Genomic DNA, 101,795 nt, shown 5'->3' with positions numbered 1-101,795 from the left:
AAGTTTAAATATTTTCAGTGATTATCTGTCAAAATGGAAAATTAAACCAAATGCAGCAAAAACGCAATTAATTATCTTTCCTCACAAGCCAAGAGCTTCTTTTCTTAAACCAAACAATAATCACATTCTCAAATTGAATGGCTTGGAATTGACATGGTCTGATCAAGCTAAATACTTAGGTTTAACGTATGACAAAAAACTCACTTTCAAGGATCACATTGAAGGAATCCAGGCAAAGTGTAATAAATATATTAAATGTTTATATCCTCTTATAAACAGAAATTCTAAGCTCTGTCTAAAAAACAAATTGTTAATTTATAAACAAATTTTCAGACCAGCCATGCTTTATGCGGTACCAATTTGGTCAAGCTGTTGTTCCACCAGGAAGAAAACGCTTCAAAGGATTCAGAATAAAATTCTGAAAATGATTCTGAAGCGTCCTCCCTGGTTTAGTACAAATGAGTTACACAGACTCACAAATATAGAACCATTAGATGTAATGTCACATAATATTATAAGCAAATTCCGACAAAAATCGATGCAATCTTCAATTGAATCGATTCGCTCTCTGTATTAGTTAGTAAGTTAGTATATAAGTTCCTTTTCCCCATTACACAATACAAGTAGGTTTAGAATTTTCCCTACACAAAAATCTCAGAATTGCGGAAGCAAATGATGTCTTCATGGTAATAACCAAATCATATATATATATATATATATATATATATATATATATATATATATATATATATATATATATATATATATATATATATATATATATATATATATATATATATATATATATATATATATAACAGGGCTGAAAAGTCACCACTTGTGGCTGAACACCCAATTTAAATCTTAATAATTTAATTTTAACTCATATTCCAATAAATAGTTATTTAAAAAAAAAAAATAAATAAATAAAAAAAAAAAAAAAAGTAAACTAAGAGAAACTGTTACTTGCTCTTACGGTTAGTTGAAAAATCAACCAATCAAATTTAAACTTAAAATGACTCAATTAGAAGTACCACGACAAATGGGGGTTTCTTTTTGTTTATTTTTCTCGGACGATTTACCTAATTGATTTTCTGCTTGACGCCTTACTCTTAGCAAAACCTAAGTTAAAACCACAAGTTTTCTATTTATATTGGAAACATTCAAGAAACTTCAGTAATGACTCATAATAAAATAATACTCTCATTTGCAGTTAGGCCCTTTTGTCGAGGGAATATCGAATTGCTTGTACACATACACGTGGAGAAAAAAATTGTGAAAATAACTAAATTTGGGTTCACGCAAGGACTTTTTCTAATTGAAATAGGGCAAAAGAAAATCTGGTTTAATATAGGGTAACAGAGGTATTTTGGCCACTTCATAAATTTTGGCCCACCTATCAAACTTTATGGATTTAACAGATTTTAAGTAACCCATGTAGCATCAATTTGAAGCTAATCACATTAAATTACCTATTGCGGAAGGAGTTTTCAAAGATATTACAACATTTGGTACTGTAAATTCAATTCGATGAATTAGTTTAAAATGAACGAACTCTAGTTAAAGTTAATAATTCTAGCGCTTTAAATTTACAAACATTTTAGTTGAAATAAATTAACTTAAATTTGGTTAATTAACGGTTTTGTTTGTTATAACCAATTTTTTTGTTTGTTTTTAAGAACAAAATGATATCTTACAAACTAATTACTTTTATTTCGATTTATATTCGTTTTCAAATTGTTATTAACCAAGCTGTCGATTAGTATTGCAAATTTTCAAAACATTTAGCCTCTTAGTCGCGAAATGTGTACGTCCATGTGAGAGGTCGTTCATAAACCACGTAGACCGAAATGATCTCATGATCACGACAACTCAAAGTTACATAACTTTCAAACTTTGTTTTAAGAAATGTGATTTAGTATTAGTAGTTAGTATATTTAGGAACAAAACTTGGTTGGTTTAGTGAGCAAAAAAAAGTTCGATTTGACGAACCAAATAAAGTTCATAAGAATTGATTTGCCGCCCCTAAAATCGTTGCGCCCAGGGCGAACGCCCGCTTGGTCTCACCCCGCGTTGTTTTATTAAAATGAAGCGCTAATTTTGAATGCGGATATGAACAGTTTTTATTCAAAGTATTAATTATTGCTTTCCACACATCTTGACCACCTTTCTGGCAATTTGTGGAGAGCACGCCAATAGAAATAGATAATTTGTTGTCTGTAGTGATTAGTATTAACAGTTTCACCATATTTTCGAACCCTCATTCAGATCCCATAAAACTCAGAGCGTTGTTTTCCCATATGTCTTTCATTCAATTCATGTCGCACTCATTTTCCACACTTTTGAACTTTGCCCATATTTTTTAAACGATCTAAATTTGTATGTTGTGCAGCATTCAATAATATTGCTTGTAATACGGCGTCTTCAAAGTTGTTTTTTCTACCCTTGTGGCACGATTTTCATCTGCATACAATTGGCTTGAAGCCGAAAATTTTGGTTCTTTGGTTCTAATTCGCTGTCAAATGCTGTGTTTAAGCAGTATTCACACGTTCACATTTTTCTTCATGCGGTTGCACCAAAGATGCCATTTATACAGATTTTTAATACGCATACAGATTTAATACAGAGTACAGATTGTATACAGATTTTCTAAATTTTATACAGGTGTCACAAGAAAGAAAAAATTAAACTATTTCGCCTGAGCTATCTGTTAGTTTCTATTTCTTCGCGTTTCGTTTTTGGCTTGTCAGTGCTTAAAGCAGTTCAAACTGAACTGCCATCTCGCGCCTGGCAGTTCAAATTATACCGCTAAGCTTACGCAAAGTTTGCACTATTTATGCAACCCTCAAATAATATTGCAAAGCAAAACAAAGTCTTGGCATTACATTCCTTTCGTGGAACTTGGCCATTCTGTTTCAACAGACTTCGCAGCCGATTCTTAGCGTACAGAATCATTGCATGGCTAGTACTATGGATCCTACTGACACTAAGAATCCTTCCAGGTCGAAGCTCGAACATACGACAACTGGCTTGTAAGACCAGCGTCCTATGCATTGAACCACCAACCCGGGCTAAGTGCACAGGAATATTCGAAATGACCGTTAAAATGATTAAAGATTCTAATTTGAGTGTCCTGTCTGTTAGTCTGTGATTGAGAGTCACTAGATGATTACATGGTATTGCGAAAAAAGATGTTTTCTTCAGAGACAGGACTCGAGCAAGTAAACCTACTAACAATTTTACTGTTATGGTATGCGAAGAAGTAAAGTAAGTAAGTAAGCTATGCGATTAAATACATCTTATGAAACAATTCAACTGAACAGAGCATTGTAAGACAACCAGAGATCAGCGGAGAGAAAAATCGTAGATCTGGCAACAACATAAACATAACATGCACAAGTGCCATATTATTTCTGACGTCTCAGGCGTAAACGAGTGACGGCTTATTACTGGCCTTTGCAAAACGTGAACATTTAAGTGTTTTGTTGGTTTGTGCAAAAAGCACATATTTTGTTTCTATTTCTTCGCGTTTCGCCTTCGATGCGTCAGTGCTTAAAGCATTTCACAGTTTTTGAACAAATCAACAAAACCCCTAAATGTATTTATTAGTATTTGATTGCAGTGACGAGATAAACAATTATTAATCAACGGACAAATAACACATTGAAATGGAGATTCATGCAGATGATGAAAACTAAAATACATTTATAATTTGGAACCAATTTGAACTGATATTCAAGGAAGTCATGGCATCATGAAACTTTGTTGTTGTATGACTTGACTTGACTATTTAATTTCGTCGATGAATTGTGAGCGCAGCAATGACTTACGAAGAAATGAAGAATGAATGCTCAATAAATCTGTTATTCTTTAATCATAATCTATTGGAATAACATCTTTTAGCATTATTTTATTGTAGAAATTTAATTTTATTAGCGAATGCAGATAAATACAGATTTTTTATGCAAAGCAATACAGATTTTCTTTGAAAATATCTGGCATCTCTGGGATGCATCAACATAAGGAAACGATGTCGGTGGAATATAATCAAACTATAATAAACCACAATTCTCGGTTAATATTTCAAAAGGGCGTATAAGCAAGTGACAGTTTCTCTTTAATCACTCTTTCTTTCGATTATTGTGATGTGATTAAAAAGATTTTCTTTGATATCACTATTCTGTTTGAAAGTCGAAAGTTTCGGGTATCATTTCATGCAAAGAGTTGAGTGATAAACGTGGAAACCGCTTGATAATTAATAGAAGAGAAAGTAAACAAAGAGAAACTGTCACTTGCTTATACGCCCTTTTGAAAAATTAACCGAGAATTTCTCTCCGCTGATCACTGGTTGTCTTACAATGCTCTGTTCAGTTGAATTGTTTCATAAGATTTATTTAATCGCATAGCTTACTTACTTACTTTACTTCTTCGCATACCACAACAGTAAAATTGTTAGTAGGTTTACAAGCTCGAGTCCTGTCTCTGAAGAAATATCTTTTTCGCAATACCCTTTAATCATCTAGCGACTCTCAATCACAGACTAACAGACAGGACACTCAAATTAGATTCTTTAACCATTTTAACGGTCATTTCGAATATTCCTTTAGTTGGGACAGTACTCACATATGTCACGATGGCGCCACGTTACCCTATTAAAAACATCCTGTCTGTCATCTAGACAGTGTTTATTTTTTCATTTACATACAGAGTTGCCATTTATACAGATTTACCTGTAATATATTGATTTGTATACGTGGTATACGTCTATGCGAATTTCATGCAGGATAAAGATTTAATTGCCAAAACTATACACAGAATTGTGCCTACTTCTCATCCTCCAACGCAATACAAAATCGAACCCGTTTTGTTACAATATTTACACTTAATTTCGAGTGAAAATTACCAACACAATCAAAAATAGTTTAATATATTATCAACGTAATCCAACAATTTATTGTGACGATTCATTTTCAAATATTATGATGAAATCAGGCATCCCTGCAAGCAGCTGATCGGTGTTGACAAACGAGGGGACACCAACTAGTAAAAAAAACTTTTTACTTTTTTTTTTATTCATGACTTCTGGTCAGTCAGTAATTTTTACTTTTTTCGGTATTTTAACGATATCAAACTAACTAGAGATTATAAGAGGAGAAAGAATATGAAATCATAGAGCCATAGTACTCAAGGAAGAGCAAGGATGTGAAGAATAAAGTGCGGAAAAGTGAGACGTGACAAGGGTCATTTAAGTAAGCAGAAGGCTTCTCGTATCTAAACTTTTACCTTCTACCAGAGGAGTCGAACTTAGGCATCTTAAAGATACGAGTCATCCGAGTCTCTGATATGTCAGAAAGTAAAGGCAAAGGTCGTTTGCCATTAACTGTCCGAACCGTTAAAATACCGAAAATAGTAAAAAAAAACTTTTACATAATACAAGAGGTGTACCGATAGTAAATAGTTCGCGCAGTACAATATAGGTGGAACTAGTACATTACGAAAAATTATTTTTAATAAGAATTTACTTAAACTGTCATGTCTGTTAATCTGTGTCTCAATCTCTCTTACATTGAGTATTGATCACAATTTAAGCTTCGGTAATAGTTACTTATCATGACATCAAATTAAATCATATGAATCTTCGAGAGAGTTACTGGGGCAGAGCAAATTGTTTGTAAGTTGTTGCCTCTGTTTAGTCTTGAGGATCATGAACAGTGTCGAATACATAAATTAATAAAAGAAATTTATTACTTACCCTTTTTTGTGCACACTTCGTGCGTGGTACTGATACGATTTTTCTTCAATGACTGTTTTTTTTATTTCTAAAATTCTAAATTGCCCTTTCAGAATCTTCAAACTAGGAACGAATGATGGTTTGTGTCATTGAATACGAATGTAAATTTTGTTACCAGTAATTTATTCAGCAATTTTGTCGAAAAAAATCGGTAGCTCTTAAACAGTGATCGGATTTATGTGAATGTATTTTCTACAGTATGAAAGTACAGACTTAGAAAATCTGAATTTGTTGCAATCGTAGGTGATTCTGAAACGGGATAAATACGGCAACTGTTGTATCAAATCACAGTAGAAATGCTTTTGCATTATATGTTATAAATTATTCTGTTCCATGCCGAAGCAAACCAGTTGAATAATGCAGTTGTAATCGGTGTCCGTTATGATAGAGTATCAGAAAGCTAATCGCTGTGGCAGTGGGCAAACTTGAAGAGGTGTACGGGCATAGGCTCGGATATGCGACAATGCGGATTGGTATATGACCTTCCAGATATTTTGCATGTGTAGCGCAACAGCGTTACTACAAAGATTCCCAAAAGGAGCAAGATTCGTCATTTCTAAATTTGTTTCACGTTTTACATAATAACTTCCGCTTTGAAAACATTTTCCCGTCACAAAGTTTAATCTCCCCAACCGGAATCTTGTTCACTTTGGTTATCTTTGGTTCTGAGTGTAAGTGGCTTCCTACAATTTTCTAGCGGTCGATTGTTTTGATTGCTGTCTGCTCGTTGAAATTTCGCAATATTTAACACCTGTCATGCTCCAGGTTACTAAAATTGCTTATGGAACAACAGGTATAACAATAATGCTCACTCGAATAGAGTTTGTAGTCTTACAGATCACACATCATCATTACGAAAGAATAACTTAGATTTCCTTATAGATGAACAAAACTAAAAAAATGTGTGCAATGAATGACGATGCCATTCGTGACATACGTCCTCTAAAACTACATAAACTCTATAACCTAGCAGTCACCTTCTTCCTTCTCGAATTGTGTTTTTTTTTCTTCTATTCAGTCGATCATTTCAAATCTAAATATTTCCGGCAGCTTTAACAACCTAAGCAGTACGACATTCAATCGCATTAAATTGATTTATTGATCAATTTCAGTTTGTCTTTTAACAACTTTCTCAGTTCCCTAATTTCGCCCGAATGGCTTTCCATGAGTTTTAGCTGTACACCACTTTCACACTTGGCGCCAAGTGACATCTGTTCGAGGGCTGCAGCTAAGGAATCGGATAACAGCGGGAGCTCCCAGGTAGCTGTACAGGACAGAGGGCGGATCAGTTGATTAGTACAAAAAAGCAGCAAATGATACTCACATAGCACCGTGTCGCATTCGATTATGTTGTGTTTGAGTAGTCGCAGTATATCCGATATCAGAAGCAAACGATTTTTGTCCGTCATCACCGTCACCGCACTCTCGTGATTGTTCTGTTCTGCGTCCTTTTTCTTAACCTTACGCGTAGGTTGCAGCGCCGGCGCCTGTGAGTATTTGTCGTAGCATACGGTCAGTACGAATAGCACCAAACAGATAATCTGCGGGAGCAGAGATAATAGAGATTGTACTTTTTTTTTGCTTTGCTAAAAAAATTATTTATTGGAATATGAATTAGTTTTACATTGTTAAGTCAAAAATTGTGCCATGTCTGCCATGTTATAACATCATTTGCTTGCAGATTGTGAACCGTCATGTCACGTAGAATTAATGAGAGGAACTTACTACAAACAGCGAATCGATATAATTGAAGATGAATATGTCAAATTTGACAGACATTGCCCATGTTAGTGCGGATACTACACTTTGATGAACGGAAGAAAAGCAAACTCTTAATCAAATCTTATCTCTTTTGCAGTATTTGACCATATGGTAACCGAATACAATTCTCTTTGCTGCATGTAGGAGCCGCAAACGGTGTGGACAAGATCGTCCAAAATCTGCACACCTAGTAGTTTGTTTGCATGACAAATGCAGAACTCTACTAGATTGCGTTGTAGAATGTTTAGTAATTTTTCAGACATTCGTTTGTAGGCTAGCTGGTGGTTTAGATTGAATTACGCAGTCGTTCGATAGGAAAAAGCGTGTTTAATGAATAACAATGTTTATTACGTGTTGTCTCTGTGTCTTGTGACTAGGAAGTGATGACCGGATGTGTCGCTCGTACACGCAAAATATAACTTAACAAAATAAAAGAGTTTGTCGATGTTAGGTAGACGGTAGATCCCTTAAAGAATATTTCTAACTGCTACACGTTATTTTCTGTCGTAGTAGTCGGTAATACCGCGTCGCTAAGAACTTTGTTATTTTCAATAAACAATCATTCCACTGTTATATTTCAAACCAACCAGGCGGTTTTACCTATAACTCTGCAATTGGTTATGGGCCCAGAAGGCCTAACCTGAAGAAAAGATAAAAATGTCCTTTGCAAGAAGTCCTGTTCGGCAAGGAGATGGAAATTCAACCGGCGTTAGGGGTGAAGCAGGAAATGCTCGAGTCACCAGAAGTTTCGTCGCGCTGCCAACCATTGAAAAGCTGAAAGGACGGGAAAATTATGCGACATGGGCATTTGCGATGCGGATGGTCCTGATCCGCGAAGGAAGCTGGTCTGCGGTTGATGGCGACGGCACCGGTGTTCCTGAGGACGTGAAGCTCCAAGCTTTAGCCACGATCTGCCTAAGTATGGAGAGCTATAACTACAGCTTAGTTCAAGATAATGCAATAACGGCAAAAGAAGCATGGAACAAGCTGAAATCCGCATTTCAGGATAGTGGATTGACCCGCAAAATTGGCTTGCTGAGAAAGTTTACTTCGGTGCGGCTGATCAATTGTTCCAGTTTTTTTTTTTTTTTTTTTTAAATAACTATTTATTGGAATATGAGTTAAAATTAAATTATTAAGATTTAAATTGGGTGTTCAGCCACAAGTGGTGACTTTTCAGCCCTGTTATATATATATGATTTGGTTATTACCATGAAGACATCATTTGCTTCCGCAATTCTGAGATTTTTGTGTAGGGAAAATTCTAAACCTACTTGTATTGTGTAATGGGGAAAAGGAACTTATATACTAACTTACTAACTAATACAGAGAGCGAATCGATTCAATTGAAGATTGCATCGATTTTTGTCGGAATTTGCTTATAATATTATGTGACATTACATCTAATGGTTCTATATTTGTGAGTCTGTGTAACTCATTTGTACTAAACCAGGGAGGACGCTTCAGAATCATTTTCAGAATTTTATTCTGAATCCTTTGAAGCGTTTTCTTCCTGGTGGAACAACAGCTTGACCAAATTGGTACCGCATAAAGCATGGCTGGTCTGAAAATTTGTTTATAAATTAACAATTTGTTTTTTAGACAGAGCTTAGAATTTCTGTTTATAAGAGGATATAAACATTTAATATATTTATTACACTTTGCCTGGATTCCTTCAATGTGATCCTTGAAAGTGAGTTTTTTGTCATACGTTAAACCTAAGTATTTAGCTTGATCAGACCATGTCAATTCCAAGCCATTCAATTTGAGAATGTGATTATTGTTTGGTTTAAGAAAAGAAGCTCTTGGCTTGTGAGGAAAGATAATTAATTGCGTTTTTGCTGCATTTGGTTTAATTTTCCATTTTGACAGATAATCACTGAAAATATTTAAACTTCTTTGTAGGCGACTGCAGATCACTCTTAGATTTCTACCTGTGGCTAACAGACTTGTGTCGTCACAGAATAGCGATTTCTGACAACCAACGGGAAGATTTGGAAGATCAGAAGTGAAAATATTATACAAGATTGGAGCTACACTCGAACCCTGCGGAACACCGGCTCGTACGGGTAGCAATTCAGATTTACAATTCTGATAGCTAACCTGAAGAGTACGATCAGTTAAATAATTTTGAATTATTTTGATCAAATAAATAGGAAACTGGAAATCAGACATTTTTGCTATTAAACCTTTGTGCCAAACACTGTCGAATGCTTTTTCTATGTCTAGAAGAGCAACTCCAGTGGATAACCCAGAAGATTTATTTGATTTTATCATGTTCGTTACTCTGACAAGTTGATGAGTAGTTGAATGTTCATGACGAAATCCAAACTGCTCTGGTAAAAAAATTGAATTCTCATTTATATGAGTCATCATTCTTAACAAGATAATTTTTTCAAAAAGTTTACTGATAGAAGAAAGTAAGCTAATTGGGCGATAACTTGATGTTTCTGCTGGGTTTTTATCAGGTTTTAGGATAGGAATTACTTTAGCGTTTTTCCATCTTTTTGGGAAGTAAGCTAATGAAAAACACTTGTTGAAAATTTTAACCAGGAGTCTCAAGGCAACATCGGGAAGATTTTTAATAAGAATATTAAAAATTCCATCATTACCAGGAGCCTTCATGTTTTTGAGTTTCCTAATAATTGATTTAATTTCATCAAAATTCGTCTCAATAATGTCATCGTGTGATAACACTTGGGTTGAAATATGATCATACTTCAGTGAGACTTCATTTTCAATAGGACTCACAACGTTTAAATTAAAATTGTGGACACTCTCGAACTGCTGAGCTAGCTTTTGAGCTTTTTCACCATTTGTAAGAAGTATTTGATTTCCTTCCTTGAGAGCAGGAATTGGTTTCTGAGGTTTCTTAAGAACCTTAGAAAGTTTCCAGAAAGGTTTAGAATATGGTTTAATTTGTTCAACTTCTTTAGCGAAATTTTCATTTCGCAAAAGAGTAAATCTATGTTTAATTTCTTTTTGTAAATCCTTAACTATGTTTTTCATAGCAGGATCACGAGAACGTTGATATTGTCGTCGACGAACATTCTTCAACCGAATAAGCAGTTGAAGATTGTCATCGATGATAGGAGAATTTAATTTAGTTTGAGCTTTGGAATTGTTCCAGTGTTGAAGAGTATGTTGACGAGCTGATGAGCACGAGTCACAAGCTTGCATCCGTTGGCTTCAAGGTAGACGATTCGTGGCTCGCAGCGATTTTATTAATGGGTCTACCGGAGCAGTACGAGCACATGATCATGAAACTAGAAGCTTCCGGGGCTGCATTGACAGCTTATGCGGTGAAAGCAAAGATTTTGCAAGATGTGAAACTGGATCGTGGTCCGGTCAACAGTAACACAGAAGGTGCGCTGTACAGCAAAACTAACCTTTACAAATCTCATGAATCAAAAATAGTTAGCAAAACTGAGAAGCTTTGCTACATTTGCGAAAAACCGGGACATTTTGCAGCCAAGTGTCCTCAAGCTAAGAAGACATCGAAGGTATCCAAGCCCAAAGGATTGTGCAGCATATTCGCGATCGGAGATGTGAAAACCGATGGATGGTATTTTGATTCCGGTGCCACTAGTCACATGGCAACCAACCCTTCTCTGATGCGATTGTCATGAACCATGATGTCGGAACAGCAAATAACAGCAACATGAAGGCGATTGCTATAGGTACGGTAACGTTGGAGACACAACACGGACGAGTGGAGGCATCCAACGTATTGAAAATTCCAGACCTGGCCACAAATTTGCTTTCGGTAAGCACAATTTGCAATCGAGGTAATAAAGTGGTGTTCACGGCGGATAAGTACGAAGTCTGGGACAGTAGCGGCGAGTTGATTGTTACAGGTGTTCAAAAAGGAGGCTTGTACTGTGTCACCTTTGATATTTCCTCACCTTTGTTGATGATGCTAGCAAAAACATAGCGGTATTCTTTCTCGAGAAGAAAAGCCAAATATTGGAAGCATTCCTAAGATTCAAGGCCAGTGCTGAACGATAAACCAGTAAGAAGCTGAAGACGCGGACGGATAATGGAAAGGAGTACATCAATGATGGCTTTCGTCGAGTTTTGGAGCGCGATGGCATACGGCACCAAACCACATGTCCTTATACGCCGCAGCAGAATGGTGTTGCAGAGCGGATAAATCGGACATTGGTTGAAAAAGGACGATGCATGCTGAATGATGCAAAGCTCGAGAAGAAATTTTGGGCGGAGGCTATTTCAATTGCTGCTTACATAGTGAATCGATGTCCAACAAGACCACTAAAGTCAGTTCGCTCGTACATCTCATCCAAGTCAGTCGATATAACAAAACCGCTTACGTTCGGGACAGAAGATACCAAGTACAGTATTGTGTAGTGAACAATAGAACGACCTCGACATGAGTGAACCAAACGAACAAAAGCTACCGCCGACACGAAAGAATACAATTGTTGTTGACTTCAGGCAGTGCAAAATTCGACCTTGGGGACGGGTGTAGTGTGATGGGTAAGTCGATGCCTTTCACGCAGCCCGCCTGGGTTCGATTCCCAACCCCGCACATAGGGTCAGAAAGTTTTTCTGGCCCGAAGAGGCGAATGACCTTAAGGTTAAAACCTCTTTAATCGAAACAAAAAAAAATTCGACCTTCGATACGAGAACTTGAAGGTTTGCTTAAGGAGCAAATGCATCGATAACAATGTGCACTATGTGGAGCACGAGAACATTAAGTACAACATTCCAGTATATATGGAAGATAGTGCTATAGAAGTGCATGTGCGTGTGCATGATCTTCCCTCAAGCGTCACCGATTCATATATTCGCAAAACTATGTCCCTATGAGAGATTCTCTCTATAGAAAAAGAAAAGTGGAAGAATTTTTTCCCCGGTATTCTAATTGCGTACGTTTATTACGCATACACTTGAAAAAGCCTATACCTTCTTATGTGATTTTCGGTCAAGATACAAGAATTCCGTGCAAATCACTTGTTACCTATGACAATCAGATGGCCACATGTCAATATTGCCAAAAAGCTGTTCACTACGGTAAGCCATGTGATAAACTGGACAAGGAGACCCCAACCAACCCCACTACACATGTAACAGCCACCAACAACAATGAAGCATCCCCTTCAACGAAACCATCAGTATCCCCTATGGAACAAAGTACACCAGCTGCAGTTAACAACTTACCCTCCAACCAACCAGCAACTGCAACCAATGTACAACAAGACGCATCTACAGCAACTCTCAACAAGCCCAAGACTACGATCCACAAGGAAAACGAAAATAAAACGGAAATCACACACAACACCGACGATGAAGCAATGAATGATGAGATAAGCCGCGGACGAAGGGACCCCCGATCCTCGTTGGATGGAAATGGAAACTCATCTCCCCCTAGAAAAAGGGTGACAACGAGATCCAATAGCAAAAAAAATAATTTAAGTAACAAAAATTTAAGCCAATCGGCCACGTAAAGTTTTTACGCAAAAAGGCCAGAATAAAAATTTTATTATAAAAAAAAAGATCACTAAAGAGCAAGACGCCCGAAGAGGTGTAGACTGGAAAAAAGCCAAACTTGAAACATTTGAAGGTGTTTGGATCCAGTGTGATGGTGCACGTTCCGAAATTAAAACGGAAGAAATTCGATCCGAAGGCAAGAAACTGCATTTTCGTCGGTTACTGTGAGGACACCAAAGGGTACAGAATCTTTGATGCTGAGAAAGGTGAGTTCCAGATCAGCCGAGATATTGTAGTTCTTGCGGAGGATGCGTCAAATAAAAGCGTTGTGTGCGACCAAGCTGTTGAACCGGTCGATTTCATCGAGTTACACTTCGAAGAGATTGTGATACCCGCTAACCCAGGTACTGATGGTGAGGAAGGATTGCAAGACGAAGCTTCTGCTCTTCCTACCAATGAGGGCGATAATTGTGACAATAATGGAGTTGCGCTTCCGCCACAATTCAATAGAACAGCTGATGTGCAGCAAGGGTTAAGGCGCGGTGGTCGGGAGCCTCGTATGCTGATTATATTAGCTTAGCGACATTTTCTGGTGAAACTGTTTCCCCTCAGCTGCCTCCTGATGCGATCGATTGGGACGAGATGGAAGAGCCCAAGACCTTTGATGAGTTTCTACACCGGCCGGACAGAGACCGTTGGATAGAAGCTATGAACAGCGAGTTGCAGTCATTGAGCCAACACGTTACGTGGGAACTTGTAGATCTACCCGAGGGACGTAAAGTGATTCGGAACAAATGGGTGTTCACCGCGAAGCGAGATTCAGACGGAAGAGTACAACGGTACAGGGCACGTCTCGTTGTTAAAGGTTGCTCACAAAGACCAGGTGTATTCTCCCGTGGTGCGACATGCGACGATTCGTTACCTCATGGCGGTGAAGTACGATTTGGATATCGATCAAATGGATGCTGTTACGGCGTTCTTGCAAAGAGAATTGAACGATGAGGAGATCTACATGTTGCAGCCGATAGGAATGGAACAACGAAGCGGAAAAGTGTGCAGATTAAAGTAAGCGCTTTATGGCTTGAAGCAACCCAGCCGAGTATGGAATACGAAGTTGGATGCCGTTCTGCAAAAGTTTGGTCTAATATAGTTCGTTCAACAGTAGATCTCTGTTTCTATTGGCTGATAAATAAAAAGATGATGTTCGTTACAATTTATGTTGACGATTTTCTGATCTTTACCAACGATAAAGTTCTGAAACAGAAATTGAAGGCGCATTTGAGCAAACTTTTCAAGATGAAGGATCTTGGAGAGGCGAAATACTGTTTGGGTATTCGAGTAACAAGAAAACGGGCGGAAGGAAAACTCTGGCTCGATCAACAAGCCTATATTGAAAGTATCATACGACGTTTTGGAATGGCGGATTCGAATCCAGTTGCGACTCCCGCTGACGCAAGTATGAGACTGGACAAATCCATGGGACCAAGAAATCAAGAGCAAATCGATGAAATGAAGAAGATACCGTTCAAAGAAGCTGTTGGGTGTCTTTCTTTCGCAGCTCAAGTTACTCGTCCGGATATTGCGGTGAATGCTGTAAGTCAATTCAGTGCTAATCCCGGACGACATCACTGGGAAGCGGCCAAGATAATAATTCGTTACCTGAAAGGAACTACTACGAAGAAGCTGGAATACTGGAACCAAGGATCAACAGAACTAATTGGATTTAGCGATGCCGATTGGGGAGGAGATCCAGACAAACGCAAGTCTACAACTGTGTATGTTTTTACGCTGCAAGGTGGAGCCATTTCGTGGAACGTAAAGAAGCAACCCACCGTAGCATTGTCATCGTGTGAGGCGGAGTACATGGCTTTGTCTCGGACAATTCAAGAAGCTATGTGGTGGAACGATCTACGATCGTCTACGATCGCAGTTGTTCGAAGAGCATCCGGTGGTGATAAACTGCGACAACCAATCTGCAATCAGCATCGCAAACAACGGATCGTACAATCCAAGAACGAAACATATTGGCATAAAGTACTACTTTGTCCATGATCTGTTGAACCAAGGATTAATCAAATTGAGTTATGTACCAACAACAGAGCAGCCAGCTGATGGACTAACAAAGGTAATGCCAACGCAAAAGCAAAGGAAGTTCTGTGAACTTATAGGAGTCGCGGATTAGGGAGGAGTGTCGTAGTAGTCGGTAATACCGCGTCGCTAAGAACTTTGTTCTTTTCAATAAGCAATCATTCCACTGTTATATTTCAAACCAACGCGGGTTTGACTTATAACTCTGCAATTGAACTTTCAAAGTTAAAGATATAACTAAACTAACTTTCAAAACAAATATCTTGTTGAAAAATAAAATTCATCTCGACTACTTATTAAGTATTTCTAGTAACAATAAGACATTTCGCGAATTATTTTAACTTTAAGTTAAAATTTGACAGTCAAGCAGTTAGCAGTTTGTCTTTATCAAAAATAAACCTGTTCGAGAATATGCTTATTTTTGGCATTTCGATAGTTATTTTTCGACATTGAAAAAAGGTATTGTAAAAAATTATAAGTTTAGACCTTGAGCAAAAATCATTCCTTTGTAATTTTTTTGTACTCTGAGTTAAAGAAAATACCATAATATGAAGTTTAAATACATTATCAAACGAGTTTAAGTTCTTCTGACGCTCTCAGTATACCACTTGTTATCATTTCATTTTCACTACAAAATTATTTCAAATAACTTTCCATCCGTCAAACTTTGAATTGTTTAGTTTTAACTAAACATTGTGAACAATTATTCGATAGTTATGTTAAATTACGCCACACAATATGTAGTTTCGATGTTGGGCTTAGTACTGTCACGATATTCACAAAAGGTTAACACAACTCCCCGACTATGTTTACAGTAACAACTTCTCGTTCTTCCTTTATGTAGGCCTTGGTGTTTTCTTCTTCCGTACCAGCACCTACCGAAGCGTAACGGGTTTGCAACATTTTGTATGACAGTTTGGAAGTTTTGATACTCATCGCCTTATAATTTCGGAACCTGAAATCGGATCTGGACGAAGTTTCTCAGTATCTTTTAATACACTGAGAGCTTTAATTTGAATCATGTTTTTAGAAAATCGGTTTAACCGTTGCTGAGAAATTGAAGTGAGATTTCGTTTTTGTAGCTTTTCTTCACTATAATTGGTGTGTCCGGAAGCAGAAACCGGGAACGGATTTAAAAGATCCAACCTACCTCGATAGAAGCGTTAACGGTGTCGTGCACCTGCTTTCGATTCCACAGCAAATCGCCCGACCTATTGTAATCACCGATTGAACTAGCAATTAGAGCAAACAATGCTTCAATGTCCTTTGTACAGCACTCGGCACTGGTTTGTATCTGTTCGTGCTTTTCCCCTTTCCACAGGAGCAGCAGAAAGTTAGCAAAATTCATGAACACACTTTCGTAAGGAACTCGAAGCACTAAATGCAACCGAGACGGCAATAAATTGACTAGAAATTTTCCACTCATGCACTTTCGATTCAATGTTCTAACGGAAGAGAATAAGCTCTTCCACTGCTGTAGCACACTATCGACAGTGCTGTAATCTTCTTCCGATGCTTTGGTGTGCAACTCAATAAGAGACGAAACCAATAGTAACATTCCCGATCGCAACTGAAGCAGTTCCAGTTCCTGCTTATAACTTTCCTCTCGACACTCTTCCCGGTGCTGCTCTACCGTTTTGGATTCGAGAATCTCCGCTAAGTTTTCGGTATTTTTCAATGCGTCTGTCGTTCCATCCGGTGGAAGAATTTTCGAGTAATCCACTACCGGATCCCAGTGAACGAAGATCGTCATGTCCCGGTTGTCGCTCAGTTCGTTCCACTTGATACGATCCTCGTGAGGTTTTATTCGCATCAATCGGTAAGCTGCGAGATTTTGCGCTAACGTGCCACTGAAACACACCATTTCCAGCAGAAGAGCTTCCACCGAAATCAGTGTAAAATGCAAACTGTTCGACAGTCGATCCCTGAAGTCCAGGAATTCGATCAACTTCGAAAACGATCCGAAATTGTACGACGTCTTAAGGAACTCTACGCTATTCTGGTGGTCGTTGACGAAAAAGTGAAGCGTCTGGTCGAACAGATGCTTGGCGAGCCCTGGGAAGCCACCATTGCACAGTTGGGCACAGTGCAGGTAGCCCAGCGAGTCCAGCTGGATGTGCTTAACGTCGAGAGATTCGTACACTCGATGAGCGGTTTCCACCAGACCCATTCGATGGTATAGCTGCAGGCATAGCAATTTACCGTGAAAGTTGTTAACACTGTTGGACAGTAAATGATGCAACAAGCAGAGGGCCTCCACCAACGGTTCCGAACGCTGCAACATCCAGGCGCGATCATACATAATGTGCACTGAAACAAAAGACGATGACACTTCATTTTATAGCGTAACCAAATTACCCCAAAAAAAAACACTCACCCGCTAACATGGCGTAAGGATCAGAAGGACCCATGTCGGTCGGTAACAGTCCTCTACCAAACGCGCTGTAACCGTGCTCGTAATGTAAGCTCAGTGCCGTGTAAAGAGCGGAAAGATGTTCTTCGCTCAGTGAGGCATGTGCTCCGCAGAATCGAGCAATCTGTAGCGAACAAATGTGTCGTTGCATGTGCTCTTTCTGTAATACCCAAAGAAAAAGAAATAATGAAATTAATAAATCGCCAACGCCAACTAATACGCATTCCACTCGTACACTGCTCGGTAACGTGACCGGATTGATGCGACATTCTTGCATCAGTTTGGCAGCAAATCCGGGTCGCTTCGCCGGATCAACGTATTCCAAAAACAATTTCAAATCGTTGGCGCAACAGGTCTTATCACCGAACAACCGGAAATAGTCCAACAGAAGGTCAGTCAAGTCGCCGAACAGCTGCTCCTTGTCGTAATTATTTTCCACCATCAGACGGTTCAATTCCAACCGGGCCAAGTAGGGTCCCCTATGTTTGCGTTGTTGAGACTCCATAATCTGCAATTTAGAGAGAAATAAACTTCGGTCACACACGCTCAATGAATCGTTCGAAGCACGTACACTACAGATAAACTCGTGACACATATCGGTCGTATGGTCTGCCTCTGGCGATTTGTCATCTATTTTGATTAGCTCGAATGTTGATTGAATATAATCCTGATAGTAGTCCCACCGGTCAGAACTGAAAAATAATAGTTTTAATTTAGAACTTCACTACTAAAAACCCATTATCCACATACTCATCAATCAACAATTCCTTCATCATCTTGTTCAACTCAACCCATTTGTTCAGTTTTTTCAGCAGGTCAATCTTGATCGAGTGGGGAGCACCCGGATATAGCTTCTGGCACACGGGTCCTTCGAGAAAATCAAGCATTTCCTGGTACTTTTTCTGGTGCTGCAAGATTTGAAGATACAACTGAACCTCCTGGGAAGCTTCCAACTTATTATCAGCGTTTAGCTTGTCCACCATTCTTTGCGCCAACGACAGCAGAAGCGAGGATTTTTGAGGATCTTTCGAATCCGGTCCACGCAGAGCCTGGAGTACAACACTCATCACCGCCCAAAAATAGAACGGATTACGTGGTTTCAGCTTGTACAGCTGCAGTGCCACCGTTTGCTGAGCTTTGAAATCGTTAACTCGCATGTGGGCGATGAACAACTGGGACAACAGTTCTTCATTGCCGGGATGTTGTCGGGAGGCACTGGCAAATAACTGACAGATCTTATCCAACTGATTCGTTTCCTTGTAGCACAGTGTCATCACATGTAGAGTGGTTGACTCCGTAGGCGTTTCCTGCTCCAATGCTCGAATCAATGTGGCACTATCTTCATCGCGACCCAACCGAATGTATGCCCAAGCTTTCAAAGCTCTGCCACATTGAATGGTCGGGTTCCTCTTCAGCACCTTTTCCACATCTTGTAAGGCCTTTTTGTAGTTGCCGATCTCGATGGATTCTAGAAGAGATCAGTTTTATGTAATCAATTTGTATTCTAACACCTATTATCGAACAAAGTAACGCAACAACACTGTTAGCACATATCCATAGCCGAATGGCAACTTTGTCATTCGAGTCGTCTATCTCCATCGCTCCTGCATAGCAGTGCCGCTTACGTATGAATGAAATAAACAATAACCTAATTGATCTTTGAAAACAGAAAATTATCGTAACCCAAAAATAATCGAAAACCGAACAACTTTATTACAGATCACATCTTAGATCAGAGATGAATTCTATCTTTGCGCCAACGAAAAAACTTCTTAATTTATGACTTGGAAATTACCTGCCGAGTCTTACGCTACCATCCAATCTATTTTTACTCACCGAATATAGGCCGAAGCCTTCGTTCTACCACGAGCTCCACGTTCTGTTGCATTACGTTCGAATGCTGCCAGTTCAATATTGGATCCGAAATCTAAACCCAGTCGCTTGGCGGATTCCGGAACAAAATCTTCCGCTTGGATCGGCTTGCGTAAAAAGAAATGGAAACGAATTTCACCGAAATTTGCTAACACAATTCGCACACGACCGATTGGCACCGTCGCAGGATTTTGACGTTTCGAAGCGATAAATGAAATATGCACATGAGTGCCTCAACGGCCAAATAGTCTAAAAAAATATTTGAGCACGCAGAAAAATATGATCATTTTTATTTAAAAATATTTGGTATTAACAAGTGATTTTTCAACCTCTTGAGATCCCATACTTTGTGAGCAGCAACTAACTAAACTTTAACTCGTCAAAACTAACTATTGAGGATTCTATGCTCGGTGAAAAACGAACGGCGACCAGTAACAAAACCGCTTACGTTCGGGACAGAAGATACCAAGTACAGTATTGTGTAATGAACAATAGAACGACCTCGACATGAGTGAACCAAACGAACAAAAGCTACCGCCGACACGAAAGAATACAATTGTTGTTGACTTCAGGCAGTGCGAAATTCGACCTTCGATACGAGAACTTGAAGGTTTGCTTAAGGAGCAAATGCATCTTGACATTAAACGTGTGCATTTACTTCAATGTAATAAGACGAATAATGTTCCAGTACATCCAGTTTTATAAAGAGTTGTGTTACGGCGCAACGATCCAACAGATTAATAGCTGCCGCGCTGCAAGTGAGTTAGACATTGCCAGCCATCAGCTGCGCATGTGCGAAGCGGCTCAGTGATCAACTGGGCACGTGGAAGAAAAAGAGATAGTAGCGCTAGCACGTGCTGGTCGATAGCGACGCACGCGCAAGAATACTTGAAATAATGAGCATGCGCGTGCAGCATATTTTAGAAAGATCTCTGCGAGAGGTCCAGATTTTGTAGACTAGGAATTAGTATATAAGACCTAAAATTTGTAAATAAAATCAGAAGTTTTCGGAAAGTCAAATCGAATAGATGTTTGAGGCCGAAATTTCTCATCTCCTTGTCAAAAGTCTTTTCGCTAACACAATCGGTAATCCTCCGATTTAGAAGCATAGGTCTCCGCACAGAAGAGACAACTAGCCTTTTCCGAGATTTAAGGTTGTGCTTAGTGCTAAAAAGACTGCTTTCAGCTGGTCAAAAACTATTCCACCACAGAAGCATAGGCTCTCATTACGTAAGAGCAACTAGCCTGCGGTTTTGAAGACGTTGTTTCCCACCTGAGAGCTTGTACGCTCGAAAGAAATCAAGGTCCCTGAACACAAGTTCTGAATCTCGTTTTCGTTTCCTTCGCACGAAAACAAGTTGGATGCAACTCAATTCGCAAAAGACAATAACAATGTGCACTATGTGGAGCACGAGAACATTAAGTACAACATTCCAGTATATATGGAAGATAGTGCTATAGAAGTGCGTGTGTATGATCCATTTAAAAAAATAATCTTTAATTTAAAAAATCGGCTCAATCGGCCACGTAAAGCTTGTGCACAAATAGGCCTGAATAAAAATATCTTTTAAATAAAAAAAGAGAAAGTTAACAAAGAGAGGATGACATTTGCAGTATGGCCCTTTGTCGTGAGACTATCGAAATGATAATCCTTATGAACCAAGGGAAAACTTAGGCAAACTAGATTTTTCAGTAGAACTGCCCGCATAAACGAATATCATTTACTTACTACACTAGATATCGTCAAACGTTGTAATTATACATGGAATAGTTAATTATGATGATCAAATGGTACTTTTACAAACGTGTGCTGATTTCTGCGCGGTTCTACATAAAATCGAACTCTCGTTCCCCTCTCCGTTGTGTGACATTTCTGCACGCTATCCCGCATACGCATGGCTGCCAGATGGCTGGCTAAACGCTGCCAGCTGGAAAAATGTGGCTGGCAGACATTCTGGTGACCGACTGCCTCACCGCTGCCACAACAGATCGGCTGAAAAGTTCGTATCGTTTCTATGAGAGGGCGCCACTAGAACTAAATCCATACCATTTTCAGTTAGTACCAACCTTCAAAAGATATGTGTATAAATTTGACAGCTGTCTGATTATTAGTTTGTGAGATATTTTGAGTGAAGCTACTTTTGTTATTGTGAAAAAAATGGAAAAAAAGGAATTTCGTATGTTGATGAAACACTACTTTTTGATGAAAAAAAGTGCCGCCGATACCAAAAAATGGCTTGATGAGTGTTATCCAGACTCTGCACCGGGCGAAGCAACAATTCGTAAGTGGTTTGCAAAATTTCGTACTGGTCATATGAGCACCGAAGACGATGAACGCAGTGGACGTCCAAAAGAGGCTGTTACCGATGAAAACGTGAAAAAAATCCACAAAATGATTTTCAATGACCGTAAAGTGAAGTTGATCGAGATAGCTGACACCCTAAAGATATCAAAGGAACGTGTTGGACATATTATTCACGAATATTTGGATATGATAAAGCTTTGTGGAAAATGGGTGCCACGTGAGCTCACAATTGATCAAAAACAACAACGAAAAACCATGCTGAAATTGAACGAATTGGGCTTCGAATTGCTCCCTCATCCACCGTTTTCTCCAGATTTGGCCCCCAGTGGCTTCTTCCTGTTCTCAGACCTCAAGAGAATGCTCGCTGGTAAAAAATTTAGAAGCAATGAAGAGGTAATCGCTGAAACTGAGGCCTATTTTGCGGCAAAGGACAAATCGTACTACAAAAATGGTATCGAAAAGTTGGAAGATCGCTATAATCGCTGTATCGCCTCTGATGGCAATTATGTTGAATAATAAAAAAGAATTTTGGCAAACAAATGTGTGTTTCTATTAAACGATACGAACTTTTCAGCCGAACTGTTATATACAACTCAAACGATACAACCGTATATCCACATGGATTTTTCCACATTGAAATCTTTGAAATTTTCAGCGAAGGTAAGAAGATGAAAACGCTCGGCTAACTTAGATACAGGCGACATTGTTTTATCAAATTTGATTTGACAACCGTCACTGAATCAATTTTGGTAGCCGTCTGGTGGCCATGGCTGCCCAGGTAGCCAAAACGCTATGCGGGATCATTTCGATAGTCCCGCGACAAAAGGGCCTAACTGCAAATGAGAGCCTCTCTTTGTTTACTTTCTCTTTTGATTTTTACAGAGGCATTATTGCAAATTCTCTAAAGTTTCCAATCGAAAGCTTGTAGTTTTACCTTGAAAGTTTTGCGAAGAATAAAGCGTCAAATATAAAATCAGTTCGGTAAATCGTGAAAGAAAACGCAAACAAAAAGAAACTGTCATTTGCAGTTAGGCCCTTTTGTCTTGGGACGATCACTTTCATGATTTTGGTCGATGAGGCATCGGAATGAAACCGCTGTAAAAACTTCACATAAAAATTCTGTATAAAATGTTCAAAACAACCTATGCAACAATGAGAGATTCTCTTTGTTTACTTGCTCTTTTGATTATTACGGCACTCTTAGCAATCCTTCTCTCCAATTATTTACCGATAATAATAACTAAAGCTATCATCCTTCAATCTGCTGTGGAGAAATTACCGAAAAAAGCAGGAATATTTTGCAATAATCGAAAGAGAAAGTAAACAAATAGACTCTTTCAATGTTACATACGTCGTTTTGAACATTTTATACGGAATTAGTGAGGCGGCTGCAGAGATGCCAGGTCTGCAGATTTGTCTGTAAATCTGCAGATTTGGGGTATAGTGCTGCAGACATTTTTTGTTGTGCAGACTTTTGCAGACTTTTGAAATTCTCGCAGACTTTTACAGACTTTTGAAATTCTCGCAGACTTTCGTCTATATTTACAGACTTTTGAAATTTCCCCGACCTTTTTTTTTTTTGCTCGCCAAGTCAGTTTTGCATGTCATACTTTGCAGAGAAATTGCGGCCACCAAGCCATACTTGCTGACTGCAGATTTTTTTTCAGATTTACAGACCCTGTCTGCAGATATTTGAAATTTTTACCTGGCATCTCTGGGCGGCTGAGAAAAATGAGAACCTTCAAAATGCAATGAATAAGATAAACAAACAAAAAATGATTCTCGTGCAAAAAAAATAAACCAAAGAATCGGTCCCGTCATCCCGTGTGCCATTAACTTAGATCTATTTTTGTCCTATCGTTGTGATGCGTGCGCTGTTTTTCATTACAATTTTATAAACTGAGACGTTAATTGGAAGTGATTCAGAACTTGTGTAACTTTTATCAGAACAGTTTTGTCGTGAATTGTTTCTGTTTACGTTACGTTTTTTTTTGTTCATCACTAAAAGTGATTTTCAGCCGCTAGCTGCATCGCTGACGAAGTCCGTAGGTGATGAATGTTGTTGGGAAATGAACGAAAACGTATCGCTCACAGAGCAGTCTGGAACTTCACCCGCTGAGGAAGAACTGGAAGATAGCTTAGCTAGCCCACGTACGGATCATTTTGAAGAATCCCTATCCTACTATCATTTGTTTCGGAACCAGATCGAGATTTATTTACGGGAAACACTGGATCACATCGTGTGGGTTGTTTTCGCTTACACGCTACTATGCTTGGTCATATACAAACTACTCTTTCATCGATGCTGTCGGTGGCTGAAATTTTTGCGCAGGAGTCGTTTGCCACCGCAAGCCAATCGCGCAGTTCTGGTCACTGCTCATCCAGATGACGAATGTATGTTTTTTGGGCCTACAATTTTGGAGCTGCGACGACAAAATTGTCGCATCTTTCTGCTGTGCCTATCGGAAGGAAACTATGGGCAGAAAGGCGAACAGCGTCGACAGGAACTGTGGGATGCTTGTGACTCACTTGGCATCAAAGCGGAAGATATAACACTGCTGAATGCAACCCATTTGCGAGATGATCCGGCGCTTGAGTGGAAAACTGTCACGATCGCAAATCAGGTACTGAAACATTTGGAGTCGTTGGACGCTGACCTGTTGATTACTTTTGATAAAGATGGTATCAGCGGCCATCCAAACCACAGCGCCATCTACTATGCGACCGCATCGCTCTGCCTGTCGGGATTGATTCCGCCCAGTAAGTTCTTGAGACGGAATTGAACTGAACATATGTTTTCCAAACTTTGTTTGTTGCTTACAGAATGCAGAGTGCTGACACTGGAATCGATCAATCTTTGTAGAAAGTACATCTCAGTATTGGATTTACCAATCACGTTGCTGTTATCGACTCATTGGTTGTATTTTTCTTAAAGTATTTATATGTGCTCCAATTTTTAATACATTTCGTTATTAGGGTTGTTTTGAGCTGGAAGTCACGACGGGCAGTACAAAACGCAATGCGGCTGCATCGTTCGCAGCTCGTCTGGTTCCGAAAACTTTACATAAAATTTTCACGCTACATGGTCATCAATTCGCTGCGAGAAATCAATCAATCAGACGTGGAGTTTGAAATTCTCGACTCTTAAAGTCATCAACGAATAGAGTCACAATCGAATATGAATCACAAAAAAAAACTTCGAAGAAGGTAGGTGAGAATATCATAATAGGTTAGGACATAGTCGAACCGAGATGTCCTACCGGCGCACGGCAACGATTGACAGACGTCAGCTAAATTAGTATTAAGATCAATCGAACACAGCAGTCATCCTAATCAACGTAGAACACATAAGTAGAGAAAATACGATGAACAACATCGAGAAGCTTTAAGCTAGTCCTTTGTTAGAAACGAAGCTTAGAACACGGCAGCAAGAGTTGCGGAATTATTTTGAACTAGATAGAAATATCGATAGTGGACCATCTATTTTCGGAAAGAATACGCACTGAATCAGTCATGGGCCGACCAATAGACAATTTTTTCACCACCAGTACAGGCAATATTATTTTTAACTAAAAAAAAGTACAGTTAAGCCATTTTGTGTACATAATTAAATACAAATAATGTATGTTTGAACATTGCTTTCTTAAATAAATTTTTATCCATTACATTTATGGGCTGAAATCATGAATCCGAAATTTTCCCATATATCATCAGGATCCAATAGAATTTATTTAATAACGAAAAGGTCGACGGTTTTTTTATGCGGAAAAAGTAATGTGCATAGTGCATGGTTTGGAAGGCTATTTGTAGTCGTGGTTTAAAGAACAAAATTTGCATAATTACAGGTACGATTAACCAACACGTTTTCGTTAACCAATGTCAGCAAAATGGCAGCTACCGTCTATCCAAAAATACACGAGTTCCTTTTTTTAGTATGATTTGGCATCTTGCTTGACAACATTAACATTATACCAAAGAACTGCTTACTCACCAGATCATACGAGCACCCCAAAACTTCACGCAATATTGGACTATAATGAAATGAAACCGTGGAAAATTGAAAGGCCAAGCAAATAACTGGAATAATTTTGCTAAAAAATTGGAAGGGACATCCAGGCTGAGCCGACGTTAATTTTTTAAATGCCTTGTGCATGGAAACCTCAACCACCCTCAACGTTGTCTGCAATCCGAGCAGTCAAATATAAATGATTGAATGTAACGAAAGAATGGTCGTCATCAAAAAGATGGTAATAAACTTTCATGAAGAAATTATTGGAGGCTGTTTTTTACTCGATGCTGTTCCATAAAATTGTCAAATTTCGTATCGTTGCTTCAGAGTTGATAAAAAAAATCGCAGTTTAAGACTTTTTCAAAACGTATAGGGTTTTCCATGATCGGAAAAGACAGTTTTGTAAAATAATTGTTATATTAATTAGACTCTAAAGGAAACGATCGAAAATTACTAGAAGAATTTTTCAAGGGCTATTAACCAACCAAATTGACAACTTTGGAAAAAATCTTAACATGAATTGGATGAAAATGGATGGAAAATTGATAGAAAATTACTAGGTTTAATCATTTTCATGACAATTTTCAAGGGTATTGTGCAGAACCTGATGTGTGGAATCAAACGTCATTAGAAAATAAAGTCCGAATAATTATATTTTGGTATGAATAAGTTGTCAGTTTTTGTATTTTTTTTTGGTCATATTTTGTTAAAAATAAAAATAATGTTACCCTCGGCGAAAAACCTATTGATGAAAACCGAGATGAAATAAATTTATGCACTTACATACAGAAGTAATGTGATATGTGCATACCTTTTCAAAATATCTGAAGAGCCTCAAGGAAATAATGTTGGACCTTCACTCTTTCCCATGTTTTCCAACGATGTCTCCTATGTATCAGCTGTGCCAGATTATGATGTGGGATTTTTTGACAAATTTTGCCATGACAAATTGCGGTGGGTACGACTTCAACAGGTCAATCGCATTGTAAAAGAACTGTTTCACACATTTCATCACGAACAACCATTCAGGTAAGAAGTGCACCGTACTGGGTTTTGAATAATTTTCCGTTTCCGTTTTGAATAACTTTGCTATTTGAATTGCAACTCCTGGCAGGATCGCCATTGTGCATTTTATAACTATTAATCGGAAACGGAATCACCCAGTACGGTGCACTTCTTACCTGAATGGTTGTTCGTGATGAAATGTGTGAAACAGTTCTTTTACAATGCGATTGACCTGTTGAAGTCGTACCCACCGCAATTTGTCATGGCATGCTATGCATTGATCATGTTGCCACTTACCTGTTTTGGAAATAGTGGCCAAAAACTAAAAAACGTCGCTCCATTTTCTCATAGACGTCGATTTTCAAAAACTTAGGCTTGAATAGAATGTCTTTTGATTCCTAGTCCTAGCTGCTATTGAATTACATTCGGATTGAATTTTCGATGAAGATGAAATGTGTCAAACATCTTAAACCGTCATTTAAAGTGACGATGCGAAAAGCGGAAAAATCTAAATTTGCCTCTCAACTATTCACAAATTGAAATGGTCATGGTTTTAATTCCAGATTCGAAAAAAGGACTATATGGGATACTCGGTTTAACAAAAGATTTATGTTGTATAGTAAAATTGACTGAACACAAATATTGTTAGAGAAGCATCTTTGCAAAGGGGTTCGGAATGGAACTGTGACTTTATTTGTAAATACATTGCAATTTAGTAATTTTACAAAGATTTCAATTCTGGGGTACAAATTCATCCCACGAAAGCGTTCTGGTATACATGAAGACAAACACTACAAAAGGTCGTTGAAGCAAATGACAGTTTTTCTCTTTGGATTATTGCGGTCCTAACGGCAATCTAATGTCCTTTTCGCTTGACGCCAAACCAAACCCAGTTTCCACGCTCACTGATGTCAACCCGTTTGTTTGAAGCTAGTTTAGAACTTATGTCGTTTTTGTTTTTAAATTGCACTACACTGGTGTAGCGAAAGCTGCACTGAAACCGTTCGTTTCGTGTAGCTCTGTGCAATGGAATCGTTTATTGTAGTCAATGGTTACTGTTTATGTTTTCGTATAGCACTGCACCGGGGTAGTGCAAATTAAAAACGAAAACGCCATTAGTTTCAACGTTGTTGAACTGAAAGTTTCGAACCTGGTTTTTATATCAAGTTTTCTCCAATCCCCGTTGCTAGGTGCGAAATCAACACAGTTTCGTGAAAAGTGTTTGTTTGATGAAACTAAACTTGATCAGTTTCAGTTTTCTTCAAGCGAAAACAACATAACACTTTACATAGAATAATTCTCGATACACATTAGAAAAGGTCTCCAGCGCAAATGACAGTTTCTTTTTCAAATATTATGGAACTTTCCTGTATTTTCCAGCAATTTATTAACTGCAGAACGAAAGTTGACGGTTTCAGTCATTATCCTATGCGAAGTGTTAGATGGCAGGATCGCTGATTGGACCGTGATGATGATTAAAAGAGGAAATTATCGAAGAGCAATTGCACAGTAAATGACAGATCATTTTTGTATTGTTTGATTTGGCTCGTTTTTTTTTGTTTTTTTATTGAAATTTTTGCGTTCTTTTTTAAAGTTTTGTTGAAAAATACATAAAAAACTTTTCAAGATTTTCAAAAATTTACATTATTTTGAAAATATGTAACTTTTTCAGATATTACAGGGTCCGGCACTCGAAGTGTAACCAATTAAAAAGGCCATAAATTCAGTTTGGAAAATTACTTTTACTTAATTCAAAGTACAAAATGTGTAAAAATAATACAAAACTCAGAATCAATTCACTTTTGCTCGATATGACCACCTTTTGCCTTGACTTGATGACTTGAGAGAGCGAAGGAGTTGCTTCGTTTGGCCGAATGTGACTTGCAGGTATTTTGGCCCACTCGCGGACAATAACTTTTTTCAGCGCCTCGAGACTGGTGTATCTTTTAGTTCGGACTTTGCTCTCCAAAATGGCCCAAAGAGAATAATCCATTGGATTCGCATCTGGTGAATTCGAGAGCCATTGTGTGGACGTGATGAAGTTCGGAACGTTGTTTTTCAGCCATTCTTGGTTCACTCGAGCTTTGTGAGACGGTGCCGAGTCCTGCTGAAACGTCCATGGTCTGCCACCGAAATGTTTGTCTGCCCACGGCTTCAAAGCAACCTCCAGAATACTTTCCCAATAATATGTTGCATTTACCTTAACGCCAGGCTCGATGAAAACGATTGGAGAGCGCCCATCTGCGGTTACAGCGGCCCAAACCATTATCTGTTGCGAGTGCTGCCTCCTGGTGGCCAATCGATGACTCAAATTCTCGTATGAACGGTCGGTCAAGTAAACCCTATCGTTTTGAGAGTTTACGAATTGCTCAATAGGAAAAATTTTCTCGTCAGAAAATACAATGTTCGGAAATTGACCGCTTTCGGCCAAACGAAGCAACTCCTTCGCTCTCTCAAGTCATCAAGTCAAGGCAAAAGGTGGTCATATCGAGCAAAAGTGAATTGATTCTGAATTTTGTATTATTTTTACACATTTTGTACTTTGAATTAAGTAAAAGTAATTTTCCAAACTGAATTTATGGCCTTTTTAATTGGTTACACTTCGAGTGCCGGACCCTGTACTTCTCCATTGTAAAATATTGACTGCATTTTATTTTGGACTTCAGCTACAACATGTTAAAAAATGAAAAAAAAAAACATTTTTAAGATATTTGAATTGTAAGTGTTATTTTTGAAACAAACAAAGAAAAACTGAAGTGCTACTTTTTTGTATAGTCCTTATAATTATCTAAAACATTGCAAAAAATATCGAATCAATCAAACCCACCGTTTCTGGAATATATATTATGCAAAATTAGAACCAAATCAAAAAATATAAATCGAAAATTGTCATTTGCACTTGAGAGCTTTTCTATTGCCTGTCTTCAATTACTGAAACCTTCAACTTTTGATCTGCACTTAAGAGTTTGGTAAGAGTATGTAGATTTGGGAATTGTACAAACAGTTATCTCATTAGTTGAGTCAGTAGGGGAAGATGGGATAATGGGATTTTAATTATAGAAAATAAAACGTGTTTAATCCACTTAGCAGTGAGATGATACCTATTTTTCTCAATCCACATGTGTTTTTTTGCATGAATATTCTTCGGTGTTTTAGTTCTCATACCATTATTTTAATGACCGTCGTTTTAAGCGACGTTTTGAGATTTTAATCACTCATTACCCTGTAATGTCGAAACTACAAATCGGATCGAATTTGAATCTAAACGTGTGACAATCGGTTGAACATTCCATGAGATATCTTAGTAAGTTCCACTTTAGAGTTTTTCGTCATTATTTACGGTACTTTCGGAGCCAGTATCCAGGAACCAGCATAACCCAAAATGATTCGCATGGCCATAAATTAATATGACGAACAAACTGCATTAAATTTGAGTCCAACTTTGAAGCTTTTGGGATTGTCATCTTTGTCGTGAATTTTTTCTGCCATCTTAAATACGCCACACAGATGAACACGTCCGTTCACCTCAAAATTCTTCATGTGAATGACGCATGCTTTGCTTTTTCTTTTGGATCAAAGCTATTTTCTGTTGCCTAGTTTGTTTATTGTTACTATGGATAAGAGTTTGTAAGTGCTTACTCATACCAAATAAAAATCGATTTTTTTTTTTAAATCGCGAATGATCTTTTCTCTTTCATTTACACACAAGTTCTCACTTTCGCCCTTTGATTAGGAAAGAGAGAATCATATTCGTCAAGTTTCATATACCATTTCTGAAGGGCCAACACTAAACTGTTATACAACGAAAGTTGTTATCCCGAAATGTCAAAACTGCATGTCAGTTATAAAAAGCAATGAAGAAAAACAAGGTAAGTTTTGTATGAATTAAGAATGTTTTAATTGTTTTATAATTACAGGTTTATTCTACTACATTCGCCTACATCTCTACTCTAATCATAAATATAGTAAACAAATTTGCTATCAAATCTGGCAGGTTTTCTAACTTGTGAATGGTCTCGAAGTAATCTTTCTGACGATGGCTTTCTATGAGTTGGTGAAATTTGTACTGTTGACTTTGACTCGGGGTTTTGGTCAATTTTACTTGAAATGATGTTTTGATCTGAAATTACCGGGTTATCGAGATGACATTCTGTTGGTGCTAACCTCACATCTTGAAGATTCCGGGTATATTGCACACCGCTTCGACTGAGAACGACCACTTTTGCTCCATTTCTAACCAGTACTTTAAAACGTTCCTTTGAAAATGTTGGATCCATTTTTGTTTTCCTTGGCTGAGCTAAAAGAACAGTGTCGCCAATTTGAATTAGTGATTCTTTAGCTCCTCTAGTTTCATCCGAATGTTTTTTACTGATGAGTTTTGCTTCGGAATCCTTTTCATGCACATCTTCACGATCCGGTGATGATGGTTTCCATAAACTGACAAAAGTTCCTCGGAACTTCCACCCTACCATGAGCTCAAAGGGTGTTATACCAAGACGAGAATGGGGAATTAAATTATTGTGGTGGTGTACGTATTGCTGCAATGAATGCCTCCAGTTTATGCCATCAAGTTTGGAAGCCGCTAGTGCTTTAATGATTCCCTGATTCTGTCTCTCTACTGCTCCATTTGACTGAGGCCATAACGGTAATGACTTACGAACCTTAACGCCTTTATTCTGCCAGTACTCAATAAAGGTGTTACCTTGGAATGGTGGCCCGTTGTCACTTTGCAAAATCAGAGGACAACCCCACATTTTGAAAATTTCGCATAGGGCTTCATTTGTGCTTTCGGCATCCTTACTTTTCATTTCAACTACAGAAAGGAATCGCGAATGGGTATCCACCAGAACAAGAAATTCTCCTGATCCGCAGCCCGGAACAGAGAGGAAATCGACTTGCAGTATTTGCCATGGACCATCTGGAATTTCTCTTGATGAGAGTGGTAGCGGAGGATTTTTACGAGATAATAGTGCACAAGTTTCGCAGCTTTTCACAAATTTCTCAGTATCAACCGACATACCAGGCCACCAGAAGAATTCTCTCATAATTCTTTTCATTGAAGCTTCGCCTATGTGACCAACATGCGCAGCTTTCAATGCTTTCATGCGGAGTGAGTTTGGTAAAATGGTGCGATCTCCTTTGAACAACAAATGATTGAAAGTATGGATGGTATTTTTCTGTGTTTCATATTTACGGAGATTCCGTGGCCATTTGTTGGAGACTAAAGCTTCAATTATTGATTTATGATCTTTATCCTGTTCTGAGGCTGCTTCGATCTCATCCCAGGTAATGTTCATGGAACCGGCATCTAATGAGTATAAGAAATTACCATTGTTGTCTTCCTCGAATGGTTCCGCATTTTGAGATTTGTGAATCAACCGTGATAGAATATCTGCTATGTTTTCTTTTCCTTTTACAACTTTCATGACAAAATCATATGGTTGAAGCCGAAGAGCCCATGATTCCGCTCGTGTAACGGCTCGTTTGCCGAACCGGTGGGTTGTACCGAAAATAAATTTATTTGCTTCAGCGTCTGTTCGCACAGTGAAGGTTCTACCGAGTAGATAAAAAGTGAAACGCTCTATTCCCCATACGACAGCCAGAGCTTCTTTCTGTGTTTGGGGATATTTCTGTTCCGTGGGAGTGAGTGCTTTGGAAGCACATGATATTAAACGTGGCATATTGTCAGTATTATACTGCACAAGAACAGCACCCAATCCAATTGGACTTGCATCAACATATAACTCAGTCACATCTGTTGGACTGTAATATCCAAGAGTTTGTATGTTCTTTAATGCGTTATCTTGTAAGAAGTTGAACTCTTTTTGTTCCTTATTCGTCCAGTAGAACTTATCGGAATTTCCGAGAGCTCGAAGTTGTTTTGTCAAATCTGCTCTGTGTTGGATGAATCTGTCAGCAAAGGTAACTAAACCCAGAAAACTCTTTACTTCTGCGCATGACGTTGGTGTTCTAAAACTTCTTATGGCACTTCTCTTTTCATCAGTTACACTCCATCCTGTTGGGGTCAATGTGAAACCGACAAATTTTACCTTTTGGCTACCGAAGATGCATTTATCGTTATTCAATTTTACATTATGTTGTTTGAGACAACTTAACACAGCGGCTAGATTTTCATCATGTTTTTCCTTAGTTTCGCCAAAAACGAGGATATCATCAAGATAGTTGACTACTCCAGAGCAATTCCCTAAGATAATTCGCTGCATCACTTCTTGGAATATATCGGGTGCATTACACAATCCAAAGGGTAATCGTACGCATCTGAATACTCCAAATTCTGTATAAAAATTCGTAAGGTGCCGTGATTCTTCATCTAGCACAATGTGGAAAAATGCGTTGGTAAGATCAATTGTAGAAAACCATGTAGTGCCGTTTAACTTTGCCAATATAGATTCGAGTGTTGGCATAGCAAATGGAGCTCTATTTACATACTGATTTGGACCTCTTAGATCGATAACGAGACGAATGTCTTGTTTCCCTTTTGGAATCGCTAGCATGGATGAGCAAAATGATAAATTCATACCATCACGAATGGGTTCAATTATATCCGATTTGATCAACTCTTCGAGTCTTTTCTTCACCAAAGGCTTGATTGCTTCAGGAATGTTTGAAAATATGTTTCTGCATGGAAATTTGGACGTATCGTAACTGATTTTAACTGGTGGTATGTTGAACTTCGGGAATGGCTCTCTAACTTCAATTGACGAAATAGTTTTACTTTGAATACTATTCGTATTTGAATGAGAAGTTCGCAATTGGATGGGGACGCCGACTCCTACCATTAATACGCTATACCTTACGGCTGTTGATCTACCTAATAAAGAACGATTGGCATTTTTGATAACATAAAATTTTTCAAGATGTTGCGGACGATCATAAGAGATATACAGATGTGCTTCAAACGTTGCGAGTACTTTCAATTCGTCCTTCGAAGCGTACGCTTTAAGGGGTATATCTGAGCCTTCTCTGATGTTGTACAGACTATTTCTGTACCTGTTATCATTTTTCAGTGTCCAGTAAATACTTTCAATTAGAGTATTCACCTGTGCTCCGGAGTCGACAAGAAATTCGCATGACATTCCAGCTACAGTAGCGATTATTGTGCATTCCGCATTGGGTTGGACAGTACATATGATATATTGATCTTGATTGTATTTATGCCATTGGGATTTCTTTACCTATTAAATAAATTTATGCTGATCATAAGTGTTTGTTTTTATTGAAGTACTTCTACAATACAAACGCCCTTTGAAACAAGGCCTACATAATTCTATTGAATCATACAAAAAAGTTGATTATTTCGATTTCAAATATTATCTACTGTACTCAGATATTGTAACAGAATATTAATTTTCAAATTGATCACTCACTTGATCCTCTGATCTTGAAATTTCTTCTTTTTCCTCGGTCATCTCGTTTTTGGACATTTTCGGTTCAACTTCCGAAATCTCTTTGACTGCCACGCGCTTTGAATTTCCTGGAATTGACGCTTGACAGGCTCTCTGAATGTGGCCCAATCGACCGCATTTCCGACATACAAGATTTGCTGCTCCACAATCCGAAGGTAAATGAAAGAAGCTGAAGCATCTCCAACATCTGCTGGATTGATGATGGTCGTTCAAATCTTTTGCCTTTCTTTCGTATGTTTCAATGTTATTCGCACGCCATCCCGTAGATTGGCCAAATCGCTGATTGTTACTTGACCTGGTTTGAGAGTAGGGAAGATATCGATTTCTAGTCTTCGTAGTAAAATTTGATCTAGACGACCACTGCTTCGTGTGTCCGGTTCTTACTGCTGCTACTATTGCTGATTGTGATGTTGATTCACGTTGTCCATACTTTACCGCGAAGAAGTCTTCATTCATACGTATGGCCTGGATTTCACGAACTTTGTTCACTAGATCTGTATACGTTCCGTTTCGGCTAACCATTTTCAGAGCCGCAACTCTCACCTCTTTACATTTAGCATGTTCCGCAATCGTCTTCACTATTTCTTCAAATTCTTTGGTTTTATCGAAATCACAGAGCTGTGCCGTATCACCAACTCTGGTAATGAAAGCTAAATCGGATTCTTCAGGTTTTTGTTCCATTAAAGCCAGTTTGCGTCGTTGGAACATGACGTCCGAGCCGGATCCAAAGTATAGTTTAAGCCGATATAAAGCATTTGAAAAGGGACTGGTGTTCACATCAGGAGTCTCAGCAGTAGACCTTGTATTTTTAAAAATAGAGAGTAGACGAGGACCTGCCTTTATCTTGAATACCGTAAATTTAGTTAATTCGTCCTCGATTCCAGCTAGAGACATACAATCGATGAGTAAATCCCTCCACATTTCGAATGTGCGACGATGTATTTCATCATCACTGTCTATCGGTTTACATTCCGGTATTGCAATTGAAGATATTGAAAGTTGATTTACAGAAGATAAGAATCGCGATTCCTCCACGCTTCCAAATGATTTTTCATGACGAGTGCTTGATGCGCTAGCTGCACCTTCAAACTCGACGTTATATTCTTCGACGTCATCCTCAGATGTAAATATCTTGTTTGTATTTATCTCCTTGGAGGGGTTCATGACTGCTATTTCAGCTTGCAGTTTTCTCAGTTGTTCTGCCATTTTGACGTTTTCTTCTTTCTCGATTTCCAATTGTTTTTCAAGGGTTTTTACTTTAGTTGCTCTAAGACCTCTTTTTGTTATTTTTGTTTCCGCTTTTTTGGACATAACGTTTCTGTAACATGAAAATATACAATAAACACGTCAGTACAACGTCAATAAATCTTTTTTTTTTTTTTTTTTTTTTTTTTTTTTTTTTTTTGTGACCTATCGCACGAAAAATTCCGTGACCTGCCGCACGAAAAATTATGTGACCTGTCGCACTAAATATCGCTAATAAATTTTCCGTGACCTGTCGCACGAAAACTTCTGTGACCTGTCGCACAAAATATTTGAAAACTTTTGCTTATGTGAAACCCAAATGTTTCTTTGAGTATTTTAACAATAAGTTTGACCTGTCGCAAACTTATAAATTTTTTTTTTTTTCAAGTGTAAGAAAATCAGGTTAATTACCGTAAGGATTTTTAACTCACATTCGCCTAATAAACGATTTTCAATAATTTCAAATTTGTTTTAACTTACGCCATGGGAGCAGATATTGCGCCATTGTCGTGAATTTTTTCTGCCATCTTAAATACGCCACACAGATGAACACGTCCGTTCACCTCAAAATTCTTCATGTGAATGACGCATGCTTTGCTTTTTCTTTTGGATCAAAGCTATTTTCTGTTGCCTAGTTTGTTTATTGTTACTATGGATAAGAGTTTGTAAGTGCTTACTCATACCAAATAAAAATCGATTTTTTTTTTTAAATCGCGAATGATCTTTTCTCTTTCATTTACACACAAGTTCTCACTTTCGCCCTTTGATTAGGAAAGAGAGAATCATATTCGTCAAGTTTCATATACCATTTCTGAAGGGCCAACACTAAACTGTTATACAACGAAAGTTGTTATCCCGAAATGTCAAAACTGCATGTCAGTTATAAAAAGCAATGAAGAAAAACAAGGTAAGTTTTGTATGAATTAAGAATGTTTTAATTGTTTTATAATTACAGGTTTATTCTACTACAATCTTCAATATCGGTTTAAATTTTAAAAACTCATCACCATGTAACTCCAGAATTGGGTAAAATTCTTCAATTTTGTATGGAGCCATAAATCCTTTATTTTGAATTATAGTTTTTAAAATTCGATTTGGCCTTTTTTGAGCTTTTTTTTTAGAATACCTTCCGAATAGAAAACTGAATCATGCTAAAACTGCAATAAGTTTATTTGGTTATCGACGATCTAAATCTTCAAACCCGATAAACATGATTAATTTATGTCAAATAAACATTTTTATACTAATCACTCTGCATCCCTTGAACCGGAAGTTGGATATGACTCTTAGATACTTCTTAGATTTCATTTGAATTCTAGATCGGTTTAGCCATCTTCGAGAAAAATGAGTTACACAATTTTAATTTCGTTCCACATATCAACTTGTAGTTCCGGAACCAGAAATCAAATCCAAATGTATTTCAGGAAGCTTGTTTGGGACCATACGACTTTTCATATGAATCTGAGTTAGCAGAAAACGGTTCAGTCATCTCCAAGCTAAATTGAGTGAAATTAAATGTAACACACGCATTTGCTGATCTCGACGAACTCATTCGAATGGTATATGGGCGTTATGTTCTTCCAGCATGTAAGTAGTTTAAATCAATATAATTATGGAATTGCTTTCAACTAAAAAATGCTGCCATCATCTGGTTTACGTATGTCATATTCGAACGATTATCTTGCCAAAAACGAAACGTGCTAAAATCGGTCCGAGAAAAATGGTTATGAAAAAGGATGCTGTACACAACCTTTTTGGTATTTAGAAACAATTGTATGCAACAGTATAAAGAATGGTGTTTCACGTTGCTCCCAAGCATTGCTTTTTCATACAGCACTCAAAATTCTTATTACTGGAATAAGGCGAGAAGTCGCTTACACAAAAATATCGATATCTCCGTTAAAAATGGACGGATTTTAACAATCTATGGCTTGTTGGATAGCTATTACCGTGCAAAGTCATATTCTGTTTTTAAGGTCAATTGTGACGGATATTGTAAAAAAAATTTGAATATAAAACTTTGTATGCCTCAAAAAGTAAACATCCGATCTCAAAACCATTCAATAGCGTTCAGGGTGACGGGGAGACCTTTCATTTGCGACTAGTTTGATCAAAATCGGTTCAGCCATCTCTGAGATCTCGACTTCTTTTTTGACAACACATATACACACGGATATTTGCTCAGCTCGTTGAGCTAAATCGATTAGTATATGACACTTGCACCTCCGGGCCTAAAGTTTTTCTAAAGTTTGAGCGAATTCTATACCTATTTTTTATAATAATAAAAAAAAGTAAAACGTTAAAGTTTCATGCATGACTGTTTTCAGTAACCATCATTTCTCATAATTACGTTCAAATATTCGAAGTATGCATTGATAAATACATGAAATACCTCATTTTCAAAAACATCTAAAAATCAGCACAAAAATTTAGTAACTTCTGAGAAAGCATGAAATGCGTTTTGCCCCGGGGTACGCTTTACCCCATCTTCTTCAACATTATTTTGCTTATTACTCGGCCGGCTACAACAAACGGATTGCTTATAATCGATCGATGTATATTTACTTCGTTCCTCAGAAGCAATATTCGCCCCTATTCTGTACGTCGATCGATTCGAAATATTCCGATCGAATGTGCAATTTCCATTCTGCATTCCGTTTGAGTTGGGCATGAACTCGAATATCATTCGTTCGAGTTGTTAAATTTTCGAACATTACTCGATCGACTTGCGTACGCATTAGGGTAACAGAGGTATTTTGGCCCACTTTAGGATTGATTTTATTTTGGCCCACTTTGTAAAAATATCCAAAAAATGTTCTAATATCTTTGAAAAACCCTTCCGCAATAGGTAATTTAATATGACTAGCTCCAAATTGATGCAACATGGGTTACTTAACATCGATTAAATCCATAAAGTTGGTTAGGTGGTCCAAAATATATGAAGCGGCCAGAATACCTCTGTTACCCTACTTCTGTTCTCTTTAGAATCGTTCTAATTTGTTTATACAAGTGTGACGGTTTCGTTTACTAAGAAATGAATAATATAAACAATATAGAACGTGTAAGTATTGTTGACAGCTTTGATGATTAGTGTTCGAAATTTCAAGTGTTTCCGAACGAGAGTCGATCGAATCATACAAGCCTAACGGAATAAAGAATGCAACATTCGAACTCGAACGAATGTGTAGATTCGTTCGTATCAAAAATCTTCTGTTACAATAAGGCGAAAGTTCTATGCAATTGCACATATTTTCAACTTATCCTTTGAGACAATGTATTAGACCAAGATGGCCTATCACACTTTATTGGTTTTCCTATATGAGATAAATAATGGAGCAGAGATGATTAAGGGACCATTTGCACTATTGAAGAATCCAACCAACCCTTTTGCGATCGCTGCACTGCTCGAGTTGCGAGCTTTGAACTAAGCTATGGTGATAATTTTCAGATTTTGCTTGAAGATTCGAACAAAATGCCGGGATTTTTTTTTCTTATGAATTGTATACTAACATACAAAAACGTCTGAAAATTTGGTAAAAAATCGATCATTAATGATTCAGTAATTTGATTGTTTGATTGATATTTATGGAGAAATCGTAAGATGAAATATCAAACTCGAAGAAGTGAGGTTGGGTACTGTTTTCATATCTGGGAAATTCTTTGTTTTTATGGTTAGATTTTGAGATTATTTGATAACTGAAAATTTCAAATTTCATCCCAGATTTTCAGGTGTATAAAACAATTTTGAATCATATGTTTGATGACAACACGTGAATAATCATTTTTGTCATCTGCATTCGTTCACACTCAAGTAAATTGATAAATTCGTCCAAATTTTTTCTAAATACATAGGACAATCACCATAACGCTATCTCGAGATGATCACTCTGATTGGATTCTTCAATATCTATACATCTATACAGACCCTTATTACCGTTCTCACTTCCACTTCCACATTCACTTCACTTACATGTCACTTCACTTGATTTTTCCCTATTACCAGTATCACGCATAGTGAAGTGATCACTATAAACTCATTTTTTTCAACGAAATGTTGATGGCGTGATGTTCATAATGACATCAAGGTCATCCCAATAATTACTTTTGTCTTTGAAGCGACTTCCGTACTAAAGACCTAAATTCACCTCACTCGATTTTCACCCTGAAGTGATACCGATAATAAGGGTCACAATCTCTTCACTTGGTTTTCACCGTGTAGTGAAACCGGTAATAAGGGCCACAGTTTCACATATAGGTCCTGGCCGATCGGATTGGTGGATCGTGAAGCTTCCCGAGACTTAATTTTTAACTAACAGATTATGGTCAAAACGATCCCATTAGGATGATGATGTTCAAAGCTCATAATAGGGTGTTTGATCGCACCTAAATCATTTTCATGAAGAGCAATCAGGAGGTCAGATGAAAATAAATACATTTCGGATAGTTTTGCTACTAACTAAAGGGCATTATTATTCAGCAGAAACTTTATTACGAAATAGATATGTTTTTTTTTATAGAATAATAATAAATAATCGGAACAGTAGGTATATAAAAAGTGACAACTATGTATAACTGCCATAGTGATTAGTAGATTAACAGTACTGATTCGTATTGCAAATAGTTATCATTCACACACTGAGACAGTGTCATAACATTTCAAGATTTGAACTATTTTTCCTCTATGAGACAAAAAGCAAAATATAATTACGCAATATTGTTTGAAGTATTCCGGTAGCGTTTTATTTTCGTATTTTTTCACGAAAGAAAATTGCACACAATAATATGATTATTGAAATTTGCTTAAATTAATATTATCTCCCAAACGGCTACGGTGCTTCGGAAAGAAACTAGCTAAATATTATTTATTGGCCTCTTGGCGTTCATCGTGCTTACGTTAACATAAATTCACATATTAACGAGCGAATTCGGCTATTGATTGGACGATAAACTTGTAAGCAACACTTGTGAGTTCAAAACCTTACTTATAACATTCATCACTTTGTAGAGGCGACCGTTTCGATTAAGAAGCGCGCTCGACCAGCTGTTCGCCTGCAATACAGTGTACTACGGTGGTCATGCAATTATTTTCACACGTTCGAGGGTTCATTAATAAAACGTTCGACCCTCGCCGTCTGGTGGAAATTATCTTTTCTCTGCGCATTAGTTTTTAATTGTTGTAGCGGTCGCTTGCCATTTTTGTACGATCAGCATACGTCTTGTTTTAATTCGGAGTTCTGGTTGATTTCTCATACTCCGGATCTAACGGCAAAATTGTTAGGAAATTGAATTAAGCTCTAATGTGAGTTTTTCAACAACTGATTTTAGCTACGTGTATGGTGAGAATAAACCATCGACGAACGAAATTCTGGAATGGAAAGGTTGTAGAATAGGAAAGCCACGCCTGTTCGTAGAAATGCGAAAATATGAAACTCTTCTAATAGTGGTTTGGCGTTCCAGTCGAAATACGTTCCGTTGTTATTTTGTTTTATATTCTCTCGTTAAGTCTCGTAAATGATTAATATTGTACTGTATTTTACGCTGTTGCAGTGATTGATTTTATTTTTTTTTCAGTTCAATCTTTTAATACTTATAAATAGATCCCTTCTGCGAATTGCGCGTTCCAAAATAGTATCGACTCTAAATAGGCGCTATTTTAAACTCCTCAATTAGATAGGATAAATTTAGCAGTGGTAGAACGAATGACATACTTTCATACTGTTTTGCTTCGTGAAATCTCGAACGGAGGTTGTGGTAACTAAATACACATTATGTTAGTGCTTAGATAAATCGTTCGTTCGTTCATACAATTGTTATAATACCAATCAACTGACGCTTACTATAACTTACTATACAATTTATAGAACATAAGGTTGGGGAACTACAACTTCCCAAATAATATTTCAACCCATTGTTTCTTGGTCGCTATTTTGTAGAGAAGTTCAAAGATTTTTCGCTAGATTTCTTTATGATTTGATAATGAACTTGATTCAACTTCACAACTGAGAATTTCAACATTAGTCTAGAAATAATAACGATAAAACTATTCTTGCACAACTAATTTCGAGAATGTTCTCGGCTCCTTCGCAACCAACACACTGCAACTACTAGAACGGTCCCGAACATCACTCCACCATGAATAGACTAGAGTGGAAGGCACGGTACTGATACCCCGAAACCATCACCACCGCCTGCCGTGGTCCGGAATAGCGATGCTACCGGTAGCCCGTCCGGTTCTATGAAACCTTCGCCTTTCGGTGCAGCATTTCCTGCTTCTTGTGCTCGTGGATGAAATCTTCGACGGTGATGTTCAGTCGGAAAATATGATGCATTACGAAGTCCGCCTCGATGTACTTCTTCGGGGGAGATCGCAGCACCTCGAGGGTTTCGCACAGTCCATTCGCCTGTTTGCGCACCTTGTGCGAGTTGAGACTGGCACCCAGGATGACCAGGGCTACCTTGAACAGTATTTTGATGCCTTCGCAGAGGAAACAATCCCACACCCGCAGCAACGTGTCCCAGGGAAGGGTGCGGGTCATGGCGCACAGAAACCAATCGGTCATGTAGAGCAACGGGTCAACCTTGTGCTTCTGCAGATGCCGGTAAACCGAGGGGGAGGTTTTCTTGAGTAGCCCGTTAAGCATAGCGGCGTCTCGCTGCAGCATCTCCAGTCCGGGGGTAAAATAATCTTTGAGATACCTAAAACAGAAGAAGGTAAAATTTATGTTACGCAGGCACATTAAAGACACTGAATAGTAACGCTGGAAGCAGTTGTGCGGATGTAGCAAAACGCATTGATATTAGTTAATTTTAGGACCACCTTGCCCAATTATTTCTTAAATTAAAACCATTAGTTAAAGTGAGATTTGCTATCGATATGCATTGAACGATTATATGAAAATTAGTATTTTCGTTATAAATTTTCGCATTGTTATAACAAAAGTATTGAACATATTCCAACTTTTCGAAGCGAAGATATTGGATCCCAATTCATAGCAATCCGTTGATCCGTAGACCGAAATTAATAAAATAATTGGGTGAATAGACAGTTGGTACAGTCCAGTATTAGTAAGTTGGGTATGGCTATTAAATAAAAGTCGTAGCTTTGTAGCACTTCTTTGTCATTCTTTCGATGAGAAGAGCTCACGGTGCAAATTGATTGACTAATTCGTGTTGTTGTAAATATTCTCAAACACGCGAGTGACATAGTCCATTGTGAACTTTTTACCAGAGAATATAGAGTGGATAAGGCTTGTTCGCGACAAAATCTGGACAATCAGGGTAAAATTTGGAATAAAACAAATTTTCTGCTAGTTCAATCCAAGATGCATTTTTTAGACATTTAATTGTGCATTATTGGTCACCTTAAAACTAATCACAGTTACTTAATTAGGCCACATGAAGAAATTACGAACTTTTGAGTTAACTCCAGCCATTAGGATCTGCGCAGACTTTTCTGCCACCGATTTAGCTGCTGCTGACCACAGTTGCATATTGCCTACTAAATCAAATATTTTTTTGAGAAATTTCGCCTTTTTCTTCTTCCTGAAATGCTTTTCTCTACGCTCCCTTGCATGGCAGTATAAAAAGACATTCCGGGAAGCTGTTGAAAATCTTCAAATAAGTAAATTTCATCGTCCATTATCACGCAGGAAAACTTTGTCAAATAATTTCGATACAACTTGCGCGCCATCATACATTCTGTCACATCATTACGGTTCGGTACAGTTTTAACATTGAACGATTTCATACCTTGTCAGTGCTTGAAAGTATGCATGAAAGTTGAAAGTTTGTTGCACTTCCGCGTCCTTCTGGTGGTTCCTGAGATCCGTTTTGCTCTCAGCCTTCTTGGCTGTTGTCAATCGTGTATCGACAGATTTAAGAACGTCATGGACAATGCTTGCAGGAAAACCAATGCTTTTTTGGCAAGTTTTCAAATGACAGATCCGGACTATCATTGCGATCGTACACAATTACTCTTCGCATTTGCGCTTGTTTCGACGCCATCTTCGATCTAAAAGGTTGCAGTTTCACTCTGCGAAATATTTCCCGCGTTGATGAAATATTTCCATCGTACAAGTTGAAAGGCGTACGCGATGCGCTGGAAAGTTTTCAATGCCACCAGCTTGACCACGCGGCTTACTCTCCACGCCTGGCCCTATCCTACAACCACCTTTGGCCGTTCTGAGTAACACTTCGATTATTTCGGAAATTAACGAAAATTGTTCATCCAAAACGATTCAGCGCCAAAGGTATTCACAAATTACCACAAAGGTGGCAAAAATGTGTAGAGAGTGATGGAAAACTTTAGAAACGAACTAAAGAACTATGACAATTCCTCTGCAATTGTTGCGTAATATTAAAGAAAAAAATTGCAAATTTATAATATTTATAATATAATATATATAATATTTATAAGCTGCATATAAATGTCATTTCTGCTCTCTCTACCGGCTAGATTCTAAGGACTCTGCTGAGAATAGTGAAGGCAGATCATGTGGGTGAAGTTTCAGTGCATGGTTTACCTTTCCCAAATTATCCGACAAAGAACCAAGAATTTCATCCCACACTGACGATCCTCGTGCAAATCCAAAAACAATAGAGTTCAAAACCAAAGCCTGTGCCTCTTGGTTTTGCAAATTCACAATACAAATCCAATAATCCAACAGGCTTTATTTCACCGTTACGAACAGATATATAGAAGTTTCCCGAAATTGTAGACTGATTCCTCAAACCATTCAATATTTCTGAACCCTTAAAGAGCATCCCAAAGCATTCCTCCAAATTATTTTTTTACTCAACTCATTTATTTGATACGGTCAAGATCCTTAGATTTAACGGACTGGATCTTATGATAACCCGCTTTCTTAATGAAGTGCTGCACTCAATGCTATCCTGCGAGGATTGAGGGTCCGCTCCCATCGTCGATCATTTTGTCGTCGTCGCTATTGATAATCAAGTTGTCACTGCTGCTGTTGTTAATGCTGAAGTTGACTTAAGTGTCGATGGATTTGATGCTAGTCGTTGCATGTTCGCCTTGTTTCCGCTGTTCAATGGTTGTCCTTATCTTTGGTTGAAGATGTCTTTTTCGCAATTTCAGTGCATGGTTTACCGTATTGTGTAGGTTGTTCACGAAACTGACATTTAATCAGCTGATCCTCGTAGGTAACGAGCGATTTACAAGGATGCGTTTCGCCCTGAGCACAAATTACATAAGATGAAATTGCCTTATGCAGTCGCATACGTAGCACACGCACACCACTCCTGATACCGGAGAAAAAAATCCGCAACACTTCCCTTCCGATGGAAAGATTTTCCCCGTACTGCGACATATTTTCTCGAACGTAACGATCACTGACCTGCGAGGGATGGTCATTTACAGGTATTTCTATGGTACCGTCCATCACGTACTCAGGGATTTTGTGTTTAACGTTGTCATATTCGACACTGTGCACCCTTTTTGTTAACCGAAACGAATGCAATTGCAATCTGAGACAATCATATTTAGACAGAGTTCACAAAGTTAGAAGCCACGTTAAATTGATTTTCATTTATATCATCACCGTCTCGATGTCTAGATTTTAATCTTAAAGTTATTCGCCTCTTCGGGCTAGAAAAACTTTCTGACCCTATGTGCAGGGTTGGGAATCGAACCCAGGCGGGTTGCGTAAAAGCAGACCCTGTCAGCTTGGAGCGAAGTCAATCTTCAGTTCAGCAACGGCATCACATTCAACATATCATGTCAATTGTATGGGTGCGCAACCCTGCTGTTTTGGCGCGCACGAATTTGACATTTTTCTCCCCTACTTCTATGTATAAGATTCGATGCGGGCTCGTCTGGGGGCGAAATGCTCGCAAAAAAGGATGTTGCCAATGATTTGTTCGGGAAATGTGAGAGCTGGATATCTTGTTAATATGATGTCTTTGGTAAAAGGCATCGACTTACCCATCCCCAATATGGAAAAAAAAAATTCCATTTGACGAAGCGTCTCACTCGATATTATCATGAAATGGGAAACGTTACGTAAAGTTAAAGAAAGCGTTGCATACGATAATTTTCTTAAATTGAGGGTTACAAAATCATATGAGTTATTTTGTGGAAATTATGATTGTTAAAACCGTATAAGGGTTAGATTCTTGCGGCAGACGAGATACGATGCGTTACTTTTAAGTTATAGTTATGCGTTACTTTTTTGTAAGTAAGGCATTACGAAGCGTTACATGCGTTACTTTTTTTAAAGTTATCGATGTTACAAAGCTTTACATGCGTTATTTTTTGTAAAATATAGGCGTTACATGCGTTACTTTTTAGTAAGTTATAGGCCTTACGGAGTGTTACGAAGTGTTACTTGTTTGTATGTTAAAGGTATTACGAAGCGTTATTTTTTTGAAAGGTAAAGGCGTTACGAAGCATTACATACCTCACTTTTTTGTGAATCGTAGGCGTTACGAAACGTTACATGAGTAACGTTTTGGTGAGTTATGACGTTACGAAGCGTTACATGCGGTACTTTTTAGTAAGTTTTAGGCGTTACAACGTTGAATTGAAGGCGTTGCATGTGTTGTTGTTATGTGAGTCACAGACGTTACGAAGCGTTACATGTATTACTTTTCTGTAAGTCATATGCGTTACGAAGCGTTACATGTGTTACTTTTTTGTATGTTATATGTGTTACGTTGTTTTACATGAGTCACTTTTTTGTAAGTTGTACTAATTTTTGGCGTTACGAAACGTTACATGAGATAGTTTTTTGTGAGTTGTAGGCGTTGCGTGTGTTACTATTACGTGAATTACAGGCGTTACGAGGTGTTACATGCGTCCCTTTTTTATAAGTTAGAGGCAGTACGAAACGTTACGTTCGTTACTAGTTTTAGGCGTTACGAAGCATTACATGTGCTACTATTTTGTAAGTTATAGGCATTACAAATCGTTACATGCGTAACTTTTTTGTAAGTTTTAAGTAACGTTACATGTGTTACATATTTAAAATACGCAAGCATTACGAGGCGGTACATCCGTTACTCTTTTGTAAGTTTTGTGTGTTACGAAGCGTTATTTGTGTTACTTTTTGTAAGTTGAAGGTGTTAAAAAGGCGTTACAAGAGTTTTGGCATCCCAATTTTAACATATTGAAGACACTTTTTGACAAAATCTACTGGAAATGTCAAAATTATGAAATGAAATTGATGAAATGATCCTAAAACGACTTGGCCTGGCTCTGAACCCTCCCGAAATCAGAAACAGAAACGAAAAAAAGTATGTTAAATAGTATGGGGCTGTTGATCCTATAGATTACACCGTGAGATAGATGTTTTGAGAGTTACGTCATGGTCAAAACTCCACTGCCGATAAGGCACGCAGCGGCAGGTCCTCGGAAGCCGAACAGAGTCAAAAACCACATAAAATGGAGGATGAAGCCGGGGTGAAATAAATGACAATAAAAATAATACATAAAATTGTACTGGAAGAAAGGAAAGAGAAAGTGCGCGAACACGCCTTAGTTAAGCAAGATTCTGCAGATAAGAAAGATATCCTGCCGCTGGATCCCGCACATACCCATTTAAGGCTAGAAAGACGAACGCAAGCGCACTTCAACTACTCGTTTGCCGTAATCCATTAATAATCACCAGAGAACAGAATAGTTACCCGACAATAGACTGAAGTCAGCAAGTGTTTAGAAGCGGCACGAGTGCCTCGAAGGGCATCTTAATGGGACGGAAAGATTATGACGTCGTTTTTCTGGGATCGACATAGTATACTTTTGGAGAACTACCTCAAATCAGAAAAAAACTAGTATTAGCGTGCATTAATGAAGCGATTGAAGACCGCAATCGCTGTGAAATGGCTTTACATGAAGCATCGCTACCATGCTTAAAATCAGCGGCTTAGGCTTCAATTACTTGGCCATAACCCTCGTTAACCCTATTTGACTTCATCGTACTATTTTCTATGCTCAAACGTTAATTTATCTCTGAGAAATTAATGTAAGTTTCGTTTTGGAGTTTCAGATCATTACTTCCGGAAGTTAATCCGAAACCAGTATAGCCAAAGTAAATTTGTATGACCATCTACTAATATGACCTTTAAATTTAGAAGTTGTTTTCCGTTCTCCACGAATCGACTGTGTTACTCTCGGCAGTGAATTGTCGTCATTTAAAGTAGGAATGTAAATGATTTCAGAACATATGGCATCATCACAATAACATGACAGTAAACGTAAGGAAATGTTATACAATAACCTTCACTCGGACACAGTCACAAATTTTCTTTGAATACTCCATAATGACAGTTCCAGTCGAAAAGTATGAGTTAGTTGATCATTTAAACTCCTTTGAGAACCATTTATACAATTATATCTTCCGAACAAAAAGTGTTCGCCATGCATTAGTATTAATGCAATATTTGTTCATTGACATGAACTCTTCGGAATTTTTAGATGATTATGACTTTCACGGTTTAGTTTTCGATAATAATTCGCAGAACAAGAAAGCATTTTGGACAAAAAAGTTTATTTTATCTAATATCTTTTTTCCTTAAAAGTGCCCAACTTGAATATTAGACAGTAGGTTGGGAACATAATTACCTATCTTAGGACAAAGCTTCATCCAAATGAAAAATGGCGTTTTTTGTCCTTAAATTTTGAATATCGTTTTTCCAGTGTGGAAATCGATTAGGATTTTTTTCAATATTTTGATTCGAAAACTTTTTTATAGGACTTACTATTTTTCTACTAAAGCCATTTGGAAAGGTTTGCTAATAATATCTGACCCTTTTCAAGAAACGGTCTGAATCAATAAAAAAAATCGGTTCCATTGTTTCATTGAAATCTGAGAGGGGGCTGCCAATATTTGTTCGAGTAAGTGCGAAATTCTTCAATATGAACATGACTGATTGATGTATGGATTTTCATTTCGATAACGTCCAGTTCCAATTTCTTAAATGCACTTTTTTCAGTTCAGTATAACATCTGATCTTAAATAATCACAAATCAACGAGCCTAGAACGATGAGTTTTTTTCGTTGTATGTTGTTTATCCTAACAAAAGAAACATAAGAATCATTCACATATTAATATTCAAAGCGTCACCTAAGAAAACTAAGTATTGGAAGCTTGTGTGAAATAATTCATTCCAAGTGGATAGTTTATTTTTTTTTACTTCGCAAGTTGCCATGTAATTACTTCGTAAGCACACAGCACTGGCGAACGAAATTTCTTTGTCCCATCTACTTCTAGCTGCAATCAGAAATAATTGGCAGTACCGAGTTCAAATTGCTTACACGTAGAAGAGGTGATAGAACTTCGTTCAGTGCCACCGATTGATTGCTACAGTTCAGCCTTAAAAATCCGGCAATTAGGATAGGTTATAAAAAATGTGTAGCATGAATCAAGTAAGGTGTTTTATTAGGAAGCCATGAAAATCCTCAATACATATTTTACATGTTATTTTTTTTTTTTGAAAATGGTCGAATTAATGTGGATAGACCGTATGGAAATGATAGCTTTATACCTATTACAAGCTAATGGTAAATGGTTTCATATCGTTTAATTTATTTCTTTAGCTTAAAACTTCTGTTTGATCTATCGATATTTGACGAATCTATATGATTATATTTATATACATTAATTTAGAAATCCGTATTATGAAACTAGCAACACCCGATTATCAGTGTTAGTCATCGCAGTAATTTTAATTTCAATAGAATAAACAAGAAGGCTATTCAAGAAAGTAAAATCAAACGTGACAAATGGTGGGAAGTCCAATTGCGTTGACTACCTTTTGTGGTTTTGGTCAATTGAGAATCCGCGTAGTTGCACGGAAGTCTCGCGGTGTTTTCGGGCAATAAACAATGATGTCTCTATACAATCACGTTTGCGACAAAATTCCGCGTGTCGATTTGAAACGTGGAACCGGAACGAACTAAAGACAACCTAATTTGTCGATAAACATGCACCTTCGAAGCCTGCTTCAACAATTAAGGCAATTTAACGCTTGCGTTGGTGCTATTTTGTCTGTACGGCTAGCAAATCATAATAAATATACTCACTTATCGCAAATAGTAACAAAGCACCAAAAGGCTTGCTCACTCGGCAAATGCATTAGTAGGAAGGCAGCGATCGGAGCTTGAGCTTGACAGTAACCTACTTTGGGATTGTGTATCGAATAAGCTTTCAGCACATTGAACAGCTCCTTCTGGCCCGGTTTCTCCTCATCGATGAACATCTCGTGATGCGGAAACTGTCGGTGCTGGTCCTTTTTGATTTCCTCTATGACCTGTGGGTTCCCGGGTTGCTGCAGAAGCTCCGCGTACCGATCGGGATACTTTTGTTGCAACTGATAGGCACCGGTCAAATAAAACCAAGCCCTGGGACGCACCGCTTGAGGAATTCCCTTGCGACATCGTTCGCGGAGCTGTAACAGTAAATAAGTTTTTGTCATATATTTTATCCCGAAGAACCAATCCCGTCCCCCGGACCTACCTTCTTGTAGTTTTTGTTCATGTACTCCTGCCAGTGGTTGGTCATGTGCAGCCACTTTTTCTCACGCGCAACAATCTGCTCTCGGGTGAGCGTTTCCTTAGTTGGTTTCTCGGAGAATTGACTGCCCCCGTAGAAGCCATGCCGATCGGGGCAGGTTGAAAAGGCACTGGTGGTCGAACAGAGTGAAATCGAATCGGCATTCTTGCTGGACTGCCGGTGCAGTGACACCGAGTTCGAGGTATTGGTCGACGTTGGCGAGGTCGCCATCTCACAGGAATTTTGTTTCAGCCGGATTTTCGGAAATAATCTGAAAAGAGATGAAGAGAACAGTGATAAGTTATTTTGAAATATTCGGGTTTTATATTCATATTGAAAATATTGCAAATATGGAAAAAATGTTTAGCAGAACTTCAACAAACAACAGAAATCTCGACTACGAATACAGAGTCCTTTAATGTACAATTTCGGACACCGTAATTGTTACGGACACTTACGCCATTTCAGCAAAACTTTGACTCACAGACAACAAAATTTTGACATCGCTTAGAAGCAAACTTTCGCACTCGCATATTATCAAAATTGGACTTGACTGCTATACCGAGCCCTTTTCACTCTTTATTTTCCAAAATCCACAGGGTGCATCAGAAAAAAATACGAAAATATTATTTCAAACCCCATTTCAACTGCATTAAGCATTCTCGAGTTCAGTTTTCTTCATTAGAACCTTTAAATAAAATTACTCGAAATGTCCATTCCAATTTTGACATCCTCAACCCAACGCCGGAAGCCACAACACGCTCATTGAGCGTAGTCCGAAAACGACTGTCATGTGCTCGTTTTCACAGGCTCACATTAGGTGCATGCTTCAACATTCAATAACATCGAATAGTTCAACTTGTTCGAACTACTAGGAGGTCAAATTTTTACATCCACTATACGAGGCCGGGTGTCAATTTCAAAATACAATACAAAAAACGCGTAACCTTTCTCTGTCATAATTTTTAACGCTTATAACTTAGTCATTTGTTGGTGGGTTTACATATTTTAACTCCGATTCCGAAACATTTAACTTAAACATGTATTGCAACGTCGTTTTTGGATTAATCTATGTTTTCACGAGCCAATCACAGCATGCTATAATGATGTCATCCTCTTGATTCGCATTTCATTCAATACAGGAAATCAAACTCTAAAAATATATACACTGAAAAAAAGTTGAATGCTATTTCAATCACCGAATTTCTCAAAACTAAGGGGCGGATAGGGGCTAACACTTTAAAAAATCATTTATTTTTTTCTTTTTATTTTCTTATAGTAAAACAAAAACTCTGGAAGTTATGGGCCTTTACCTTTGCTTATCTCATAATGAGAAAAAGCAAGAGCTCGGCGTACAGGCCCAAGAGTTATGCTTCGATTGAATTGAAAATTTGTACAAAACATTCTTAAAATGTTTTATTATGAAAGTGTTAGACCGTACGCGCTCCCCGGAAAAATAAATTGTTTCCTTCGATTTTATAGACAATAAACTTTAAGTAGTATTCGGAAGTCCACGTCCAACGTCATTCGAAAACTACTTCACCAATTTTTTTTTCAAATTTTGCACATACTTTCTACATGTAAAATACCAGACTGCAACGTTTTCCATTTTATTTTTTTGTTAAATTGGTTTTACAGCTAAAAATAGCATTTTTGACTTTAAACAACCACCAAAAATTCAAAAGAAATCATTGATGTTGGGGTCTAGAAAAACATCTACTTTAACTATACTGCTTTGGTTTGTTGACTTCTGATTAGTCTACGCTGAGATACAGTGGATTCCACAAATTACGATTTTTTTGGAAGCGTCCTCAAAAATACTTCTTCACCGACATATTTCTCAATATTTTTTTCACGAAAAAATACGGAATGTTGTTCGAATGATGCTTTGTATTATGTAAAAAATTTGAATTGATTTTGTTGAACGTTAGCTCTAAAACAAATTCACAAAAATAGTGTTTTTTACCGTTAGACTCTACACGATGCCCTTAACTGTGAAAGCAAAATTTTGGCGATATTTTCATTTTAAACCTGTTTTTGAATATTTAATAATAATTTGATCAATGTCGTTTCACAAAAAAAAGTTAGAGCTTCAACAGTTTAGTATTTACAGGTTATATTAGGCTGATGATAAACAATGCGGGTGGGTAATGTCAGAGACATAACCGAACTGACATAAATACGAATAACATTGGTTCACTGAAAAAACTACAAACTGTACCCTTATAAACCACGATATCAACTCCGGCGAATGATAGATAAAGGTTAAAATACTAATACAATAATGATAAATCCAATTTCAAATATGATAAGACACAACGAAAGTGTAGTATAGAATTTTTTCTTTATAACACCGCATGCCCTATCCAAACAATAATCATTTAAGGTTCCTCAAAAAACGTGTTTTTCTTTAAATTCCACATTACAATCCACATTGATTTTACAATATTTAAAAATGATAGTTTCTACAGATACAAGTACATAAAAGTATTTTTTGCCTTTCTCATATAGAAAGGTTATGCAATCACTGTGAAAACCGACTTTTGAACCGAGGCCCGGAGGGCCGAGTGTCATATACCATTCGACTCAGTTCGTCGAGTACGCAAAATGTGTGTGTGTGTGTGTGTATGTGTGTGTATGTAACGTTTTTTTTTGCACTAACTTTTCTCGGAGATGGCTGAACCGATTTTCACAAACTTATGTCGTTTTTCATTGAGAACACTCGTGGAGTGTTTTGCTCGATTCGTGCACTTTTCGTGCAGTCGGGCAATCAAAACAGGTGCACTGTGTTTCATTGATTTGCACCGCACGAAAAAATGCACTTTCGGGGCAATTCGCGGGCAACTATTTTGCACCCGTTTTCTTTTCAGAGCAGCAAGCGTGCAAACCAAACTCTACAAAACCGTTTCATTGATCAACTGTCAGGGCAAAACACTGGCACCGAGCGAGTGGAATCAATGAAAAACGACATTAGATTCAAATGAAAGGTCTTGTGATCCCATACAAAATTCCTGAATATTATTTGAATCCGGCTTCCGGTTCCGGAATTATGGGGTAAAATGTGCAAAAAAAAATGTGAAAATAGTGCACTAACTTTTCTCAGAGATGGCTGAATCGATTTTCACAAACTTGGGTTCAAATGAAAGGTCTTGTAGTCCCATACAAAATTTCTGAAGTTTGTTTAGATCCGACTTCCGGTTCCGGAGTTATGGGTTAAAATGTGCAAAAAAAAGACAATATGTTTTCTAGCTTTTCTCATAGATGGCGCGACCGATTTTCATAAACTTAGGTTCAAATGAAAGGTCCTGTGGTCCCTTACGTAATTCCTGAATTTCATCTGGATTCGACTTCCGGATCCGGAAATATAAAAAAAACCATCACTGAAAAGGGCGAAAAACCGTAAAAAGTTTTCTAAATCGACCTCAAATCTTCTCCAATTAATAGTTTTTATCAGTAGACGGTCAAACAAACCGATTTCGGTTATTCTTTTTAGGAATCAAAGAAAATTATTTTGAAGAATACCACAGTATTATATATGATGGTATGATTGATATGAGAAAGGCATCATTACACCACTAGGTGGATTAAAACAGGTTTTTTCTTATTCTTTCAATATAGCGGCTCTAAAAATAGCTACCCAAACTTGTTCGATTAGTCGGTGGGTGTCATCATTTCTTGGAAACCAATCATCGGAAAACAAAAAGCAAAACTGTTTCGTATTATGTATCGAATCGGCTATGGTCGGAACTAGAATGAAAAATTTCCTCCTAGTAAACACAAAATGGCGGCCATTTTTCGCCTTTTAACCCATAGTAACCGGATGTTTCTCTAGAGCATATCGACTGAGCAACTGACAATCAACAAGGTGGCTCAATAGAGCTAAGTCTAATTTCTATGGAATGTTGATAAATGTTGAATTTTCCGGAATAGCGAAGGATATTCGACTGAAGCAGGAAGAAGGACGAATTATAGAGTCCACTCCAATGTCTCAATTGCACGAAAAAATGTTCGATCTTTTTTCAGTAAAGTAGCTCGGAATTTTCTCAAAAATGGCTCAAAATATAAAACCTATTTAAGGTCAATACAGAAAGGATTCATTCACTCCAGGAAAAACAATAAATTCCTCTGACTATAGCCCCTTACCACATTAGGTGAGAAACGATGAAATATCCTTTAATTTTAGCTCCGCATACACAGACTCAATCATGTATGGAGAACCAAAAACCCGGATACGTAGTTGCGTCAATGCGGGACAGTTACATATCAGATCATATGAAGCATTCACACAAATCACACAAATAATACTCAGCACGCTGAATACTGGTCCTGTGATAATTGAGCTTGTAATGTCCAGTCAGAGCTCTGACCAGAATACTGCAATGATGCTTGGAGAAATGCAGTAGACGCTTTGACATTTTCAGATTCAAATCTGGTAAAAATGCTTGTTTGCAAGCTGCGCCAGTTGCTGGCATGTTTGGATGCAGCCAAAGAACGAATCTTGTGCTTTATCCAACTAGTTGAAAGTGGTAAAGCTGGTTCAGGACCCACGAAATCATTCTTTGCACCAGAGTGTGCACAGAAGATCGATCGTAGCGTTGGCTGTGTGGCACGGAGCTCCGTCTTGTTGGAACCAAATGGTGTCCAAGTCTTCCTCTTCAATTTTGCTTATTAACATACCCGCCGAGATGAAAATGTGCCTCATCCGAGAAGATGATTTTTTGGCAAAAATCGGCGTCTTCTTCAAGCCCAGTTGGCACTATTTTCACGCATTCCTCAAGCGTATACAGAACCATTTTCGTTCTGCGGAAGGATAAAACTAAGTTTCTGTCAAATCAGAAGTGACATTAAGGTTACCAATGTCGAAATAACCGCTAGTTAAAAAAAAGTTAGATGGCGGACCCTGTACAAGAATGGCCGGGTACCCATAAGAATTAAACAGCATTTCAAATGCTGAGGTCTTCAATTTGGTTTCGATATGCGATCACTAGATTTGACCGTAAATCATTCGAACTGAGTGACTTTAAAGCTGCCTGTCTGTCGGAACAAAAATAAATTCGTTTGCCACAGATTCTCTGCTGAAGTGTCGATTGTATTCCACACAGAATCGCGTAGATTTCTGTTTGGAACACAGTACAGTATCTACCAAGTGAATGAGACTGCTCTAGCCTAATTTCACGACAGTAGACACCAGCACCAGCACGACCATTCAACAGAGAGCCGTCCGTATAACAAACTATGTGTTCATCAAGTTGTCGTTCCAAATAACCAGACAACCATTCCTCACGAAGAGGATATCTCACATTGAATGTTTTGAAAGAAAAACTGCATGTAAAAGTTAGGTCATTAGGAGCGAGTAAATACTCATTCCAGGTAACCATTTGAAACCACAAGCGAGTGTGGCTAGTAGTATAGTCTATAGGGTTACTGTTCCAAAGCCCTGTAACCTTAAGACGGTATGCACAAGATAATGCTTCTTGTTTTAGGAACACGTGTAGTGTTTTAATGCACAGTAGAGCAGCAGTAGGAGTTGTCGTGAATGCTCCTGTCATCGCCATTAGGACCATCCTTTAGAGATGATTTAGCTTTGACTGAACTGTCGCAACTTTTTCTTTCTGCCACCATACAATCCGTATGCTAAAATTGGTCTAACGATAGTTGTGTAGATCCAACGAATGTATCTGAGTTTGAGTCCCCATGATTTTCCAAAAGCTCGTCTGCATTGGCCGAAATCTATGCAAGCTCTTTTAATCCTGAAGTCAATGAGCAGACCAATTCAGTTTTGAATCAAGAATAACTCCGACGTATTTAACTTGATCAACCACAGTGACCTCTGAACCGAAGAACTGTAACGGACGAGCTCCTGTGATTATCCTACGATGAGTGAAAAGCACCATTGAAGTTTTGCCCGGATTTACAGATAATCCAACCTGACAACACCATTGCTCAACAGATCGCAGGGCTTACTGCATTAAATCAAAGAGAGTGGTAATGCTTATACCGGTCATCAATATATGATAATCGTCGGCAAAACCATAAGTCGGAAATCCAAGGTTATTAAGTTTCCTTAACAAACCATCAGCGACTAGGTTCCATAAAAGTGGGGATAGTACACCACCTTGAGGACACACACAGACACTTAGCTTTCTAATCTCTGCTTGCCGAAATGATGAACAAAGAAGTCGATTGCTAAGCATTGCGTGTATCCAGTAAGGGTAACCCAAGATATTCCGTTCACGACTGCATTGTTTAACCTCCTGCAGCCACCCAGTCCTCGGCACGGAAATACACCTTGACTTAGGAGTTCCTATTTTTGTGGCCTTTTACGACATGGAACAGGAAACCAGTGGATCAATTCTTGGTAGAAAATAATTCCGCCGGATGACACACGGCTTACCTGTTTGGTGGACTTATACCACCGGTACCGGTGGACCGTAGCGTTATTCTTAGCCAGTTGGGAAACCGCTACCGACACTACACGGCTATCTAGGCTGCTCAGAGAGGGAAGTTAACATTGATGGTCAACTTCCATGGATTGCCGAGCAATCGAGTAAGCTGTGGAGCTGTTGGAAGAAGTTTTGATCGGTCATATTAAGAACGAGCCGAATGAAGGTGTCGTATTTCAGCAGGATAATGCATCTATTCACGTCTCCAAGAAATTCAAGGCTTGGTTCGCTGAGAAAAACATTCCGCTACATGACTGGTAAGCTTGCATTCCTTATTGCAATACAACTGAAAGCCTTTGGGTAATTTTAGCATCCTCAAAACAGCAGTTCAAGAATGTTGGGCTAAAATCGATACGTCAATACTGCCAAAACTGTCCGATTCAATGCCAAATCTAATATTTGAAGTGATCCAGAACGACTTTTACTGGTCTCCACAGAACATTCAGGAGTATTCCTCCAGGATCTGCGGCGACCAGCAAAAGTCGTTTTCATCCGAACCGTAAAAAGATATTGCGCTGCAGTTAAATATTGATGATCATGGTTCTAAGATACTGAAGGCTTAAGCGCAAGTATTGAGTTATGTGATGTGATGTGATGTGAAGTGAAGCCACCATCAGTTCAAGGACTTGCCAGTGGATGCGGGTAGACTTACAGTAGCCCCGATATGACTCATCCACTCACCTTCTTACTATAGCTGTTACCGAAAAGCGAACAAAAAGGGTTGGGCGGATACGTAAGTAGAGTCACTTACTCGTATTCCGCGGGAATAAAAGATGCTCTTCCAACCATAATATCCAGTGCATGGATGAAGCATATCGCTATACATGCTTGAACCCGCCTGATGGTTTGTTTGAGAAGGGCGCGTCAGACTCATTTCAAAACTTCAGAAGGAAACAAGTTTCCTTCAAGTGACTTGGGCTGGCTATCCACAATCCCTTGTCCAGTCATCAATTCGTCCGATGCCCTGATGCTCCCTCCCCTTTACGCCTCCGTGCAAAATGTTTTATATTGATAAATACAATGAAACATAGTGTAATGAAATTAATATAACATAAAATGATATAATAGATTACAAAATAATATAATATAACATAACATAATATAATATATTTTAATTTAATATAATATAATACAATGATATAAAATAACAGTTAATGTAGTGTAAGTTATGCTCTTATCTTGGCAATACTGCAGGAAGTAGAATATTTCTCTTCTAATAATAATAATAATATCCACATCTATAAAAATAATATATGTTATTATTATTGATGACAAATTAATAATAATAACAATAAATATAATAATGAAAATAACAATAAAAAACAATATAATATAGTACAATGAATTATATAATAAATAATAGAATAAATAAAATGATATGTTGCGATATGCTATGATATTATATTACTTGAATTTATATGTCATTTCTCATCCTCTCATTCTGCCATCAACGCATTCAATCGACCATATGTCACCACAGACACACGTGTAGGCATGAAGCTCAGCTTGTGACGACCTTGACATTTAGTTGAAAGTTACTTTAAAAATGATAACTTATAAGGAAAACAAATTTATATTTTGCGCAGAGGTACGTAGTACTACTAATAATAAACCCTATAATATAATATAATTTTTTTTTTTTTCATAAATACGTTTATTTCATAGGCAATATACATAAGTTTTTCTTCGCCGTGGCATCTACAATACATAGTACTTTAAACCTAATACATTTCGAATATCCTATTAGTATGTAGGTATTCATTAGTTAATCTAAACACTGTTTTTATCAAGCGAGTTGTTATTATAAATTACATTAAATGAAATACATTTATTTTGTACATGATCTTATAACTATTTCAGGTTTGTTTGTATCAGTTCATCACTTTTATTTAATATAAGATAGCTGGCTATTGGTTGAACTCATGGAAGAGAAAACAATCTAACATAAAATAAAATTTAAATTGGAACTCCAATGGACTTAATGAAATAATAAAGAAGTTTCATGTAAGGAACGTCACGACAAGCAAGAATGTCGCGAACTGGGACATTGGATAGTCTACCTTGGGTACGCAAGGAATTTATTAGTTGAGATCTGACATCACGATACTCCACGCATGTCCAAACGACATGATTAATATCGCGGTAACCTTCGCCACAAGCACAATGATTAGTCTCGGAAAGTCCAATTCGAAGGAGATGTGCATCTAACGTGTAGTGATTGGACATGAGTCTGGACATCACACGAATGAAATCTCTACTCACATCCAGTCCCCTGAACCATGCCTTTGTCGATATTTTAGGAATAATTGAGTGCATCCACCGACCCAGATCATCTTTATCCCAAGAAGCTTGCCAGCTGGCAAGTGTTCTTTGGCGAGACGCGCTATAGAATTCATTGAAAGCAATTGGTCTCTCATAAATTTCACCCTCAATAGCACCACGTTTGGCTAAAATATCGGCTCTTTCATTGCCTGGAATGGAGCAATGAGCCGGGACCCAAACTATTGTGATTTGATAATTATTATTCAATATGACGTTCAGGCACTGTTTTATTTTGCCCAAGAAAAAAGGTTCATTTTTGCCAGCAGCCTTTGAGCGAATGGCTTCAATTGCACTCAGACTATCTGTGAAAAGAAAATAATGGTTTGGAGATAATGTGACGATTATACTCAAACTATAATGAACTGCTGCTAACTCTGCTATATAAACAGATGCAGGTTCTTGAAGCCTAAAGGAGACCGAAACATTATTGTTGAACATACCAAACCCTGTCGCTTCTTCAATTCGCGATCCGTCCGTGTAAAACATTTTCTCAGAGTCGATATGCCTGAACTTACTTGTAAATATTTTTGGGATTTCCAACGAGCGTAGGTGTTCCGGAATTCCACGCACTTCGCGCTGCATGGATGTGTCGAAAAATAAAGTTGAGTCAGGGACATTTAGGAGGCTGACACGGATAGGAATATATCTTGAAGGGTTGATTTCCTGTGACATATGGTTAAAATATACAGTCATGAATCTTGTTTGAGATTGAAGCTCAACTAGCTTTTCGAAGTTATTAATAACAAGGGGATTCAGTACCTCGCATCTTATTAGCAGTCGCGACGAAAGCTCCCAAAAACGATCCTTCAATGGAAGAACTCCCGCCAGAACTTCAAGACTCATTGTATGTGTCGAATGCATGCAGCCTAAAGCAATTCGCAAACAACGATATTGAATTCGCTCTAATTTGATAATATGAGAGTTTGCAGCGGAACGAAAGCAAACGCATCCATATTCCATCACTGAAAGTATCGTTGTCTGATACAATTTTATTAGATCTTCCGGATGAGCACCCCACCAAGATCCGGTTATTGTTCGAAGAAAATTTACTCTTTGTTGGCATTTTGTTATCAGAAACCTAATGTGTCCTCCCCACGTGCATTTGGAATCAAACCACACCCCAAGGTATTTGAAAGTCAAAACCTGTTGGATCATTCTTCCCATCATATGAAGCTGAAGCTGCGCGGGATCATGCTTTCTTGAAAAGACGACCAGCTCTGTTTTCTCCGCAGAGAATTCGATACCCAGATGGACAGCCCAAACGGACAAGTTATCTAAGGTATCTTGCAATGGTTTTTGCAGATCAATAGCTTTGGGTCCAGTAACTGAAACTACGCCATCATCTGCCAATTGTCTTAGTGTACATGGGGATACTAGACAGCTGTCAATGTCATTCACGTAAAAATTATAGAGGAGCGGACTGAGGCAAGAGCCTTGCGGTAGACCCATGTAGCTAATTCTGAATGTTACCAAATCGCCATGTGAAAAATGCATGCGTTTCTCTGACAAAAGGTTGTGCAAATAATTATTTATAACCGCTGGGAGTCCATGTTGGTGAAGCTTGTCTGAAAGAACATCAATGGAAACTGAATCAAATGCTCCTTTAATGTCTAAAAATACAGATGCCATTTGTTGCTTTTGAGCGAAGGCAATTTGGATGTCAGACGAAAGTAATGCAAGGCAATCATTCGTCCCTTTATTTCTACGGAAGCCAAACTGAGTATCTGACAACAAACCGTTCGTCTCGACCCAAGTGTCGAGACGTCGTAGAATAATTTTTTCGAACAATTTTCTGATGCAGGACAACATCGCGATGGGTCTATATGAGTTGTGATTGGAAGCTGGTTTCCCCGGCTTTTGAATGGCGATAACTTTCACTTGCCTCCAGTCAGGTGGAACAATATTTTGCTCAAGAAGCTTGTTGAACAATTCCAACAAACGTCTTTTTGCGAGGTCGGGCAGATTCTTCACCAAGTTGAATTTAATTCTGTCCAACCCAGGAGCGTTATTGTTACAAGACATGAGTGCTATGGAAAATTCCATCATTGAAAAGGGGCTATCAATGGAACCATTATTTGAAAAAGATTCCCTAATAATGCTTTGCGTAGGAACAGAATCTGGACAAACTTTCCTCGCAAAATCAAATATCCATCGGTTCGAGTATTCCTCACTCTCATTTCCTACGTTACGATTCCTCATTCGTCTGGCCGTATTCCAAAGAGTGCTCATTGAGGTTTCTCTTGACAAACCTTCGACAAAATGTCTCCAATAGCTACGTTTCTTGGCCCGAAGTATGCTCTTGTACTTGGCTTCTAAAGTCAAGAAATTTTCAAAATTCTGAGGAGTTCCTCCTCCTCGTTTTAAAAACGTCTTGAAAGCATTTTGTTTCGCGTGCTTAGCATCTGAGCACTCTTTGTCCCACCAAGGGTTTGGAGGCCTTCTGTTAGACGATGGACCAAGAAATCGTTTGGTTTGGGCTTGTTCTGCGGCCTCCAGAATCGAACAAACGAGGAAGTCATATTCTTCAAGTGGGGGGAGCTCTTCCATTGAAGTTAAGGCACTTGAAATATTACTTTGGTATTTAATCCAGTCAATATTTTTTGTCAAATCATATGGAATATTAACTGAATTAGCAATGCCTTTGTTACTGCTAATTGAGATGATGATTGGTAAATGATCGCTACCGTGTAAATCAGGAAATACTTTCCAGGTGCAATCTAGTCGAATTGAAGTCGAGCAAAGAGATAAATCTAATGCACTTGGACGTGCAGGAGGTCTTGGGATCCGTGTCATGCTACCCATATTTAGTACCGTCATGCTAAAATTGTCGCAAATATTATATATTAAGGATGATCTGCTATCATTGTAAACGGAACCCCACATCATTCCGTGCGAATTGAAATCTCCTAAAATCAAACGTGGAGCAGGAAGGGCTTCGACAATTTCATTAAGCTGTCGTTGTCCAACTTGAGCTCTTGGAGGAATATATACTGAAGCAATGCAAATGTCCTTTCCTTTAATGTTTATTTGACAAGCAACAACTTCTATACTAGAAGTCGAAGGAATATTTAATCTATAAAAGGAATAACATTTCTTAATTCCTAAAAGCACTCCACCATACGGAGAGTCTCTATCGAGACGTATAATGTTAAAGTCATTAAAATTTAAGGCTATGTTTGATGTAAGCCATGTTTCGCACAAAGTAAATACATCACATTTTTGACTATGCAACAAAACTTTAAATGAATCAAGTTTTGGCATGATGCTTCGACAATTCCACTGCAGGACAGTGATTGAATCATTTGCGGCGGATGATAAATTATCCATCAAATGATACAAAACCTGAAAGAACTGGCCATTGAGCTGATAACTGTTTCAAAAAAGTTCTAGCTATTGGAAGGAATGCCGTTATGATAGTCTTTAGAGGTTCAGAAATATTGAATGCTGCGAAAATCCATTCTACAATTTCCGAAAACTTAAGTAATCCTGTTGGTGAATGTGAAACGGAGCCCACTGGATTATTGTCTTTCCTTGAGCTAGTTTCTGGATTGGTTTGTGAATTTGACAAACCAGGAGGCACAGTTTTTGGTTTTAAATTTGGCTTTTTAGCTTTAACACGGGGATCTTTTTTTGAAGATGTAATTTTAGGTGTCTTTTTAGGTATTTTGTGGTTTGTTAATCTCCTCTTAACAGACCCTTGAGGAGTGACAAACGAGGTATCTTCACTATTTCCGTCGGAGTCAGATTCCTCTGGCTCCATAAGATTTGAAAAACCGTTTTCGGTTTCCAAGGGGGAGACATGTATGACCGTTTTAAGCATTTCTGCATATGTGCGCTTAGACCGTGCTTTTAAAGAAAGCTTCATTTTGTCTTTACGCAACTTAAATGCAGCGCATACTGAAAGATCATCATGAGGTCTCTCCCCACAATAAACACATTTTTCAACATTTTTATCGCAAAGATTATCCTTATGAGGCCCTTGACATTTGATACATTTGGACTTATTACTACAGTAAGTAGCTGTATGCCCGAATTTTTTACAGTTCGTGCAATTCATAACATGCGGTACGAAAAGCCGAACAGGAAGACGAATTTTGTCGATATAGACATGGCTAGGCAACGCAGATCCGGCAAATGTTACACGAAACGAATCTGAGGGACGATACGACTTTTTTCCATCGACAATAGATGCTGAGTACAATTGCTTGCACTCGAGTATCTTAACTCCCTCAAGCATGGAGTTTTTAAAACGACCAACTCCATTTTTAAGTAAATCATCGGCCGTCAGACTTGCTTCAGTCACAACACCGTCAATTTCCACCTCCTTCGATGGAATGTAAACTCGATATTCAACAGAAAATAATTTACAGGTTACAATTTCGTTCGCCTGTTTCAAGTCATTGACAACAACTCGAATTTTATCTCTATTAACTTTACATATTTCTTTAACTTCAGAGAAATGTGATGTCAAATCCTTGGTAATTTGCATCAAATTTAAAATCTTTTCTTTTTTTCGAAGATAGACTATCCATGGCCCAGTGGTACCCTGTGGATAATGTTTAGCCCTCGGAGTATTTAAACTCTTACTAGTATCCGGAATCGGATTCGGATGATCTTCCATGAGATCATCCATTACATTAAATTTTTTTGTAAATTAATAATACCAAAATAAAATCTTATGTTTAGTAAAATTTCAGATATAAGAAATAAAAAATAAATTAAATTAAATCTACCTTGTAGCTGATGTCTCTGTTCCTTTATCGTGAAGAACGACGTGAAGCTCTTCCAACGATTTCCAATTGGCAGTCTTCTGCTGTTTCCAATTGGCAGTCTTCTGTCGTTTACTGCTATCTCAGTTGCTCTGCCGTCGTTGTGAACACCACTGCACTTGCTGTGCTGCCTGTACCTGACCCCAGGTACAGTGCTTTTGCTCTTGGTGGCGATCAAATGCGATGCTTGCAGTGTAGCACCTCGCGATTTATGCCGTCTCTTTTGATCCTACGCAGCGTACAAATTCTGGTACCTGGTAGATCAGCACTGGGTTGCTTTAGCACCTTTGTGCCTTTGCACCCCTTCGTCTTCGCACCTTTATGCGATGGCACCTCTGTGACTCGTCACTTCTATGCTCTCGCACCTCTGTGCGTATAAACGGGATGGCCTTCGTTGCTAGCTTTCCAGTCGGGAAACGCCCCGAATATTGCGTTTGCTATGGGCAGTTTAACTACCTGAAGCTTAGAATTGTCTCGGTAGCAGCCGTTTACTCACGAGCCAGTACAATCGAAACACAACCTCTTCGCTTGAATGGTTTTTACTGAATGTGGATATAATATAATATAATACAACATAATGCAATACAATATAACACAATACAATAGAATACAATATAATATAATATTATATAATTTGGTTCGATTCCAAATGCAAGTGGGGAGGACACATTAGGTATCTGATAACGAAATGCCAACAAAGAGTAAATTTTCTTCGAACAATAACAGGATCTTGGTGGGGTGCTCATCCGCAAGATCTAATAAAATTGTATCAAACAACGATACTTTCAGTGATGGAATATGGATGCGTTTGTTTTCGTTCCGCTGCAAACTCTCATATTATCAAACTTGAGCGAATTCAGTACCGTTGTTTGCGAATTGCCTTAGGCTGCATGCATTCAACACATACAATGAGTCTTGAAGTTCTGGCGGGAGTTCTTCCATTAAAAGATCGATTTTGGGAGCTTTCATCACGCCTGCTAATAAGATGTGAGGTGCTGAATCCCATGGTAATTAATAATTTCGAACGACTAGTCGAGCTTCGATCTCAAACAAAATTCATGACAGTATATTTTAACCATATGTCACAGGAAATCAACCCTTCAAGATATATTCCTATCCATGTCAGCCTCCTAAATGTCCCTGACACAACTTTATTTTTCGACATATCCATGCAGCGCGAAGTGCGTGGAATCCCGGATCACCTACGCTCGACGGAAATCCCAAAAATATTTTCAAGTAAGTTCAGGCATATTGACTCTGAGAAAATGTTTTACACGGACGGATCGCGAATTGAAGAAGCGACAGGGTTTGGTATGTTCAACAATAATGTTTCGGCCTCATTTAGGCTTCAAGAACCTGCCTCTGTTTATATAGCAGAGCTAGCAGCAGTTCATTATAGTTTGAGTGTAATCGTCACATTATCTCCAAACCATTATTTCCTCTTCACAGATAGTCTGAGTGCAATTGAAGCCATTCGCTCAAACATGACTGGCAAGACTGAACCGTTTTTCCTGGGCAAAATAAAACAGTGCCTGAACGACATATTGAACAATAATTATCTAATCACTATAGTCTGGGTCCCGGCTCATTGCTCCATTCCTGGCAATGAAAGAGCCGATATTTTAGCCAAACGTGGTGCTATTGAGGGTGAAATTTATGAGCGACCGATTGCTTTCAACGAATTCTATAGCTCGTCTCGCCAAAGAACACTTGCCAGCTGGCAAGCTCCTTGGGATAGAGATGATCTGGGTCGGTGGATGCACTCAATTATTCCGAATATATCGACAAAGGCATGGTTCAGGGGACTGGATGTGAGTAGGGATTTCATTCGTGTGATGTCCAGACTCATGTCCAATCACTACACGTTAGATGCACATCTCCTTCGAATTGGACTCTCCGAGACTAATCATTGTGCTTGCGGAGAAGGTTATCGGGATATTGATCATGTCGTTTGGACATGCGTGGAGTATCGTGATGTCAGATCTCAACTAATAAATTCTTTGCGTACCCAAGGTAGACTATCCAATATCCCAGTTCGAGACATTCTTGCTTGTCGTGACCTTTCATACATGAAACTTATTTATCATTTCATAAAGAAAATTGGAGTTTCAATTTAATAAAGGCCCCTTTTAAGACTTAGCTCTGATCCCAGCTGCGTCCATGAGTTCAACCAATAGCTAAATTAGAATAAAAATTATGTAATGATAATATTTCCGAGTAGATTTCATAATTAATGACGAGTTACCTAAGATGATATTTAAGCTATAAGAGAATATGTTTTAATAAATTCAAAACGTTGTGACTATGTTAGAATTAAATTAGGATAAGAATATTATGTAAAAGTGATGCTACGGCGAAGAAAAACTTATGTAAACTGCCTTAAGAAATAAACGTATTTATGAAAAAAAAAAATTATATAATTTAATAAAATATAATACAATATAATATGATATAATGCAATGCAGTATAATACCATACAACATAGTATATAATAACATAAAATAGTGTAAGACGATAATATATGAAATAATATGCTATTATACAATATAACAGGTAATATCGCAGTGTAAGTTACGCTCTTCTAATAAAAATAATAATAATAATACATGATGTAATAAACAACACAATTATATGTTGTAATATACTATGATAAACACTGCACTTTAGGATGGGCTTCAACCTACAAGCCATTTCGCACCCTCTCATTCTGCTACTAACGCAGAAGGCGATAGCACCCAGTCGACGCCGTTCTATTGACCAAATGTCATCATAGACGCTCGGGGAGGCATGAGATAGGGACTTGTGAGGACTTAGTTATCTCACCATTTGACGACCCTTAAGCGCAAGTATTGAGTTATGCCCACAAAAAACAGTACACATTACTAGAGTCACCGTGTTATTTTACTTATTACTCGACTTTCAAACTACGAATTGTGATAAAATCGACTGCAATATCTTCACTACGGCTCTAAGAAGCAATACCGCGGAAAAAATAGTTCCAACACTGCAGTTATAGCTTCGCGAAAACTCGAAGCGAATGCTCTTATTTTCATCCCACCCTTTAGGTCAATCTATCGAACAGAGGCAGCAGATCTCACTGTAAGTAAAGGTTTTCGTATATGAGATGACTGCTGAAGCTGAGATGAGTGGGGGTACCGTTACCCTATGACCCCGCTATTTCGTTCAACATTCAGTAAAATATAACAAGCGGAACTTTTTTTTCAAAGCTACAAAAAGCTTTTGATATTATCATGTAAATCAAAACAATTACTGCTTGATCTTTTGGCTTTTTACAGATATATCATTTACCTGAATATTTCCCTGTTGTCAACAAATGAACCATATTCCAGTGTACGCCACTCCACTAGTCGTAAAGTTTGTTTACTCCAGTAATGAAATTCAATCGTGTTTGTACGCCCACTCGCCAAAGCAACGTTTCGTGCTCGCAAAGAAAGAACAGTTGCAATATACATCTCCATGATATCGACAGGGACGCAGGGTAAGATGAAGTAAAACGCATTGAGGTGCGTTTGTTTTATTGGCTAGAACATGACTTTTGAAACGAACTAATGGAACTTGGAGTACGCGTAATCACATTCAATGGTATTGACAAAAAATTTGTATAGAAATGTTATGTTTCGATTTACCCGACCGTACTTTTCGCGCATCATCTTTCATCGACAGCTCGGGAGGCCTGTTTCCACGGTGACCAGTGGCTAGAGTGGAGTCGAGATGGGGAAAATTCAAAACGATTTTCCATGAATGAATAAACGCTTCACCGCAACCGTTGTTCCGTCTCTCAGCACTACACAGCTGCTTTCCTTTTACGCTTCGTTCGGTCGTCCATCGCACTGCGCTCAGTTGGTCAGTGCAATTTTGTTGTTGCTGTTTGCTATTTGTATTATTATTATTATTATACCGCAATGTGCGTTCCGGCGGGATGCAATGCTTCATCCGAACCTCTTCTGCTACACTGGTGGTGCTGCTGCTGATGCTCCATATGAGTTGAATAATCGAAAACACATCCATCCGGTGTCTAACAGACGGAATTCTTACCGTTCGCTCAATTCGGATGGGTGTCTATGCATTCTCCGCTTTTGAAAAAAATATTTAATAGACAGCACCCGGGAGTCGAAGCGTTCGAGTGGATTAACTTTTGACATTCTTCCGGATGCGCAGTGTATTAATTTTCGTTCGATGATTGAATTTAGATATAATGCTCAATGGCATCTCGTGGCGAAATTTATGGGTTGTGTGCACTGTCTATGTGGTTTGACATCAGATGTAACAGTTCTTTGTAAGTGAAAACTAAAGATTGTTGAATAGTTGAATAGATTGAATGAAATATCGATATATTTTTGAATGGGATTTTTTTTTCAAACTTATTTCATATCATCCGCGCGCTGCACGTCGAGCAAATCTGTCAACAATGTCAACGTTAAAACCCGCTTCGACGTTGCAACTGAGACAGTCAAGGATGCAAGGTCGTTTTTTTAATCTTTTTTTTTTATTCCATAAATACGTTTATTTCATAGACAATATGCATAAGTTTTTCTTCGCCGTGGCATCCACAATACATAGTATTTCAAACCTAATACATTTCGAATATCATATTAGTATGTTGGTATTCATTAGTTAATCTAAACACTGTTTTTATCAAGCGAGTTGGAATTTTAAATTACATTAAATGAAATACATTTATTTTGTACATGATCTTATAACTATTTTAGGTTTATTTGTATCAGTTCATCACTTCTATTTAATATAATAACTGGCTATTGGTTGAACTCATGGAAGAGAAAACAGTCTAACATAAAATGAAATTTAAATTGGAACTCCAATGGACTTAATGAAATGATAAAGAAGTTTCATGTAAGGAAGGTCACGACAAGCAAGAATGTCGCGAACTGGGACATTGGATAGTCTACCTTGGGTACGCAAGGAATTTAATAGTTGAGATCTGACAACACGATACTCCACGCATGTCCAAATGACATGATCAATATCGCGATAACCTTCGCCACAAGCACAATGATTAGTCTCGGAAAGTCCAATTCGAAGGAGATGTGCATCTAACGTGTAGTGATTGGACATGAATCTGGACATCACACGAATGAAATCCCTACTCACATCCAGTCCCCTGAACCATGCCTTTGTCGATATTTTAAGAATAATTGAGTGCATCCACCGTCCCAGATCATCTGTATCCCAAGAAGCTTGCCAGCTGGCAAGTGTTTTTTGGCGAGACGCGCTATAGAATTCGTTGAAAGCAATCGGTCTCTTATAAATTTCACCCTCAGTAGCACCACGTTTGGCTAAACTATCGGCTCTTTCATTGCCTGGAATGGAGCAATGAGTCGGGACCCAAACTATCGTGATTTGATAATTATTATTCAAAATGTCGTTCAGGTACTTTTTTATTTAACCCAAGAAAAACGGTTCATTTTTGCCAGAAGCGTTCAAGCGAATGGCTTCAATTGCACTATCTGTGAAGAGAAAATAATGGTTTGGAGATAATGTGACGATTACACTCGACTATAATGAACTGCTGCTAACTCTGCTATATAAACAGATGCAGGTTCTTGAAGCCTAAATGAGCCGAAACATTATTGTTGAACATACCAAACCCAGTAGCCGTTTCAATTCGTGATCCGTCCGTGTAAAATATTTTCTCAGAGTCAATATGCCTGAACTTACTTGCAAATATTTTTGGGATTTCCAACGAGCGTAGGTGTTCCGGGATTCCACGCACTTCGCGCTGCATGGATGTGTCGAAAAATAAAGTTGAGTCAGGGACATTTAGGAGGCTGACACGGATAGGAATATATCTTGAAGGGTTGTTTTCCTGTGACATATGGTTAAAATATACTGTCATGAACCTTGTTTGAGATTGAAGCTCAACTAGCCTTTCGAAGTTATTTATAACCAGGGAATTCAGTACCTCACATCTTATTAGAACTCCCGCCAGAACTTCAAGACTCATTGTATGTGTCGAACGCATGCAGCCTAAAGCAATTCGCAAACAACGATATTGAATTAACTCTAATTTGATCATATGAGAGTTTGTAGCGGAGCGAAAGCAAACACATTCATTTTCCATCACTGAAAGAATCTTTGACTGATACAATTTTATTAGATCTTCCGGATGAGCACTCCACCAAGATCATGTTATTGTTCGAAGAAAATTTACTCTTTGTTGGCATTTTGTTATCAGAAACCTAATGTGTCCTCCCCACGTGCATTTGGAATCAAACCACACCCCGAGGTATTTGAAAGTCAAAACCTGTTGGATCATTCTTCCTATCATATGAAGCTGATGCTGCGCGGGATCATGCTTTCTTTAAAAGACGACCAGCTCTGTTTTCTCCGCAAAGAATTCGATACCCAGATGAACAGCCCAAACGGACAAGTTATCTAAGGTATCTTGCAATGGTTTTTGCAGATCGCCAGCTTTGGGTCCAGTAACTGAAACCACGCCATCATCTGCCAATTGTCTTAGTGTACATGAGGTTACGAGACGGTTACGGTTACGGGTTACGAGTTTACATAGAAATTATACAGGAGCGGACTGAGACATGAGCCTTGCGGTAGACCCATGTAACTAATTCTGAATGTTGCCAAATCGCCATGTGAAAAATACATGCATTTCTCTGACAAAAGGTTGTGCAACAAATTATTTATAATCGCTGGAAGTCCATGTTGATGAAGCTTGTCTGAAAAAACATCAATGGAAACTGAATCAAATGCTCCTTTAATGTCTAAAAATACAGATGCCATTTGTTGTTTTTGAGCGAAGGCAATTTGGATGTCAGACGAAAGTAATGCAAGGCAATCATTCGTCCCTTTATTTCTACGGAAGCCAAACTGAGTATCTGACAACAAACCGTTCGTCTCGACTCAAGTGTTGAGACGTCGAAGAATAATTTTTTCGAACAATTTTTTGATGCAGGACAACATTGCATATGAGTTGTGATTAGAAGCTGGTTTCCCCGGCTTTTGAATGGCGATAACTTTTACTTGCCTCCAATCAAGTGGGACAATATTTTGCTCAATAAACTTGTTGAACAATTCCAACAAACGTCTTTTTGCAAGGTCGGGACAGATTCTTCAGCAAGTTGAATTTAATTCTGTCCAACCCAGGAGCGTTATTGTTACAAGACATGAGTGCTATGGAAAATTCCATCATTTAAAAGGGGCTATCAATGGAACCATTATTTGGAGAAGACTCCCTAATAATGCTATGCGTTGGAACAGAATCTGGACAAACTTTCCTCGCAAAGTCTAATATCCATCGGTTCTAGTATTCCTCACTCTCATTTCCTACGTTACGATTTCTCATTCGTCTGGCAGTATTCCAAAGAGTGCTCATTGAGGTTTCTCTGGACAAACCTTCGACAAAATATCTTCAATACCTACATTTCTTGACCCGAAGTATGCTCTTGTACTTGGTTTCTAAAATAATTTTTTTTTTCAAAATTCTGAGGAGTACCTCCTCCTCGTTTTAAAAACGTCTTGAAAGCATTTTGTTTCGCGTATAAGCACTCTTTGTCCCACCAAGGGTTTGGAGGGCTTCTGTTAGACGATGGGCCAAGAAATCGTTTGGTTTGGGCTTGTTCTGCGGCCTCCAGAATCGAACAAACGAGGAAGTCATATTCTTCAAGTGGAGGAAGCTGAGATACTACTTTTGTATTTAATCCAGTCAACATTTTCTGTCAAATCATATGGAATATTAACTGAATCAGGTAATACTTTCCAGGTGCAATCTAGTCGCATTGAAGTCGAGCAAAGAGATAAATCTAATGCACTTGGACGTGCAGGAGGTCTTGGGATTTTTTTAAAATCTTTGTTCGAACCAAAAATCAATCTGAGCAAGAAAAATGTCCCGCCACTTTTGAACACTATGTAGGACACTTTGTCTTCCCTATTAATTTGAAGATTTTTAAAGGCTCATTATCAGAATCTGCGAAACTCAGATTAATCTGTGAATCTGGCATCTTTGGAGACAGCAATTTGTTTTCAACTACCATAAGCATAGGCCACTGAAGCCTCTCCTGCGGGAGTGCATACAAGTTCTTACAGATCCAAAGGTGACAGAGATAAAAACGAATCTCAGAGCTGAGCTGAGTAACTCCTTCTCTTCTTGAATCTGTTACAGCGGCAAGAGATACTTGAAATTTTAAGTTGGATGTACATGAGCTGTGTGTAAATACATGCAATTTCGGTGCACAAGACAAAGTGCTTGATTTCAAAGCGTCACGTATTGGCTACGGCAATGCGATATAAAATAATCGTTTTGCTGTCATTGATCAACAAGCGCAAGTAGTTTAAGATGAATGTGAGCCTATTGTGCTGTGTACAAAATAATAATAGAATGCGGATGGAGATGCATTTAAGGGGGGCATGATAAAAAGCATCATTCGAACAATATTTTGTAATTTTTTCGTGGAAAAATATTGAGGTATTTTTGAAGACGTTTCTTAAAAATCATGATTGACGGTGTCCACTGTATCTCAGCACAGATTAATCAGAAGTGAACAAATCAAAGCAGCATAGTTAGAATAGAAGTTTTTTCAGACCCCAACGTTATCGTTTGATTTTTTTTATTTTTGGTGGTTGTTCAAAGTGAAAACTACGATTTTTCACGAAAAAATCCGCCATTTTGTAGCTGTAAAACCTCCCCAAAGTAACAAACAACGAAAATGAAAACGTTGGGGTCTAGTTTTTTATAAGGAAAAAATGTGTGCAAAATTTGAAAACAAATTGGTGGAGTAGTTTTCGAATGACAATGGACACGGACTTTCAAAACCTGCTTTCGAGAAAAACGCGTTTAAAGATTTTTGTCTATAAAATCAATGGAAACAATTTACTACTCCAGGGAACCCGTAGGACCTAATACTTTCAAGAAATCTTAATTTTTCTTTTACATGGAAATATGGAAATATTGGCAGTCACTTTCATCGGATATGACTGAATCGCCTGAATCAAAGGATTAAGGAATTCCCTTATAAAATTTTTGATTTTTATTAGAATTCAACTTCCGGTTGTCGAGTTACAGTTAATGCAAAAATTAATTTTTAATTGTGTTATTGACTTTTTCATAAATAAAGGTTACACAATCCCTCTGAAAACCTACTTTGAAACGAAGACGAGTTTCATATACCATTCGAACCAGTTCGTCGAGATCGCTTAACGTCTGTGTGCGTTTGAAAAAAAAGACGACACTCGATTTTTGTGACGATGGCCGATAAACCGATTTTGACAAATTTAGACTCACCCACACAATGACCTATGGTTCCATACAAAGTTTCTGAATATCACCTGGATCCGACCTGAACCGAGTTCTTGTTGTACAGAAAAAGGCGAATCCACATAACTGCCCGGAGTTGTGAACAGTGTTGCGAAAATATCAAATTATCAAATATCAATGCTGAAAAAAATCATGCCACTTTCCGCAAAATCATCTGTGATAAATGATGATATTGAATTGATAATCATTCAGTCATTCTCACGACTATCAGCAATGCGACGGTTTTCACTGAAAATGATGATGTTTAAAATTGTGATATTCAACGATGTATTGGAAATCAATTTCAAACTAATTATCATATGCCATGATATGGCGGCGATTTCAAGTCGCATGTTGTCTTTGAGTTGAGCTATGGTTCTTGGCTTTTCAGCGTATACCTTGGATTTCAAATAGCCCCACATCACAAAAATGTCTGGTGGCGTCAAATCGGGTGATTTCGGGAGCCAATCAAAATCACCGTTTTTCGATATGACTGGCCCGGGGAACAATGGTCGTAGCAAATCGATTATTAGTCGAGCTGTAAGGCATGTTGCACCATCCTGTTGAAACCAGTAGCCATTCAAACCATTTTCACGAACAATGGGCATCACAAAATCATTTATCATGGCTCGATAACAATCACCGTTGCTTCATCATCGTCTTGGAAAAAATAGGGAACCAAATCACCTTATCCGCACAAACACCACACCAAACTGTAACTTTTTGGTCGTTCATCAGGCTGTCGTTCGGAGGCTGTTCATCAAAACCTAATTGAGGGTTTTCAGTATCATAGAACCGACAATTTTGCTTATTAACGCATCCATTCTTCGAACAAAACGTACGATTGGTTTTTAATATTGAGAAGTTATTTTGGATATGAAGCAGTACAATTTCAGTGCGCTCTTTTGCTGTCTACTGTTCCATGATAAATTTGATTTGACAATTCTGTCCAAAGTTATTAGGTTGCCGGATGCTTCAACTTTAAATGGTCTACCATGTATATTGTCAAGCATTGTCAACTTTAAATGGTCTACCATGTATATTCTCAATACAACCTTCATAGGGGTCTGTCGCTGACGATGTCCAGCCAGCGACTGGCACCATTAAAGAAGGTGACAAGCGATTATAAATACACTCTCCTACTCAATGCTTGATCGGAGAAATATGTATAAAGCGAGAGGACTAGTGTTTGATGGTCAGAGAAGATCTTTGGATGTAAGGTATCGGTCGGGTGACGGCCAGGATGTAGACCATGTTCGATGTATGTTGCTACTATGTCTGTTTCACGTTTTAGAGTGACTAAAACAAGGTCAGAGTGGCGAAATGGTAGCGCGTATGCACGGAATGCATAAGAACGCAGGTTCGAGTCCTGTCTCTGAGCGTATCTTATTCCAAAAAATTCATCTTTTCTGTTAGTTTTTCTTTCATTTAGCTTCTCCAATATATATTTCCGCTCAGTCATTGCAAAAACTGAACTTAGTCATGGCGGCTTTACGTCAAACTAAAATTAATAAATCGTTTACAAATTGGTTCATTTTAGAACCAACAAATTGATTTCAAAGTATTGATTAGGTTATGTTCTTCTATTGTTATAATTAAAACACCAGTGAAATGATTAATCTAAAGAGAATGCATTTTGAGTTTGTTATATTTTTGCTCGCATTAGTATTGAACTGATTTGCACTGTGTGCAGTTTGCAAACGTTACAATTGGATACCAATTTCATGGTACCTACATAAATGATATTTCTTCGCGTTTCGCCTTTGAACTGCCATCTCGTGCCTAAATAAATGATTCTTTTCAGAACCGATTATATTATCATAAATAATTATTTATCTAATTCTCTATTATTTCGTTTTGTACTGTAATATATTTGTCGGTAATACGTCGTATTTTAGAAGAATGACGCCGTCCACAACTCTGGAAGCTTCTTGCACAATCCACACAGTCAGAGAGAATGCAACGCATTCCGTGCTTACTCTCTAGCTGCGTATTCACGTCATCTAGTTATGCATCTGATATAACCCACCCGTCTTTTTAACAAAAGTGAAACGAAATCAGCATCAATAAGTCTCACATGCTTCTTGGCTTTGTGAAAAACTTGCACACTATTGGTGTTGATCGAAGAGCTGTGGAATAGTCATTTGCATTTTTCAAGATGAAAGTTAGGGTTGACTATTAATTATTAATTAGAGACATAACCGTGAGAGTAACGTAGGACTGTTGTCGACAAGGGGCAGATCACTTTAAAAATGCAATTTATTTTGGTACATTGTTCTACTAATAAATTATCCATTTCAAGTAAAATCTCAATAGGGTTTTGTAAAATCTAAAAAGAACCGAAGGTTTTCATTTCTCCAACTTTCAACTCAGTTGACAATTATTTCCATGAGCAAAATTCCGAACAAATCGGATGCCTCTCGTTTGGCGAACGGCGCATAAAGTAAATCTGCCACATGCTTGTGTACCCTTCTCTACGGCACTAACGTTCCGCACCGTGAAGTTGGACGTCGTATGTATTAGACACTTATTCTGATTGAAAATCGATTTTATAAAATCAAATTAATGAATATGAGGAAATCCAATTAACTCTTTGCTTGATTCTATGTGGAGAAACTGAAAATGGTTAGGGACTAAATGATTTGACCATAATTGCGGATTATAACACTATCATTTATGGCCCTTAGAACTGTCGATTTGTATATGTAATCTCTCTTTTATTTTGATGAATTTTCCGAACTTGTTTGAAGTAAAAACCACACTGCAAACGGAGTGAACGATGAACATAGTAGATAAAAAGATCAAAAGAGCGGTTCCAACAGCTACAAAAATAACAACATAAAGAATTTTGATGTTGATTACTCAATTTCGGATTATCATCTTTTATTTTTCGGGTCGAATAAATGTATTTTCTCTGTTACTCGCATGCAAACAATTCGCGGCTGAAGGATGAAAGCGCGGGATTCATTTCAGTCTTTCAGAAGGTGGTATTTTCTACGATATTGAACGCTGTTCACAGCATTTTCCTCTAATGCGAAGCAGCCAATTGCTAGTTAAGCTTTATTTGCACTCGTTTGGTGCGAATTTCGCACAGCGAAACGTGCACAAAGGTAATTTTTTTATAAGTTTTTATTTAGACCCGGTTTTAACCTAATTATGGTCTTATCGCCGGGTCACAAAGGTAATTAAATTATTCTAGATTTGCCCTGAGCTGATGATTTTTATCTTCGATTTGCAAAGAAAGTACTCTTAATAGTTCTTTAGCCATTACTAAGCCAGTATTTGTATAACGTTCCCCATCGTTGTCCACTTTCCGTTTTCTTTTCCTCCAATGCAAACGACCAGCAACTGGATGACGCAATCGTTCTTGTTTGAAGCGAAACTCACACTGCGAACATCCAACAGCAGATATGCTCGCAAACGAACTAGTTGTTGTTTTTCTACGTTTAGGCTTAAGGAACTGCACGAATATGAGGCCATTGACTGGAGCACCAGTTGAATAATACCGGGTGTAGCTAGCAAACGTGCAACAGGATCTATCTGAAGATTCGGTTAATTTTGATGTTTTTTCACTATTTACGTAATAAACATGATATTGACAACAATATTACACCTTTTTTCATTCGTATCGTGAAAGAATTATAGAAAATAATCAAACAGGGAAAAAGTTATTAAAAAATCAAATATGGAGTAATTTCGTTACATTTTGGTTTGGTGAAATTTTGAAAATGCACATGGGGTAGGCATAGTAAAGAAAGACGTAGTCCTACGTAAAAAATTGTTTGGATACGTCGACGAGTTGGTCCACTAGGAACCAGGTAGACAAATTCTTCTAAGCGATAACGTCATGAGCCGGAAGGTAAAAAGACTAGCTGGGATAGCTACATAACCATTCTACGGACTCTGTAGTCAAATAAAATCCTGTAGCTTGCACGCGCACTCAAAACTAGCTTTATGCGAGTCGTGAAAGTCCATCATGAAAGTTCCGTGTTTGAATCAGTACTGGAAAAGTAATGAAAATCTTCATAATGGCCTCACAATAATTTGAAAAATTAGTAAACAAAGAGAGGATCTCAATTACTAATGTGGTGTTATGAAACTAGACGAAACTGGTACCGTACTGCGTTCAGATGGTCACTAAGTTGTTCGTTAGTTAGAAAATATCTGACCAATATCTGCCACAACACCTGAAACAAGATGGTTTATGGTCGATTTAACGCTTCATTCAACAGAGCAGCAACGGAACGTGGGCATTTGTTGTATGCAATTCTTATAGAAACGTTAACGTACGACGGTACGGAACGTTCGGACGTACGGCACGTGAAAGTGCGCTCATAAGTAATGCATTCAACTAATCCTGACGGACGGTGACGGTTCTGTTGACGATTATAGATACTTGAAAGGTACTATACTCAGTAGAGACGCATTTGAAGCTGTGCATAATATTTCAGACCAATTTTTTCTCACATAGACTTTGTTGTCTTATACAGACTATCACTATGTATGCATGTCAGTTCCACGTTTTATGCTAGAATAGTATCTGTTCCATTTATCTTTCAATATTCCATAAATTAACAATATCCGTTAAAAGTATGGTACCTTGTGGTAGGCCTGGTTTATCGATCACCTCCTTACTAAAATAAGAACGACAGAAAATACATTCTCTTGCAGTGGTGTTTGTTTCCGTGTGCGCGTAAACACCAGGTATTTATTTATAAGTGCAGAACGCACAACCAGCAAAGTGATGCACGAAGATTGCCAAACGCATTCGCGTTTCATCTCAACCAGAATTGAAGGGATCAGAAGTCAATTAATTAAAACTCGACAACGAATTTTGCCGTTTTCTGTGCCTTCTCTGGTTATAGCGCGGCGGCTATCATCGGCAGCAACACATGAGTCTCGAACTAGTTGTGGGTGGTTCGAACGGAATAGCAACCAATTTGAATATATTAAAACAAGTTACATCTGGAAACATGACGGTTATGAATTTCATTATTTTTCATTCGATTTTTCCAAATTTCGCATACTAAAAAGGGAAAAGGTATTCAAATTTTACACACAGAGATAATGGTTTAGTATAAATCGCATACAAACATTGTTTCAGGACACTTAGCCACAATACACTAGTGAGCTGGTTTTAAAATCGCTTGCCTTTTATTGCCGCTGTGTATTATCACACAGCACGCTTCCATAAAATGACTTCACATTGTCGAGGTGCTAACTGGTTTTGGCCTTCACCGTCGAATATTTCTACTAGGCATTGCAGTTTTGCTTATGCTTATTCACATAAATGCTACTATTATCAACGCAATGTTTTCTCATTTTGAAAAACACCTTTTGAAATTCATAATTTGTTTATTTTCTGTGACGTGCCACGCATATTTCCGGCAAATGATGAATTACTGCTTTTAGAAGGAATACTTTACTCACCAAGTCAAACAAAATCAAGCTGCTATCAGTGAACTTATCGCCATCACTTCAATCTTTTTTCGTTCGCTCGTGTTATCTCTTATCTCGTATCGAGTAACTATAAAGTCGTACACTTCACCAAGAAATACGTATACCCGTACGGGATCGTTTATTACAAGCCTTGTTTCCCTTCAAAAGTTGCAATCACTTTTTCACTAGTGGTCCGCTCTGGCTTTCCATTTCCCTCTATGTATGGTTACACATATTCGCGCACATCACTCTGTACATCAATAGCGAGAGGTGGATTAATTTACATTTTCTGCTGGAGTTGCCATATACCAAGTAACAACGCTGGACAAAATTTATACTTGATTTTCACCACTGCGCAAACCACTTTCGTATTAATCGCAATGGAATCTGATGGAACGGAAAACGTAGCCTTCTCACTGCTCAGTGGATGGTGCTGGATGATGTATGTAGGTTCTGCACGTAGTTTCTAGTACTGAATCATAAATTCTTCACATTCTACATCGTATGGGGAAAACTAATCGTGCTGAGTATCGGACCTACGTTGTTAGTTGAGTGCTGTAGAATTTCGATGTGAACAAATAAGTTGACCAAAATAATCAGCAATGAACAACAATTTCACTTGAAAACAGAAACGATCTCTAAAGGTTCAAGAAACGTTTTTGTTCACGGAAATAACAGAAACTGGAACAGATATTCGAAACAAAAAAAAACTAGTCCATCGGATGTATATTTACAAATAATGAATTTTATCGATTACTGTTACTCCTACAATTTTACCTCCAACTGTTCACAACGTACCACTGCGTTTCTCGCGAAAATACGACTGAAGAGCTTTTTGCTTCCGTCCGTGGGGGAGAGTCCAAATGAACACAATTGCAGATGACAGAATGTATTTGACATGTGGTTGTGATGAACTATAAACAAGATAAAAAAGGAGGTAACGGCATATGTTACAGTTCGAACAGTTTTGAAAATACATTTTGTTCCATTTTGGGACGATATCAGTTTAAAATATTTTGATCTTAAATCAGCTGATTTTCAAAGAAGGGATAATTAAAAGATATATGTAAAAATGAATCTTTCCAACGAAGAAATGCTTCGCAATCCTACAATTTTGTCTAGAAAGGTTGATTCTGCAAAAACTCAGTCTTATGTCGTCTTCGTTTGAAAAAACTGAAACTGACTGGTGAAGCAGAAAAATTAAACAAAGTGGCATTTTTGCAGCAGTAAGTACCTTTCTTGCTTTGTGCATACTTATTCAAGTTTTTTTCGACTCCGTGGCGATACGATAAGCAGTAAATGCTCAAATTCGAAAGCAGCATTACTACATGTTCGCACTTGATTTCTTTTATTCATACCAAACCGCGTTATACTCTGTGGACTTTGTTTTTGAGAAGATACTACAAACAACAGACTTTACTACATATTATTTATACGGCCTCAACGTGTCCTTTTGGTAGCCTTCTCATAAAAGAACACTCCACAAAATGCAATTATCGAAACAATTTCTTCTCTATTCCAGAATACTGATTTGAGTTATTTTGTGTGCCGCTTTAGAGTCGATTGCAGAACAATTCGTTTCAAACAAATTGATTTTATTTTACATAAGATAAGTTATAGTTGAAAATTTGCGCACAATCAATTAATCAGATTCTCACTTGGGCGTAACTGTGAATTTTCTTTGCTTAGTTTTTACGTTAGTACCGCTCATTCGGCGTGAATATTCATATAAATATACATATATCACACTACTAGTAGCAGTATTGAACTAAAAGGCTTTCGTCACTGTTGCTGAGGAGAAGTAGCCAGCGAAGGGTATTTTAAAACTAGTCCCAACATTCAAGGATAAGACACTAAAAATTGTTTATCATAGAAAGAAATATGTTGATTAGTCCAATTAAAATTTTTTTCAGGGAAACTGATTATCATTTTTAATGAACTAATAAAGCAAGGATAAATTTTTTAATATTACCATTTAATTCTGTTATAAGTACATCACGTCACTATACAAATTCACTATGTATCTCACAACACTATAAATCATGTATAATGAACTTTACATTAATTCAGTTTTAAAAATTTGCTTAAAATTTGATTAAATGCAACGGAGTTACTCATGTTTTTACAATGCTATTATAAAGCTGAAAAGGGCGATTATCAGACTCTTTAAGGATTATTATTCTTATAGTTATTATTAAAATTTCGTTGCTCCAAAATATAGCATTGAATGTCGATATATAGCACGGCGGAAGGTTGTTGTAAAATAATGCTCGATTACGTTTTGAATTCAAATTTAATGCACATTTCTTTAAAGTATGTAGGATTAGTGTAATTATACATTAACGATGTAAAAATAGAGTTGTAAATCTACAGTGATATAATGCATATGGTTACTTGGGCAAGACCTGACTCTTATTTCAATCTTAAGGGCATATTCAGTAGTATTCTAGTTCTAGATGCATAATTTATTTCAGATTTAAGATTTAAATCTATATTTTATAACAAGAAAAACTGACAACCCCAGCAGTGTTTTACTCGTGTATCAAAATACGTGGCATCGTATACCAGTTTTAAATTTGACAGAAGAACTGTTCGAATAAATAAAACAAGAACGGCTTGCTGGGGATACGTTTGTTCCAGTTGCAGTTCTATTAGGGCATGTTCAGGAGTGTTCTAGTTCTAGATGCATAATTTATGTCAGTTTCAAAATTCAAACCCGGAAATTATAACAAAAGAAACTGGCAGTCCCAATAGCGTTTTATTCGTGTTTCAAATTCAAAAAAATTAAACGGCATCGTATAGCAGTTTTAAATTTGACAGTAGAACTGTTCGAATAAATAAAACTAGAACGGCTTGCTGGGGATACGTTTGTTTCAGTTTTAGTTCTATTATAACTTCCAGTTTTATATAAAACTTCCAGCCAATGATGGCTTTTATCGTATCAAAGAATGCTCACTAGCAACTCTTCACAAGATTGAATAAGTGCCATCAAAGAGAGACGGATATCATCCCAGTAACAAAAACCCGGCATGGCTCATTTAAAAGGCTATAAGCATTAGGCCGATCCGACCGTTCCGAGCTCTCCGGCGTCTACATTTTTTCTGCTTTGGCTATGGCTATGTCGGATCGGCCTAATGCGAATAGCCTTTAACATAGAATAAACACCAGTGCGAGAGCGAATTTCTCCCGATGACATTTCTGAGAATCAAAGGTTAGCACACTGCTGTGGGGATTCTCTTTGAAGCAACAAACGGTCGCTTATTCTCGTTTCGCGTTCCGATTCTGTATGGGCAGTGGATAATTGCGATAGAATCATTTTACTATTGCCGCATATTATAACTATATGCATATAACCTTTGTATAAGTTTTGTCTATGAAAATGTATGTGAATGCTCCACACAAGGGTTTTGAAATATTGCAACCTAGTATGAGAATTATCAAGTCGAACCATCGATTCGATTTTCTGCGATAATTGATAACTAGCAATTCTCTCTTGGTAAATTCCACACAGAACCAATCATTATCAGACTGCAAATTTTTTCTAAGGATGTGAAATACTCAGAGTATGAAGTGGAGCGAAGAAATATAGAAAAATTCTCTCACGGTTCATGCATTGAGAAACACGATATCTTGTAGCATCTTCTACCAGATTGAAAATGTTGTATACAATATAGATAGCAATATAGCAGCTTCTGTCAAATTTTCGGATTTCACCAACACTGCTTCCAGTTGCTGAATTAGCTCTTATAAATCTTTCATATGAAGCTTCCAACTGCTGAATTTGCTCTAAGTGTCCCATATCCGTTCAGTTTTCCGGACAGTCCAAAGGAATCTTGGACGAAATAAATAACTGAACGATTATCTGAACTGAGCGTGGGTGGCGTCAGGTTAGTTTTGCGTTTTTTTCCTTTAGTTTCACCAATTTTTTTCATGGTGGCACATTATTCTGATTAAAAGAAAACTGACGAGCTCAACGATTAAAGGACTATTCACACATTTCAGTTCCGTGACGGTTCAGTGAAAGTGCCTTCAGTGCGCCGTCAGTGTTCTTTTTTATCGGTACCCTTCCGTTCCGTTTCCGTACTGTTTCCGTTCCGGCACAGCCAATGCAATGACATACTGACTTCAGTGAAAATGAAAAATATCGGTGACGACGAATTTGAGTTTGCCGGACGGACGCGACACTGACGGCGAGTTGCACTGAAACGGCACTGTGCTGGATAGGTGTGAATGCGCGCATAGAAAACGAATGAAATAATATCAGTATCCGTGCACGGTGTTGTGCCGGCACTGAACCGGACCGGATATGTGTGAATAGTCCTTAACTGAAGATTGGATGAAACTGGGCTCGAGAGCTTCAGTCAAAACACCGGACGTTTGGCTGGATGAACTTCATTCACTTCAGTTAATCGTTCAGTAATGACGTCACACAAGAAACTGTCTGGAAACTCAAACGTGCCGAAATGAAAAATCATAATCAATCGCTTTTTCGTGAGTTTTTCTTCGTTTCTATTTTTAACTTTTATTTGGGTTTTAACTACTCATTTACTTTGACATCCGCTTGACTTATTTCACTTCTATTCTGTCTTGTTTTAGTTTTTGCTTTTCTGCGATTCTTAGGAACTTTGCGTTCGATGTTAAAATTGGTGTTGTGGAAGTAAATAAACATTATCACTTAATAATTCAAAACTTTGGGTACCGGTTCTGGACCACCCTTTGGAGGTTTCGGACAACCACGTCTCTTTTTGAAAAATGACTGGAGAAAAATAGCGGTATACTTCCAAAAGTTTTACCGATTAATTTTGGGGTAGCACGAGAACTGGGATACATTGAGGGGTCGGGATGAGACCACCGGTCCAAACTCTATCACTAAACCCAAATTCTTGGTTGATATGCAAACCTAATAAAGTTGATATGCAGGTAATTTGCATATGCAGATTTTTTGGACCTGCTAATGCATTTTGCGCAAACTGGTTACTGGTACGATGTACCAAAAGCATCTGAAAGACTATAATTAGTAGTTGAACATAATCCGTTAATGCACTGATGAGACGAAGACGAAACATAAAAAAGAATACAAATTAGTTATGAACACTTGTGGAAAACCGATACCAATAACTTAATGTGGTTTATGTTGAACAACGAGGTGGCTTAAGCAGTTCAACATAATCTGCTAATGCACTGATGAGCCCAAGGTGAAACATGAAAGAATTCCATAATTATAATTGCAATTGTAGGAATAATAGACCTTATTCGTTAAGCTAATAAAAAAACGGCGATAATGGGAGAATGAAATGCTCAATCGATTGTTAATGACGTTTTTCAATCTGTCTGCAGAAACAGATTCCGAGTAAATGACAGTAGGAACTAGAGATGGGCAATTCGTTCGCGAACGGTTCAAAAGAACTAGTTCTTTTGAAAGAATGAACGAGCTATAATTCTTTTTTCGAGAACGGTAGTTCCTCAGTTCAAAGTCGAGGGATTTTTTTTTGTTTTTTAAGCTCGCTCAACCTTTTTTCAAGAACGGTACTAATAAGAAAGTTTCGTCACGAAACCTCAGTTCTATTTCGAGGGACCTTTTTTTCCTCGTTTAAGCTTACAAAAGTGAGTTCTCGTTCAGTTTTTGACTCTGGAGAACTAGTTCTTTCAACAGAACTCTGCATCACTGAACGGTTCTTTAAAATGAACTGTTTTGCCCATCTCTAGTAGAAACTTCTTCTGTTCAACATACAGCAATTCTAAAAATTTCACGTTTTCGAAAAAAAGAGATGGTTGTAAAAACCCGCATACTTTGTTTTTTATCAAACGAAAACTGACATAATTTCAACTCGTAAAAATGATAATGTCGAAAAATAATCATAATTTTCAACCATAAATCACACATTTAAGTTTATTACAAAATAAAATTTCCAAAAAATATAATTACAAAAAGTCAAATCATCTAAACTCTTTGATGATTTGCCCAGCAATAACAAGTCTTTGTATTTCGGAGGTACCTTCGTAGATTTCTGTGATTCTTGCTTCTCGATAATATCGTTCTGCGGGCATATCTGACACATAGCCCATTCCGCCGAGGATTTGCATGCACTGATGAGCACAAAATGTGGCCGTTTCTGAAGCAGCTAACTTTGCCTGTGCTGCCTCTTTCGTGAATGATTTCTTGTTGTCCTTTAACCAAGCGGCTCGCCAGGTGAGCAAACGAGCCGATTCCAGCTTAACGGACATATCTGCAATTTTCAGCTGAATCGCTTGAAACTTGCTAATTGGTTGACCAAATGCATGACGTTTTCCGGCATAATCCACCGCACATTCGAGAGCTGCTTGAGCAATACCTAAAGCTTGCCCTGCAACTCCTATGCGCCCTGCATCTAAAGATTGCATTGCTATTTTGAATCCATGTCCTGATTCACCGATCAAATTGTCTCTGGGTATTTCGCAGTCCTCAAAAATCAGTTGACACGTCGAAGTACCTCGAATCCCAAGTTTCTCTTCGTTCTTACCACGACTCAATCCTGGGGAATCCATGGGTACAATGAAAGCTGAAATTCCCTTATGCTTCAAACTTTTATCGGTGGTGGCAAAAACAATGCCTGCCTTAGCTTCGTAACCACCTGATATCCAACACTTAGTACCGTTGAGCACCCATCGGTCACCAGATAACACAGCGGTAGTCGATGCTGCACCAGCATCCGAACCGTTCCCAGGTTCGGACAACGCAAAGCATCCTATCTGTCGCCCATCTATATAGCCGGGAATAAAGTTCCGCTTTTGCTGCTCGGTCCCATATTTCTCCAGTACACCTAAATATAGTGAGTTATGAATAGACATGGTCACACCGATTGACGCGCAACCGCGAGAAATCTCTTCCATGGCAATGGCGTACGCGAGATAATCCAATCCTGTTCCGCCATATTTTGTACTTAAAACGATTGACATAAGTCCAAGATCACCTATTTTCGTCATTAACTCTGTGGGATAGTAGTGTTCCTTATCGATTTTGGCTGCAACCGGAAATAATTCGTTATCGGCAAAGTCGCGACATGTCTTCTGCAGCATCTGGTGCGTATCTGATAATGCAGCCAAACATGCGATTGATCTTCGAGGGCCTGGTACAGTTTGTCCTGGAATCAAATGATTCTGATGTTTTTTTTTTGTGGAAATACATACAAGAAGTAAACTTACTTAGATAAGAAATAATCCTGGCACAATGCATGGCGGCGTTTGTGAGACAGTAATCTAATTCAAGTTAGTAGAAATTAAGCAGTCCGTAAAATCAAAGACACTCCGAATTGTGTTGAAATTGAACTGTGTGACATAGAATATAAATGAAGTAGATTGGAAAGAATTGAGGTAGCAAAGCGAAAAAGTGTACGATTTATTGATTCTGAAACGTCCGCAGCAATTTGAGAAATTATGTGTGCGTTCAGATTGCACACACAAAACAACGTAAAAGTCGTGGCGCGTATTCGAAGCTGTTGCGCGTGGTGGTACAGTGAGATACAGTGATAAGTTCACTGCTTCGAAATGACATTTCATAATGAACAATAATGAACCTTTGATGTAGTGAGAAACGAGATTTGTTGACTATGTGAGATAAATGTGATAAACAGGACAAAAGAAATATTTGTGATCAAAAGTTTTTTGAAGCAATTTGAGTATTCATATGAAATTACATCAATGACAAAATGAATAATGAATAATATATTAAAACTGCATGCATCTTATTTTATTCATAACCATCACTATCAGTATGTCAATGATCCTCCGCACGATACCACTCAAGTAAAGTTTTACCTGACACTTTCATACGAGCATCTCACTCTCAATCAGCTCATCTTTCACACTATCATTGCTACCGTCGTCTTATCAGCTACCTCGATTCACTGCATTTATTTTATTGTGATTTCATTGCTGTGTATGGATTGTACCCAAACAGTCCACTAGTCCAAATTATATATTACTCAACCAGTGCCATATAAAGCTTCAACTCAGGGTTATATTTAGTTTTCTTCATTTTTTTACCGTTATTGAATCAGCTTATTTCTTGAAACTGGTTATTTTAGCTTAAAAATGCTTGCAATCAGAAACAGTGCTAAACTCGGTAAGCGTAAAATCAAAATTTGCAATCACAAAGAATATTATGTGAACTTTTGTACTCTGTAGGTGTTAGATTATGGAACAATCGATCGATTGCCAGCTTATCAGCGTTACCAGATACGCATCAGATGCTGCAAAAAACATGTCGCGATTTTGCTAACAATGAGCTGATTCCGATCGCAGCAAAAATTGATCGTGAACATCTGTATCCGGCTGAGCAGATCCAGAAGATGGGTGAGCTTGGATTAATGGCTGTGGCAATCGAAGAAAAATATGGGGGCACCGGATTGGACTATCTAGCATACGCCATCGCTATGGAGGAAATTTCTCGTGGTTGTGCCTCAGCCGGTGTGATCATGTCTGTCAATAATTCTCTCTATCTGGGTCCTCTCGATCGATATGGCAACGAATCACAAAAGCAAAAGTACGTAACCGAATATACTGATGGGAAAAGGGTCGGTTGTTTTGCTCTGTCCGAACCTGGAAACGGATCAGATGCTGGAGCGGCTTCCACGGTTGCCACAGCCAAAAGCGATCGTTGGGTTTTAAACGGAACGAAATGCTGGATTACAAACGCTTATGAAGCAGAGAGTGCCATTGTTTTTGCGACAACTGACAAAGGCCTGAAACATAAGGGGATATCTGCATTTATAGTACCGAAGAACAGCAAAGGATTCACATTAGGCAAAAAAGAAGACAAACTCGGAATTCGGGGATCATCAACCGCTCAGTTGATCTTCGAAGATTGTGAAATTCCAAAAGAGAATCTACTGGGAGAGCCAGGATTGGGATTCAAAATAGCCATGCAAACTTTAGACGCAGGTCGCATTGGGATTGCCAGTCAGGCTCTTGGTATTGCTCAAGCTTCATTGGAATGTGCCGTCGATTACGCCAATAAACGGATCGCTTTCGGTAAACCGATCTCCAAACTGCAGGCCATCCAATCAAAAATTGCCGACATGTCTGTTAGCCTAGAGTCAGCTCGTTTGCTGACGTGGCGTGCAGCTTGGCTGAAGGATAATAAGAAACCGTACACCAAAGAAGCAGCTCAAGCAAAGCTTACCGCATCTGAAGCGGCCACTTTCTGTGCCCATCAATGTATTCAGATTCTGGGAGGAATGGGATACGTATCGGATATGCCGGCTGAACGGCACTACCGAGACGCTAGGATCACAGAAATTTATGAAGGAACGTCCGAGATTCAACGTTTAGTAATTGCCGGACTGGTTATCAAAGAGCTGTCCTCTTAAAAACAGTAGTGCCATTGAAACCTCATATCAATAAACAACTTATATTTCGAGAAAAAATATCAGCTGATGGAGAATATACTCTATATTCATATGTTATGCTCGAAAGTTCTATGTTTATATATACTCAGTTTTTTTTACAATAGAAGTTAGTAGCATCCAGGATATAGATAAATACGAAGAAAACAAAACATGTATCATTTAGAAAACATTTTTACTATAAAACTCAGGAAATAGTTCACCAACCAGTAGTTTATATCAATACTAAATACAACGCATTTGTTACCACATCAGACAAGATTTATTTTTATTTCTATGCATACAATGATTTGTTTGAGACAGCAGAGATGCGTGAAACTCGAACGATTTTAGCATATTTCCGGGACCAGGAAATAAAACCCGTTGTGGTGAAGGACATTTTAAAAGACTATTAATAATCGAAATTTATTAAATGGAGTTTAGTTAATTGATTATAATTTTATCGCATTTCGTCTTGGATTCATCATTGCTCAAACCGTTCACATTGAATTGCTTTTGATACTTAACAGTTCAACATTTAACTCCACACAAGTAAATCTTTTAAACAAATACGCCTAAGCCTAATGTCCTTTTTTATAACTCAAACTCAAACGAGTGAAGACTTTCTGGTCACCGACCGATAGTAAACATTTGTTTAGATATTTTAACTTTAAACTGTCGACGACCATTTGTTTGCATCCGAGACAAAAATGCAAAATGATTGTGATGCTCACTGTCACCAGAAACAGAAGCGGACTAACATTCATTCCTTTTTTCAGTAGCAGACACTTTTATGATGGTTGGTGTAATTATTGACTATTAAAAAAAAGCTTTGTGGTCAGTTTGACTTAATGTTGATCTCGGCGAAAAACAATATCAAAAAAAAAACACGGTAAAACGATACTCAACTGAAATTTTAGCAAAAATAGGTACTTCGAAATATTCATTTGATTTCTATCGAATTCTCGGCAATTCGAAAAATTAAACCGAAATAAGGTTTTATAACTTGCCGTGGATAGCATCATAAAATGAAGCTATCAATTTATAGGATTTTCGAAAAACACATTAAACCCAGCCGAAGTTCAGTAAAACATTAGTGTAATTATTTTACTTCAGTTCCAAACTAAGTGACGCTAATAAGTGTAGTTTTTAAAACGGAACGTACTAAAGAAGCGGGATATACTACTGTGGCCAAAAACAGTAAGACTTTGTTCATAATTTCAAAATTCATTATTTATTCTTCCAAATCTATTTCTTCCCCTTTCAAAACAATTAAACCATTTTTCTGAGATTCGAGAAAAAATTGAGATGTGCAGTGATAATGATATTTCTCTTCTAAGCATCATCATTATTCATTTTCATTAATCTCACCAGCCGCAAACAACAAAAGCAAGTGGTTATCAGCTTCTGTGTAATGAAACGAAATTCTACCAATGAGCTCAAACGTTTCACTAGAAGAATTATCGGAGAGAGTAATAAGTATAGAAACATACTGCTTCCTACGAATAACGTAGTATTTTCCGATAGTTTTGACACTACAAAAACTTTTTTATTACTTAGAAGTCATAAACAATTCACGCATCCAAAAATTTGTTTGTTGGGTCCACCTTAACTAATCTAGCTGCTTAAATGAAATGGTCTCTATCTGGGTCAAGCTTTTTAGTAATGAGCATTTCAAACTGATTGATTCGTTATCTTAAATTCTTTTTTGAAAATATTATGGATATATAAAAAGTTCCCATTTTAACAGAAGTTTAAACTAATATTACTACGACGTGTCTTTCCGTGTGTAATACCTACACTTATAAAAATTAGCACGGAAACAATCCTTTTAATACATATTACAAAACATACCCACTCAGCAATCGAAAATATTTTGCTGAGCGTTTGTTGAATCACATACTGCACGAAATAATTGTTCAGTTTTCTGGAACGGTTCGTATTGTTTTTTCTCTTGCGAAAATAGTGTGAAAAATAGGTGTTGCCTTCATATAGAAAGAAAGTGTGTTTTTATTCTATGTGAAGTAGAAGTATTGTACAGGTACGTAGTGTTAGAAGTCCCGAAAAAGATACGCTCAGAGACAGAACTCGAACCTGCGTTTTTATGCAATTCGTGCATACGCGTTACTATTTCACCACCCTAAATCTGTGATAGACACGGATTTACCACACGACTCCATTGCATTCTATGATTTGTGAAAATTGTCCTAGTCATCTCAGGTCTATCTAAGTGCGTTCTTTTGGAAACCGATAATTCCAAGTTTGTATAAAAAACCTACTAACAAGACTTTGAAGTTGATACAGTTTTGAATCAAGTGGAAAACATTTTTCAGTTCTACTTTTGCATCGTTTTTTTACAGTTGATTAAAATGACAAGTTTATTTTCATTCTATTCCGATCAAATTCAATAGGTGATCTAAACGACATGGAAATTAAGTTGTTTTTTTTTTTGCACTGTGGAAAGTGTTCAAATTGTAGTAATTAGAATATATCTATAACAGAACTATAAGGAGAACTCTGTCATCGTTTCGGAATGTAGTGATGATTAAATGATTTATTTCAAAACAATTTCCAAGGTCAAACTACCTTTATTCCGGTTGACATTCACTTTAAAATTCTTTTATATTTGACACTTGACCCTCCTCATAACTTTCAAGTCAAAATTATTATCTTTTAATTTAATTGAAATCTTTGAAGAAAATTCGATAATGACACCGTAACAATCGAACAAAAAGAGTTTCTCAGGCACTATTTTAATGATATTTGTTGTTCCATCAGTCCAATTAGTTTTTAATAATCATATTATTATCCACAAATAACTTACGCTTGAATTGTTGAAAAGCGAAAGCCAAGAAAACGAAACAGGGGGATAAAATTTTCTTAATAATACGCGTTCAAACTTTTTTTGTTTTTTCCGAGTGTGAAGTAATTGTTCTGGTTTATAATAAATAAAACTGTTACGGTTAATTTAAACAACATCGTTTCACAAAAATGATCATAGATAAAATGGACCAATTTTTTTTTATAAATATAAAGGCAAAGCAGGATTGAATCCACAAAGACATTGTCAATTGTTCTGTGTTACCATAAGATACCTTAGTTTAATTTACAGTGTATTAATAACTTTGTATTGGACGCCATTGTTAGTTTAGATCACACTCGATGTAGATCATTGTTCGCAATAAAAGTAAACTATTAAATAGATGGTTTGTTTGATATTCGAAAATATAACATGGTGTCAGAAGTGAACGTGTGCTTCTGAGTGTATCCGGCGTCATTATTGAAATCGCGGATAGCTGAAAATAAAATTGAATTTATGTTTGATCTTGAGTCGCAGTGGCGACCATTTTGAATTGTGCTTTACTTCGGAAATCCTCATCGAAATGGACCAGAATCAGTTTCAAATGTTCATGGCGCAACAAGCGGAGATGTTCCGTACTTTAGTACACTCAATGAATGCAGCAAGACCAAACGGTTCTGCGCAACATACGCAACAGCCTTGTGCATCCAGTGTACCGATCCCTCTACCATCACCCTTGTCTTTGGAGGGAGATATGAGCGAGAATTTCGATTTTTTCGAAAAGAGTTGGCTAGAATACGCAAGCGCCATTGGCATGCAACAATGGCCAGCTACAGATAATTCGAAAAAAGTGAGTTTCCTTCTATCCGTGATCGGAGAACCTGCTCGTAAGAAATTTTTCAACTTTGAGCTTACAGCTCAACAGAAAGTGAATCCAGAAGAGACCTTGAAAGTCATCAAGGAAATCGTTGTACCTAAGCGAAACGTGAATATAGACCGCCTAGATTTCTTTGGTGCAATGCAAATGACAGAAGAACCAACTGATAATTTCTGCTCACGGTTGAAAGTGTTGGCTAGACTCGCAAATCTAGGTGACCTCACTACGGAGCTGACCACCTTCAAATTGATTACATCAAATAAATGGCCTCATCTTCGCTCCAAGTTGTTGACAATGGCGGATGTATCATTAGAAAAAGCTGTCGACTTGTGCAGAGCCGAAGAAATTGCTGCAGCAAGAGCAGTTGAGCTCGGAATACTAATTAAACCATCAGAAGTTAATAAAATTCACAAAGCAAGAGAATCAAGATCTATTTCGTCTAGATGTAAGTTCTGTGGGGATCGTCATGAATTCCTCAAAGGAGTGTTTCCAGCTTTTGGAAAGCGCTGTCACCGATGCCATGGAAAGAACCACTTCGAAAAAGTTTGCAAAATTAACAAACCCAAGTCACGGAAATTTAAGCAGGTAAAGGTAGTTAAAGATGGAAACGATTCAGACGGATCGGAATCTGGAACCGAAAGTGATGCATCGTCTCAGGAGAATTATGAGGAGTACGAAATCGGAAAAGTATATGATCAGTCAGGAAGCGGAGGCTGTGTTTTGGCGGAAGTAAACTTAAAATTCGCCAAGCAGTGGAAGACAGTATTGTGTGAATTAGATACCGGCGCCAACACAAGCCTCATTGGTCATGATTGCCTTGTAAAGCTTTCTGGTGATAAACATCCATCACTACTACCAAAAAATTTTCGCTTACAAAGTTTCGGTGGTAGCCCCATTAATGTGTTAAGTCAAGTAAAAATTCCTTGTCGCCGGCTGGATCGAAAATACCGTTTAGTATTACAAGTAGTTGAAGGTGATCATCGTCCGCTGTTATCAGCAAAAGTATCACGTGAGCTGGGATTTGTCAAGTATTGTCAATCTGTATCTTTCCGAGAATCACTAACCCATCCGCAAGACAATTTGATGAACATCTACAGAATCAAAGCCCAGAGAATTATTGATGACCATATCAACCTCTTCACCGGTTATGGAATGCTTCCTGGAGTGGTTGCTTCGGAAGTGGACAACTCGGTTCGTCCAACTATTCAACCACCGCGACGTGTTCCCCTGGCTGTTCGTGAAAAGCTGAAACAAGAATTAGAGTCATTAGAAAAAGACGGAATAATTGTCAAAGAAACTCGCCATACAGAATGGGTAAGCAACTTAGTGATTGTTCAACGTGGTGGGCCAGAATCAGGCGTTCGTGTCTGCTTGGATCCAGTACCTTTGAACAAAGCATTAAAAAGACACAATTTACAATTCGTCACGCTGGACGAAATTCTTCCAGAATTGGGTAAAGCAAGAGTGTTTTCGACCGTTGATACTAGAAAAGGGTTCTGGCACGTGGTGCTGGATGAACCCAGCAGTAAACTGACAACGTTTTGGACCCCATTCGGGAGATATCGGTGGATTCGTCTTCCATTTGGTATTGCACCAGCTCCGGAAATTTTTCAAATAAAGCTTCAAGAGGTAATACAAGGACTCGACGGAGTGGAGTGCATCGCAGATGATCTACTAGTTTTCGGCGTAGGTAATTCTCTCGATGAGGCACTTATTAATCATAACAAGTGTTTAAAAAATCTGTTGTGTCGACTTGAAAAAAACAATGTAAAGCTGAATAAGTCAAAGTTGAAGCTTTGTGAAAGCTCTGTTAAATTTTATGGGCATGTGTTAACGGATCAAGGTCTTAAACCGGATCAAGACAAAGTACTTGCTATTCGCAACTATCCAACACCAGTAAATCGCAAGGAGGTTCATCGTTTTGTTGGGATGGTGAATTACCTTAGCCGATACATCCGGAATCACAGTACAAATATGAGCAATCTACGTAGATTAATTTCAGAGTCCGTCCCTTGGCAATGGTCATCGGTCGAGCAAGCCGAGTTTGAACAGGTAAAAGCAATGGTTGCAGATATAGATACTCTTCGATATTATGACCGAAAACAACCTCTGGTTATCGAATGTGATGCTAGCAGTACCGGACTTGGAGCAGCAATATTCCAACAAAATGGAGTAATCGGGTATGCATCGAGGACTCTAACATCCACTGAGAGAAATTACGCTCAGATTGAAAAAGAGCTTTTGGCGATTCTTTTTGCCTGCATACGCTTTGACCAGCTCATAGTAGGAAATCCTAAATCAGTTATAAGAACGGACCACAAACCGTTAATTGCAATTTTCTGTAAACCTTTACTGTCAGCGCCGCGTCGGTTACAACACATGTGATGTGAAGTGAAGCCACCATCAGTTCAAGGACTTGCCAGTGGATGCGGGTAGACTTACAGTAGCCCCGATATGACTCATCCACTCACCTTCTTACTATAGCTGTTACCGAAAAGCGAACAAAAAGGGTTGGGCGGATACGTAAGTAGAGTCACTTACTCGTATTCCGCGGGAATAAAAGATGCTCTTCCAACCATAATATCCAGTGCATGGATGAAGCATATCGCTATACATGCTTGAACCCGCCTGATGGTTTGTTTGAGAAGGGCGCGTCAGACTCATTTCAAACCTTCAGAAGGAAACAAGTTTCCTTCAAGTGACTTGGGCTGGCTATCCACAATCCCTCGTCCAGTCATCAATTCGTCCGATGCCCTGATGCTCCCTCCCCTTTACGCCTCCGTGCAAAATGTTTTATATTGATAAATACAATGAAACATAGTGTAATGAAATTAATATAACATAAAATGATATAATAGATTACAAAATAATATAATATAACATAACATAATATAATATATTTTAATTTAATATAATATAATACAATGATATAAAATAACAGTTAATGTAGTGTAAGTTATGCTCTTATCTTGGCAATACTGCAGGAAGTAGAATATTTCTCTTCTAATAATAATAATAATATCCACATCTATAAAAATAATATATGTTATTATTATTGATGACAAATTAATAATAATAACAATAAATATAATAATGAAAATAACAATAAAAAACAATATAATATAGTACAATGAATTATATAATAAATAATAGAATAAATAAAATGATAAGTTGCGATATGCTATGATATTATATTACTTGAATTTATATGTCATTTCTCATCCTCTCATTCTGCCATCAACGCATTCCATCGACCATTTGTCACCACAGACACACGTGTAGGCATGAAGCTCAGCTTGTGACGACCTTGACATTTAGTTGAAAGTTACTTTAAAAATGATAACTTATAAGGAAAACAAATTTATATTTTGCGCAGAGGTACGTAGTACTAATAATAATAAACCCTATAATATAATATAATATAATACAACATAATGCAATACAATATAACACAATACAATAGAATACAATATAATATAATATTATATAATATAATAAAATATAATACAATATAATACAATATAATATGATATAATGCAATGCAGTATAATACCATACAACATAGTAAAGGGTGATTTTTTAAGAGCTTGAGAACTTTTTTAAACAATAAAACGCATAAAATTTGCAAAATCTCATCGGTTCTTTATTTTAAACGTTAGATTGGTACATGACATTTACTTTTTGAAGATAATTTCATTTAAATGTTGACCGCGGCTGCGTCTTAGGTGGTCCATTCGGAAAGTCCAATTTTGGGCAACTTTTTCGAGCATTTCGGCCGGAATAGCCCGAATTTCTTCGGAAATGTTGTCTTCCAAAGCTGGAATAGTTACTGGCTTATTTCTGTAGACTTTAGACTTGACGTAGCCCCACAAAAAATAGTCTAAAGGCGTCAAATCGCATGATCTTGGTGGCCAACTTACCGGTCCATTTCTTGAGATGAATTGTTCTCCGAAGTTTTCCCTCAAAATGGCCATAGAATCGCGAGCTGTGTGGCATGTAGCGCCATCTTGTTGAAACCACATGTCTACCAAGTTCAGTTCTTCCATTTTTGGCAACAAAAAGTTTGTTAGCATCGAACGATAGCGATCGCCATTCACTGTAACGTTGCGTCCAACAGCATCTTTGAAAAAATACGGTCCAATGATTCCACCAGCGTACAAACCACACCAAACAGTGCATTTTTCGGGATGCATGGGCAGTTCTTGAACGGCTTCTGGTTGCTCTTCACTCCAAATGCGGCAATTTTGCTTATTTACGTAGCCATTCAACCAGAAATGAGCCTCATCGCTGAACAAAATTTGTCGATAAAAAAGCGGATTTTCCGAATGGACCACCTAAGACGCAGCCGCGGTCAACATTTAAATGAAATTATCTTCAAAAAGTAAATGTCATGTACCAATCTAACGTTTAAAATAAAGAACCGATGAGATTTTGCAAATTTTATGCGTTTTATTGTTTAAAAAAGTTCTCAAGCTCTTAAAAAATCACCCTTTATATAATAACATCAAATAGTGTAAGACGATAATATATGAAATAATATGGCTATGATACAATATAACAGGTAATATCGCAGTGTAAGTTACGCTCTTCTAATAAAAATAATAATAATAATACATGATGTAATAAACAACACAATTATATGTTGTAATATACTATGATAAACACTGCACTTTAGGATGGGCTTCAACCTACAAGCCATTTCGCACCCTCTCATTCTGCTACTAACGCAGAAGGCGATAGCACCCAGTCGACGCCGTTTTATTGACCAAATGTCATCATAGACGCTCGGGGAGGCATGAGATAGGGACTTGTGAGGACTTAGTTATCTCACCATTTGACGACCGCCGCGTCGGTTACAACACATGCTGCTAAATCTGCAGCGATACAATCTCTCAGTAGAGTTTGTAACTGGTAAAGATAATGTGGTTGCCGATGCATTGTCTCGTTCGTGCATTCCTGCAAAAGAACCGGAAGAGTACAAAAAGCAGAACATTTACCGAGTACTAAAAAATGTGGAAACTATCAAATTGAGTACCTTCTTACGAGTCTCCAATAACAGAATAAGCGAAATCATTGAGCAAACAGAAAAGGATCCGTCGATGCAGTTGGTTGTAAACTACATTCAACAAGGTTGGCCAAGCACCGTCGACCGTGTTCCATTCAATGCAAGGGTTTACTTCAGCTATCGTGATGAGCTTTCGGTGCAAGACGGTTTGATTTTTCGCAACGACCGTATCATACTACCACAGAGTCTACGAAAAAGTTTAATTGAAAGTTGTCATGCAAGTCACAACGGTATAGAAGCAACATTGAAATTGGCTCGAGCAAATTTATTCTGGCCTGGAATGAGTTCCCAGATTAAGGACATGGTTAAACATTGTACCACTTGTGCCAAATTCGCCTCATCACAAACAAATCCACCAATGCAAAGTCATGAAATTCCAGTCTATCCGTTCCAGCTTATCTCAATGGACGTATTCTTCGCGGAATTCCAAGGAATAAAACGCAATTTTTTAATAACTGTTGATCACTACTCGGATTTCTTCGAACTCAACGTGTTGAAGGATCTTACACCGGAATCCGTTATCATCGCTTGTAAGGAGAATTTTTCGCGTCATGGTATCCCACAGCGCATTGTTTGTGATAATGGAGCAAATTTTGTCAACCAAAAGATGACAAAATTTGCTTATGAATGGGATTTTCAACTTGTTACGTCTTCACCTTATCATCAACAGGCCAACGGAAAAGCAGAAGCTGCCGTAAAAATAGCAAAACAGTTACTGAAGAAAGCAGAAGAAAGTGGAACGGATTATTGGTACGCTTTATTACACTGGCGTAATACTCCAAACAAAATTGGTTCCAGTCCAGTAGCACGTCTGTTCTCCCGTTTCACTCGATGTGGTGTGCCAGCGGCAATTGATCATTTGCGTCCGTCAATTGTAAGAGATGTTTCGACTAAGATTGAAGCAAACCGAAAGAATGCCAAACTTCATTACGATAAAAAACAAAACAGTTACCTGAGTTGAAGGTGGGTTCACCAGTTTATGTACAGTTGAGACCAGATACTTCCAAACTATGGACTCCAGGAATCGTTTCTAGCTGTCTAAATAATCGCTCATACTTCGTCAATGTGGATGGTGTTGATTATCGCCGATCGTTAGTTCACCTCAAGCCACGTAAGGATCCCGAAACGCAGCCAATTTGCTCGGTACCTATCCCACATAACGATCTACAGATGAAGACGTCAACAAACCAGAATACTGAGGATGTTTCGGCACGCTGTCAAATGGAAGTAAACACAAACGATAATGCTAAGGAGACAGTGCCTACGGTGCCTACTTCGTTGAATCAAACTATTGCACCACCAACTCCAAACACAAGTCGGTCTCATCCTGCTACACCGTTATTGCCTCATCGACCAAAAAGAAATATTCGTATTCCTACAAGGCTAAACGATTATCAACTAAATATGTAATATTTTATATTAAAGAAACGGGAAGATGTTCTGTGTTACCATAAGATACCTTAGTTTAATTTACAGTGTATTAATAACTTTGTATTGGAGGCCATTGTTAGTTTAGATCACACTCGATGTAGATCATTGTTCGCAATAAAAGTAAACTATTAAATAGATGGTTTGTTTGATATTCGAAAATATAACATCAATAACATCAACTTAACTTTTGTTGACATGTAAGATCTAGTTTATTTCAACAATAAAATCAGTCGGGACAAATATATTTTTCGTTTGGTTAGACTAAGGCTGTGAACCATTTCGCGGTTAATTTTAACTTTTTAAAATTTTAAATTCTAATATCAATTCTTTAAACTTTTGAAACTTTGAAATGGGCCGCAATTTTAGTTAAATTTAACTACTCGACACAAAATAACTGCTGAAGTGTCAGATTCCAAAAGAAAGTTAAAATTAACCGCGAAAATTACCAAAATATTGGTAATAATCAAACAAGGAGCATTGTTAGATGTTGAAGGACGAAATTGGTTCAAAACAATCACATTCTAGCCTGAAATCATCAAAAATTAGATTTAAAAATCTATTAACTTTTTTTTTGTTCTAAACATGCTCTTTTTCTCTGCATATACGACATCGTTGGGATGCTTCCCAAGTAACATTTTTAATATTAATAAATACTTGTAGCTGCCTTCAATGCTACATAATAAATCTTGCATTAAAACTTTAAACTACACGAAAGCCTACTGAAAATCTCCATAAGAGCATGTTCCTTAGGATGGGACAAAATATTGATTTCAACTCCACCAAACTTTTCGTGTTCCTTTTGGGTCCCATAAGCACCATGTAAAATTTTAGCTCGATCGGAGAAACTATATTTTCGTGCCCGAGGTTTAAAGTTTGTATGGGATTTAGTATGAAGAAGTTCACTTTTTACAAAAAAAAAATCGGCTGGAGGTCTACCTGTGAACTCTAAAAATCAATGCATATGTTATTTTCGTAGGAAATTTAACGAGGAAAAAAACTTTAGAAGACCGCATAACAATCCGACGTTTGTAGAAAAAGTAATTAAAGGAAAACTGGCACAAGGTTCGGACAGTGGCTCATTCCTTAATACATCTAGCACCGTTGCTGCTAGTGGTGGTAATATGATTTTGTTTTCTTTTATTATTCCATAACGATTGATTTGAGTTGTTTGATGTCTTCACAAAAGTTTCTCAGCGTGTTATGAGATTTTTTTTAAAGTGACAAGCCAGGCTCGAAACAAAAATGTCTAACTTTTTAAATTGAAGAAATTGGGTTTTGCCCAAGTAACAATTTTTGTTATGCTAGCTTGTTTGTGACTTGTTTGCAACCAGATATTTGAGTGATTGTTACTAACATCTAACCACTTGCATGACTCAAAAAGCGCAGTTTCTACTAGTTGTTAAGTCGGCTAAAAATATGTTGTCGTTACGTTGTAATGCCATACTGAAATAACTTATCTTTTCATAACTTGAAAATAACTTGTTTCCAAGTAAACTAGTTGAAACTTAGTCACCATCGACATTATAAACATTTAATGAATCCAGAATACTTTTCTATCATCAATAAAAAAGCAGAAGAGTACTTTAAGTCACAAACTTGATACAAGGTACAAATTTCACAACGATCCAAAAACTGTCGAGCGGAATTCAATTTTACTAAACTGTTTTTTATGCGCCTTCAATCCAAATCTGTTTATAAAGATATAAAAATTTAACAACAAAATAACCCTATGTTCAGAATGCTCAAAATTATTCCAAGTAGAGTGATTTCTCATCATTTTAAATTCAAATATCATGAGAACTATAATATTATCACAATCGATGTTCAATCCCTATATTATATTATTCGTGTTTATGACGGTGCAATGTGCATAGAACAAAAATGACTTTTCTGCCTTTCACTATTTTCGGCAAAAAGTAGTTTTGAAAAAAGTAATATCCTGGTTTTATTTACGTTTCACACACTTCTTGAGACTCCATATTGTGTTCGCCATATTCAAACCAACAAAGGTTGTTTTGTTTGCATTTTAGTTATCATAACGTTGGGAAAACTTACCGATAACTGTCTGATATAATGAAGAAATTATATGTTATAATCTTATAATATCTAAGTTATTGCTATATCAATTCACAGTAACGATTCACATATACGTTAACGTATTTATAATGGTTTCGCAACGGAAAATAAACCTTTTTCAACTAGTAGCTAAAAACATAGCTGTGATTAAAGATATGTTAGAATCAAGTAACGATAACTTACAAATGATAGTTAGTTTAATGTTTGCGTTATAAAAAAACACTGCTGTCACATTGTTTTAACCAGTATAACATAAAAAACATGTTCGTGCTCTTGTTGCAACATATTTTGGACTTTGTCGTATCAGAACTAGTTGCGGATTGCTACTTGAGGTATCTTCTACAATATTTTAGATAAGCTCAAATCCAATAACTTTGCCGAAGATATAAACTCTTCTAATCTTAATTCTCTGCTGAGTAAGTATCGTGAAGATATCAAACAACTCGGATCAATCGTTATAGCACATTAAAAGGAAGTCACCTCATTTTACTTTCACTAGCAGCAGTGGTGCTAGATACATTAAAGAATGAGCCATTGTTTGGACCTTGTGTCGGTTTTTCTTTAATAATTTTTTTTACAAATGTCGGATTGTTTTGAAGTCTTCGAAGTTTTTCTTCCTCGTTAAATTTCCTACAAAAATGACATACGCACGCTCATAGGTTGATCTCTACCCGATTTTTTTGTAAAATGTGAATTTCTCCATACTAAATCCCATACAAACTTTAAACTTCGGCGCGAAAATATAGTTACTCCGATCGAGCTAAAATTTTGCATGGTGCTTATGGGACCTGAAAGGAACAGTAAAACCTTGTCCCACCCTAATGTTCCTGTCAAGTGGACCATTCTTCATAAGGTTTATAAAGCAAAGTGAAGAATCAGCATAAACCTACTTTAAAACTCCAAATTCAAGAAAAAAAAAGAAAATGAAACCAGCTTTACGATCAACATTAAATTTATTCGGATGGAATGAATTCCGCCATGAATAAACTGTCGTTTTGATGATATTTTTCTTGACTAAGTGTGTGTCATGTCTGCTTTGAATGCAATCAGTAAGAATATATTATATTTTAATTACGAGTTTGAGGCCTTTTCCGAACGTAAAAACTTCATGCGCTTTGATTTTTTATCGTGAATGCATGGATAAAAATAAGAATTATAACTAATCGCATTGAAATGAATGTAGTTTTTGCGAAAATCTCGATGATTTATGAAAATTATTTTTTGTGATTTATCGTCATTTCTGTATAAAACTATTTCGTGGCGTTAAAACGTGTGCATACTTTTTGAAAATGAATCATGTAAGTCCATTTCCTAGTGATTAAAAAATCAATTACAAAACTTCTGTAAATTATAATCAAAACCAAAAGGCTTTCGAAATGTTACTTTGGTTATCGGTTAAATGGGTTACATTTGTCTAAACGATGAAAAAAATCATCATTTCGAATTTTTTTCCAGAAGTATCGTTCAACAAAATGAATTCAAATGTTTTGTATAATAAAAAGCATCATTAGAACAACATTTTGTAATTTAGCGGGCCACCCGCCGGGTTCTTGTTGCCCGGGGGTGTTTTCCGCGGACCCACACGAAGAATGTAATCACCATCGATGCATACAATCGTCACCAGGCACCAACGTTACCAACCGACCAGCCTCCACCGATGACTAGTTGGAAAATATGATCATGAATTGAAGATACTAATTTACTCTAATTTTAAGTAGTATAAATATTCCCTCGGCATCTTATAGCTTAACGCAGTGTGCCTTAATATATGTTATTGAATAGAAAAAAAATTGTAATTTTTCCATGAAAAAATATTGAGAAATAAGTCGGTGAAGAGGCATTTTTCAGGACGCTTCTTAAAAATCATGATTTGCGGTGTCCACTGTATTTCAGCGCAGACTAATCAGAAGTGAACAAATCAAAGCAGCGTAGTTAGAGAAGAAGTTTTTCTAGACCCCAACGTTTCTGTTTGAATTTTTTTTATTTTGCGAATTTTTGGTGGTTGTTCAAAGTGAGAACTACGATTTTTCACGAAAAAAATCCGCAA

At 37.7% G+C, this 101,795-nt stretch overlaps 5 protein-coding genes across 7 annotated transcripts; 2 read left to right on the top strand and 3 right to left on the bottom strand.

Annotated features, from left to right (window-relative positions):
• Window positions 1–6,871: 6,871 nt before the first annotated feature.
• On the bottom strand, window positions 6,872–19,566 carry LOC131432268 (phagocyte signaling-impaired protein). The gene is made up of 8 exons (XM_058598429.1): window positions 19,341–19,566; window positions 18,255–18,972; window positions 18,076–18,196; window positions 17,740–18,012; window positions 17,469–17,664; window positions 16,242–17,401; window positions 7,116–7,332; window positions 6,872–7,055 (listed from the first exon to the last, which is right to left on the bottom strand). The coding sequence occupies exons 1-8, from the start codon at window positions 19,390–19,392 to the stop codon at window positions 6,877–6,879; spliced, it is 2,916 nt and encodes a 971-aa protein (XP_058454412.1). The 5' UTR covers window positions 19,393–19,566; the 3' UTR covers window positions 6,872–6,876.
• Window positions 19,567–23,404: 3,838 nt separating this feature from the next.
• Window positions 23,405–25,348, top strand: LOC131432278 (N-acetylglucosaminyl-phosphatidylinositol de-N-acetylase). The gene is made up of 3 exons (XM_058598459.1): window positions 23,405–24,441; window positions 24,505–24,598; window positions 24,658–25,348. The coding sequence occupies exons 1-3, from the start codon at window positions 23,751–23,753 to the stop codon at window positions 24,827–24,829; spliced, it is 957 nt and encodes a 318-aa protein (XP_058454442.1). The 5' UTR covers window positions 23,405–23,750; the 3' UTR covers window positions 24,830–25,348.
• A 15,569-nt stretch (window positions 25,349–40,917) lies between these two features.
• LOC131432275 (TBC1 domain family member whacked) lies at window positions 40,918–78,979 on the bottom strand. 2 transcript variants are annotated; one of them, XM_058598456.1, is made up of 5 exons: window positions 78,915–78,979; window positions 78,129–78,692; window positions 49,843–50,149; window positions 49,410–49,774; window positions 40,918–42,063 (listed from the first exon to the last, which is right to left on the bottom strand). In XM_058598456.1, the coding sequence occupies exons 3-5, from the start codon at window positions 50,107–50,109 to the stop codon at window positions 41,601–41,603; spliced, it is 1,095 nt and encodes a 364-aa protein (XP_058454439.1). In that variant the 5' UTR covers window positions 50,110–50,149; window positions 78,129–78,692; window positions 78,915–78,979; the 3' UTR covers window positions 40,918–41,600. The 2 variants fall into 2 exon arrangements, with proteins under 2 accessions (XP_058454439.1, XP_058454438.1); XM_058598455.1 differs by having other exon boundaries at window positions 78,129–78,967.
• Window positions 78,980–84,013: 5,034 nt separating this feature from the next.
• On the bottom strand, window positions 84,014–86,016 carry LOC131432274 (short-chain specific acyl-CoA dehydrogenase, mitochondrial-like). 2 transcript variants are annotated; one of them, XM_058598454.1, is made up of 3 exons: window positions 85,932–86,016; window positions 85,320–85,442; window positions 84,014–85,258 (listed from the first exon to the last, which is right to left on the bottom strand). In XM_058598454.1, the coding sequence occupies exons 2-3, from the start codon at window positions 85,348–85,350 to the stop codon at window positions 84,075–84,077; spliced, it is 1,215 nt and encodes a 404-aa protein (XP_058454437.1). In that variant the 5' UTR covers window positions 85,351–85,442; window positions 85,932–86,016; the 3' UTR covers window positions 84,014–84,074. The 2 variants fall into 2 exon arrangements, with proteins under 2 accessions (XP_058454437.1, XP_058454436.1); XM_058598453.1 differs by lacking the exon at window positions 85,932–86,016 and having other exon boundaries at window positions 85,320–85,617.
• Window positions 85,725–87,779, top strand: LOC131432273 (short-chain specific acyl-CoA dehydrogenase, mitochondrial). Its single transcript, XM_058598452.1, has 2 exons — window positions 85,725–86,238; window positions 86,301–87,779. The coding sequence occupies exons 1-2, from the start codon at window positions 86,208–86,210 to the stop codon at window positions 87,482–87,484; spliced, it is 1,215 nt and encodes a 404-aa protein (XP_058454435.1). The 5' UTR covers window positions 85,725–86,207; the 3' UTR covers window positions 87,485–87,779.
• Window positions 87,780–101,795: the final 14,016 nt, after the last annotated feature.

This window comes from Malaya genurostris, chromosome 2, assembly GCF_030247185.1.
Source record: "Malaya genurostris strain Urasoe2022 chromosome 2, Malgen_1.1, whole genome shotgun sequence".
Classification (NCBI taxonomy): Eukaryota; Metazoa; Arthropoda; class Insecta; order Diptera; family Culicidae; genus Malaya; species Malaya genurostris.
Note: the sequence above shows the minus strand (reverse complement) of the source record. Positions and strands in the feature narration are given on the sequence as shown.

Coding starts and splice junctions, on each gene's coding strand:
- LOC131432274 (XM_058598454.1), bottom strand. CDS start 85,350: ATGCATTGTGCCAGGATTATTTCTTATCTAA. Junction 85,259..85,319: donor CAGGATTATTTCTTATCTAA/GTAAGTTTACTT, acceptor ATTTGATTCCAG/GACAAACTGTACCAGGCCCT.
- LOC131432268 (XM_058598429.1), bottom strand. CDS start 19,392: ATGCAACAGAACGTGGAGCTCGTGGTAGAACGAAGGCTTCGGCCTATA. Junction 18,973..19,340: donor AAGGCTTCGGCCTATATTCG/GTGAGTAAAAAT, acceptor GATCTCTTCTAG/AATCCATCGAGATCGGCAAC. Junction 18,013..18,075: donor GTCACGAGTTTATCTGTAGT/GTACGTGCTTCG, acceptor TCTAAATTGCAG/ATTATGGAGTCTCAACAACG.
- LOC131432273 (XM_058598452.1), top strand. CDS start 86,208: ATGCTTGCAATCAGAAACAGTGCTAAACTCG. Junction 86,239..86,300: donor CAGAAACAGTGCTAAACTCG/GTAAGCGTAAAA, acceptor TGTACTCTGTAG/GTGTTAGATTATGGAACAAT.
- LOC131432278 (XM_058598459.1), top strand. CDS start 23,751: ATGAACGAAAACGTATCGCTCACAGAGCAGTCTGGAACTTCACCCGCT. Junction 24,442..24,504: donor GTCGGGATTGATTCCGCCCA/GTAAGTTCTTGA, acceptor TGTTGCTTACAG/AATGCAGAGTGCTGACACTG. Junction 24,599..24,657: donor TTGCTGTTATCGACTCATTG/GTTGTATTTTTC, acceptor TTTCGTTATTAG/GGTTGTTTTGAGCTGGAAGT.
- LOC131432275 (XM_058598456.1), bottom strand. CDS start 50,109: ATGGCGACCTCGCCAACGTCGACCAATACCTCGAACTCGGTGTCACTG. Junction 49,775..49,842: donor TGAACAAAAACTACAAGAAG/GTAGGTCCGGGG, acceptor TTACTGTTACAG/CTCCGCGAACGATGTCGCAA. Junction 42,064..49,409: donor TTTGTTACTATTTGCGATAA/GTGAGTATATTT, acceptor CTTCTGTTTTAG/GTATCTCAAAGATTATTTTA.